We start from the raw sequence: 117,915 nt of genomic DNA on the forward strand, positions 1-117,915 counted from the left end.
TGTTCCCTTACTTAAGATGTAGTTTTTGAGATCCATCCAGCAGTAAATATGGTGTCCGGCGCTTGTGCGCACGCTCAGGGGACGCCTTTCAGCGACGCGGCGCCAATGGTCTCTGCAAGTTCCGGTGTCGCCGATCTATGACGTCATGCGGGATTTCCCGCTCGGTGATGCTGGGGCTGGAGGCCGGAAGTGCCGCGGTCGCGGGATGCGACGCTCTGCGCGTGCGCCGCATTAACGCCGGCATAATGTATTCCCCTATATAATGAGCACTAATGGCACACAGTGAGTTACAGCCCCCCGAGGAAGCCAACGCAAAACGCGCGTTGGGGCTGCATCGCTCAGGTCCTAACAGTGGAGATTTATGGGTGAGGATTATAACATGGCCATTCATAAGATTCTTAATCTTTTATTAGGATTGGGTCTTTTACTCTAATTACCCAGTTTATGACTGACTAGATGTCCTTGCATGACTAGCACTTTTTTTGCACATTGACACTTTTTATAGGTTCGTCTGGCTACTTTATTCAGTTATACTGGTTATAATGTGAGTGAGTGGATAATAATATCTGCTCTCTGAGCCTACATGTTAAAACTTCCTTCCCATCCACTTACATATGTTGTTCCTGGGTGTTACACCTGTGAAGTCAGGCTTTTTTACTTTGTTCAAAAGTGATTGTTTATATCGTTGTATGTCATTATTTATTTGTAGTAATTTAATAAATTAATTTCTATTCAGAATACTATACTCTCTTTTTGGTTCTTTTGTATTGATTGCTGTTTTGAGAGTGTTCTGGGCTAAAATTAGCGCCCCCATGATGACATTAGAGGGGATTTGACATTTTGGGAATATGTTTTCTGTCTTGAAGATTGTATTGCTTAATGTTAGTAGTGTGTATGTGCAAAATTTGGGCGTTGTAGCTATTAAATTAAAGGGTTAAATGGCGGAAAAAATTGGCCAGAGTAGTAAAGCCAGTGACTGAGGGCAGATATTAATAGCCTGGAGAGGGTCCATGGTTATTGCCCCCCCCCCCCCCTGGCTAAAAACATCTGCCCCCAGCCAGCCCAGAAAAGGCACATCTGGAAGATACGCCTATTCTGGCACTTGGCCACTCTCTTCCCATTCCCGTGTAGCTGTGGGATATGGGGTAATGAAGGGTTAATGTCACCTTGCTAATGTAAGGTGACTGACATTAAGCCAGATTAATAATGGAGAGGCGTCAATCCAGCAGAGGGCGCATCACCGCAAATGAAGGTAACTACAGGTCATTGACCTAGTTTCCATTCATTCGCTGGGGTTTTACAGTCAGGAACACAGCTGCATTATAGCAGAGCTCCTGGCTGTAAAAAAAATTAACCCCTTCAGATGGATTTACATCGTGGGACGTGACAGATCCTCGGAAGGTATGGATATTGTTGGTTTATTTTTTCTTTGTCACAGAGCGAGGGTCTTCAGGTAGATTACCAGAATAATAAAATATTCAAACAACCTGTGTTTTTATTTCATTAAAAGACTTTTTAATAATTAATCTGTCTTAATCTGTCTTAATGTCACCTTACAATAGCAAGGTGACATTAACCCTTCATTACCCCATATCCCACAGCTACATGGGAATGGGAAGAGAGTGGCCAAGTGCCAGAATAGGCGCATATTCCAGATGTGCCTGTTCTGGGGTGGCTGGGGGCAAATGTTTTTAGCCAGGGGGGGCCAATAACCATGGACCCTCTCCAGGCTATTAATATCTGCCCTCAGTCACTGGCTTTACTACTCTGGCGGAGAAAATTACGCGGGAGCCCACGCCAATTTTTTGCCGCCATTTAACCTTTTAATTTAATAGCTAGAACGCCCAAATTTTGCACATACACACTACTAACATTAGTAGTGTGGAATATGCAAAAAAAAATGGGAATATGACATGGTTTACTGTATGTAAACCATGTCACAAATCATGTCGGGTTTTGGAAGGAGATAGCAAAAGCCGGTAATTGAATTACCGGCTTTTAAGCTATCTAGCGCTGGATGAAATATTAATATATATACATATATGTGTCTCACTGACATATATATATATATATATATATATATATATATACCTACTCTATGTGTCCACATTTATTCTACCTATTCTATTGTAAGCTGTCAGTGTAATTTTACTGTACACCGCACTGAATTGCCGGCTTTTCTCTCTAACACTGCTGCATATTTCTCGCAAGTCACACTGCTGGTCCGTGTGTAATCCGTATTTTTCTGGCTTCCATAGCCTTTCATTGGCGATTTTTTTGCGCAATACGGTGACAAACGCAGCATGCTGCGATTTTCTACGGCCGTAGAAAGCCGTATAATACGGATCAGTAAAATACGGCAGGTAGGAGCTGGGGCATAGAGAATAATTGGGCCGTGTGTAATGCGTGTTTTACGGACGTATTTTATGCGCTCATACGTCCGTAAAACTCGCTAGTGTGACGCCGGCCTTACAGTGGGGAAAAATGAACAATAAAAAAGAAATGTTCCCCAGAAATCCTTCATGATCTCTTGGGGCAAATATTATGTAAAATAAAAATCAAAACATGTATAAAACATCTGTAAAACCAAAAAGGAATAGAAAGTAATCATGACCAAAAAATAAATACATTTACATATACAAAAAAAACACATTTTATTATAAACCTATGACAAAAAAACCTCCATCTATTGGGTATCTACAGTAATATAATACATGGAGAATACATGCATATATAACAGGATATTTGTTGTAAATCGTGATCTGAAAAAAAATATAAAAAAAAAACTAACCCCCCCCCAAAAAAAAAAAATAATACAATTTGTCCTACTTAAAAAGCATCATTCAGCCATGTCAATAAATAAAACAAAATTATGGCTGCTGAAAAGAGAAAAAGGGAAAGGGGGGGGGGGAATAGTTCGGTGATTTAAACCACACATGGCATAAGACCTTCACTAGAAGAGGTAACGCAAGGTAGGACCTCCTGGTTGAGCAATTAGATGGCTGCTCTGTGTTGTGTATGCACTAGGGGGCAGCAATGAGAGGAACTACCAAAAATAAAAGGGATGTATGCGGATAAGGTACAATCCCCCACACTGATTGCAGCACAACAATGCTAAGAAATGCAGTGACATAGATAAAACTAATGTTGTTTGGGCAGCACATCTGCAGATATTCCTGCCTGCTTCTGCCACTGCAATAGATCTTCCTAGCCAAGTCATTAAAAATACTACCCTTTCTGTTTATTAAGGGTTACAGAACATGGGGTTTCCCTTTATGCTTAGGAGAGTGCAGGTGTGTGGTGAGAATTGTGACCTGCAAGTAATAGTTGCAAGTCTCCACAGTGCAAGACTTCTTAGGAGGAGCCTGTGGTCAGAATCATTTTTATTTTTTTAATAGAGATCAGCATTACGGCAAGGTTCACATTGCGTTAATGCAGCCCGTTCAACACATGCGTTAAACGGGCTGTGTTAACGCAAGTGCCGAAATGTGATCGCGCTAGCGCAGATAGAGCTAACAGATGCTCTATCTGCGCTAGCGGTGACGGACCCGGAAAAGCTGCAGCCCACGTCCCAGGGTCCTTCACTCAATGACGGCACATCGCTAGCGCACGCCCATTATGGGCGTGCGCTAGCGATGCGTCCTTCATAGGGCTTAATGGCGATGTTAACGGACTGCGTTACACAGCATTATGCCGCGGTGTAGCGCAGTCCGTCTAACGTACTGGGGACGCAATGTGAACCTGGCCTAATTTCTTCATGTTTCCTCTTCAAGTCACATGAAGCTGAGCAAGCCCAGGTTGGCAAAGTATAAAGATCTTGAAAGGGCACAGGGAGCCCCTGGCATTGGCACCGAGTCATTCATAAGGTAAAGCGAAGTTAATCAGTCTCTTGGCTCTCACTGTCACTGAGCAGGAACTCCCGGGTACATAGAAGTGTTTAGTGCAATATACAACTGTTACATCCTATGACAGCGGTCTCGCTTCACAAATGACTACAAGTTGTGTGCTGCTCCAGGCTTCCCGTGGACGATCTGTGTTATCTGGGGTGACGAGATGCAGAATCATGATGATCTCCATCTTTATGAAATGTAATAACTCTACACTCTCTTATCACGGCCGTCACTTGCAGATCGGTTCGTCCTGAGCTACCTTAAACAATGATTAGTGATGAGCGAATATACGGTACTCGTTACTTGAGATTTCTCGAGCATGCTCGGGGGTCCTCCGAATATTTTTTAGTGCTCTGAGTTTTCGTTTTTCTTGCCACAGCTGAATGATTTACATCTAATAGCCAGCATAAGTACATGTGGGGATTCCCTAGCAACCAGGCAACCCCCACATGTACTTATGCTGGCTAACAGATATAAATCATTCAGCTGTGGCAAGAAAAACTAAAACTCCGAGCACTAAAAAATACTCAGAGTACCCCCGAGCGTGCTCGAGAAATCCCGAGTAACGAGTATATTCGCTCATCACTAACAATGATGCATGAGATTGCCATGTAGATGTAAATGCTGTTCAGGGTCCATAGAAAGTTGGGAGAAAATGGCCTCAATTCATCAAATCTTGCATTTTGCAGGTCATTCTTGATGAAGAGTGAACTGGAGTAAAATGCAACATAAAGACTTCTTAAAGAATTTTTTGCATCTTTCAACTGCAACACAGCCAAAAATGTTTCTGCAATGCATTTTTGTGGTGTCGAAAACGATGAATTTGCTCTGCTGCGCCTCCTCGCGGAAAAGTTCTTCCCAATTTTCAAAAAGTTGCCTATACTGGCCAAACTGTTGTAAAAACTCCAAAAGTTCATACAATTTTAATTTAGAATTTCGGTGAAAACTGTTTGATGAATCGGGCTAATGTCTAATGGTACTGTATTGATGATTATTGATGGTTTAATAACCCAAAGGTCTAGGCTGAAATTAAACAGCTGACCAAACGAAGAGAACCAATATAAGGATTAAAATATCAAATTCATTAATAAATATTAAAATTGATAAAATACATAATTCATTCTTACACAGAAAATACCCAGTAAGGGGACCAATAGTGACCAACTCTAAAGTAGATATCAATAAGTGAATAAATGATACTCCCAGCAAAATGGAATCTGTAGAAACTTTTTCACAATTAATATTAACATCATAGCTAGGCTTGATTACAGTTATAAATAACCAACCTGGGTACTAAAGGTTAATGTAGTAAATTAGTGCCTATGGCATATTTCAATGATTATCAAAAACCCTACATGGTAGGTCACAGATTATGGCAGTATTGCACACATAGTAAAATTATATTACCTCAGCTCAGGAGCCACAGTTACACCAAATGGTAAAGAACGAACATTTAGGGGGGTCAGGTTGTCCCCCTGCCTGCCCCGAAGCACGTTTCGCCCTTAGCTTCTTCCAGGGGCGCCCCAGACAGGACAAGTGTCTTTTATACTGATAAGTTCAAACAGGTGCCATTACTACAGTTAATGAGTGGAGGACAGAGGAGCCTCTTAAAGAAGAAGTTACAGGTCTGTGAGAGACAGAAATCTTGCATGTTTTTAGGTGACCAAATACTTATTTTCCACCATAATTTGCAAAATAAATTTTGCCAAATCAGACAACGTGATTTTCTGGATTTGTTTTCTCATTTTGACTCTCATAGTTGTGGTCTATCTATGATGTCAATTACGGGCCTCTCTCATCTTTTTAAGGGAGAGAACTTGCAGAATTGGTGGCTGACTAAATACTTTTTTTCCCCACTGTATATGCGGCCGCTGCAGAAGCTGCAAACAGCTGATCCACGGTGACGCCGGGTGTCAGAACCCCAACCATCTGATAGACCTGGACAACCCATTTAAAAGTAAAGAATTATATGCAGGGTCGGACTGGGGCACCGGGACACCGGAGAATCCTCCGGTGGGCCCCGCCCCCAGCTCCTGCCTCCTTCATTTGTGCCTGCTCTGCATCATGCTCATAGCTTGCGCACAGCAGTGTGCACTTTATTGTATAGACGGCACAGCTGGCAAACTGCACAGGTGATGGGAAGTGCTGCAGTGCAGGAGCAGCTCCTTCACATCACCTGCTGCCGCTGCCATTACTCTGCCAGGAGAGCTGTGTGTGCGGACCCTCACTTCAGCCAGCACAGTCAGAACAGCTGACTGTGAGGCTGAGAGCAGACAGCACACAGCAGCTGACCCGCAGTCACCTGTTTCCTGTGCTGGGTATGATCTCTGCTCCTCTTCCACAATCCATAAAGCCCTGGGCAGCAGTGTAAACGCTGATCGGCTGCAATTCAGCCAATCAGCGTTAGTTTTCTTTGTGTGAGCTCACAGCACAGCTCAGGCAAGGAGCTGTGCTGTGATTGGTCAGCTGTCCTACCCAAGCAGCAGTGGAGCAGAGGGAGTCTGATGCCTGCAGTCAGTGTGACTGTAAGTACATAGCTATATGATGCTGGCACCCTGAGTAGATCTTTGGCCACAGAGGCAGTTAGGGGAGGGGGTCCCATTCATCCTAAAGGTGACATAGGGGAGGGGGCCCACAGTGATATTCTAATTTTCTTGTGGGTCCCATCCCCTATTGTGTCATCCACCTCTATTTTACTGTGGCTCCCCTTTCCCTCTCTGACTAGGCCCATAGGAAATCAGAGGTGACATAGTGGGGGAGGGGGCCCACAGGAAAATAGAAGTGACACATTGGGGGAGGGGGCCCACAGGAAAATAGAGGTGACAGTGGGGGAGGGAGCCCACAGGAAAATAGAGGTGACAGTGGGGGAGGGGGCCCACAGGAAAATAGAGGTGACACAGTGGGGGAGGGGGCCCACAGGAAAATAGAGGTAGCACAGTGGGGGAGGGGGCCCACAGGAAAATAGAGGTAGCACAGTGGGGGAGGGGGCCCACAGGAAAATAGAGGTAGCACAGTGGGGGAGGGGGCCCACAGGATATTGGGTGACACAGTGGGGAGGGGGCCCACAGGAAAATAGAGGTGACACAGTGGGGAGGGGGCCCACAGGAAAATAGAGGTGACACAGTGGGGGAGGGAGCCCACAGGAAAATAGAGGTAGCACAGTGGGGGAGGGGGCCCACAGGAAAATAGAGGTAGCACAGTGGGGGAGGGGGCCCACAGGATATTGGGTGACACAGTGGGGGAGGGGGCTCACAGGAAAATAGAGGTGACACAGTGGGGGAGGGGGCCCACAGGAAAATAGAGGTAGCACAGTGGGGGAGGGGGCCCACAGGAAAATAGAGGTAGCACAGTGGGGGAGGGGGCCCACAGGAAAATAGAGGTAGCACAGTGGGGGAGGGGGCCCACAGGATATTGGGTGACACAGTGGGGGAGGGGGCTCACAGGAAAATAGAGGTGACACAGTGGGGGAGGGGGCCCACAGGAAAATAGAGGTAGCACAGTGGGGGAGGGGGCCCACAGGAAAATAGAGGTGACACAGTGGGGGAGGGAGCCCACTGGAAAATAGAGGTAGCACAGTGGGGGAGGGGGCCCACAGGATATTGGGTGACACAGTGGTGACGGGGGTCCTCAGGTAACATGGCGCGTGTTAAATGCCAGTGTCAATCTCTGACAGCAGCATATAACACATGCCAACATGCGTGCGCATCATTCTCTCACCCATTGGCGCCCATGATGTGATCGTGGGTCGCCGATGGGTTGTAATGACAGCCTGGGGTCTACTTCCTGTGGCCAGGCGTTAAAGGAGACTGTGATTTCTGCTATCTGCAGTGATGCCGTGGTATCACTGCATATTATAGCACATGCTATCGGATGATCGCATCCTCATGTCCTCTAAGGGGGCTATCTGTACCAGTGAAAGGTAAAAACAAAATTTAAAAAATTCCTAAAAGTTCAAATCACCCCTTTTAAGTCAATTGAAAATAAATATATTTAAAAAATAAAAAATAACACATATTTGGCATTGCTGGGTTCAGAAACGTCCGATCTATCAAAATATAAAAACAATTAACACGATCAGTAAACACCGTAAACAGAAACAACTCAAGAATTCCAAATGTCCTTTTTTCGGGTCGCCACAATTCCACAAAAAAAGCTATAACAAGTGATGAAAAAAATCACATTTATCCCAAAATCATGCTAATGAAAACAATGTCTCGCCCCCAACAGAAAGCTTCCCTGTGTGTAATAAAATACGCAGCAGTCGCCGTCTTCTGCCGCTGTGTCGTTGCTTCTGTCTTCTTCATTGCAGTGGAATATGGCCACCGGTAAGTATTTTACTACACACACTGGACCTACATTACTGCTCTCCTGTGTGGTGTAGTATATAGAGGATCTGTCAGTTCTCCTGTGTGGTGTAGTGTATAGAAGATCTGTCAGTTCTCCCGTGTGGTGTAGTGTATAGAAGATCTGTCAGTTCTCCCGTGTGGTGTAGTATATAGAGGATCTGTCAGCTCTCCTGTGTGGTGTAGTATATAGAGGATCTGTCAGCTCTCCTGTGTGGTGTAGTATATAGAAGATCTGTCAGCTCTCCCGTGTGGTGTATAGAAGATCTGTCAGTTCTCCTGTGTGGTGTAGTATATAGAAGATCTGTCAGCTCTCCCGTGTGGTGTAGTATATAGAGGATCTGTCAGCTCTCCTGTGTGGTGTAGTGTATAGAAGATCTGTCAGTTCTCCCGTGTGGTGTAGTGTATAGAAGATCTGTCAGTTCTCCCGTGTGGTGTAGTATATAGAGGATCTGTCAGCTCTCCTGTGTGGTGTAGTATATAGAGGATCTGTCAGCTCTCCTATGTGGTGTAGTATATAGAGGATCTGTCAGCTCTCCCGTGTGGTGTAGTGTATAGAAGATCTGTCAGTTCTCCCGTGTGGTGTAGTATATAGAAGATCTGTCGGCTCTCCCGTGTGGTGTAGTATATAGAGGATCTGTCGGCTCTCCCGTGTGGTGTAGTATATAGAAGATCTGTCAGCTCTCCCGTGTGGTGTAGTATATAGAGGATCTGTCAGCTCTCCTATGTGGTGTAGTATATAGAGGATCTGTCAGCTCTCCTGTGTGGTGTAGTGTATAGAGGATCTGTCAGTTCTCCCGTGTGGTGTAGTATATAGAAGATCTGTCAGCTCTCCCGTGTGGTGTAGTATATAGAGGATCTGTCAGCTCTCCCGTGTGGTGTAGTATATAGAGGATTTGTCAGCTCTCCCGTGTGGTGTAGTATATAGAGGATCTGTCAGCTCTCCCGTGTGGTGTAGTATATAGAGGATCTGTCAGCTCTCCCGTGTGGTGTAGTATATAGAGGATCTGTCAGCTCTCCCGTGTGGTGTAGTATATAGAGGATCTGTCAGCTCTCCCGTGTGATGTAGTATAGAGGATCTGTCAGCTCTCCCGTGTGGTGTAGTATATAGAGGATCTGTCAGCTCTCCCGTGTGGTGTAGTATATAGAGGATCTGTCAGCTCTCCCGTGTGGTGTAGTATATAGAGGATCTGTCAGCTCTCCCGTGTGGTGTAGTATATAGAGGATCTGTCAGCTCTCCCGTGTGGTGTAGTATATAGAGGATCTGTCAGCTCTCCCGTGTGGTGTAGTATATAGAGGATCTGTCAGCTCTCCCGTGTGGTGTAGTATATAGAGGATCTGTCAGCTCTCCCGTGTGGTGTAGTATATAGAGGATCTGTCAGCTCTCCCGTGTGGTGTAGTATATAGAGGATCTGTCAGCTCTCCCGTGTGGTGTAGTATATAGAGGATCTGGCAGCTCTCCCGTGTGGTGTAGTATATAGAGGATCTGTCAGCTCTCCCGTGTGGTGTAGTATATAGAGGATCTGGCAGCTCTCCCGTGTGGTGTAGTATATAGAGGATCTGTCAGCTCTCCCGTGTGGTGTAGTATATAGAGGATCTGTCAGCTCTCCCGTGTGGTGTAGAATATAGAGGATCTGTCAGCTCTCCCGTGTGGTGTAGTATATAGAGGATCTGTCAGCTCTCCCGTGTGGTGTAGTATATAGAGGATCTGTCAGCTCTCCCGTGTGGTGTAGTATATAGAGGATCTGTCAGCTCTCCCGTGTGGTGTAGTATATAGAGGATCTGTCAGCTCTCCCATGTGGTGTAGTATATAGAGGATCTGTCAGCTCTCCCGTGTGGTGTAGTATATAGAGGATCTGTCAGCTCTCCCGTGTGGTGTAGTATATAGAGGATCTGTCAGCTCTCCCGTGTGGTGTAGTATATAGAGGATCTGTCAGCTCTCCCGTGTGGTGTAGTATATAGAGGATCTGTCAGCTCTCCCGTGTGGTGTAGTATATAGAGGATCTGTCAGCTCTCCCGTGTGGTGTAGTATATAGAGGATCTGGCAGCTCTCCCGTGTGGTGTAGTATATAGAGGATCTGTCAGCTCTCCCGTGTGGTGTAGTATATAGAGGATCTGTCAGCTCTCCCGTGTGGTGTAGAATATAGAGGATTTGTCAGCTCTCCCGTGTGGTGTAGTATATAGAGGATCTGTCAGCTCTCCCGTGTGGTGTAGTATATAGAGGATCTGTCAGCTCTCCCGTGTGGTGTAGTATATAGAGGATCTGTCAGCTCTCCCGTGTGGTGTAGTATATAGAGGATCTGTCAGCTCTCCCGTGTGGTGTAGTATATAGAGGATCTGTCAGCTCTCCCGTGTGGTGTAGTATATAGAGGATCTGTCAGCTCTCCCGTGTGGTGTAGTATATAGAGGATCTGTCAGCTCTCCCGTGTGGTGTAGTATATAGAGGATCTGTCAGCTCTCCCGTGTGGTGTAGTATATAGAGGATCTGTCAGCTCTCCCGTGTGGTGTAGTATATAGAGGATCTGTCAGCTCTCCTGTGTGGTGTAGAATATAGAGGATTTGTCAGCTCTCCTGTGTGGTGTAGTATATAGAGGATCTGTCAGCTCTCCTGTATGGTGTAGTATATAGAGGATCTGTCAGCTCTCCTGTGTGGTGTAGTATATAGAGGATCTGTCAGCTCTCGTGTGTGGTGTAGTATATAGAGGATCTGTCAGTTCTCCTGTGTGGTGTAGTATATAGAAGATCTGTCAGCTCTCCTGTGTGGTGTAGTATATAGAGGATCTGTCAGCTCTCCTGTGTGGTGTAGTATATGGAGGATCTGTCAGCTCTCCTGTGTGGTGTAGTATATGGAGAATCTGTCAGCTCTCCCGTGTGGTGTAGTATATAGAGGATCTGTCAGCTCTCCTGTGTGGTGTAGTATATAGAGGATCTGTCAGCTCTCCTGTGTGGTGTAGTATATAGAGGATCTGTCCGCTCTCCTGTGTGGTGTAGTATATAGGATCTATCCTGTGTGGTATTTTTACACGGCATGGTGGGCCCCAAGAATGATTTTTCTCTGGTGGGCCCAAGGTACTCCAGTCCGACGCTGATTATATGTACCGTATATACTCACGTATAAGCCTAGATTTTCAGCCCACTTTTTTAGGCTGAAAGTCCCCCTCTCGGCTTATACTCGAGTCATATGCAGGGGTCGGCAGGGGAGGGGGAGCGGGGTCTGTGAAATTATACTTACCTACTCCTGGCGCGGTCCCTGCAGGTCTCTGGCTTCCCCGGCGCCGGCAGCAGCAGATTCTTCCTGTACTGAGCGGTCACATGGTACCGCTCATTACAGTAATGAATATGCGGCTCCACCTCCCATTGAGGTGGAGCCGCATATTCATTACTATAATGAGTGGTAACGGTGACCGCTCAGTACAGGATGAAGCTGCGGCGTCGGGGAAGCAGGGACTGCACCGCGCCAGGACCAGGTGAGTATACGGGGAGGGGGAGCGCTGCGCTGCGCGATAGTCTCCTTTCCTCCTTCCGGGCGTCGATCTGTCTTCAGCAGTGACGCTCAGGTCAGAGGGCGCGGTGACGTAGTTAGTGCGCGCCCTCTGCTGAACGTCAGTGCAGAAGATGGAGCAGCACCGGAACAAGGAGCAGGTAACTATTTAAAGCGCCGGGGGCCTGAGCGACGGAGAGGTGAGTATGTGATTTATTTTTTTTTATCGCAGCATCAGCAAATGGGGCAAGTGTCTGTATGGAGTATCTATGGGGCCATAACGTTTGTGCAGCACTATATGAGGCCATAACATTTGTGCAGCACTATATGGGGCCATAACATTTGTGCAGCACTATATGGGGCCATAACGTTTGTGCAGCACTATATGGGGCCATAACGTTTGTGCAGCACTCTATGGGGCAAGTGTCTGTATGGGACCATAGTTAACGTTTGTGGAGCATTACGGTATATTGGGCAAGTGTCTGTATGGAGCATCTTATGGGGCCATAATCAGCATTTGTGCAGCATTATATTGGGCAAATGTGCCTATGGAGCATCTTATGGGGCCATTATTAACCTTTAAGCAGGATTATATGGGGCATATTTTAATATAGAGCATCTTATGGGGCCCATCATAAACTTTATGGGGCATTATATGGGGCTCCTGATTCAATATGGATATTCAAAAACACTTAACCTACTGATGTCTCAATTAATTTTACTTTTATTGGTATCTATTTTTACTTTTGACATTTACCGGTAGCTGCTGCATTTCCCTCCCTAGGCTTATACTCGAGTCATTAAGTTTCCCAGTTTTTTGTGGCAAAATTAGGGGGTCGGCTTATAATCGGGTCGGCTTATACTCGAGTATATACGATACTTATTGAGGGGGGTTTATAATTACTGGGAGAAATCCTCTAATACTATACAGGAATTCACAACTGAGAGCCGAGGAGACTGGTAATCTCCCTAGTTGGCACAGGGCAACTGAGGGCAGCCATTGTTCCTTTGTGTTTCCTCTGAGTTGTTTGCAATCCTGTTCACTAAACAATGAAATAAAATATGGAGATTGTACAGGACAGTGAGCACAATACCGCGCTCACACTTCTGTACAATTCACTTTCTGACCTCCCATGAAGGAAGCCTGTACTGAGCCAATTAATGATTAATGGCAATTCTTTTCATCCTCAGAGGCCTGTTTATATATCTCACCAGATTTTGGATAGATAATATAGGGCAGCTGATGATTGCACAATTCTTTCTGGGTACTGGGCGCAGAGTCAGAATTATGAGATAATTGCTTAGGTAGCAAATCCCTCATGTGCATATAGGTATCGCTTTTTTAGCCGCAAGAACCATCATGCAACATGCAAACCTGGATTTGTAACTAACACAAAAAAGCATTTTATGGGGTCAGGGGGAAACTCTTTGTACTGGCGCTCTGGTTAACTGAGGAGGACCCCATTTAGGTTGCCACCTCTGTCACCTCCAGGAATTGCAACAAGCATGGTAACCATCAACTGACACCCCCACTATTCATATATATTTAGATTATAAAGCTCAAACTGCTCTCACCCCTGCCTCAGCCGCAATGTACAAGGAAGCAACACATTCTCGATTTCTGTGCAGCTGTGCCAAGACAAATACAGGGCAGATAGGGAGCACAGATCCCACTGGACAGGAGGTCACTTGGCACCTGGAAAGGAGAAAAAACACCAGGAAAAGACCTGCTCTCTTATCTTCCTGTGCATAAAAGTGTAGGTTTGTTGTTCAGGAAGATTAAACAGTGAACTCCCCATTTTATTTTATTTTTGAAACTAGTTTCCTGTATCCAGATCAATATTTCTGTATTTTTTTAATCGTTTCCGTGTGCAAATATGACATCAGCAATTTGCAAACCCACGCAAAATTGCAGAAGTGGCATAGCATGCTGATGATAGCCATGGACATTCATGAATGCCAGATTATAGTCATTAAAAAACTACAACTCCTAGTACTGACAGCCTGCTAGTGTTGGAGAATACTTGATGCTGTAATTTTGCAACAGTTTGGAGACCGCTGGTGTGGACTAACGTGCCAGCAGGTCTGTTGGTGCTGTCATGGCAAGAATGGGAATGGGACTTTTGCACCAAAATCAAAAACAACTTGATGTGTTAAGAAGTTGCAGAAGAGTATCAGCAAATGTCAGCAGCAATAGGTGTAAATAATGTTTCAGATTACACATCATGGCATATATTTGCAGTGTAGGAGAAGAATCCCAGCAGTAAAATGAAGAACACAGGTTTGAAGGTAGACTTGTATGGTCGGCTTTGGTCCTGATCCTCCTCCTGTGTCCTGGTAAATTAATCGCTTTTGTTCTTAGTCTTCTGTGACCTTTTGCATAGCTTGTAAATGTATGAAATTAAAACACTTAGGTCCTGCTGCCTCCGTCACTGAGGATTAGGCTTTATTGCAGTTAGTGGGTTCATAATGACAGTGTTAATAAATAAGTAAATAATAAAGTTCATTCAGCTTTAAGTTGTGGGAAAATATACATTATTTTTGTACAAAACCTCAGAATAAGACACTGAGAAAAATAAAGTGGTATTGTGCGACTGTTCATAGCCATCAGCAAACAGTGCAACTGCAGCTGATCTCACGAGAAGTTGTACTCAGCATTGTCAATGCGATGGGTACTGTGTGATGTATATACAGAATAAGGCCAGTGTCACACTTGCGAGTGCAATCTGAGATACTCACACGAGTCTCTCGCATCAATACCCGTCACTGCCATCGGCACTCGGGACCGGAGTGTGTGGCTGCATGTATTTCTATGCGTGAATATCTCGCAAGTGTGACACCGGCCTAATACAGATGCTGAGAATTACACCCAGGAGACAGGACAGTGGTACTGTTCATTGTATATCTACAGGACAGGAGAAGTGGTACTGTACAATGTATATACAGGACAGGAGGAGTGGTACTGTGCAGTGTATATATACAGGACAGGAGGAGTGGTACTGTGTAGTGTATATATACAGGACAGGAGGAGTGGTACTGTGCAGTGTATATATACAGGACAGGAGTGGTGGTGCTGTGCAGTGTATATATACAGGACAGTAGGAGTGGTACTGTACAATGTATATACAGGACAGGAGGAGTGGTACTGTGAAGTGTATATATACAGGACAGGAGGAGTGGTGCTGTGCAGTGTATATATACAGGACAGGAGGAGTGGTACTGTGCAGTGTATATATACAAGACAGGAGGAGTGGTACTGTGCAGTGTATATACAGGACAGGAGGAGTGCATTAACTGCATTAACCTAACGATCCCTGTGTGGCCTATATTAAAAAAAAAAAAAAAAAAAAAATTAATTAACTGGTTCATGCAGCTTTACATGAACACCCAAGCCTTACACTATGGCTGGTCCGAATAACTATAGCAATTGTTACCATCCACCTCTCGTGTCTCCCCTTTTCCTCATAGTTTGTAAGCTTACGAGCAGGGCCCTCACTCCTCTTGGTATCTGTTTTGAACTGTATTTCTGTTATGCTGTAATGTCTATTGTATGTACAAGTCCCCTCTATAATTTGTAAAGCGCTGCGGAATATGTTGGCGCTATATAAATAAAAATTATTATTATTATTATTATTATATATATACAGTGCCTACAAGTAGTATTCAACCCCCTGCAGATTTAGCAGGTTTACACATTTGGAATTAACTTGGCATTGTGACATTTGGACTGTAGATCAGCCTGGAAGTGTGAAATGCACTGCAGCAAAAAAGAATGTTTTTTCTTTGTTTATTTTTTTTTTTTAAATTGTGAAAAGTCTTTTCAGAGGGTCATTTATTATTCAACCCCTCAACCCACCAGAATTCTGTTTGGTTCCCCTAAAGTATTAAGAAGTAGTTCAGGCACAAAGAACAATGAGCTTCACATGTTTGGATTAATTATCTCTTTTTCCAGCCTTTTCTGACTATTTAAGACCCTCCCCAAACTTGTGAACAGCACTCATACATGGTCAACATGGGAAAGACAAAGGAGCATTCCAAGGCCATCAGAGACAAGATCGTGGAGGGTCACAAGGCTGGCAAGGGGTACAAAACCCTTTCCAAGGAGTTGGGCCTACCTGTCTCCACTGTTGGAAGCATCATCCGGAAGTGGAAGGCTTATGGAACTACTGTTAGCCTTCCACGGCCTGGACAGCCTTTAAAAGTTTCCTCCCGTGCCGAGGCCAGGCTTGTCCGAAGAGTCAAGGCTAACCCAAGGACAACAAGGAAGGAGCTCCGGGAAGATCTCATGGCAGTGGGGACATTGGTTTTAGTCAATACCATAAGTAACGTACTCCACCGCAATGGTCTCCGTTCCAGACGAGCCCGTAAGGTACCTTTACTTTCAAAGCGTCATGTCAAGGCTCGTCTACAGTTTGCTCATGATCACTTGGAGGACTCTGAGACTGACTGGTTCAAGGTTCTCTGGTCTGATGAGACCAAGATCGAGATCTTTGGTGCCAACCACACACGTGACGTTTGGAGACTGGATGGCACTGCATGTGACCCCAAGAATACCCTACAGTCAAGCATGGTGGCGGCAGCATCATGCTGTGGGGCTGTTTCTCAGCCAAGGGGCCTGGCCATCTGGTCCGCATCCATGGGAAGATGGATAGCACGGCCTACCTGGAGATTTTGGCCAAGAACCTCCGCTCCTCCATCAAGGATCTTAAGATTGGTCGTCATTTCATCTTCCAACAAGACAACGACCCAAAGCACACAGCCAAGAAAACCAAGGCCTGGTTCAAGAGACAAAAAATCAAGGTGTTGCAGTGGCCTAGTCAGTCTCCTGACCTTTACCCAATTGAAAACTTGTGGAAGGAGCTCAAGATTAAAGTCCACCTGAGACACCCAAAGAACCTAGATAACTTGGAGAAGATCTGCATGGAGGAGTGGGCCAAGATAACTCCAGAGACCTGTGCCGGCCTGACCAGGTCTTATAAAAGACGATTATTAGCTGTAATTGCAAACAAAGGTTATTCCACAAAATATTAAACCTAGGGGTTGAATAATAATTTACCCACACTTTTATGTTTAAAATTTATAAAAATTTGACTGAGCAACAAAACTTTTTGGTTTGTAAGATTTATGCATCTGTTAATAAATCCTGCTCTTGTTTGAAGTTTGAAGGCTCTAACTTATTTGCATCTTATTAAACCTGCTAAATCTGAAGGGGGTTGAATACTACTTGTAGGCACTGTAGGACAGGAGGAGTGGTACTGTGCAGTGTATATATACAGGAGAGGAGAAGTGGTACTGTGCAGTGTATATATACAGGACAGGAGGAGTGGTACTGTGCAGTGTATATATACAGGACAGGAGGAGTGGTACTGTGCAGTGTATATATACAGGACAGGAGAAGTGGTACTGTGCAGTGTATATATACAGGACAGGAGGAGTGGTACTGTGCATTGTATATATACAGGACAGGAGGAGTGGTACTGTGCAGTGTATACAGGACAGGAGGAGTGGTACTGTGCAGTGTATATATACAGGACAGGAGGAGTGGTACTGTGCAGTGTATATATACAGGACAGGAGGAGTGGTATTGTGCAGTGTATATATACAGGACAGGAGGAGTGGTACTGTGCAGTGTATATATACAGGAGAGGAGAAGTGGTACTGTGCAGTGTATATATACAGGACAGGAGCAGTGGTACTGTGCAGTGTATATATACAGGACAGGAGGAGTGGTACTGTGCAGTGTATATATACAGGACAGGAGGAGTGGTACTGTGCAGTGTATGTATACAGGACAGGAGGAGTGGTACTGTGCAGTGTATATATACAGGAGAGGAGAAGTGGTACTGTGCAGTGTATATATACAGGACAGGAGGAGTGGTACTGCGCAGTGTATATATACATGACAGGAGAAGCGGTACTGTGCAGTGTATATATACAGGACAGGAGGAGTGGTACTGTGCAGAGTATATATATACAGGAGAGGAGAAGTGGTACTGTGCAGTGTATATATACAGGACAGGAGAAGTGATACTGTGCAGTGTATATATACAGGACAGGAGGAGTGGTACTGTGCAGTGTATATAGGACAGGAGGAGTGGTACTGTGCAGTGTATATATACAGGACAGGAGGAGTGGTACTGTGCAGTGTATATATACAGGACAGGAGAAGTGGTACTGTGCAGTGTATATATACAGGACAGGAGGAGTGGTGCTGTGCAGTGTATATATACAGGACAGGAGGAGTGGTGCTGTGCAATGTATATATACAGGACAGGAGGAGTGGTACTGTGCAGTGTATATATACAGGACAGGAATGGTACTGTGCAGTGTATATATACAGGACAGGAATGGTACTGCGCAGTGTATATATACAGGACAGGAGGAGTGGTACTGTGCAGTGTATATATACAGGACAGGAGGAGTGGTGCTGTGCAGTGTATATATATAGGACAGGAGGAGTGGTACTGTGCAGTGTATATATACAGGACAGGAGGAGTGGTGCTGTGCAGTGTATATATACAGGACAGGAGGAGTGGTGCTGTGCAGTGTATATATATAGGACAGGAGGAGTGGTACTGTGCAGTGTATATATACAGGACAGGAGGAGTGGTACTGTGCAGTGTATATATACAGGACAGGAGGAGTGGTACTGTGCAGTGTATATATATAGGACAGGAGGAGTGGTACTGTGCAGTGTATATATACAGGACAGGAGGAGTGGTACTGTGCAGTGTATATATACAGGACAGGAGGATTGGTACTGTGCAGTGTATATATACAGGACAGGAGGAGTGGTACTGTGCAGTGTATATATATAGGACAGGAGGAGTGGTACTGTGCAGTGTATATATACAGGACAGGAGGAGTGGTACTGTGCAGTGTATATATATAGGACAGGAGGAGTGGTACTGTGCAGTGTATATATACAGGACAGGAGGAGTGGTACTGTGCAGTGTATATATACAGGACAGGAGGAGTGGTACTGTGCAGTGTATATACAAGACAGGAGGAGTGGTGCTGTGCAGTGTATATATACAGGACAGGAAGAGTGGTACTGTGCAGTGTATATATACAGGACAGGAGGAGTGGTGCTGTGCAGTGTATATATACAGGACAGGAGGAGTGGTACTGTGCAGTGTATATATACAGGACAGGAGGAGTGGTACTGTGCAGTGTATATATACAGGACAGGAGGAGTGGTACTGTGCAGTGTATATATACAGGACAGGAGGAGTGGTACTGTGCAGTGTATATATACAGGACAGGAGGAGTGGTACTGTGCAGTGTATATATACAGGACAGGAGGAGTGGTACTGTGCAGTGTATATATACAGGACAGGAGGAGTGGTACTGTGCAGTATATATACAGGACAGGAGGAGTGGTACTGTGCAGTGTATATATATAGGACAGGAGGAGTGGTACTGTGCAGTGTATATATACAGGACAGGAATGGTACTGCGCAGTATACACATAGTCGTTGAGAATTACATGTTTAATGGAGGGCAGTTCTGCTTTCCTGCATCCATCACACATGAGGACAGATTGAAGCGCTAAAGATGAATGGAGCTCCTGTAGTTTGGAAGAACGTTGTCTCCCATGATCCTACTCTGAATGTATTATTAATTACCGGTACTGGATATCCATATTATTTGCTTTAAACATATAAAACTCTTACTTTTGCACTCATGAGTCATGACGCAGTTTCTATCTAGCTCTGACACATAAATGAATATTTCCATTACATATTCTTTAATAGAATTTTTCCAAAAAGAACTGCTGATAACATTACAGTGTTGCCATTCAGGACTTAATAAGAAAGCCGTCATGGTGGCCCTCACGGATATTATCCAGCTTAAGGACAAAGCTGCTTAAGATGCTACTGGTTTCTGCACCTGCGTATGACGTGGCAGCTCTGACATTTACAGGCAGTGACGGCCATATTAGTTACGCAGCTTTAATTTAAATAGATATTTGATATTCAGTTAAATAATCAATATAAAGTCATAATTTATGGGATTTTAATAAAGAAGGCATGAACCACAATAGCGATAATTACTGTAATTTTGCAGCATGGTTTGTGCAAAATGAGGTATCCGCTGCTGAGCCTTGCTCCTCGCCACAATGTCTTTCCTGTCTTTATATCTTCCTGGTTCCAGGTAAAATCCTTTGATATAAGCAGGTGGGCATGACCCAGTCCATCGTGTCGTCTCTATGTACAAACAACCCCTGGCATTTCCCAGTCCATAGGGGTTCATTAACTCAGGTGGTTCAGTTTATGCCACTTTGTCACCACTTTTTCTGGGTGGCCGATTGTGTCCGTCCATTGATCTGCGGCCTCGCTGCTGTTACTGTCACTGCTGATCCATACCTGAGAATGAGATGGGGTCAGAGGTGATGTTGTCATGTGACCGCTTAGGAGTACAACAAGTATAGAAATGCCAAATTATGGGAGAACTGTGCAACTGAATATTAGGCACTATAGTCATCTACTCCACAGCTGGAAATGGCTGATAACAGGGACCAAAACCAGTGAAATAGATCATGTTCCCTGCATATTTTTTTGTTTTGCAGGTGTCTGCACCAAAATATGTAATAGCATTTTGCTATGATTTTTAAGTTTTTGCTGCATTTCTCTCAACTCAACAGGGGAAAAAATGCAGCATTTACACCACATGGAAACATGAAACTAAAATGCAGGTGGAATTTCCCTTTAACCCCTTCATGATCCAGCCTATTTTGACCATAATGACCTGGCCGTTTTTTTGCAATTCTGACCAGTGTCCCTTTATGAGGTAATAACTCGGGAACACTTCAATAAGTCCTAGCGGTTCTGAGACTGTTTTTTCATGACATATTGGGCTTCACGTTAGTGGTAAATTTAGGTCGATAATTTTTGCGTTTATTTGTGGAAAAAAATGGAAATTTGGCAAAAATTTTGAACATTTCGCAATTTTCAAATTTTGAATTTTTATTCTGTTAAGCGAGAGAGTTATTTGACACAAAATAGTTAATAAATAACATTATCCACATGTCTACTTTACATCAGCACAATTTTGGAAACAAAAATTTTTTTTTTGCTAGGAAGTTATAAGGGTTAAAATTTGACCAGCGATTTCTCATTTTTACAACGAAATTTACAAAACCATTTTTTTTAAAGACCACCTCACATTTGAAGTCAGTTTGAGGGGTCTATATGGCTGAAAATACCCAAAAGTGACACCATTCTAAAAACTGCACCCTTCAAGGTACTCAAAACCACATTTAAGAAGTCTGTTAACCCTTCAGGTGCTTCACAGCAGCAGAAGCAACATGGAAGGAAAAAATCAACATATAACTTTTTAGTCACAAAAATGATGTTTTAGCAACAATTTTTTTATTTTCCCAAGGGTAAAAAGAGAAACTGGACCCCAAAAGTTATTGTACAATTTGTCCTGAGTACGCTGATACCCCATATGTGGGGGGGAACCACTGTTTGGGCGCATGACAGGGCTCGGAAGGGAAGGAGCGCCATTTGACTTTTTCAATGAAACATTGGCTCCAATCTTTAGCGGACACCATGTCGCGTTTAGAGAGCCCCTGTGTGCCTAAACATTGGAGCGCCCCCACAAGTGACCCCATTTTGAAAAATAGACCCCGAAGGAACTTATCTAGTTATGTGGTGAGCACTTTGAACCCCCAAGAGCTTCACAGAAGTTTACAATGCAGAGCCATGAAAATAAAAAATAGTTTTTCTTTCCTCAAAAATGATGTTTTAGCAAGCAATTTTTTATTTTCACAAGGGTAACAGGAGAAATTGGACGCCAATAGTTGTTGCCCAATTTGTCCTGAGTATGCTGGTATCCCATATGTGGGGTAAACCACTGTTTGGGCGCACGGCAGAGCTTGGAAGAGAAGTAGTGACTTTTGAAATGCAGACTTGATGGCATTGTCTGCGGGCTTCACGTTGCGTTTGCAGAGCCCCTGATGTGCCTAAACAGTAGAAACCCCCCACAAGTGACCCCATTTTAGAAACTAGACCCCCCAAGGAACTTATCTAGATATGTGGTGAGCACTTTGATCTCCCAAGTACTTCACAGAAGTTTACAACGCAGAGCCATGAAAATAAAAAATCATTTTTCTTTCCTCAAAAATGATGTTTTAGCAAGCAATTTTTTATTTTCACAAGGGTAACAGGAGAAATTGGACCCCAATAATTGTTGCCCAGTTTGTTCTGAGTATGCTGGTACCCGATATGTGGGGGTAAACCACTGTTTGGGCGCACATCGGGACTTGGAAGGGAGGGAGCACCATTTGACTTTTTGAATGCAATATTGGCTGGAATCAATGGTGGCGCCATGTTGCGTTTGGAGACCCCTGATGTGCCTTAAAAGTGGAAACCCCTCATTTCTAACTCCAACACTAACCCCAACACACCTCTAACCCTAATCCCAATTCTAGCCATAACCCTAATCACAACCCTAACCCCAACACACCCCTAACCACAACCCTAACCCCAACACACCCCTAACCCTATTTCCAACCTTAATCCTAACCCCAATCCCAACCCTAACCACAACCCTAACCCCAACACACCCATAACCCTAACCACTGCCTAATCTTAACCCTATTTCCAACCCTAACTCTAATTCCAACCCTAACCCTAAGGCTATGTGCCCACGTTGCAGATTCTTGTGAGATTTTTCCGCACCATTTTTGAAAAATCCGCAGGTGAAAGGCACTGCGTGTTACCTGTGGATTTACCGCCGACTTTCAGTGTTTTTTTGTGCGGATTTCACCTGCGGATTCCTATTAAGGAATAGGTGTAAAACGCTGCGGAATCCGCACAAAGAATTGACATGCTGTGGAAAATACAACACAGCGTTTCTGCGCGGTATTTCTCGCACCATGGGCACAGCGGATTTGGTTTTCCATAGGTTTACATGGTACTGTAAACCTGATGGAAAACTGCTACGAATCCGCAGCGGCCAATCTGCTGCGGATCCGCAGCCAAATCCGCACCGTGTGCACATAACCTAATTCTAACCCTAGCCCTAGTTCTAACCCTAATTCTAGCTCTAACCCCAAACCTAATCCTAACCCTAGTGGAAAAAAAATGTGTATATATTTTCTTTATTTTATTATTGTCCCTACCTATGGGGGTGATAAGGGGGGGGTTTATTTATTATTTTTTTTATTTTGATCGCTGTGATAGAACCTATCACAGCGATCAAAATGTACCTGTAACGAATCTGCCGGCCGGCAGATTCGGCGGGCGCACTGCGCATGCGCCCGCCATTTTGGAAGATGGCCCATGGAGAAGATGGATGGACATCGGGAGGGACACTGGAGCTCGGTAAGTATGCGGGGGTGGGATCGGACAGAGGGGGGGAGATCGGACTGCGGGGGGAGCGGACAAGAGGATAGAGGGGAGCGGAGGACAGCAGATGACAGGATGGAGGGGAAGAGATCGGCGGCGGTGGCGGGGGCAGATCGCGGTCTCCAGCCATGGCTGATACTTATGCACCATCAGCCATGGCTGGATTGTAAAATTTCACCAATTTTCATTGGTGAAATATTACTATCGCTCTGATTGAAAGTGAAAGTGAAACGTCACTTTCAACAGCCAATCAGAGTGATCGTAGCCACGGAGGGTTGTAGTAGAGTGATCGTAGCCACTGGGCTCAAGTACCACTCCCCCTGTCCCTGCAGGTCGGGTGAAATTACAGTTGACCCTTTCACCCGACCTGCAGGAGCGCGATCCGACCATGACGCATATGCTGCATCAATGGTCGGATTGGCACAGGTTTTCATGACGCATATGCTGCGTCAAAGGTCAGGAAGGGGTTAATGGCTTACAGTCATTCCTCCAGGTAAAGAACGCACAATAAAACCTTTGTTGCATCCTGGCCTGATCTGACTAGAATATGTAGTGATCCCATATTTTGTCATCCCCATGTCAGGCATGCTATATGACTAATACACGGATACGTGACGTCTGTATCTCATGGCTGGTCTCCGCAGATGTTCCCAGGCGCACCTGCAGCTGGCTCCTGCTATCCTGTATCCTGGGGATAAAACGAGAAGCTGGCAGCCTCTCAATAGAGAGGAGAGCAGACTGGACCCCGCTCTGTCTGTGGGATTGGATTTATAACAGAGGACTCAGTGTGTTTCATGAAAAGCTGCACTGTTACCTGCTTAATTCCCCCTTATTGTGAATTCTCTGCTTTTTCCTATAATCCAAATTACAAACTGTCCTCAGAAGAGTTTGGTTTCAGAAACTAATTGGAGACATATGGATGCAGCCCAGGATAGATGGTCATTTCAGGGGGGTTTGTAGAGATGCATATAATGTACACGGGACACATGATAGTGACCGGAGAAGTTTCACATTTGGGAAATGCAGCGCTGCATTTCCCAGCACCATGCTGTGTCTTTTCTTTGTACAACTGAAATTGCGTAACACAAATCCTGTAACACTTCCTACAATAGTGAGGAGTTGCACAATAATTGGATGACGCTGTTTATTCAGTTAGTTTTATTAGATGTAACAATTGCACAAGATGCAACTTTCATTACTACTGATTTGTCTAAGGGCAAACAGAGATCACAAAAAGGTGAGGAATTGAAACACAGAGCCAGTTACAAAGTATTGTGGTTAGTAGAGTTTGTATGAAACGATTCACACGACCCGAATTACATCGGTGATCTGTAGCCATTGAACGGGAGCCCTGACAACCACCTCCTAACTCACGTCATCAGCTGCTTATCTTTTGATTTGCCGGCGTGCCGTGCATGACGCACATGTGACATCGCACCAGGCCGACTAATAATAGAAGCAACTGGAGATGCGTACCCAAAAAAAATGATGAAGGACAGCATCCAATCCAGGTGAAAAAAAAATTATTTTATTGTACCAAGTGCACAATAAAAGAAGTTTTTTTCACCTGGATTGGATGCTGTCCTTCATCATTTTTTTGGTATGTACATTTCCACTTTGGTCCGTGAGACTAGGACGGGCATCCCATTGCCAGTTGTGCTGTCAGCTACTCTCTGAAATGCAACTGGAGATGCAGTCGGATTGGAGATGGTTCTCAGGGTTCCTATCCAGCCACCATGGATTACTGACCTGGCCAATGGACCAAGTCATGCGAATGTATTCACACCAACTTTAGTGACTAGCCTCAGGCCAGCACAGTGCGCCATGTTCTTTATTGGTTGTCACTAGTCACCTCTATCCGCTAAGGTCCGAAATCCAGGAAGAAATTGGTTCAAAGCTTATAAAGATCCTAAAAATGTTCATACACCTTCACTAGCTGTTGATCTAACTTTTATTTGCTCAGCCCAATGCCTCTATCCCTTGCCCAGACCCCTCTTCCTTCCTCCCACGTCAGAGCCCACTGTCTGGACTTTGTTTTAATGTACATGATCCATTTATACAGAGGGGCAAAAGTCTCTAGGAGTATTTCCATAAAGTGCTATTATCTCATACCCTATAAATCAGTAATAAATGTATGATTTCTGGCCCAGTGACGGGGAAGATTCAATGTAGCAATAGTCGATAGGTGATAAATGTACTTTGTAACGATGCTTTGCCCCAAACTTCCCCATTACCTTTATCCATGCTGGACTTCCTGATCTAACTCAATTGCTTACAGTTTCTTTAGGGAGGTATCATGTTCTTCCTCATTGTAACCAGTGTAAGGTTATCTGTATAGCTCCGATTTACCTAGAGCATCTTCCAGAGGGATGCACAATGGATGAATAGCATATATATGAGCGTGAAAGGCGTAATTTATACAGCTGACATTTCCTTCTCTCTAGAAAAGAAATCTTTTAGGGAAGGGTAAGCTGATATTCCTGCTCCTGTTTCACAGTGCACTATGTCCTTGTGCTCATGAAAGGGACGTTTGTGCCTTAGTCTAGAAGGCAGAGGGACAAATTCATGAAGTGTCCTGTTATTGTTACCTACAGCAACAGCTTACAAATGTCATCTGCATCACACAGGGCTTAAATACCTTCATCAAGAACTTTTCCTTGCCTTATTATACAGGTTAGGGTAAAGTTACAAGGAGAGAGGTGTAAGTGCAAGTGTAGGAACTTCTGAGTTCAGCTTTATTCTCACTGTGCATATCCATGCAATGTCCCCTAAAATCCAGAATATTCCAGGAAACATTATTTTATAAATCGTCCTTAAATAGTCGCTACTGTTAACAAACTTTGCATAAATCATTTGTACAGATAGAGATAATAAACTTTGTAATCTAGAGATCAGCTTATACAGTAGAGACATCAGATTACATCTGCCTATTGAAGTGTATGGAGAAGGGACATAGGAGTTTAGTGAAAGACTGGCAGAGATACGCTCACAGACTGATACTGCTGATGTATAGCAAGTGTTTTATATCGCCCTGAGCTGGATTCACTTTTACACTGCTCAGTACTGCTGTATAATCTTAATGCTTTTGTCTAGTGAGCATTTTCTCACCTTAGAACTATATTCATATCTACAATGCTCAGTATTGTTGTATAATATCATCCATGTTGCTGCTGACTAGTAAGTGTTTGATCTCACTCCAAAGTTAGATTCATATCTACAATGCTCAGTATTGTCGTATAAAGGCCCAATGTTGCTGCTACTTTATAGTAAATGTTTTATCTCATACCAGCATTGGATTCCCAGCTACATTGCCTGACTCTTCAGAATAATGTCATCTATGCTTCTGCTTTTTTCTAGTAATTGTGTATTTCATCTTGGGGCTGTAATCACAGCTACTTTGCCTGACTCTGCACATTAATGTCCTCTATGTTGCTGCTTTCTAGTTAGTATCTCATCTCAAGGCTGGATTCACAGCTACACTGCCTGACTCTGATGAATAATGTTCTCTATCCTGCTGCTTTCAAGTAAGTGTGTATCTCCTCCCAAGGCTGAATTCACAGCAATACTGCTTAGTACTGCTGTATAATGTTCATTATGCTGCTTCTGCAGGAATCCCTCTTGTGTCTCTGCTCTGTATGGAGTCATACTCGCTAGTCTCTTAGGGCAATCCTCTATAAATATTTGGACAGACCCTTCACGGCATGCTAACCGTAGTAATGTATTATATAGATGGACTCTTATGATTTTGCAAAATATATGAACAATTCTAGCAAATAGGTCAGAAGTTTATTTGTTCTTGGCTGCAAATCTGGTTGAGGAATTAAGCAGTTACACTTTAGGATGTGACCATCAGTCAACTGCACTCGTTGGACTCGTTATCCTATTGTTTATTAGCCAAACTTAGCACTTGGGTATACTGGGCATAAAATGTTGTTGTTTTTTTCCAGGAGCCCAAGCAATATATGGATGATTATCGCATGTTTAATTCTAAAAAAACATATTTGTCGCCTTTTTTTCTGTTGGTAGCCCCCCCTCATCTGTGTGAGTGGGGCCTGTCATTCTGAGTAGCCTGATATATAATAGCATTTACCTTTCAACATCTTTTCTGTATGATTAATTTATTGATCATGGCCTTCTTTAAGAATATCCCAGCAGGTTCGCACATTGTGAATTAAAAAATATTACAGAGGCAAAAAATCGTCCTTACCTGCCCGATGAAGTGTTTCCGTCGGACTGAGCTGCGACTGTACAGCTTTATCAGGAAGTTGATTCCCTCCTCTTTCTGCGTCACTGGGAAAATCATGGTCTCCCCCCAGTTTACTTGAGAATTTGATAATTTTAGCGGTCGCGTTTTCTTTTTGTAGAGCAGTCCCTCCGTGCTGAACATCTCGGCCTTGACGTAGAAATCTGCAAAGATGATGGAGAAAGCTGTGAGAGTCTGTGACTAAACCTGTCTGGACATGTTGGTTAGCTGTCAGCTGTTTGGCTGACACCTATTTCCCTAAACCCAATCCCCAATCTACATGAACACACGGCTATACTGAGCATGCATATTCTCTGAGCGTCGAGGTCTTTTATATCCAGGCCCGTCTATGCACCCTTCAGGCCCTTCTGTGCCCCACTCCAGGCTTTCCAATGCGCCCCTCTCCAAATTACCTGGATAGCCATCCTCCAAACCCCCTGGTTCACCCTTCTTTAGATGCCCTAGTTCCCGCCCCAGATGCCCTCTGTAGCCCCCCCTTGCTCCAGACACCTTGGGTCACTCCTTCGAGACCACTTGGTTGCATTCTCCAGGTGCCCTTAGATACCCTTTTAGCATTTGTACACCCAAGCCTCCAAAATACACTCCATGATACAGTATATTTTCCTCTTCTGTGTTAGCTATCCTGCACACTGTAAGGTGTAGGTCCGAGGATGGACCACTATGGTTCCCACTATAGACTGTTCTCCAGTCTCTGTGCCATGAATTATTGAGAACAATGACTCCCACTCAGGTACGGACTGGGGGGTGAAATGCAGCCCTGGCATTTAAAATTACACAGGCCCATGGTGTCCCCGCCCCCGAGCACCAGATGGGCATATATTACTGATATTACCCTGGATGGAGGAAAGCAAGATTTACTACAAGACCAATATTTCTATTTATACCTGTGGCCTGCTGGGGTAAGTGACGAAGTCAGCAACTATGTGCTCCTTCAAAACTCTTAGCAGTATGGATGTCTTGAGAACACAGATTCTGCTAACAACGTACCAAATAAGGCAGCCCACAACCAGACAGGCCCTTCTGGCATTTGCCAGAATTGATAGACGGCCAGTCCGGCCCTGCTCCCACTAAACATTTCGGGTCAGTGGACGAGGAAGTGGCTACAACCAGGTGCTTTGTTCTTGCACCAATATAACATGTAGTATCAGGACAGGACACAGACTGAGCCGTACTTATGGACAGCGGCGTGGACGAGCTTGGCAGGTTTTGAGCCTTGAGGATTTGTAACTGAATCCTGCTATTTATTGCCTGGAAACACGTCCCGATCAGGAGCTCCGCTTGACAGGCCTGGATAAACGGGCAAACAGAACAGGATAGATGTCAGGCGGGTGAACAATAGACCCTTGTACCACAAATAACATTCCGTACTTTATACAGACTGGCACCGTGCTGGTCCTGCGATTATAGTATTATTACATTACTGGCTAAGCTGTAACACCATTTACAGGGGTGAGATTACATTACGGGTGATCATCCCGTACCTGTACCTATCCTATACCAGTACCTGGTGTAAAAGTTATGGTTGAATTAATATTCCCAAAATGCAATGCCATCCATGATCTGTCCCCAATATAATATATATATATATATATATATATTAAAATCCAGAGCAAACTCCCCACTGTTGTGCCAGGTTATACATACAATTTAGTAGATAGTAGGAAGTCCTGCAGCCTAAAAGGGTTGCTCCAGCGCCGTTCACCAGTACAATGGGAGATGAGCGGCAATGATGGTTTTGACAGGTGCCCAGGATAAATGTACAGTACAGGCTGCCACTCACGTAGTTAGCAAGTACCTGTCAATGTGACAGCATCAATGATATTCACCTCCTGATGAAGAGGTTAGTCCTGGCGGAGCAAGTCCCCGCTACATAGGCTGACAAGCACCTAATCAGACGGGGTAAATATGAGGATGAGCAAGCAAAATGCTAGATTGGCTGAGGGCTGGACCATTTGTGTGGGCCCTAAAATCATCATTGTCAGAAGTAGAGATGAGTTAATTTGCTCGGGTTCCCTCTTATTCAGCAAGCTATAGCACTTGCCAAATAACCTTGCTTCCTGGATCGCGCCGGCTGATCGACTCCGCAACTGCATGTGGCGCAGCTGTGTCACAGTCATGACACATGCATGGAGATCCTGTTTGTTGGGCTCTCCATGCATATGTCGTGACTGTAACACAGCCGCAACACATACAGCTGAATGATCCAGGAAGCCGGGTTTCCTCTGCAGCTTGTTCGGCAAGCACTATAGCTTGCCGAATAGGAGGGAACCCGAGCAAATTCGCTCCTATCTAGTCAGAAGCACAGACTGTGCGATTTACATAGCTCTTGTAAAAAGGCCTTAATGTGGCTGTCTGAGAATTATTGATGGGTCCAGGAGAGGTGGAAAAAAATTAAAAGATTTCTCCAGTACTGGTACCGCTGCACTTACAGTAGCACTGCATCCACCTCTGATCCTGTGACATAAACATTCAGCAAGGATGCAGCCAGTCATTGGACACAACACTGTTTTTTAAATTGTTTTCAGTTTTCTGGGGCCATTAATAAGGGGTTGCCTATTTGTGGACAATCCCTTTAATTGAGCAGCGGTATTAATATTGGGCAGAAATCTTCCCTTTAATGCCCAGTGAACGGGTGGATTTTTTTACTCCAACCACCCATGTCATTTTTCCACCCCTAGTCCCTAGAATAAAATGGCGGAGTGCAGCTTGCACAGCAGGGGTTACAGTTTACTTATTACAGATAAGGAGTTGCATAATCAGAAAAGGTCAGACACATATATCAGCAGGACAATACTGAAAGCAAACTATTACATATCCATTAGACCCTGCCGACTAACATTCCAACACACAACTTTCCATCCCATAAAACATGGAAAAAAATGTATATTCGTGTCAACAATCGTCACATCCTCTATAATACTGCACTCTCCCTGGGAATAAAAGTGTTTACTCACGCACCCACCACTTCAAAGACCGGCGCACGATAATATAGTGCCCCTTACTGACAACAGATGAAAAGACAAATACTGGACCCGGATCACATCACAATCGCCCGTGCTGGGGCTTGTTTGGCTTTTGAGATATTTCTTGAAAAAGTATAATGGAAAATCAACAGTATCTTGAGAACTGGCAAAGTACGGGTCATTCTCACAACTTTCCTGGTTTCCATTTTTGTATTGTAAATTTCCTTGTGATGCATCTAGAGATGTGATTTCTATTGTGAGGTAGGATATAGGGAGTCAAAAAAGCCCAAGGGTCGAATCTATTCTATTTGGGACCTCTGTCAGTTTTTTGCTTACCGTGATCTGCTGCAGACTATAATATTTACCAGTAAAATATTATTATTGTAATGTCATGATAAAATAATATACAGCATAGTCATTAAAGAGGTTATCCTCTTTCCAGTTGTCACGCGATGACTATCACGGTGTGACTTGACCCAACGGATGGTCGGTCAGCTAATGGCACAATACACATACAACGGGGATGGTATAGGTGAGAGGAAGGCCCTACCCGTAGGGAATGGGGAATGGTCACCACCTGAGCTCAAACCTGAGCCTGACCCTGCACTCCCCTAATGCCCTATGCGGGTCCTTCCCCCCGCCACCGTCAGGATACCTCATCCGTAACTCTGCCCTGGCTAGTGCACTGGCCGGTGACAGGCACTAGGCGTACCACTGCAGATATTAAACATATGGGGAAGTGACAAACACCAAAGGGACAAGGTAAAAAAAAATTTCACACTTCGCTTCCTCTGCTGCAAAGCACAGCAGAAGAATGGCACCAGATCAGCGAACTCAGCAGAAGCACCACTCCCAGAGAGTTCCTTACTCCAGCTTGGTCACTGCAGATTGCTCTAACACTGACAGCTGATGCACCAGGTGACCTTTTAAAGGATGGTGGGAGTGGTCATCGCCCACATCAGCTGACCCAGCAGCTATGCAATTACACTAGTTTGCCAGAGGGGAAAAACTGACATTAACCTCTGATAGTCCAAAAGGAAAAAAGGTTTAACTCCATGGAACCAGATCTATCACAAATCCAAAAATCGATCGTGACACCAGTGCTTGGCTATCTCCGGCAGAACATAGAAAACAATTTGAGTGGACATGGCCATGGTTAACCTGCTCAACCCCCACTTCTTTCTGATTGACATCTGTGCAGATTGGCTGAGGATCTCAGCAATCATATAGTACCTACATCAATTTGTACTTTTTTTAAAGGGAACCTGTCACCCCGAAAATCGCGGGTGAGGTAAGCCCACCGGCATCAGGGGCTTATCTACAGCATTCTGTAATGCTGTAGATAAGCCCCTGATGTTACCTGAAAGAGGAGAAAAAGACGTTATATTATACTCGCCCAGGGGCAGTCCAGCTGCTGGTCAGGTCAAACGGGCGTCTCCGGTCCGCTGCGGCGCCTCCCATCTTCATTACAAGACGTCCTCTTCTGATCTTCAGCCACGGCTCCGGCGCAGGCGTACTTTGCTCTGCCCTGTTGAGGGCATAGGATAGTACTGCAGTGCGCAGGCGCCGGAAAGGTCAGAGGCCCGGCGCCTGCGCACTGCAGTACTTTGCCCTCAACCGGAGATGCCCGTTTGACCTGACCAGCAGCGGGACCGCCCCTGGGTAAGTATAATATAACGTCTTTTTCTCCTCTTTCAGGTAACATCGGGGGCTTATCTACAGCATTACAGAATGCTGTAGATAAGCCCCTGATGCCGGTGGGCTTACCTCACCCGAGAATTTCGGGGTGACAGGTTCCCTTTAAGGTCTTGATATAAGAATGAAGACTAATACATTTTTACTTTAGGGATCAGTTGAAGTTACGCTGTTACAGTTTTGAGGACCCAATTTCTTACACTCTTTTAGGAACTAACAAGTTTATATGCAGGTCTCCTCATATATTGGTCATAGTAGAAAGTCAATAAAGAGAGCATTTGTTGCTCTGGAGAACCTGTACTATCCTACATTACATGGACATCCCAAACGATGTAAATAAACACTGTGTAATTCCTCATTTCCCCTGAGGGGGCTTTGCAGAGAAAATGAACATCTTCTGCTTGGTTTCCCTGCAGATTACAGATGATCACTGTAGATCACTGGATGATCTGTGATTAAATTATAAAGGGCCCTGTTAAGTTGAGATTATCCAAAGTGGAGAATTAACATTTTTTGCAATTGGGTCTCATTAAAATTTTGCACCTTTTAGAAAATACGTTTATCTACACATTGCTGTCTGCAGCATGAGTTAACATAGATGAGTTACAAACTCCCAATCAGAAGCTCACTGACAGATTCAATCTTTTTCTCAGCTCCTCTCAGCCGATTTAGTGACAACAGACCACATCAAAGACAAGTTGAACCTTGTTGTGGTCATATCAGGAGAGGAGCTCAGAAAGCTTGCTGATAGTCTTTCACCTCTGTGTGCTGCGGCTAAATAACCAAGAATACTGCAGGAATGAAAAGCGCAATAGAGTCTTATCTGATGGAGATTTTGAAATATACAATGAGATTGCACTCACCTAGTGTTTCCAAGAGAGTAGCATAAAAAAAAAAAACTCCTCAGAGTTTAACAGCTGCCGCAGATCCACTGGTCAAACTGGTGACCGACTCAGGATATTCAGTTTAAAAATGTTGTGGATATCATCCGTGCTGCTGTGAAAAATGAAGGTCCAGGCGTATTGGAGATGAAGGACTATATAGCATCACCTGAGGAAGAAGTCCTAGTGACTTTGAAATGCATTGAGAATAAACCATCTTCCTTCATCTCCAATACGCCTGGACATTCATTTTTCACAGCAGCGCGGTTGATATCCACAAAATTTCTAAACTGAATATGTTGCAGCTAAATGTGATTTGGTCAGAAATATACAAAAGCCTCACAAAAAGGGTGGTTGCTCACCGATACTTTTGAAGACGGCACCACTTCCAGATAGTGCTCCATCTCCACCTCGCTCAGGTCCCGCAGTGATATCGAGCACTTGCTGATGGTCCTCTTACGTGGAGTCAAACTCAGGACCTTAAACACCAGCCGCACGTTTTGTAAAGTTTGTAGTTTGATGGCAAATACAAACGTTTCCATGAATTCCACATCCTGTAGAGGAAGAAGATAAAATGAATATGGTCCATTAAGGGCTGGATATATTAGGGGAAAATTGGGTAACTGCTCAACCTGCCCAACTATTTTAACTCCCACATTAAAACTGGCATCTTGGCTAAAACGTCACTGACCATTTGGAGACTATGTATGATTTGAGGGAACCCGAATGTTGAGACTCTCATTGCCTGAGAACCTGGGACCCATAGTCCCCAGAATAAATGAATGGATGATAGTGAGAATGTACAACTATCTGCCTATTGGGAAGGTAGTTGTAAATGTGCAAATATCACTTCATTCACACAGGAATGTTTTGACACCCAGTTGTTGGGATTAGTCAAGGTCACAGGAGCCGGATTCACAGTGATCGTGATCATTCATACTCTTAATTTACCCCGTTGAGAAATATTAAATGCTGTTAATTGGGGGGTCTCCACTTAGATGGGACTGACATGTCTAGACTGTGTCACACTATATAGTGGTATTACAGAGAGCACTGTATGGAGTTATTATGTAATTGGCCACAGTATAGCACTAGTATATGGGCACAATAAATCATTATTAGTCTCAGTTTTCTTTGGGCAATTCTGGTTCTTTTCTGAGAAGAAAGCTAAAGGCCTCGACAAACCTGATTTTTTCCCCTTTTATTCCCTATGACAAGTCCTTACAACACAATCTGACTGCTCGATCTGACTTTCCAAATTGTTTTCTAAACTAGCAGCAGATGGAGGGTTGTTCTGGCCAATAATCTGTATTTGTAGTAACAAGGTAATAATCTATTCCATCTGTTTGAAGAAGGGTTGCTGACTATTGTATCTACCAATGGTGGAGCAATGCCGACAGGTTTCCTAAAATCCACAAATTTATTCACACTTTGTAGCATATTTTCATATTTACAGAACAGTTGTGTTATAAAAGGTAAAGATGGAGAAGAATTCCTCCTCTATTTAAGTGTATTTGTAGAAAAATAACCACTGCAATCTGTGATGGATATGTGATAAATGTTTGATTGTCTCTCCATGATCACATTAAGGCTGTGTGCACACGTTGCTGATTTTTCACAATTTTTTCGCAATAAAAACGCTATAAAACCGCAAAATAACAGCATACAATATGCATCCCATCATTTTGAATGAATTCTGCATGTTTTGTGCACATGATGCGTTTTTTTCCGTGAAAAAAAACGCATCGCGGTAAAAAACGCAGCATGTTCATTAATTTTGCGGGTTTTTTTGCGAATCTCCCACTATAAAATGCATTGCGAAATGTCCAAAAAAGCATCAAAAACGCGGCAAAAACGCGCAAAAAAGGCATGCAGATTTCTTGCAGAAAATTTCAGGTTTTTCTCAGGAATTTTCTGCAAGAAATCCTGAACATGTGCACATAGCCTAAAAGGGGTCCTGAGTTCCTTGTTTCTCTTCCTACTTCTTAACCACGAAGAAGAGGTGATTTAACAGAGTCCCAGTCTAGCACACACCATGCAGACTCTATGGGAGTAATGGAAACAGCCAAGTGCTGCTTAAAGTTGTATTTTCACAAAATATACTTAGAAGCTACTGTAGTCTGTAGGTAATGATCACTGGGAGTCCAACTGCTGGACCCACATCCCAAGAACAGTCCCCTGTGTGAACGATGAGGCATTGCTTCTGAGTGATCACAGCTTCATTCACTTCTCAACCATTCGGTCAGTCTTATAAGAATGAATGTAACCGTGCTCATACATGCACACTACTGCTCTGCTAACACAGGGCACTTTGAGATCTCTATTCTTAAAGTCATGGGGTTCCCAGCAGTGAGATCCCCAGTAATCGTATATTTATCCTATGGATGGATTGTAAATGTATTGTTTCAGAGGATCCTTTTTAATTTTTTGATAACCACCTAGTGGCAGTGTAGGACACTTTTTTTGGGTGGTATGACTGCTTCAATTACAAGATTTGCAGCTCTGCAGACAGTGGGACTCTACAGATCCTCATGGCTGTCTTTTGGGTTAAAGAGAAGAGGAAAGATTTAATGTCTTGGTACCTCAGGGGACCATGACCCTTTTTTAATTTACCAAGGGGTCATTCTTACTCCCTAAGGACTAGTGATCCCATGAAGCATTGTATATCTGTCACCACCATAACCCCAATACACTGGAGGAAACTTGAAGGCAGCTATAATGATGTCTTGAGGACTTCACTTACCAGACAGGCTTCTTTAGCAGAGGATTTGAATTGGATGGGTTTGGGTAGGGTAATAATTCCTTTAATGTAGATATTTGGGTAGTGCCCGCAGCTCGCTGGCCAGTACAGATCCTTCAGCTGAGGAGGAACCGAGACCGTTCTTGTAAACACCGATGTAATTATAGTCTTAAATTTAATATCCTGCTATCTCTGCATCTGTAGCAAAAGTTGTAATTGATCTCCAACCAGCCTGGAAGTCACTCTATAATAAAATGTCAAGAACACCCCGCTTACAATCCATTTTTCCAGACCCCCCACTACTGTGTTTTAGGCAGCCCCCAAATCTAAGAAGCATCATTTTCAAGAGCTCCTTGTCCTCTCCAACAGCTGCAGGTACCTTTCCTTGCAATCAGAAAAAATGTAAAACCTGTCCATTTATAATGGCCACGGACAAGATAAAGATCCCCAATTCACATCAGGACTACAAGATACCAGGTACTTTCAGCTGCGTCACTTCTAATGTGGTGTACCTAATTATTTGTACTAAATGTCCAACTGGGGGTCTGTATGTGGGAGAGACAGGGCAAAAGCTTAGAACAAGAATGAACTCTCATCGCCATACAATAAGAGAAAAAAGAATGGATCTACCTGTGGCAATACATTTTTGTCTCCCAAATCATAACATTATGGACATGAAATTACTTGTGCTAAAAGGTAGCTTCAAATCGCAGAGAGACAGAAGAGTCTGGTAATATAAAATGATGACGACCTTTGACACTCACACTGCAGGAATGAACGTGTCACACGGATTTATGTCTTTTTACATCAACTAAGGAACTTGCCCCTCAGACCATGTGGGGTCATCACAACAGAGACCCTAATCACAGGACAATAAAACAATCCTTATCTAAGAATTGGCCCAATATTTATGGACGTAACTGTTTATCACCCATGGTAATTCTGCTTCATGTCACCTGGCTTATCCATGGTTTTTCCATTTTTTTTCTATACTATGTTGTGCATAAATTTGTGTTTCTTCAGAATTTGTTTTAGTCTTTGCCTGATGAAGAGACGTATGTAGTCTCGAAAGCTTGCAATTTGTTACCATCTTTTCAGTTAGCCATTAAAAGGTATCAACCACTGAGGACTCTCAATTCTAAATATTTTTCAAGAACACCCCAGGAATAGTTAAACAGAGTCCAGATTTGCTTAGCAAACCTGTTTAGTCTTGAAATTACATTGAGGCCTTATTTACACGTCAGTATTTGGATGCCAAAACCAGGAGTGTTTCCTAAACACAGAACAGGTGTCAATCTTTCAATTTTCGCTTTTCTAGGCAAGTTCCACTCCTGATTTTATGACAACTGATTTATGAAAGTTGAGCTAAACTCTGAGGCTATAAATCAGCTGAGAGGAGCTCAGAAGGAAGAAGATAAGATTTATAAAGTCTCCTGTCAGTCAATATCCTGATTTTGTTAATTAATGTCTTGCACATATTTATGTTTCACTTCCTAATCAGCTTTGACATCTGCTTGGTGTCTCAATGAATTGGAAACCACCTTAGAGGCTGAAAACCTGTCCTAACATAGTCCTGTTCACACTGCTGAGGTTTGTTACAATGTATCGAGAGTTTAGGATGGACACTGATCTGTCCTCCTAGGTATAGATCACACAGCTTTGCCTGGAATGATAAAATTGTTACTGAACTGTGACAAAATATTCCATCAGGACAAATTATCAGTCTCTGAATGTAAATTTCATTATCAGCAAGCAGAGATCTTTAATAAGGAAATGAAACACTAAGAAAGATTGGGCAATATTGACATTAAACTTGGCAAACTCCACTCATATCTGTCAGAGAGGTTCTTACATTGAGCAATGCACAAATATGAGATTCTCCTGATGTCTGATATGAAGGAAATTACCTTCCTATGGGAAATTGTCCTAAAAAATTGGCAATAAAATGTGTGTTGTGTACATTCATATGGTGAAACGTCCATCTGTGCGGGCGAGGGAGCGTCTCCCTTGTAAAGGCCTGGGTGGATATCCCATTTTGGTGCAACCTGTGCAGACATACAGGGGACCAAGAGGTGAGAGGGCCACTACCACCTACAAAGCTACAAGCAGCTCCTGCCACAGACACATAAGGGAGAGCATTATTGGACCCTGATCTTGCACAAAGGCCTTTTCTGTCTGTTTCGCTTACTTGTAGCACTGTAATCCAGATTTGCTCCACAGCTGTCACATATCGCAGCCTAAAATGTAACCGCCCAAACTCGCGCTCGTCCCCCGACAAGGTTATTGTGTCTGCAACAAAGGGAAAGTCAGTACAGAGAGAGTCAAGAATTCGGCGCTGGCTCAGGTTTCTATTATCCTGTAGTTTCTTTAACTTTTCTGTGCACATGATGTGAGTCAAAAGGAAATGTAATCGCTATGAAATGTTGCAAAATAGTCTTAAAAAAAACATTCAATATCCTGCCCTCCAGCTAAAAAGGGTTAAGATGTTTCCTAGTTCCAAAAGGCAATATTTATTGGCGCTGTGTGACTGTTGCCAGGCTGCATTGCATTCAGTTGTTAAAGGGCATATGGGGTTGTCAGAAGTGGTGTCTTAGGAACCAGTCTGCCCATTCTAACTATTAGGCCGGAGTCACACTAAACATATGAAAAATCGGTCCGAGTCTCCCTGCTGAGAGACGCACGAGTGTAATGCGAGTGTCATGTGAGAGTCATGCGAGTAGAATCCGATTTTTCACACCTAGCATCCGATTTCCATCTGAATGCAGTGCGATTGCTATCCAATTGCAATTCGATTTTAACATGAGCTTTTACATAGAGCAATCCTCTATGTCATTTACACATCGAAATATTCATCAAAATACACACGCACACACACACACACACACACACACACACACACATACACACATACACACATATATATATATATATATATATATATATATATATATATATATACAGTGGGGCAAAAAAGTATTTAGTCAGTCAGCAATAGTGCAAGTTCCACCACTTAAAAAGATGAGAGGCGTCTGTAATTTACATCATAGGTAGACTTCAACTATGGGAGACAAACTGAGAAAAAAAAATCCAGAAAATCACATTGTCTGTTTTTTTAACATTTTATTTGCATATTATGGTGGAAAATAAGTATTTGGTCAGAAACAAAATTTCATCTCAATACTTTGTAATATATCCTTTGTTGGCAATGACAGAGGTCAAACGTTTTCTGTAAGTCTTCACAAGGTTGCCACACACTGTTGTTGGTATGTTGGCCCATTCCTCCATGCAGATCTCCTCTAGAGCAGTGATGTTTTTGGCTTTTCGCTTGGCAACACGGACTTTCAACTCCCTCCAAAGGTGTTCTATAGGGTTGAGATCTGGGGACTGGCTAGGCCACTCCAGGACCTTGAAATGCTTCTTACGAAGCCACTCCTTCGTTGCCCTGGCGGTGTGCTTTGGATCATTGTCATGTTGAAGGACCCAGCCACGTTTCATCTTCAATGCCCTTGCTGATGGAAGGAGGTTTGAACTCAAAATCTCATGATACATGGCCCCATTCATTCTTTCATGTACCCGGATCAGTCGTCCTGGCCCCTTTGCAGAGAAACAGCCCCAAAGCATGATGTTTCTACCACCATGCTTTACAGTAGGTATGGTGTTTGATGGATGCAACTCAGTATTCTTTTTCCTCCAAACACGACAAGTTGTGTTTCTACCAAACAGTTCCAGTTTGGTTTCATCAGACCATAGGACATTCTCCCAAAACTCCTCTGGATCATCCAAATGCTCTCTAGCAAACTTCAGACGGGCTCGGACATGTACTGGCTTAAGCAGTGGGACACGTCTGGCACTGCAGGATCTGAGTCCATGGTGGCATAGTGTGTTACTTATGGTAGGACTTGTTACATTGGTCCCAGCTCTCTGCAGTTCATTCACTAGGTCCCCCCGCGTGGTTCTGGGATTTTTGCTCACCGTTCTTGTGATCATTCCGACCCCACGGGGTGGGATTTTGCGTGGAGCCCCAGATCGAGGGAGATTATCAGTGGTCTTGTATGTCTTCCATTTTCTAATTATTGCTCCCACTGTTGATTTCTTCACTCCAAGCTGGTTGGCTATTGCAGATTCAGTCTTCCCAGCCTGGTGCAGGGCTACAATTTTGTTTCTGGTGTCCTTTGACAGCTCTTTGGTCTTCACCATAGTGGAGTTTGGAGTCAGACTGTTTGAGGGTGTGCACAGGTGTCTTTTTATACTGATAACAAGTTTAAACAGGTGCCATTACTACAGGTAATGAGTGGAGGAAAGAGGAGACTCTTAAAGAAGAAGTTACAGGTCTGTGAGAGCCAGAAATCTTGATTGTTTGTTTCTGACCAAATACTTATTTTCCACCATAATATGCAAATAAAATGTTAAAAAAAACAGACAATGTGATTTTCTGGATTTTTTTTTTCTCAGTTTGTCTCCCATAGTTGAGGTCTACCTATGATGTAAATTACAGACGCCTCTCATCTTTTTAAGTGGTGGAACTTGCACTATTGCTGACTGACTAAATACTTTTTTGCCCCACTGTATATACTGCTGCTGATTTTCCATGGTATGCACTGACTTTACCCAGCTCTCCCTGGCTTCTGAATGTCTCTGTATACTGCATTGATTTTCCATGGTATGCACTGACTTTACCCAGCTCTCTCTGGCTTCTGAATGTCTCTGTATATTGCACTGGCTTTTCTATGCTTCCCCTGGATCTGAGTGTCTTGGTGCAGCACATATAATCCTTTTAGTATGCTTTCTTACCTATCAGCTTGTTTTCCATGACCTGTTTTCATGTATCTCATTGTGTGATCCTGGCATCTCTTTGAGTGGTCAGTCTTACCCCTCCCTCACTTTATGACCTTTGCTTAACTCTCTACATCTGGTCTCCCATACCCAGCCACCCCCTCATTCACACCTGATTGCCCTTAACTGGGGATATATTCACATGCAGGAGTCTGCTATAGACTCAGTCTGCTGCAAATCATCTTTTAAATTACATCTTTTTAATTATGATTCTGAATTAGACTGAATTGGACTGGAATTGACTGGAAGGTAACAGACTACTAACCACTACAATGTTTCGGTTTCTTTACTCTTTCACCCCCATACTACTTTCCTTCTTACAATCTCCTGCAATCCCTCCTCCTAGTAAGGAACTAGTCATTTCTTCCTCCATACTCCCCAGCTATCTCACCTTCTCCTCAGAACTGTTCCTCCACATACAATCCTTTTTATCCAAACACACACGGCCGCATCATGTCCTATCCTGCTCCCACCTTCTAATGATCTGTCTGTTACTCCTCATTGCTGGTGACATATCCCCAAATCCCGGCCCTCCCCAATTCATCCCCACACTCGTTTCTAACCCCCTGCCACGATCCTCCGCACGTTTTCCCAACCACGACAACCTCATACCCATTCATCCAGCCCCCACTCCCCAGCTCCCCCTACTTGGAGCACTATGGAACGCACGCTCCATCTGCAACAAACTGACATTTATCCATGACCTCTTCATCACCAACAAACTCTCCTTCCTCGGCCTCACTGAAACCTGGCTCACCCCCTCTGACTCGGCCTCTCCAGCTGCGCTCTCCTGTGGCGGATTCCACCTCTCTCACACCCCTCGCCCCAGCAACAAACGCGGTGGAGGAGTTGGCTTGCTCCTGTCCGACACCTGCTCCTTCACTCCAATCCCGCTACCACCCTCCGCTACTCTTCCCTCGTTTGAGGTGCACTCTGTCCGCATCTATTCCCCCTCCAACCTCCAGCTGGCTGTCATCTACCGCCCCCCAGAACTAGCCATCTCCACCTTTCTCGACCACTTCACCACCTGGCTACTTCATTTCCTCTCTGTTGACATCCCCACTATCATCATGGGTGATTTCAATGTCCCCATTGACACTTTCACCTCAGCTACCTCTAAACTTTTATCACTGACTGCCTCCTTTGGCCTCACTCAATGGTCCTCTGAGGCCACTCACAAAGATGGCCACACGCTGGACCTCATCTTCACCCGCCTCTGCTCCCTTACTAATCTCACTAACACACCCCTCCCCCTGTCTGACCACAACCTACTGACATTCTCGTCCCTCTCCTCTCCTAGTGTGCAACCCCCACTCCACAAACTCACTCACCCTCGCAGAAATCTCAAACATCTGAACTTACAATCACTCTCTGAGTCCCTTCTCCCTCTCACAGACATAGCTTCCCTTCATGACACAGATGCTGCTGCCACTTTTTATAACACCACAATAACAACAACACTCGATTCGGCCGCCCCACTCATGCATAGTAAAACTCGTACAATTAACAGGCAGCCCTGGCTGACCAGCCTGACCAAAGAATTGAGACGGGCTTCCAGGATTGCTGAGCGGAGATGGAAGCGATCCCACTCTGCCGACCACTTCACTGCATACAAGCAGTCCCTCGCCAGCTTCAAGTCTGCGCTCACTGCCACAAAACAAACTTACTTCTCATCCCTCATATCCTCCCTGTCCCACAACCCTAAACAGCTTTTCAACACTTTCAATTCTCTACTCCCTCCCCCCTCATTTCTGCTGATGACTTCGCCTCTTTCTTTAAACAGAAGATCGATACGATCAGAGAAAGCTTTGGCCCACAGCGCCCACTGCCCCTCTTAGCTGCTCAACCCTGCTCCTCCAAAACCAGCTTCTCCACCATGACAGAAGATCAGCTCTCCACCCTCCTGTCAAGATCACACCTCACCACCTGCACGCTTGACCCGCTCCCATCCCACCTCATCCCTAACCTTTCCACGGTCTTCATCCCAACCCTAACGCACCTCTTCAACCTCTCACTCACAACAGGTGTCTTTCCCTCATCCTTCAAGCATGCCAAGATCACACCCATCCTCAAAAAGCCCTCCCTCGACCCATCCTCTGTGTCTAGCTATCGCCCAATATCTCTTCTCCCTTATGCCTCCAAATTGCTGGAGCAACACGTCCATCTTGAACTGTCCTCCCACTTCTCCTCCTGCTCCCTCTTTGATCGGTTACAATCAGGCTTCCGTTCCCATCACTCAACTGAAACTGCCCTAACTAAAGTCACCAATGACCTACTAACTGCCAGGAGCAAGCGACACTACTCTGTCCTCCTTCTCCTGGACTTGTCTTCTGCCTTTGACACTGTTGACCACTCCCTTTTGCTACAAATCCTCTCATCCCTTGGCATCACAGACTTGGCCCTTTCCTGGATCTCGTCATATCTAACAGACCGAACATTCAGTGTCTCCCTCCCCCACACCACCTCCTCACTTCGCCCCTTGTCAGTCGGTGTTCCTCAAGGCTCTGTTCTAGGACCCCTACTCTTCTCCATCTACACTTTCGGCCTGGGACAGCTCATAGAATCCCACGGTATGCAGTACCATCTCTACGCTGACGACACGCAGATATACCTCTCCGGACCTGACCTCTCCTCCTTGCTTACCAAAATCCCGCACTGTCTGTCTGCCATTTCAGCCTTCTTTTCTGCTCGCTTTCTACAACTGAACATGGACAAAACAGAATTCATCATCTTTCCCCCATCTCACTCTACCCCTCCACCAGACCTATCCATCAATGTCAATGGCTGCTCACTATCCCCAGTCCCACTCGCCCGGTGCCTCGGTGTGATCCTCGACTCTGCCCTCTCTTTCAAGCCACATATCCAAGCCCTTGCCTCCTCCTGTCGTCTCAAACTCAAAAATATTTCCCGGATCCGTGCTTTCCTTGACCGCAACACTGCAAAAACGCTAGTGCATGCCCTTATCATCTCCCGCCTCGACTACTGCAACCTCCTACTCTCTGGACTCCCCTCTAGCACTCTGGCACCACTCCAATCCATCCTACACTCTGCTGCCCGACTAATCCACCTGTCCCCCCGCTATTCCCCAGCCTCTCCCCTGTGTCAAGCCCTTCACTGGCTTCCTATCGCCCAGAGACTCCAGTTCAAAACCCTCACACTGACATACAAAGCCATCCACAACCTGTCTCCTCCATACATCTGTGACATGGTCTCCCGGTACCTACCTACACGCGACCTCCGATCCTCCCAAGACCTCCTTCTCTACTCCCCTCTCATCTCTTCTTCCCATAACCGCATCCAAGACTTCTCCCGTGCTTCCCCCATACTCTGGAACTCTCTACCCCAACACATCAGACTTGCGCCTACCATAGAAACCTTCAAAAAGAACCTGAAGACTCATCTCTTCTGACAAGCCTACAGCCTGCAGTGATCCTCAACCTACTGAACAGCCGCACAGCCAGCTCTTCCCTCTCCTAGTATATCCTCACCCACCCCCTGCAGACTGTGAGCCCTCGCGGGCAGGGTCCTCCCTCCTTATGTACTCGTGTGCCTTGTTATCTGCTCATGTTTAATGTATTTGTCTATATTTGCCCCGTATTCACATGTAAAGCGCCATGGAATAAATGGCGCTATAAAAATGTATAATAATAATAATAAAAATAATAATAATACTGCTCCAAAAAATAAAGGTAACACTTAAACAACAGAATATAACTCCAAGTAAATCAAACTTCTGTGAAATCAAACTGTCCACTTAGGAAGCAACACTGTTTGACAATCAATTTCACATGCTGTTGTGCAAATGGAATAGACAACAGATGGAAATTATTGGCAATTATCAAGACACAATAAAGGAGTGGTTGTGCAGGTGGGGACCACAGACCACATCTCAATACCAATGCTTTCTGGTTGATGTTTTGGTCATTTTTGAATGTTGGTTCTGCTTTCACACTCGTGGTAGCATGAGACAGACTCTACAACCCACACAAGTGGCTTAGGTAGTGCAGCTCATCCAGGATGGCACATCAATGCGAGCTGTGGCAAGAAGGTTTGCTGTGTCTGTCAGCGTAGTGTCCAGAGGCTGGAGGAGCTACCGGGAGAAAGGCCAGTACACCAGGAGACGTGGAGGGGGGCGTAGGGAGGCAGCGACCCAGCAGCAGGACCGCTACATCAACCTTTGTGCAAGGAGGAGCACTGCCAGAGCCCTGCAAAATGACCTCCAGCAGGCCACAAATGTGCATGTGTCTGCACAAATGGTTAGAAACCAACTCCATGAGGATGGTCTGAGAGCCTGACGTCCACAGATGAGGGTTGTGCTCACAGCCCAACACCGTGCAGGACGCTTGGCATTTGCCACAGAACACCAGGATTGGCAAATTTGCCACTGGCGCCCCGTGCTCTTCACAGAGGAAAGCAGGTTCACACTGAGCACATGTGACAGAGTCTGGAGAAGCCGTGGAGAGTAATCTGCTGCCTGCAACATCCTTCAGCATATCCGGTTTGGCAGTGGGTCATTAATGGTGTGGGGTGGCATTTCTTTGGAGGGCCACACAGCCCTCCACGTGCTCGCCAGAGGTAGCCTGACTGCCATTAGGTACCGAGATGAGATCATCAAACCCCTTGTGAGACCATATGCTGGTGCGGTTGGCCCTGGGTTCCTCCTAATGCAGGACAATGCCAGACCTCATGTGGCTGGAGTGTTTCAGCAGTTCCTGCAAGATGAAAGCATTGAAGCTATGGACTGCCGGCCATTTCCCAGACCTGAATCCGATTGAACACATCTGGGACAGCATGTCTCGCACCATCCACCAACGTCACGTTGCACTACAGACTGTCCAGGAGTTGGCGGATGCTTTAGTCGAGGTCTGGAGGAGATCCCTCAGGACACCATCCTCCGCCTCATCAGTAGCATGCCCAGGCATTGTAGGGAGGTCATACAAACACGTGAAGGCCACACACACTACTGAGCATCATTTCCTTGTCTTGAGGCATTTCCACTGAAGTTGAATCAGCCTGTAACATCATTTTCCACTTTGATTTTGAGCACTATTCCAACTCCACACCTCTGTGGGATATTAGTTGTGATTTACGTAGATAATTTGTAGGTTTTATTGTTCTCAACACATTCCACTATGTAATGAATAAAGATTTACAACTGGAATATTTCATTCAGTGATATCTAGGATGTGGGATTTTAGTGTTCCCTTTATTTTTTTGAGCAGTGTATATATAATAGATGTAATAAAAGCCGGCAATTCATGTGCCGTGGACAATAAAATCACAGAGTGACAGGTTAGAATAGAATATATATATATATATATATATATATATATATATATATATATACACATATATATACACACACATAGAATACATAGATATATAGATGTCAGTGACATACAGTACAGACCAAAAGTTTGGACACACCTTCTCATTTAAAGATTTTTCTGTATTTTCATGACTATGAAAATTGTACATTCACACTGAAGGCATCAAAACTATGAATTAAGACATGTGGAATTTTATACTTAGGAAAAAAGTGTGAAACAACTGAAATTATGTCTTATATTCTATGTCAGTGGTCCCCAACTCCAGGCCTCGAGGGCCGCCAACAGTGCAGGTTTTCAGGATTTCCTTAGTATTGCACAGGGGTTAGAATCATCACCTGTGCAGATGATCACATTACCACCGATGCAATACTAAAGAAATCCTGAAAACCTGCACTGTTGGCGGCCCTTGAGGCCTGGAGTTGGGGACCCCTGTTCTATGTTCTTCAAAGTAGCCACCTTTTACTTTGATGCCTGCTTTGCACACTCTTGGCATTCTCTTGATGAACTTGAAGAGGTACCCGTATTTTTCGGTCTATAAGACGCACCGGACCAGAAGACGCACCCCAAATTTGGGGTGAAAATTGCAGAAAAAAAGATTTTTTATAAGATGGGGCTCCGTCTTATTGTTCGAATTTACAGTATCTTACCTTAGGGCTGGCGGTGGCAAAGCAGAGTCACAGGAGGCATGGTGTCGGCAGAGGTGGGGTGATGCGGTACGACGTGCACCTGAGCAGGGTCCCTTCCTGCTTAGGTGGGCAATGCCATGGCCTGGTGTCCATGGGGGGGTTGCAGCAGTGGTGTGGCGACGGCAGAGGTGCGGGTATAATGAACGGTATGGCGTGAGCAGGGTCCCTTCCACAGGTGAGGTGACGCAGCGGCCCGGTATCCATTCCAATGTGAGCAGCAGAGCCGGATAAATTAGCGGTTTATCGGTGGCGGCGGCCATCTTCCTGATGCTGCGCGTGCGCAGATGAAGTGCTCTGCTTCCCGGGGCTTCAGGAAAATGGCCGCGGGAGGCCATGGGTGCACAGATGGAGATCGCGTCGGCCATTTTCCTGAAGCCGAGATCTAAATCTGCGAACTCATCTTCAGGAAAATGGACGCTGCGATCTCCATCTGCTCACGTGCGGCCTCCCGCGGCCATTTTCCTGAAGCCCCGGGAAGCAGAGCACTCCATCTGCGCACGCGCGGCCTCAGGAAGATGGCCGCCACCACCAATAGCGCCATGATTCACCCTGCTCTGCTGCTTACCAGGCTGCTGCATCACCTCATCTGTGGAAGGGACCCCGCTCACGCCATACCGCCTCCTCATCCCCGCACCTCTGCCGCCGCCACAGAGGTAAGTCTGCCGGTAAGTCTGTATTCCAACTATAAGACGCACCCCCCATTTTCCCCCCTTTTTTTGGGGGGAAAAAGTGCATCTTATAGTCGGGAAATAGGGATTTTTGTGTACTCACCGTAAAATCCTTTTCTCCGAGCCATTCATTGGGGGACACAGACCGTGGGTGTATGCTGCTGCCAATAGGAGGCTGACATTAAGTGATACATAAAAAGTTAGCTCCTCCCCTGCAGTATAAACCCTCCTGCTGGCTCTCAGCTAACCAGTTCGGTGCAAAAGCAGTAGGAGATCAATAACAATATATGAGCGTATAGCATGTCATATTATATATGAGAGTATAGCATGTCAGATTATAAAAAAACAATTATAAGCTAATAACAGGGTGGGAGCTGTGTCCCCCAATGAATGGCTCGGAGAAAAGGATTTTACGGTGAGTACACAAAAATCCCTATTTCTCCTTCGCCTCATTGGGGACACAGACCGTGGGACGTCCCAAAGCAGTCCCTGGGTGGGGACAACAACAGATCAGGCCCTGTGTAACCGCTACTTACAAGTGCGCCACCGCGGCCTCCAGAGTCCGCCTGCCCAGACTCACATCTGTGGAAGTGTGGGAATTATAGTGCTTCAAGAATGCATGCAGACTGGACGAATCCGCAAGCTTGCAGGCGTGCCTTGCTGACGCCTGGTGCCTAGAACCCTTGATAGACGGAGATAGGCTGACATCTAGCACGGAAGGACTCCTGGATGGTGAAAAGAATTCACCATGTTATCATGGTCGATGAAACGGCTAAACCCTTCCTGAAAATGTCAGGAAGACTTCCTCTACCGTCAGGAAGCCCAAATAAAACGTCCAACCTTCAGAAGGACGCCGTCCTCAAGACGTACCTACTCAGAGCACTCACTTCGTCCAGAATATGGGGGATCTTATTCCATTTTGTGGACTGGAGCCAAAAGAGATGAGGGAAGAACTATGCCCTCATAACAGTGGTAATACAGTACCACCTTGGTAACAAGGGATGGAGATGGCCTGAGGACAACCTTGCCTTGAAGGAAATAAGGGAAAAAAGTCTGAAAGAGCAGAGAAGCTAGCTCCAAAGACTCGTCAGAGTGAGAATATCGCAGAGGAGAACGGGACGACTTTCCCTGATAGTAAAGTCTGCCCGGATGAAAAAGGAGCCTACTGTAAGGCTCCTAGGAATAATAAGGTCCCAATGATCTAACGGTATGCGATAGGGAAGAACTACGTGTGAAAACTCCCTGTGAGAAAGTCCCTACTTGCGGTAGTGCTACGATAAGGCGAGAAGATACTAGCTCCGCAAACAAAAAAACGGCTCTTGGATCTCGAGGCCGAACCACGAACTCGAGTATATTGGCCTTCAGTCTGGATGTCATCCTACCTACAACTGGAGAGCTCCAGTAAGGACAGATCTGATGGAAGACTTCGGGGTGAAGTTCCCACTGACTTGAGGCGGAACCCTGACGGCTGAATTTGTTTGCCGTTCAGAGTTCTACTTCTGGGATATATACTGCCGAGATCACTGAATAATAGACTTCGGCCCATCAGAGAAAGTGAGGTACCTCGGTCATGGCGCCTGACCATGGGTACCTGCTAGATGACTGACGTAAGGCACCGCCGTGGCATTATCCAATTGAATTCGGATAGGGAGACCCGCCAGAAGGCAGTGGACCTGCTGTAAGACTACCGTTCGGATCTCCAGAACAATGATGGGGAGAAGAAGACTGGCATTGGAAGTTACTAATAACCATTGAACCGGGAGAAAGGCCCTGGATGAAGAAGGAGCTCAGAGACTATTGTCTGAAAGTCTGCTTGACTTGCTGAAAACGAGCGGAGCGAAGGAAACCGCTTCCATTGTCGTCACCATTTTTGCTCAGAACTCTCTTAGCAAATCGAATGAAATGGGGTGAGTAATCAAGTCCTCAGAACTCTCCTTGCGCGAGCTCCCTGTTGAAGGGCCATGACCTTGTCTCAAGGAAGAATTACCATCCTTCTAGAAGTGTGCAGGATCATCCTCAAAAAGGATATCTGCTGGGCTGGAAATGAGGAGAACTTGTCTAAGTGTAGCTGCCAGCCCAGGAGAGAAGGTATCGCAAGAGATATAGACGACTCAGCGTAGTCCTGCAAGGGCGGCTAGACAGACCAAACAGGGCAGGACGAGCACGCCTCTAGAGTGCAAGAGAAACATGACATCCGCCATGACCCGAGCGAACACTCTGGGTGCGGAAGCAAGGCCGAAGGACAAGGTTGTAACTTGAAAATGCTGTTGACGAATGGAAAGGCGAAGGAATTATTGCAGAGGGCAAGCAACCCGAATGTCGATGGATGCCGGAAACTGCACCTTTTTCTGTTGAAGTAATGGCTGAGCGGAGGGACTCCATCCAAAGAAGGAGGACCATGTCAAAGGTTGTTAGAAGTTTGAGGTCCAGGGTCGATCTTACTTTTCGTTCCCCTGTTTGGAACCAAGATCCCTTAGATCTAGACTGTGCTGGACAATCCTTATACAATCCTTTGTCAGTCTCCCGCTCAAAAGAGTTGATTGGCCAGTTGTTGCTGGTGTGAATCAAGGTAGTTAAGGTCTCCAGCCAGGAGACCATTGCTCTAGCAACCCATGCGGCCACTAGGGAGGATAGAGCACTGGACCCGAAGCCACAAGACGGAACGAACCAGATTTGCTATCTGACAGTCCGTGGTATTTTTAATTGATGACCCATCAGGTAGGGATACTGGTAGGTATACCACAGGAGATTCTACCCGGTTAAACTGCCCCATGGCAGAATGTGCGGCTGCATCCAGCAGGTCATAGTCTCTTGCCATCTCCTCTTTTCACGGTGCAGAGATAAAAATTAGGAACCCTCGATCCATCAACCTCTTAACAGGGAAGTGGAGAGGAATTGTCCGCCCTCTTGCATCATCCACTAAATAGTGGTGATGCAGAGGGGGGAGCTCGTACGCCAAAAAGGGTGCCTCTATATGTCCACAGAGTTCAGGTCTCCAGGTGGACAGGACAGGTTGTCTGGCGTTAGGCCTGGATGCAGAAGAGGAAACATGCAGACGACACTCCGTGTGCTCATCTGTTGATGGTGTGGGGAGATCGGTGCCCTTTAAAGGACCCGTCGCCCTTAAAAAACAGGCCAGGCATGGCATCCCACGTAGAGGCTTCTGTCCAGTGAATTGCTTATCCGAATTGAATGGCAAATGCTCTCGAGGGAGTTTAGTCTCTGAAGCTCTGGCAAGCTCAGGCAATATCCAATCCAAATTCAGAGCCTTGTTGTCATCAAATCATTGGTGAAGGGGCAGGAAACGAAAAACTTCCGTTTTCTAGATGCCTGTATGTTTCTAAACGCCTGCAAGTTTCTAGAATACTTGCGGCCCCTGCTAGCCGACGGCTCCCATGTAGGATAGGGACCATGCATATTGGTCCTGCGAGCACTCCAAACACAGAGGGTACACAGAGGGATTCAATCTCTTGGTCCGAGAACCATGGATTGGTCAGTAAAGAAGTCCACTGAGGGGAACTAGAGGATAAAGCTGGGGTCGGCGGCGGAGGGCTCCTCGGACTGATCAAGCGCCTTTAAGACCAGGGAATACTGGTCATACGCCTTTAAGACCAGGGAATACTGGTCATGCGCCTTTAAGACCAGGAAATACTGGTCATGCACCTTTAAGACCAGGAAATACTGGTCATAAGCCTTTAAAACCAGGGAATACTGGTCATGCGCCTTTAAGAACAGAGAATACTGGTCATGCGCCTTTAAGACCAGGGAATACTGGTCATGCGCCTTTAAGACCAGAGAATACTGGTCATGCGCCTTTAAGACCAGAGAATACTGGTCATGCGCCTTTAAGACCAGGGAATACTGGCCATGCGCCTTTAAGACCGGGGAATACTGGTCATGCACCTTTAAGACCAGGGAATACTGGTGATGCACCTTTAAGACCAGGGAATACTGGTCATGCACCTTTAAGAGCAGGGAATACTGGTCATGCACCTTTAAGAGCAGAGAATACTGGTCATGCACCTTTAAGACCAGGGAATACTGGTCATGCACCTTTAAGACCAGGGAATACTGGTCATGCACCTTTAAGACCAGAGAATACTGGTCATGCACCTTTCAGACCAGAGAATACTGGTCATGCACCTTTAAGACCAGAGAATACTGGTCATGCACCTTTAAGACCAGAGAATACTGGTCATGCACCTTTAAGACCAGAGAATACTGGACATGCACCTTTAAGACCAGAGAATACTGGTCATGCACCTTTAAGACCAGAGAATACTGGTCATGCACCTTTAAGACCAGAGAATACTGGTCATGCACCTTTAAGACCAGAGAATACTGGTCATGCACCTTTAAGACCAGAGAATACTGGTCATGCACCTTTAAGACCAGAGAATACTGGTCATGCACCTTTAAGACCAGAGAATACTGGTCATGCACCTTTAAGACCAGAGAAAACTGGTCATGCACCTTTAAGACCAGAGAATTCTGGTCATGCACCTTTAAGACCAGGGAATACTGGTCATGCGCCTTTAAGACTGGGAATCCTGGCCACATGCCTTTAAGACCAGGGAATACTGGCCATGTGCTTTTAAGACCAGGAAATACTGGTCATGTGCTTTTAAGACCAGGTACTTCCTTACCCGGGTACTGATGTAGAGTCGATGTGCCCCTTTAATGCAAAAATACTGTCACCCCAGTGTGAGCTGGCCGGGTGGACCAAGATGGCCACCGGGAGCTGCAGAGTTGATAAAATCTCGCAGAGAGCGAGAAGCGCCAATTTGGGGGGCGGAGCCACAGACACGATGTTGAATAGGCCCAAGCCGGGGCCTAAATTTCTGTAGCCGGCGGAAGTCACCAGTGGGTCGTTCCAGGCAAGACTTCCATGATGCGGCCTACAAATCGGCCAAAGCCAGGGGCTAAATTTTTGCAGCCATCCAGAGCGTTACATCAGAGAGGTGGGCCACAGGGAAGTGGCTGAGGCTGCCTGTCAGCATGTGGATATCCCACTGAAGATGGATCCACTCACCATTGGTGCGCGTCCCGGCATGGAGCCGCCGCGGATGTGGGTTTCAGCGCTGTTCTGTGTAGCGTGGACGGTGCAGGGATAAACCTCAATCCATCATCCGTTTGTTAGGGAGGTGGAGAGGAACCGTCCGCCTCCTTGTGCCATCCGCTTTCACAGTGGTGGGACAGTGGGGGCTGCTCGGACGCCATAGAGAGGGGCCTCTGTACAGCCACGGAGTTCAGTCCGGGTGGACAGGGCCAGTTGTCCGGCATTAGGCCTGGCTCCAGGAGAGGATACATGGAGGCGACACTCCATGTGGTCGCCTGCTGCTGGTGTGGGGAGATCGGGACCATGAAAGGAACCGTCGCCCCTGAAATGAGCTCAGGCATGGCTTCCCACGTCGCAGGAGAGGGTACGGGGAGGTATACTCGCCTGTTGATGGTTCGGGGGAGATCAGAACCTTGAAAGGAACCGTCGCCCCCTTCACTCTGTTAATTAAAAAATAAAAATTTACAGAAAAGTAAACAATAAAATAAAAACGTTGGGGTCTGAAACAGACCCATGTGCCTCCTACAGACACTAAGCAAGAACTGGTTAGCTGAGAGCCAGCAGGAGGGTTTATACTGCAGGGGAGGAGCCGAGAGCCAGCAGGAGGGTGTATACTGCAGGGGAGGAGCTGAGAGCCAGCAGGAGGGTGTATACTGCAGGGAAGGAGCTAACTTTTTTTGTATCACTTAGTGTCAGCCTCCTATTGGCAGCAGCATACACCCACGGTCTGTGTCCCCCAATGAGGCGAAGGAGAAAATACAGTAGTCACCGGGAATGGTCTTCCAACAATCTTGAAGGAGTTCCCAGAGATGCTTAGCACTTATTGGCCCTTTTGCCTTCACTCTGCGGTCCAGTTCACCCCAAACCATCTCGATTGGGTTCAGGTCTGGTGACTGTGGAGGCCAGGTCATCTGGCGTAGCACCCCATCACTCTCCTGCTTAGTCAAATAACCCTTACACAGCCTGGAGGTGTGTTTGAGGTCATTGTCCTGTTGAAAAATAAATGATGGTCCAACTAAACGCAAACCGGATGGAATAGCATGCCGCTGCAAGATGCTGTGATAGCCATGCTGGTTCAGTATGCCTTCAATTTTTAATAAATCCCCAACAGTGTCACCAGCAAAGCATCCCCACACCATCACACCTCCTCCTCCATGCTTTACGGTGGGAACCAGGCATGTAGAGTCCATCCGTTCACCTGTTCTGCATCGCACAAAGACACGGTGGTTGGAACCAAAGATCTCAAATTTGGACTCATCAGACCAAAGAACAGATTTCCACTGGTTTAATGTCCGTTCCTTGTGTTCTTTAGCCCAAACAAGTCTCTTCTGCTTGTTGCCTGTCCTTAGCAGTAGTTTCCTAGCAGCTATTTTACCATGAAGGCCTGCTGCACAAAGTCTCCTCTTAACAGTTGTTGTAGAGATGTGTCTGCTGCTAGAACTCTGTGTGGCATTGACCTGGTCTCTAATCTGAGCTGCTGTTAACCTGCGATTTCTGAGGCTGGTGACTCTGATAAACTTATCCTCAGAAGCAGAGGTGATTCTTGGTCTCCCTTTGCTGGGGCGGTCCTCATGTGTGCTAGTTTCTTTGTAGCGCTTGTTGGTTTTTGCTACTGCACTTGGGGTCACTTTCTAAGTATGCCCAATTTTTAGGACTGATTGACCTTCATTTCTTAAAGTAATGATGGCCACTTGTTTTTCTTTACTTCGCTGCTTTTTCTTGCCATAATACAAATTCTAACAGTCTATTCAGTAGGACTATCAGCTGTGTATCCACCAGACTTCTGCACAACACAACTGATGGTCCCAACACCATTTATAAGGCAAGAAATCCCACTTATTAAACCTGACAGGGCACACCTGTGGAGTGAAAACCATTTCCGGTGACTACCTCTTGAAGCTCATCAAGAGAATGTCAAGAGTGTGCAAAGCAGTCATCAAAGCAAAAGGTGGCTACTTTGAAGAACCAAGAATATAAGACATAATTTCAGTTGTTTCACACTTTTTTGATAAGTATATAATTTTACATGTGTTAATTCATAGTTTTGATGCCTTCAGTGTGAATGTACAATTTTCATAGTCATAAAAATACAGAAAAATCTTTAAATGAGAAGGTGTGTCCAAACTCAAACTTTTGGTCTGTACTATATTAAAATCACTGCAGGAGCCAACAGGATAGAAGAGATGGATTACATACAGTAAATACAAATAGAATAGATAGATATATAGATGTCAGTGACAAATATAATTAGTACAGTGCGTGTGCAAATTACTGTACATGTATTTAATTAATAAAAGATTATTTTTCTGAAAAAAATGTTGTGGGCTCCCGTGCAATTTTTGTAACCAGCAGAGGGAAAGCAGACAGCTGGGGACCGATGTTTATAGCTTGGGAAGGGAGTAATACTCATGGAGCTTCCCAGGCTATTAATTATCAGCTCACAACTGTATACATAGCCTTTACTGGCTATTAAAATTGGGGACCCTAAAAAAATCTAAATTAGGAAGTAGGGTCCCCCTATAATTAATAAGCAGCAAAGGCTATGCAGACATCTGCGGGCTGATATTAATAGCCTAGGACCGACAGACCAGGAATTTACAGGAACTGGAGGCATTTTGCCAAGAAGAGTGGGCAGCTTTAGCATCTGAGAAAATAAAGAACCTCGTCCACAACTACCACAAAAGACTACAAGCTGTCACATTGATGTTAGAGGGCGCAATACACAGTATTAACAAATGGGTTATATGAACTTTTGATCAGGGTCATTTGATGTTTTGGTTTGTCATTATGATTTAAAAAGAGAAAACACAGTAGTTTGACAATAAATGGCTTCACCCATCCACTAACCATGAGTGGAGAAAAAGTTTTGATGTTATCATTCATATTTTCTGAAAAAAGGCCAAGAAAGCAAAAATTCTGCCAGGGTATGTAAACTTTTGAGCACAACTGTATACAGCTTTGGCAAAAATTAAGAGTCCACTGAAAAATGTTCAGTTTGTCTGATTTTGCTCTTTTTGTCTTTTTTCGGCCTTACTAACTATGTTACTATAGGTATATTTTTTGGTAAAATATAAATTGTTCTCTGAACAAGCAATAAATTTTGTATTTTTTTTTCTGAAAAGGAGAAACAGTGCTTTCAGGCCTCAAATGATGCAAAGACAACAAGTTCATAATCATTTAGAAACAACAATACTAATGTTTTAACTCAGGAAGAGTTGAGAAACCAATATTTTGTGGAATAGCCATGATTTTTAATCACAGCTTTCATGCGTCTTGGCATGCTTTCCACCAGTTTTTCACACTGCTTCTGGCGCAAAAATGTAAGCAGTTCTTCTTTGTTTGATGGCTTGTGACTATCCATCACCCTCTTTATTACATTCCAGAGGTTTTCAGTGGGGTTCAGGTCTGGAGATTGGGCTGCCTATCACAGGGTTTTGATGTGGTGGTCTCGTAATTTTTGCCTAATCTGTCAGTGTGATTTTACTGTAAGCGGCATATGATTTGCTGGCTTTTAAAAGGACACCGGAGGGTAAGAAAAAACGGACAGCACTCGCATGGTCCGAGTGCTGTGCAATTTTTTTCTCACATCCATAGGCTTGCATTGGTGAGTCTCAGACGATATACGTGTACAATTGCAGCATGCTGCGATTTTACACGCATGTCGAATATGCCTGAGAAAATGAACGCTGATGTGAGCTGCCCCATAGATTAACACTGGGCCAAGTGCTATGCAATGTTTTCTTGCATAGCATTCGCCCATATTCAATGGTAGTGACGCCGGCCTTAGAAATATTTTCCTGTGTGTCCAGGGCAGAGATTGTGCTTGGACGTGACACATACCTAGGCTGCGGTTACTGCCCTGTGAGTCCTTCCTGGAGGAGTTGCTGCTTCGAATACTGGAGACAGAGTCGTAGCTCTGTAAAATGAGACAAAATCAATTTAATATGATCCTGAAGTGGTCCTGTGCCTTGTTAACCAGTACAATGAGTGGATTCCCACACTGAGGAGGTACCTTTATAGCTAAGACCAGCATCCACCATTGGAGCTCATGAAAATATGGCCACTTTAGTGAACACTTTGTCATTTCCTCTCATGGATCAAGAACCTGATCTACTTAAAGGGACTCTGTCACCTGAATTTGGCGGGACTGGTTTTGGGTCATATGGGCGGAGTTTTCGGGTGTTTGATTCACCCTTTCCTTACCCGCTGACTGCATGCTGGCTGCAATATTGGATTGAAGTTCATTCTCTGTCCTCCATAGTACACGCCTGCGCAAAGCAATCTTGCCTTGCGCAGGCGTGTACTATGGAGGACAGAGAATGAACTTCAATCCAATATTGCGGCCAGCATGCAGCCAGCGGGTAAGGAAAGGGTGAATCAAACACCCGAAAACTCCGCCCATATGACCCAAAACCAGTCCCGCCAAATTCAGATGACAGGTTCCCTTTAAACTACAACCTCCTGCAACTGTTGTCATGAGCATGAATATATAAGAAAGTAATCTCCTGTCCATCTATCGCCAGCTCTATAGTTGACATTGATCCATAATGGAGAAATTTCCTTCTAATATGTATTTCTCAGCAGTTTTCTTTTTGGCTTTTTTCACCAATATTATAGATTAGTCTATGCAGTTTGAGATTGAAGAATTAGACAGAGGCATTTTTTGGCCACCACAGAAGTAGATTGTTTTTACACAAAAAATTCTAAAAAATTCATAAAATGTCACCACCACACAAAACTAAATTGGTGTAGAAGCTGCAAATGATAGTAAGATGGTACAAATGAATAAAAGAATGGTGCATGTGTGAAAATAGACACAAAATCAATTGCAAAAGTTTGGTTTTGTTGTTATTTAATTTGTGTCACCGGTCACATGCAATTTGTCTGCTTTTTTTTTCCTTTTTTTTTTTATACAGCAATATTGCAATATATATCTAAGTATCCCAACACCCCCTCTCTCCGCCCACCTGCCAGGACACTCACAACTTAATAGACACAGATTATTCCACCTGTCACCTTCTCATACCTGAATGTAGTTGCTGAGGTCATAGAGGGAGCTGCTCCCTGGAGATTCGCTAGTTTTGATGTTTCTCAGGTCACAAACTAGAAGACACCCAGAAATGATAGGATTTAGTTTCAGCTTTGGGTCAGCACCAACAGAGGAAAAGTTTTATCTCAGTACATGAGATTATTATTATTATTATTATTATTATTATTTATATAGCACCATTAATTCCATGGTGCTGTACATGAGAAGGGGTTACATACAGGGTTATAGATATCGTTTACAGTAAACAGGTTTACATTGACAGACTGGTGAAGAGGGGAGAGTACCCTGTCCTTGCGGACTTACGTTCTACGGGCTCATTCTTACATTCTGAGATGGCCGAGGTTGGCGACCACCATGGTGCAGAGCACCGAAGGCAGATCAGGGCTCTGCTCAACATCCAGCAAGGTGCAGCACTGAACTCCTTTCTGATCAAACACTGTGATTAATGCTCATCATTATTTACTCTGATTTCATCAGTCCATTGCTGTACGGTGAATGTAGATGAGGTAGATGGAACTTGTACATAAGAAGTACTGCTGCTCCTATCATGTACATGGGACAATTACGTCCACAGATGTGTAGCTCCTTGTAGCTCATCCTGCGATTTCTTTCCATGCTGACTGTCAGTCTATGTGGAAATTCGGCAATATGCACTAGCACTTTGGCTATGATGGGTGCATATACTCTGTGTGCGGTCCCTTGGGGCTCTTTCAGACATGCATATGATTCGGACTTGTGCTGTCTGAATAAAAATCACACAGCACTATGACTAATGTAATTTAGCAGGGACATTCAAGTGACCATTTTTTCACACGGACACTCGTCGTAGCATGCACTAGTATCTACGATATCTCAGGTGAGACGCTCCTATACAAGTCTATCCCATATGGGTCATCCAAATAGATCTGATTCGTTATTAACATTATTATTATTATTATTATTATTATTATAGCGACATTTATTCCATAGCGCTTCACATGTGAGGACGGATATACAGTGCTGTGCAAATTAATTGGGACAAAGCATTTTTTAAGTAAAATCGTAAGTTGGTTACCAGTCAGTGATTCAAACCAGTTTTAATATATAATAAATAAATCTTGGTCAGCTAGCCAGTGGAAAAAGGTAATTTTCAGAATTAGTACGTAACAGTGCATTATAACATTTTATTTTTTTGCTTTGTCCCAATTAATTTGCACAGCACTATACATAATAAAAGACAAATGACGCAATTCCCAAATACATATTGTGAGGTCTGGAGTGTGGCAAGCAATAGCACCCAACCCCGAGCTCACTTAATCCGCTCCAAAAAACATCATGTGAAATAGGAGAAAATACGGAGCATCGATGAACAAAATAACAAAGTTTATTTAATAAGTAGTTCATGTTAAAATTGATTGATATTATACAGTAATCCACAAGATAGTGCCTAGAAATATTTTTGAGTTGGAGTCGGCAGGAAGTGGAAAGGGCTTGGATATGTGGTTTGAAGGAGAGATCAGTGTCAAGGATTAACATGTACATTTTAAAGTACTGATGACTAACGACAGATTTAACACGGATGTAAAATGCAAATGCCAATAAGGGTGAGAATTGTCTGAGTTTTGTGGATGGAGATCAGGCTATTTTTAATTCGCTCGTCTGAACCCCACCTCAGCGACTGAATTACTCTACAATACTTGAAGCAATGTCATGAAACACCCAGTATCCATGCAGGAAGTGTTACAAAACAGTGCCCCACCTATGCGGATTACTTTACCAAGCATGATCCCACCCCTGCAGAATATCTCACAGATCACTGCCAACCTTTGTAAAATACATCGGAGATGCTACACTACATGCACAACGTATTCTGTGATGCACTGCATTACACTCTACCTGTAGACAGTCTCATAGTGACTCCACCTGCACTATGTTAGGCTTGCATCGTCTATACGATCATGAGATAGCAGATTAGACGTACTCACCTGAACCGTACAGCCTGGCATTATTCGGGTTCAGTGTAGCCCGCCGGTTTAGGTCAGGTGAAATATGCTGCAGGGCGTACCCCGGGTTATAAACCACATCGTAATTAGGTCCTTGTTGATACATAGTGGACAGTTTAGTCTTCCTGTCAGTGAAAGTGGCTCTCGCAGATCCTGTGTGACAGGAAGATTAGCCGTGTTACGCAGCAATGGATGACACAAGAGCGATATGACTGTGACACAATGGCCACTAAAGGTCAAGGATACAGATCAGCGTCACCCTGGAACTACCTGCCACATCTCCTGTGACAGTGACTGATGCATCACATCTCCATTCTCCTAACACAACATTGTAATAATGTGTCCTCCTCACAAGGGAAGGCGAAGACTAGTAATCAATTACAAATGTGGACGACCCTGGGAAATATATTTACTGGAGACGTGTACTTTGGGGCGGTGATAGATTATAGGGCTATGAGTTACCTTTCAGACCATCCATGTGTGTTGGACTGGTCACTGTTCTTGGCTGAATGTAGGATGGTGTAAATGTTGGGACAACAAATGGCACATCTCGACCGTCCACTGGCAGTTTGGATAATAAATAATCCTCGGTGCACCCCACCTGCCGCTTAATGGACACGGATGACATTGGGGGAAGTTCCACAATGTGGGAGCCTTTCCTGGATGCATCAGTGCTTCCCACATCAGACAAGGCTGAAAAAAAGGCAGAAATTCCCATTAATTACAGAGATGAGTATTGTGCAGATCACAAAATCATTAAATAGATATTGTGTGGAAAAAAGGGTCAGGATTGTAAGATATTAGAGCCAGAGGTTTTGAGCACAAAAGCACCGCCATATCTCCATTTCAACATCATTGTTAATCTACACACTTAGTTGATATGAAAAATTATTTATACAAGGAGGTCGTCGCTGCCAGAACAATTGCATTCATAGCTGTGTATATTACGAGACCTACTATACAATAGCATGTATGGCATCGGGTGCAAAGTTGGGGTATCTAAGCTTATTATGTGTGATATTCTCTTCTGAGCTGCTGTATCTAATCCTATAATGCATACTATTATCTACTGAGCTATGTATCTAATCCCATATTGTTAGATACTGTTTACTGAGCTGTGTATCTAATTCTATCCTATGTAACACTGTCTGATGAGCCATGTATCCAATCCTATCATGTGTGATACTGTCTGCTGAGTCATGTATCTAATCTTATCATGTGTTAATACTGTAGTCTCAAGAGTTATGTATCTAATCCTATTATATACCGTATGCTTTTTGTGTGCTACTGTATCTAATCTTGTCATGTAATAGTGTCTGTTGAATGGATTAGATATACAGCTCCACAGATCGGCTTAGATATACTCAATCAAGTGATACTATAGTGATGCACTTTATCTAATCCGCTTATGTGTGATATTGTTGAAATATCCACTGTATCTAAGCTTAAAGGGTAATGGCCATTTTGGTAGACGTACATTATTAGATAGTGGTTGTAAAAATCAAGCACTTTTCCAATTTACTGCTTATTAAAATTTGCTGCCGTTCTTGAGCTATAAACAATTTACTTTTGGTTCCAACTCTTTGCCTAGGAGATCGACACTCGCTGCTGTCTACCTATTAAACTCTGCCCTGAAGCTGTCCGAGATTACGAGATGACAGTGTGCTTCATAGATCCTGGCAGCTTCTGATCAGAACTTGCAATGCGAATCTGTTGCTGTACACTACACACCTGTCCCTAGGCTGAAATGGCTAAAAACAATAGATTGTACAACCCCTGGCAAAAATTATGGAATCACCGGCCTTGGAGGATGTTCATTCAGATCACAGACATGGCACAAAACTAAAGTCATTTCAAATGGCAACTTTCTGACTTTAAGAAACACTAAAAGAAATCAAGAACAAAAAATGTGGTCGTCAGTAATGGTTACTTTTTCTAACAAGGCATAGGAGAAAAATTATAGAATCACTCAATTCTGAGGAAAAAAATAAGGAATCACCCTGTAAATTTTCATTCCCAAAACTAACACCTGCATCAAATTAGATCTGCTCATTAGTCTGCATCTAAAAATGAGTGATCACACCTTGGAGAGCTGTAGCACCAAGTGGACTGACATGAATAATGGCTCCAACATGAGAGATGTCAATTGAAACAAATGAGAGGATTATCAAACTCTTAAAATAGAGTAAATCACCACCCAATGTTGAAAAAGAAGTTGGATGTTCACAATCAGCTGTGTCTACAATCTGGACCAAATACAAACAACATGGGAAGGTTGTTAAAGGCAAACATACTGGTAGACCAAGGATTCGAAGACATCAAAGCGTCAAGACCGGAAACTTAAGGTACCTTCACACATAACGATATCGTTAATGATATCGTTGCTTTTTGTGACGTAGCAATGATATCGTTACGGAAATCGTTATGTGTGGCAGCGACCAACGATCAGGCCCCTGCTGGGAGATCGTTGGTCGCTGAGGAAAGTCCAGAACTTTATTTCGTCGCTGGACTCCCTGCAGACATCGCTGGATCAGCGTGTGTGACACCGATCCAGCGATGTCTTCACTGGTAACCAGGGTAAACATCGGGTTACTAAGCGCAGGGCCGCGCTTAGTAACCCGATGTTTACCCTGGTTACCAGCGTAAAAGTAAAAAAAACAAAGACTACATACTTACCTACCGCTGTCTCCGGCGCTCAGCTTCTCTGCACTCCTCCTGCACTGGCTGTGAGCGTCGGTCAGCCGGAAAGCACAGCGGTGACGTCACCGCTCTGCTTTCCGGCCGCTGTGCTCACAGCCAGTGCAGGAGGAGTGCAGAGAAGCTGAGCGCCGGGGACAGACAGCGGTAGGCAAGTATGTAGTGTTTGTTTTTTTTACTTATACGCTGGTAACCAGGGTAAACATCGGGTTACTAAGCACGGCCCTGCGCTTAGTAACCCGATGTTTACCCTGGTTACCCGGGGATTTCGGCATCGTTGGTCGCTGGAGAGCTGTCTGTGTAACAGCTCTCCAGCGACCAAATTGCGATGCTGCAGCGATCGACATCGTTGTCGGTATCGCTGCAGCGTCGCTGAGTGTGAAGGTACCTTTAAAGCGATATGTCTCCAAAACAGGAAATGCACAACAAAACAAATGAGGAACGAATGGGTGGAAACTGGAATCAACGTCTGTGACCGAACTGTAAGAAACCGCCTAAAAGAAATGGGATTTACATACAGAAAAGCTAAGCGAAAGTGTTGTGAATTCTGTGGCAGAGCTCCCTCCTGTGGTCACAAGTGGTACTTCGGCTGATTCTCTCTGTGAGCTTCCGTTGGTGGAGGAGAGTGGTACTGCGGCTTCTGAGTTTCCTTCCTCAGGTGTTGTGGTGAAGTCGTTAGGTGCTGCTCTATTTAACTCCACCTAGTGCTTTGATCCTGGCCTCCAGTCAATGTTCTAGTATTGGACCTGTTTCCTCCTGGATCGTTCCTGTGGCCTGCTGCTCTGCATAGCTAAGTTCCGCTTTTGCTATTTTGTTTGCTGTTTTTTTCTGTCCAGCTTGCTTATTTGTTTTTTTCTTGCTTGCTGGAAGCTCTGGGACGCAGAGGGTGTACCTCCGTGCCTTTAGTTCGGTACGGAGGGTCTTTTTGCCCCCTTTGCATGGTTGTTTGTAGGGTTTTGTGTTGACCGCAAAGTTACCTTTCCTATCCTCGCTCTGTTCAGAAAGTCGGGCCTCACTTTGCTAAATCTATTTCATCTCTACGTTTGTCTTTTCATCTTAACTCACAGTCATTATATGTGGGGGCTGCCTTTTCCTTTGGGGTATTTCTCTGAGGCAAGGTAGGCTTATTTTCTATCTTCAGGCTAGCTAGTTTCTAAGGCTGTACCAGGAATCAAATCGATAGCACAATCACAATCCCTATGCGGAGGTAGGGTATCGGACTTGGGCTCATCAAATAAATCCCGGTAATCAGACAAGAACTCAGGAACCTCAGAAGGGGTGGATGACGAAATAGTCAGAAATGGGACATCACCATGTACCCCCTGACAACCCCAGCTGGACACAGACATGGATTTCCAATCTAAAACTGGATTATGGACTTGTAGCCATGGCAACCCCAACACGACCACATCATGCAGATTATGCAACACCAGAAAGCGAATAACCTCCTGATGTGCAGGAGCCATGCACATGGTCAGCTGGGTCCAGTACTGAGGCTTATTCTTGGCCAAAGGCGTAGCATCAATTCCTCTCAATGGAATAGGACACTGCAAGGACTCCAAGAAAAACCCACAACGCCTAGCATACTCCAAGTCCATCAAATTCAGAGCAGCGCCTGAGTCCACCAATGCCATGACAGAATACGATGACAAAGAGCAGATCAAGGTAACGGACGGAAGAAATTTTGACTGTACCGTACCAGTGCTTAGTGCGCTTAGGACAATCAGAGATAGCATGAGTGGAATCACCACAGTAGAAACACAGCCCATTCAGACGTCTGTGTTCTTGCCGTTCAACTCTGGTCAAAGTCCTATCGCACTGCATAGGCTCAGGTTTAAGCTCAGGTAATACCACCAAATGGTGCACAGATTTACGCTCGCGCAAGCGTTGACCAATCTGAATGGCCAAAGACATAGACTCATTCAGACCAGCAGGCATAGGAAATCCCACCATGACATCTTTAAGGGCTTCAGAGAGACCTTTTCTGAAAATAGCTGCGAGCGCACCTTCATTCCACTGAGTGAGTACGGACCACTTTCTAAATTTCTGACAATATACCTCTATTTCATCCTGACCCTGACACAGAGCCAGCAAATTCTTCTCTGCCTGATCCACCGAATTAGGCTCATCGTACAGCAATCCGAGCGCCAGGAAAAATGCATCGATATTACTTAATGCAGGATCCCCTGGCGCAAGGGAAAATGCCCAGTCCTGAGGATCGCCACGCAAAAAAGAAATAACGATCCTAACTTGTTGAACTGGGTCACCAGAGGAGCGAGGTTTCAAAGCCAGAAATAGTTTACAATTATTTTTGAAACTCAGAAATTTAGTTCTAACTCCAAAAAACAAATCAGGAATAGGGATTCTCGGTTCTAACATAGAATTCTGAACCACAAAGTCTTGAATACTTTGCACTCTTGCCGTGAGCTGATCCACACATGAAGACAGACCTTTAATGTCCATTGCTACACCTGTGTCCTGAACCACCCAAATGTCTAGGTGAAAAAAAAGGCAAAACACAGTGCAAAGAAAAAAAAAAATGGTCTCAGAACTTCTTTTTTCCCTCTATTGAGAATCATTAGTACTTTGGCTTCCAGTAGTGTTATGAAAGGTAATTCAGTACCACAATGGACATAGAGGTCAGCGCACATACAGTGACCTGGCAATAACCCAAAAAACAAGAACGAGCTCTGAGACGTGGGAACTCTGTTGACCGCAATCCCTAATCCTCTCCAACCACACTAAAGGCAGCCGTGGATTGCGCCTAACGCTGCCTATACAACTCGGCACGGCCTGAGAAACTAGCTAGCCTGAAGATAGAAAATAAGCCTACCTTGCCTCAGAGAAATACCCCAAAGGAAAAGGCAGCCCCCCACATATAATGACTGTGAGTTAAGATGAAAAGACAAACGTAGAGATGAAATAGATTTAGCAAAGTGAGGCCCAACTTTCTGAACAGAGCGAGGATAGGAAAGGTAACTTTGCGGTCAACACAAAACCGTACAAAAACCACGCAAAGGGGGCAAAAAGACCCTCCGTACCGAACTAACGGCATGGATGTACACCCTCTGCGTCCCAGAGCTTCCAGCAAGCAGAAAAAAACAAATTGACAAGCTGGACAGAAAAAAACAGCAAACAAATAGCAAAGAGGAACTTAGATATGCAGAGCAGCAGGCCACAGGAACGATCCAGGAGGAAACAGGTCCAATACTAGAACATTGACTGGAAGCCAGGATCAAAGCACTAGGTGGAGTTAAATAGAGAAGCACCTAACGACTTCACATCACCTGAGGAAGGAAACTCAGAAGCCGCAGTACCACTTTCCTCCACCAACGGAAGCTCACAGAGAGAACCAGCCGAAGTACCACTTGTGACCACAGGAGGGAGCTCTGCCACAGAATTCACAACAGTCAGGGTCAGGATGAGATAGAGGTATATTGTCAGAAATTTAGAAAGTGGTCCGTACTCACTCAATGGAATGAAGGTGCGCTCGCAGCTATTTTCAGAAAGGGTCTCTCTGAAGCCCTTAAGGATGTCATGGTGGGATTTCCTATGCCTGCTGGTCTGAATGAGTATATGTCTTTGGCCATTCAGATCGGTCGACGCTTTCGTGAGCGTAAATCTGTGCACCATTTGGCGGTATTATCTGAGCATAAACCTGAGCCTATGCAGTGGGATAGGACTTTGACCAGAGTTGAACGGCAAGAACACAGACGTCTGAATGGGCTGTGTTTCTACTGTGGTGATTCCACTCATGCTATCTCTGATTGTCCTAAGCGCACTAAGCGGGTTCGCTAGGTCTGCCACCATTGGTACGGTACAGTCAAAATTTCTTTTGTCCGTAACCTTGATCTGCTCTTTGTCATCTTATTCTGTCATGGCATTTGTGGATTCAGGCGCTGCCCTAAATTTGATGGACTTGGAGTATGCTAGGCGTTGTGGGTTTTTCTTGGAGCCCTTGCAGTGTCCTATTCCATTAAGAGGAATTGATGCTACGCCTTTGGCCAAGAATAAGCCTCAGTATTGGACCCAGCTGACCATGTGCATGGCTTCTGCACATCAGGAGGTTATTCGCTTTCTGGTGTTGCATAATCTGCATGATGTGGTCGTGTTGGGGTTGCCATGGCTACAAGTCCATAATCCAGTATTAGATTGGAAATCCATGTCTGTGTCCAGCTGGGGTTGTCAGGCTGTCTATTTCGTCATCCACCCCTTCTGAGGTTCCAGAGTTCTTGTCTGATTACCGGGATGTATTTGATGAGCCCAAGTCCGATACCCTACCTCCGCATAGGGATTGTGATTGTGCTATCGATTTGATTCCTGGTAGTAAATTCCCAAAGGGTCGACTGTTTAATTTATCTGTGCCTGAGCACGCCGCTATGCGGAGTTACGTGAAGGAGTCCTTGGAGAAGGGGCATATTCGCCCGTCATCGTCGCCATTAGGAGCAGGGTTCTTTTTTGTGGCCAAGAAGGATGGTTCGCTGAGACCTTGTATAGATTACCGCCTTCTAAATAAGATCACGGTTAAATTTCAGTACCCCTTGCCGTTGTTATCTGATTTGTTTGCTCGGATTAAGGGGGCTAGTTGGTTCACCAAGATAGATCTTCGTGGTGCGTATAATCTTGTGCGTATTAAGGGAGGCGATGAATGGAAAACTGCATTTAATACGCCCGAGGGTCATTTTGAGTATCTAGTGATGCCATTCGGACTTGCCAATGCTCCATCAGTGTTTCAGTCCTTTATGCATGACATCTTCCGAGAGTACCTGGATAAATTCCTGATTGTGTACTTGGATGACATTTTGATCTTCTCGGATGATTGGGAGTCTCATGTGAAGCAGGTCAGAACGGTGTTTCAGGTCCTGCGTGCTAATTCTTTGTTTGTGAAGGGATCAAAGTGTCTCTTTGGTGTTCAGAAGGTTTCATTTTTGGGTTTCATCTTTTCCCCTTCTACTATCGAGATGGACCCTGTTAAGGTCCAAGCCATCCATGATTGGACTCAGCCGACATCTCTGAAAAGTCTGCAAAAGTTCCTGGGCTTTGCTAATTTTTATCATCGCTTCATCTGCAATTTTTCTAGTATTGCTAAACCATTGACCGATTTGACCAAGAAGGGTGCTGATGTGGTCAATTGGTCTTCTGCTGCTGTTGAAGCTTTTCAAGAGTTGAAGCGTCGTTTTTCTTCTGCCCCTGTGTTGTGTCAACCAGATGTTTCGCTTCCATTCCAGGTCGAGGTTGATGCTTCTGAGATTGGAGCAGGGGCTGTTTTGTCGCAGAGAAGTTCTGATTGCTCGGTGATGAAACCATGCGCCTTCTTTTCCAGGAAGTTTTTGCCTGCTGAGCGAAATTATGATGTTGGCAATCGAGAGTTGCTGGCCATGAAGTGGGCATTCGAGGAGTGGCGTCATTGGCTTGAAGGAGCTAAGCATCGCGTGGTGGTCTTGACTGATCATAAGAACTTGACTTATCTCGAGTCTGCCAAGCGGTTGAATCCCAGACAGGCTCGTTGGTCGCTGTTTTTTGCCCGTTTTGACTTTGTGATTTCGTACCTTCCGGGCTCTAAAAATGTGAAGGCGGATGCTCTGTCTAGGAGTTTTGTGCCCGACTCTCCGGGTTTATCTGAGCCGGCGGGTATTCTCAAAGAGGGAGTAATTGTGTCTGCCATCTCCCCTGATTTGCGGCGGGTGCTGCAAAAATTTCAGGCTAATAAACCTGATCGTTGCCCAGCGGAGAAACTGTTTGTCCCTGATAGGTGGACGAATAAAGTTATCTCTGAGGTTCATTGTTCGGTGTTGGCTGGTCATCCTGGAATCTTTGGTACCAGAGAGTTAGTGGCTAGATCCTTTTGGTGGCCATCTCTGTCGCGAGATGTGCGTTCTTTTGTGCAGTCCTGTGGGATTTGTGCTCGGGCTAAGCCCTGCTGTTCTCGTGCCAGTGGGTTGCTTTTGCCCTTGCCGGTCCCGAAGAGGCCTTGGACACATATCTCTATGGATTTTATTTCAGATCTTCCCGTCTCTCAAAAAATGTCAGTCATTTGGGTGGTTTGTGATCGCTTCTCTAAGATGGTCCATTTGGTACCCTTGTCTAAATTACCTTCCTCCTCTGATTTGGTGCCATTGTTCTTCCAGCATGTGGTTCGTTTACATGGCATTCCAGAGAATATCGTTTCTGACAGAGGTTCCCAGTTTGTTTCGAGGTTTTGGCGAGCCTTTTGTGCTAGGATGGGCATTGACTTGTCTTTTTCCTCGGCTTTCCATCCTCAGACTAATGGCCAGACCGAACGAACCAATCAGACCTTGGAAACATATCTGAGATGCTTTGTTTCTGCTGATCAGGATGACTGGGTGTCCTTTTTGCCGTTGGCTGAGTTCGCCCTTAATAATTGGGCCAGCTCGGCTACCTTGGTTTCGCCGTTTTTCTGCAACTCTGGGTTCCATCCTCGTTTCTCTTCAGGGCAGGTTGAGTCTTCGGACTGTCCTGGTGTGGATACTGTGGTGGACAGGTTGCAGCAGATTTGGACTCATGTAGTGGACAATTTGACCTTGTCCCAGGAGAAGGCTCAACGTTTCGCTAATCGCAGACGCTGTGTGGGCCCCGACTTCGTGTTGGGGATTTGGTTTGGTTATCTTCTCGTCATATTCCTATGAAGGTTTCCTCTCCTAAGTTTAAACCTTGTTTCATTGGTCCGTATAGGATTTCTGAGGTTCTTAATCCTGTGTCTTTTCATCTGACCCTTCCAGATTATTTTTCCATTCATAACGTATTCCATAGGTCATTGTTGCGGAGATACGTGGCTCCTATGGTTCCATCTGTTGATCCTCCTGCCCCGGTTTTGGTGGAGGGGGAGTTGGAGTATATTGTGGAGAAGATTTTGGATTCTCGTGTTTCAAGACGGAAACTCCAGTATCTGGTTAAGTGGAAGGGTTATGCTCAGGAAGATAATTCCTGGGTCTTCGCCTCTGATGTCCATGCTCCCGATCTTGTTCGTGCCTTTCATATGGCTCATCCTGGTCGTCCTGGGGGCTCTGGTGAGGGTTCGGTGACCCCTCCTCAAGGGGGGGGTACTGTTGTGAATTCTGTGGCAGAGCTCCCTCCTGTGGTCACAAGTGGTACTTCGGCTGATTCTCTCTGTGAGCTTCCGTTGGTGGAGGAGAGTGGTACTGCGGCTTCTGAGTTTCCTTCCTCAGGTGTTGTGGTGAAGTCGTTAGGTGCTGCTCTATTTAACTCCACCTAGTGCTTTGATCCTGGCCTCCAGTCAATGTTCTAGTATTGGACCTGTTTCCTCCTGGATCGTTCCTGTGGCCTGCTGCTCTGCATAGCTAAGTTCCGCTTTTGCTATTTTGTTTGCTGTTTTTTTCTGTCCAGCTTGCTTATTTGTTTTTTCTTGCTTGCTGGAAGCTCTGGGACGCAGAGGGTGTACCTCCGTGCCGTTAGTTCGGTACGGAGGGTCTTTTTGCCCCCTTTGCATGGTTGTTTGTAGGGTTTTGTGTTGACCGCAAAGTTACCTTTCCTATCCTCGCTCTGTTCAGAAAGTCGGGCCTCACTTTGCTAAATCTATTTCATCTCTACGTTTGTCTTTTCATCTTAACTCACAGTCATTATATGTGGGGGCTGCCTTTTCCTTTGGGGTATTTCTCTGAGGCAAGGTAGGCTTATTTTCTATCTTCAGGCTAGCTAGTTTCTCAGGCTGTGCCGAGTTGCATAGGGAGCGTTAGGCGCAATCCACGGCTGCCTCTAGTGTGGTTGGAGAGGATTAGGGATTGCGGTCAGCAGAGTTCCCACGTCTCAGAGCTCGTTCTATGTTTTTGGGTTATAGTCAGGTCACTGTATGTGCTCTGACTTCTATGTCCATTGTGGTACTGAATTACCTTATCATAACATGAAAGCCATCATTAACACCTAAACAGAAAAAAACAAGGTTGCAATTGGCTAAGGAAATGCAATCGTGGACTGTGGATGACTGGATGAAAGTCATATTCAGTGATGAATCACAAATCTGTATTGGGCAAGGTGATGATGCTGGAACTTTTGTTTGGGGCCTTTCCAATGAGATTTATAAAGATGACTGCCTGAAGAGAACATGCAAATTTCCACAGTCATTGATGTCAGGTAAAGGCACTGGGGAGATGGCTGTCATTACATCTTCAATGATTGCACAAGTTTATGTTGATATTTTGGACACTTTTCATATCCCATCAATTGAAAGGATGTTTGGGGATGATGAAATCATTTTTCAAGATGATAATGCATCCTGCCATAGAGCAAAAACTGTGCAAACATTCCTTGAAAAAAGACACATAAGGTCAATGTCATTGCCTGTAAATTGTCCGGATCTCAATCCAATTGAAAATCTTTGGTGGAAGTTGAAGAAAATGGTCCATGACGAGGCTCCAACCTGCAAAGCTGATCTGGCAACAGCAATCAGGGAAAGTTGGACCAGATTGATGAAGAGTACTGTTTGACACTCATTAAGTCCATGCCTCAAAGACTGCAAGCTGCTATAAAAGCCAGAGGTGGTGCAACAAAATACTGGTCATGTGTTGGAGTGTTTTTTTGTTTGTTTTTCATGATTCCATAATTTTTTCCTCAGAATTGAGTGATTCCATAATTTTTCCCCTATGCTTGGTTAAAAAAGTAACCATTACTGACTACCACATTTTTTTGTTCTTGATTTCTTTTAGTGTTTCTTAAAGCCAGAAAGTTGCCATTTGAAATTACTTTAGCTTTGTGCCATGTCTGTGATCTGTTTTCTCTCTACAAAATTAAACAACTGAATGAACATCCTCCATGGCCGGTGATTCCATAATTTTTGCCAGGGGTTGTAGTAAATAGCATCACAAATGGAGATGATGTAGACTTTTGCTGCTTTACGTGTCAGAAATCGTGCTGCTGTGATGGATCCACGCTGGAGTGGAGCTGTGATAGTATGTGTGCGGGTACAATAGACCTCCCTTAGTAAATACTTGTGCAAACCTGGAGACTCCCAACGGGCGGCATGAGCTCCACACTCCTATCTAACGTCACCTCTGTCACAGTCACATTATGACAAATGACAAGTTAATAAACCCTCAGCTGGCAGGTACATTGCTAGATTAACAGTTTGTTCTGGAGGAGCTTCATCTGTGGACATAACACCAGGGATCGCGTCCGCTGATGGGTTAGAGTTCAGTTCCTACCAGGACCAGCACCTGTGTTTGGGTTTCCTCTTCATATCCCTGTTTCCTTCCACAGAGAGGGACATTTCCTCTTACTTACAATAGAGAGAATAATAGAAATTATGTTTATACCTTCCCGATAATCCAGAGCATATAATCTACAATCGCACAAGTGCTCATGTAGTTTTATTGCCTCAAGTGCTGAACTCTTGAGTTTTCTTATCATTTCATGCTGCATTATAGGGTTAGTTTCTGCATTCATGTTAATATATATCCTAATTTTTGTATAATCTGTAGTGTTCCAATAATCTTTGGGGCAACTTATCTGGACTGAATCCAAATTTTGCCACATTCTGCTCTGTCCCTTTCTTAAGATCCCTTTTTTCCTCTTTTTCTGTACCCTTCTGTCTGCCTTCCTCCAGACCCCTCTGTCCGCCTACCTCCGAACCCCTCTGTCCACCTTCCTCTGGACCCCTCTGTTTGCCTTCCTCCAGACCCCTCTGTTTGCCTTCCTCCAGACCTCTCTGTTTGCCTTCTTCTGGACCCCTCTGTTTGCTTTTCTCCAGGACCCTCTGTTTGCCTTCCTCTGGACCCCTCTGTTTGCTTTCCTTCAATCCCCTCTGTTTGCTTTTCTCTGATCCCCTCTGTTTGCTTTTCTCTGATCCACTGTGTTTGCCTTCTTCTGGACCCCTCTATTTGCCTCCCTCCTGTCCCCTCTGTTTGCTTTTCTCCTGACCCCTTTGTTTGCCTTCCTTGGGACCCCTCTGTTTATTATCCTCTGATCCCCTCTGTTTACTTTCCTCTGATCCCCTCTTTTTGCCTCCCTCCCATCCCTCTGTTTGCTTTCCTCTGAACCCCTCTGTTTGCCTTCCTCTGATCCCCTCTTTTTGCTCTCCTCCGAACGCCTCTGGTTGCCTTCCTCCAATCCCCTCTGTTTGCTTTCCTCTGGACCCCTCTTTTCACCTTCCTCCAGACCCCTCTGTTTGCTATCCTCTGATCCCCTCTGTTTACTTTCCTCTGATCCCCTCTGTTTGCCTTCCTCCAGACCCCTCTGTTTGCCTTCCTCCAGACCCCTCTGTTTGCCTTCCTCCAATCCCCTCTGTTTGCTTTCCTCTGAACCCCTCTGGATGCCTTCCTCCAATCCCCTCTGTTTGCCTTCCTTCGGACCTCTCTTTTTGCCTCCTCCCATCCCTTCTGTTTGCCTTCCTCTGAACCCCTCTGCTGGCCTTCCTCCGATCTCCTCTTTTTGCTTTCCTCTGAACCCCTCTGGTTGCCTTCCTCCAATCCCCTCTGTTTGCTTTCCTCCGGACCCCTCTGTCCACCTTCCTCCGGACCTCTCAGACCTGTTTTCCCTACCACATTCCTCTGACATTGGATTAGCTCCAAGGAGGCCCCTTATGCACATTAGATGGTCCTCCTGTCCCACCAGAATTGGAGGCTTTGGCTGACTTTCTCTGTGTATGGAGCATTTACTTGTGACTAGGACGGAGTACAATTGCATCTTCTATAAGCCATGAGCAGCTTTACCTCTGATGGTCACAGCAAATATTTCATTTACTGACAGCAAGTGCAGATCTTAGGAATGCTGCAGAGCTGAGACATGAAATTAATTAGAAATGTGTAGAACATTTATTTGTAAGATCATTTATTTGTAGAAAACCATGGAAAAGTTTGTCTAGTTGATTTATCCCTGCATCTAATGATCAGGAGGGTCCTATTATTGTGGTCTTCATCTTCAAGATGGGCGATTATCACTAGGAAAGGTCTGGAGTATCCGGCCTTTGCACCTGCCCGAGAACAGAAGCTTCAGGCAGCCCCGATTGTCATCAATGAAAAGCCATGAAATGCATGGATGTCCCCAATGCTCCAGAACAAGAGCTGCTGTTCTCTCTACAAAAAGGGATGATGGTTTCAGAAAACACGTTCTCATGAGTCCAAATGGGCAGGTGGATGTAATGGAAGGGTCCTTGTCATGTCTTTGTCCAAAGTGGAGGACCCCTTTAAGTTTATTTGGTTTCATAGGGTCTTATGAGGAAAACCTCGCAAATAATGCAGGCGTAGATCACACACGACGTAGCCATGCGAGCGCATAGCTGATTATCAGTATCAGGTATTTACCAGGGCTGTTGATATTTCTTCATTTGTTAAGGGAGGATATTAGGGAGTAGCATGGTGACAGGCGTATGTAGAGGACCACAGATCCCTAGAAATATTCACTAGTAAAGTTATGAAAGCTTGGTTTACTTACTGGGGGTCTTCTAGTGATTGGCAGGATGGTGCCAACAGCCTATTGTCTGACGATAATTGGAGAGGTACAAAGTTGTTGGATTGTTACAAAAAATCCTAAACCAACATGGTAAAAAATTACCCTCTCCTGCAAAAGAGATGACAATAAGCCCCCAATTATCTAGTAATGTGTCATTTTTGGACTACGTGTTAAGATGCAGGAGATGCTGATTAAACTTCACACAAAATGAAAATTTTAGTATAAAGAAACATGAAGACACAAAAGAGCACAGTGAGGTCAAAAATACTCTGTTGTAAAAAAAAATTACAGTAATAAGCAAGTGCTTGTCAAAAGATGGAAGAAGACAGGGTATTTAGTTGAAATGTTTTTTTGCAAAAAATGTATACTAAGCTGCTCCACCAATCGTCTGCTCCCCAGTCTTGTAGAAACAAGAGAACAATTATAGAACCAGAAACACATGGGCTACTTGCACATACAGGTACTATACAGATGATCAGGTTTTAAATACATCAGATAGGGATTATATACATTAGATAGGACTGCTCTATATGGGTATACCTTGACGATTGGTGGAGCAGCTTAGTATACATTTTTTTGCAAAAAAACTTATCAACTAAATACCCTGTTTTCTTCCATCTTTTGACAAGCACTTGCTTATTACTGTGATTTTTTTTTACAACAGAGTATTTTTTACCTCACTGTGCTCTTTTGTGTCTTCAAGTTTTTTGGTGGTGTGAACAGGTTCCTACAGACTTGTTCAATGTGCAAGTAGCCCATGTGTTTCTGGTTCTATAATTGTTCTCTTGTTTCTACAAGACTGGGGAGTCCATCACTCCTGTGTGGGTCATTTGCATTTAAGCTGTTCCATCCTGCATGTCCACAAGGATATTCCTTCTCTGAACCCTGCTTATACAGGTACTATACAGATGATCAGGTTTTAAATACATCAGATAGGGATTATATACATTAGATAGGACTGCTCTATGAGGGTATACCTTGACAATTGGTGGAGCAGTTTAGTATACATTTTTTTGCAAAAAAAAACGTATCAACTAAATACCGTTTTCTTACATCTTTTGACAAGCACTTGCTTATTACTGTGATTTTTTTTTTACAACAGAGTATTTTTGACCTCACTGTGCTCTTTTGTGTCTTCAAGTTTTTTGGTGGTGTGAACAGGTTCCTACAGACTTGTTCAATGTGCAAGTAGCCCATGTGTTTCTGGTTGTATAAAGATACATGTAGGATGTGTGAAGATAAACCTTCCCTAGATTAGATACCCAGCTCAGCAGGGAGTATCGCTCATTGTAGGATTTGGTACATCAACTCTACCAACATATCACACATTATAGGATTAGATACTGGAGCTCAGCAGACAAGATCACATATTAGGATTATGGAAGGCAGCTCAGCAGACAGTATCACACATGATAGGATTAGATACATGGCTCAGCAGACAGTATCACACAGGACAGGATTAGATACACAGCCCAGAAGACAGTATCACACAGGATAGGATTAGATACACGGCTCAGCAGACAGTATCATACATAATAGGATTAGATACAAGGCTCAGCAGACACTATCACACAGGACAGGATTAGATACACAACTCAGCAGACAGTATTACACAGGATAGGATTAGATACAAGGCTCAGCAGACACTATCACACAGGACAGGATTAGATACACAATTCAGCAGACAGTATTACACAGGATAGGATTAGATACATGGCTTAGCAGACCGTATCACACAGGATAGGATTAGATACACAGCCCAGCAGGCAGTATCATACATAATAGGATTAGATACAAGGCTCAGCAGACACTATCACACAGGATAGGATTAGATACACGGCTCAGCAGACAGTATCACACAGGATAGGATTAGTTACATGGCTCAGTAGACAGTATCACACAGGACAGGATTAGATACACGGCTCAGCAGACAGTATCACACAGGATAGGATTAGATACATAGCCCAGCAGGCAGTATCACACAGGAAAGGATTAGATACACAGCCCAGCAGGCAGTATCATACATAATAGGATTAGATACAAGGCTCAGCAGGCAGTATCACACAGGACAGGATTAGATACACAGTCCAGCAGGCAGTATCACACAGGATAGGATGAGATACACGGCTCAGCAGACAGTATCACACAGGACAGATTTAGATACACAGCTCAGCAGACAGTATAACACAGGATTGGATTAGATACACGGCTCAGCAGACAGTATCACACAGGATAGGATTAGATACACGGCTCAGCAGACAGTATCACACAGGATAGGATTAGATACACGGCTCAGCAGACAGTATCACACAGGATAGGATTAGATACATGTCTCAGCAGACAGTATCACACAGGATAGGATTAGATACACAGCTCAGCAGACAGTATCACACAGGATAGGATTAGATATACGGCTCAGGAGACAGTATCACACAGGATAGGATTAGATACACTGCTCAGGAGACAGTATCACACAGGACAGGACTAGATACACGTCTCAGCAGACAGTATCACACAGGAGAGGATTAGATACACAGCTCAGCAGACATTATCACAAAGGATAGGATTAGATACATAGCCCAGCAGGCAGTATCACACATGATGATCATACCGTTCTTGCCATCAGGTTGGAAACATCCTTTGCAGCAGCTCTTGATGAACTCTGCCGCCATCCTACATGTGTGAGGTTCGCTGTATCCCACCGAACAGAGGTGAGATGGATCATCAATCTGTCCTAGAAAGCAGAGGAAGACGACATTACTGTACACCTACATCCTCGCTCTACAGCTCATCCTGGCTACCTGGACAGGTGCACACCGGGGCGAGGCCATGCAGATCTGCTGCTTGAGTCACTTTTGGTTTAACGCATAAAGATAAGGAAGAAAAAATTGTGGGAAATTTACAGAGGAGACCCTGCAGATTGGAATATTTCCACTGCTTTGTCCTATCAGCATCCAGCGCTCTGTGGGAGAAACTCTAGAAAGGGTGGACATATCATTGGTGCGGCAGTACAGGGGCCCAAAAGGTCAGGGGGCTACATCCACCTATAAAACAGGTGGAATGGTACATTATGATGAGTTATTGGACTGCAAAGTGCCCACATACTGTTCTTGCATAGGGGCCCTCTGCTGAACTACGCTAGTCAGTGACTTTTATATATTCACAGTATTACTTGCTCAATATTCTCAACGTCCTCCCTATTTGGGGGACTTTTGTACCTCCACAATAATTATACCACAAAAAGACTTGATCACCCAGTATTAGAAGAATAAGTGACCTAGACTGAGGTACTGATAAAAACTAACAGTTTATTGAAAATTATTAAAAACAATATATAAATACTACAAAGAAAGGTATTAGACCTAGAAGGAGGGACACAAAAAAGCCATAGGCTACATCCAAATCGTGGACTAGTTTAACACAAACATGTGATAATTACATCCATGCTACCTATACTCTATGTGCATAATGATATATGGTAAAACATCCCCTCATAGGAATGTGCCGATGTAGACTATGTCATGCGGAGGCGGGCTAAACCCATCCACTAATATGATACATGATTGTCACTAGCAAATATAGAGTTTTGTATTAGAATGGGTATACTACCTTAAGGTCTGCCACGTGGATGTATGCCCCGGCGTCCCTCTGCCCCGACGCGCGTTTCTTCCCGAAGAAGCAGTGCGAAACGCGCATCGGGGCAGAGGGACGCCGGGGCATACATCCACGTGGCAGACCTTAAGGTAATATACCCATTCTAATACAAAACTCTATATTTGCTAGTGACAATCATGTATCATATTAGTGGATGGGTTTAGCCCGCCTCCGCATGACAGTCTACATCGGCACATTTCTATGAGGGGATGTTTTACCATATATCATTATGCACATAGAGTATAGGTAGCATGGATGTAATTATCACATGTTTGTGTTAAACTAGTCCACGATTTGGATGTAGCCTATGGCTTTTTTGTGTCCCTCCTTCTAGGTCTAATACCTTTCTTTGTAGTATTTATATATTGTTTTTAATAATTTTCAATAAACTGTTAGTTTTTATCAGTACCTCAGTCTAGGTCACTTATTCTTCTAATACTGGGTGATCAAGTCTTTTTGTGGTATAGCTAGTCAGTGACTGTAGCTTAGCTGTCCTTCTCCATGCTTTAGGCTATGTGCACACGTTGCGGAATCTTGTGCGGATTTTCCTGCACTGATTTTGGTAAATCCGCATGAAATCCGCACTGCGGATTTGCTGCAGATTTTCCACGGTTTTTGTGCGGATTCCACCTGCGGTTTTACACCTGCGGATTCCTATTATGGAGCAGGTGTAAACTGCTGTGGAATCCGCACAAAGAATTGACATGCTGCGGAATTAACAACGCTGCGTTTCCGCGTTTTTTTTCCCGCAGTATGTGCACTGTGGATTTTGTTTTCCATAAGTTTACATGGTACTGTACAACGCATGGAAAACTGCTGCGAATCTGTAGCGGCCAATCCGCACTGTGTGCACAGAGCCTTACACTGCAGCTCTACTTCCTTAGGACAACAGCTATTATTGATCTAGTCTAATTTCATTATTTCATTTAGTTTTTCAAAGACTTTTATTATTGCCCATCATGGCACAAGTGAGGAACACATGACTATACGAGCTGTTAAAGTGAAAAGTGACGACAGATGTAGCAGTTGTTTTGATGGTGCCATTACTTTTTTTTTTACACATCACTCAGTCCACATAAAAACATGGACATGTAAAGGGCCTCCTAGGCCATGATGGGTACGTATCATAGACGTGACTCTTGGACGTCTGCATGGGGCCTAATGGTAATTTGTGGAATATATCTCTGATTGCCACATACAGGAGATTTATGAGAAGCTCAGTACAATACAGAGAAAAGAATAACACCCATCATCAGAATTCGCTCACCATATCCTGTCACAAGCATTTGTTTTTGTTCTTCTCATTATTATGAGAGCAATACAAGACCGTGTACTTTACATACTGCAAAAAGGCTAAAACTTAAAAAGTATAAAAAAATGTAATGTGTAAGACATTATCTTCAGTATAGCTCCATGCACAGCATCTTTGGAAAAACACTAAGGCCGGAGTCACACTAAATGTATGGAAAATCGGTCCAAGTCTCCCTGCCGAGAGTCACACGAGTGTTCTCCGTGTGTAATGCGATGATGCGATTTTCTCACACCTATGTATCCGTATGACATCCGTATGGATTTACATTTCTCACTAATTTTCCTAATTGAAGTTAATGGCTCAATGGGCTGAGATGAGGAAAATGTGTGCGTATTTGTCGCAAGTCACACTGATGGTCCGTGTGGTGTCCGATTTTTTTCTTGCACAAATAGGCTTGCATAGGCGAGTCTCGGGCCATATACACGTAGAATCGTAGCATGCTGCAATTTTACACATACGTTGAATACGCCTGAGAAAAAAACGATGATGTGAGCTGCCCCATAGATGAACACTGGGCCGAGTGCTATGCGATGTTTTCTCACATAACACTCGTCCGTATTCTACGGTAGTGTGACCACGGCCTAATTGCAGTTGTTTGAGCCTAACCTGGATCTACTTCAGCTCTACTTTTGCTAGCGCAGCAGACAGTATCATACAGCTCAGCAGACAGTATCACACCGGATAGGATTAGATACACAGCTCAGCAGACAGTATCACACAGGAGAGGATTAGATACACGGCTCAGCAGACAGTATCACACAGGATAGGATTAGATACACGGCTCAGCAAACAGTATCATACAGGATAGGATTAGATACACAGCTCAGCAGACAGTATCACACAGGATAGGATTAGATACACAGCTCAGCAGACAGTATCACACGTGATAGGAATAGACACACAGCTCAGCAAACAGTATCACACAGGATAGGATTAGATACACAGCTCAGCAGACAGTATCACACGTGATAGGATTAGATACACGGCTCAGGAGACAGTATCACACAGGATAGGATTAGATACACGGCTCAGCAGACAGTATCACACAGGATAGGATTAGATACACAGCTCAGCAGACAGTATCACACGTGATAGGATTAGATACACGGCTCAGGAGACAGTATCACACAGGATAGGATTAGATACACAGCTCAGCAGACAGTATCACACAGGAGAGGATTAGATACATGGCTCAGCAGACAGTATCACACAGGATAGGATTAGATGCACGGCTCAGCAGACAGTATCACACGTGATAGGAATAGATACACAGCTCAGCAAACAGTATCACACAGGATAGGATTAGATACACAGCTCAGCAGACAGTATCACACGTGATAGGATTAGATACACGGCTCAGGAGACAGTATCACACAGGATAGGATTAGATACACGGCTCAGCAGACAGTATCACACAGGATAGGATTAGATACACAGCTCAGCAGACAGTATCACACGTGATAGGATTAGATACACGGCTCAGGAGACAGTATCACACAGGATAGGATTAGATACACAGCTCAGCAGACAGTATCACACAGGAGAGGATTAGATACACAGCTGAGCAGACAGTATCACACGTGATAGGAATAGATACACAGCTCAGCAAACAGTATCACACAGGATAGGATTAGATACACAGCTCAGCAGACAGTATCATACAGGATAGGATTAGATACATGCCTCAGCAGACAGTATCACAGGATAGGATTAGATACACAGCTCAGCAGACAGTATTACACAGGGTAGGATTAGATACATGGCTCAGCAGGCCGTATCCCATAGGATAGAATTAGATACACAGCTCAGCAGACAGTATCACACAGGATAGGATTAGATACACGGCTCAGCAGACAGTATCACACAGGATAGGATTAGATACACGGCTCAGCAGACAGTATCACACAGGATAGGATTAGATACACAGCTCAGCAGACAGTATCACACAGGATAGGATTAGATACACAGCTCAGCAGACAGTATCACATAGGATAAGATTAGATACACGGCTCAGCAGACAGTATCACATAGGATAAGATTAGATACACGGCTCAGCAGACAGGATCACATAGGATAGGATAGTATACGATGATAACTGTACTGCATTATATATTGTTTTTCTGCCGTATGTCTTTTACATATTGGTCTTTTCTTCTGATGCAATAAGACCTTATCAGCTCGGGAACTTTTACAGACCTCGCACATGGTCACCTAATACTTAAATACAATCTCTGCCAAAATATACACCTTTATCTCAGTAAACTTCACCCCCCATGGAAATTCTGTGCTGTGAAATCAGCAAAATTCCAAAACAAACCTGTGATAAGCGGCTCCAATAACCCCCCATTTACCGAGAAATTCACCTTAGAGAGCTAAAAATACCCAGTCAAAGTAATAACTGATCGCACGAGAGTGAAGCGTGATGCAAGAAAAAACACGGACCTTACAGAAAATCAGAAGCGAAAACGTAATCTCTACTGACCAACAATTGTCATTCAGTGTCATAATAATGGCAACAAAGCATGAAACGCTCAACAGTGTCTTAAACCTACTCAAGAAATAGGGTGAGAAAACAAAAGTAAAAAGACAAAAAAAATAAAATGTATTTTTTTATTAATAATATTAAAATACAGATATAAACATATGAAAGGGGAAAACCAAATAACAAAATATGCAAAACCCCAGTGCAATAATTGGAGTGGGTATATGGACACAGTCATGGACTAATATATTATCAGAGAAAACCCATTACATATAGTCTACACATTCATACATTTGCAAACATGCATTAGAAAATAAAGAAGGCATAGGTAATAAAGTGAAAAAGATATCCTATAACATTATAAAGTCCATACCCGGTAATTCCTGTTTCCTCCAACGCACGTTTCGCCTAGTAATGGCTTTTTCAAGGAGTCACTATGCATAAGGTGATATAGTCAGCACAGGACCCGGATCTAAGGGGTCTCACAAGAGCTCAATGGCCCATAAGAGAAAACAAAGTATTAATATGCTGTGATGGTTGGGGGTCCATAGTATTGGTGCCCACAAGCTTCAAGCTACAGGACTGTGTGTACTACCACTCTGCACGCAGGGGACGTTGGGACCTCCGTTGTTATAATATGATCACTGGGGGTCCCAGCTGACAGACCTGGAGAGATTTCCTTATTTATCACCCATCCTGTGGGTCTTTTAACCTTTTCCCTACTCTTATGTTTCAAACCTAATCACTGCATATTGAGAACAGAAAAACTCTAGTTTGTCAGATCCGTCTCCTGCAAGAATTCAGCTTTTCTGTTCTGTCCTAAGAAGAGAAAAACTGAATTTAATGGTTTCCTTGAGATACAGGACACAAATGGTGCCAGATGGATCCCACCAGAAAAAAAGCAAAGTAGTACAGCATGCATAGCTTCTAGGATGATGGCAACCATGATAGAAAACCATCAGCCCCACTATAGTGAATGGAGTGTATTGGGTGCCATTTATGTCTGAATTTATGAAGGAGATGAATCCAACACAAATGTTAGCCCACAGAACCCATTGACTATAGTGGGGTCTGTCAGTTTTCCGTCACGTTTGCCATCAACTTACTCAAAGATATCGCTTGCTGCACTAGAAGAATAAACATGACAGACTCAGAATCAGCATCTTTTTGTCTGTAAACAAGAATTGGAGTCAATATAAAATAATATTTAGGGGCTGATTCATCTTTTCTTTTGTATCTTTTCTTCTAGGGTAAAAAATATTCTAAAAGTGACTTTTTCTTATTTGCAGATTATTCATTATTTCATTTGCACCTTTTTATAAACTAACCTTACTTGGATTGGATTTGGCATTAGAGCGCAATTTCGGTTCGACAGATAATTCATCACTTGCAACTTTTCAAAATGTTGAATTTTTTTTTGTTTTTTTTCTGTTAAGTTACTCCAGTCCCCTAGTGTAAAACAGAATTTCTTTGCACAGTTGAAGACTAACATGCAACATTTTAATGCTTATAGAAAGGTTTGTTTGACTTTTTTTATACTGGAAGGATGAAAAAAACTAGAGTTAAAATAAAAATGATCATGTTTGAATTTGGCCCAATTTACCAAACAATAGTGGACCTATTTTTTGAGGATTCTGGTGCAAAATCCAACAGGACAAAAAGGAAAGAGAAAAAAATGCTTTCAAAAAATGCAAATGATTAATTGAGATTAATCAAAAGTTTCTCCACCTCCTCTATTCTATCAGTCGGTGAAAATCCGACTGCACTTTGATGTCATCCGAGTGCAAACCAATGTTTTCCACAGACCCATAGACTTGAATAGCTGAGTGCGATCCGAATATCTCAGACAACTCCTGCATCGGACATGTGCACTTCCTCATTGAATAACATGGAGACAACGACGGATAGCACTTGTCCAATTTTTCTGATCGTGTGCATGAGCCCTTAGGTGAACTCATTTGATCCCTCTCCTTTCCTGATAGTTTGTTACAATGTATACAGGCTACTTAGCTCTGAGGATTGTCTGGGCTGGAAACTTTGTAACAAACCCTCAGCTTGACCTATTTTCAACCTCTAGATATAAAGAAGAGATAGTAGTAGTCACTGGCAGCAAGCAGAGATTATACAAATGACAAACTAAAACATTATATATAAGAAGGTTCTGTGCTTTGATTGTTACCAGCATTATAGGATATAAAGGGGTAATCCACTATCACAATCCATTATATTAGTTATGAATAGTGATGAGCGAATATACTCGTTACTCGAGATTTCTCGAGCACGCTCAGGTGTCCTCCGAGTATTTTTTAGTGCTCGGAAATTTAGTTTTTCTTGCCGCAGCTGAATGATTTACATCTGTTTTCCAGCATAAGTGCATGTGGGGATTCCCTAGCAACCAGGCAACCCCCACATGTTCTTATGCTGGCTAACAGATGTAAATCATTCAGCTGAGGAGAGGAAAACTAAATCTTCGAGCACTAAAAAATACTCGGAGGACACCCGAGCGTGCTCGAGAAATCTCGAGTAACGAGTATATTCGCTCATCACTAGTTATGAATCCACCTTCGAACCGGGTTCATACATCCCCACTAAATCGGGGCCCTAATTATCCAGCGTGGATTTGCAGATAACACACGATTACATTTCTTTGAACAATATGTTCTGTTTTATTTAGAAATGCCAATTCTTCAATTTCATTGTAAATAAAACCTCCATGTACCCCAAGTTTAAATCCAAGTGCGAGAGTCGCCATTGTAGAACAAGTAGTCGCCAATGACACCATCGGTGCTGTATTTCTCTAGGGTAATGGTATAATCTATAGCCACTGATGAGGGGCGATATAAAAAGGGTACCCCGTGTATTAGTGACAGAAATTAAAATTCAAGAAATTTCCATATTGGATTGGCATTCAGCCCTCCATATAATATAATGTAAGAAAAAATTGTAATGTGTAGCGTACCGGTATTCCTGTCACACGAGTCCGTCACCAGCGCCGGTGTCCATCCCTGCAATAGGAGTGAGAACTGTGTTAATGTGGCACTGTTGTGCTGTCCTCACACGGGACATATCCTCCTCCTCCAGGCTTTGTACATCTCTGTGATGTAAGGTGACCTCCCTCCCGTCAGATCTCACCAGTCCTCCTCCCAAACCTGGGAAACGACATTAAGGGACTTCGATCCAACATGGCACAAGACAAACAATACTAACTGCCTAAAAGCGATTATTTTGCTATGGCAAAACGTATACTTCTCTAATGGACTTCCACTATCAGAAAAGCTTTTTTTTTTCCCTATGTAGCAGGTGCAAAAATACTAGGGCAGGAGAGCAGTACAGAATTTGCCATCACCTTGGCTTCCCTGTAAGGACGCGTTCACATTCAGAAACCAATGCAGAGGGGCCTCAGTGATTATTATGGGGGTCTGTTTGGTGTCAGTTTTTAGAATGGAAGAAAATGTTCTAATCACTGACACAAAGAACGCAAACGGATCCCATAATAATCAGTGATGGAAAGCCTAGGATCAGTTTGCACATGACATATGTTTCTCTTTCTCTAAAGGGAATAGATTAGAAGGAGTCCTGGATGCAGGACTTTCTCTTCCTTAGGCTGGAGTCACACTAGCGTATGGCGTCTGATGCTAGAGCATCGGATGCGATATGCTAATGACCCTCGGCTCCTGCTCTGCTGCGAGTGTCATGCGTCTGTGCTCCGATTCTCTCGCACAGGGAGGATCGGAGCACAGCTGCGGATGAGGCAAATAAACTAATTTGTCCATCTCCTCCATTGCCGGGGTCAGCGTTTAACGCACATCACTCGGATAATATCCGAGTGATGTGCATTGTCTCACTCGCACCCATAGGCTTATATGGGTGCGAGTGAGCCGAGAGTCGGCCGAGTGTCCGTGACAGTCGCAGCATGCTACAATTGTCTCGGACCAATGAAAACGGCCGAAAAAAATCTGCTGCTGGGAGCTATCCCATAGTTTAACATTGGTCCAAGTGCAATGCGATTTTTTATCACATTGCACTCGTCCGTTTTAGTCGCCAGTGTGACCCCGGCCGTATAAAAATAAACAAACGGAAGCCAGATGGACCACATATACATCAATGGTAACTCGCCCTATTCAAGATGCATACATGATCAGAGGAACTGAATGTGCATATACATTTCAGGCAGCACGGTGGCTCAGTGGATAGCACTGCAGCGCTGGAGTCTTGGGTTCAAATCCCACCAAGGACAACATCTGCAAGGAGTGTGTGTGGGTTTCTTCCGGGTTCTCCAAAGACATACTGATAGGGAATTTAAATTGTGAGCCCCATTGGGGACAGTGATGATAATGTGTGCAAACTGTAAAGCGCTGCAGAATATGTTGATACTGTATAAATGAAGAGATTATTATTCTTATTTTGGCAGGGTAAAGAGAGAGAACATTTGTCCCAACAATTATTCTGCCAGTGCCTGATACAGTTTGAGACAATCACGAAAAAAGCCTCCTGACAATTACGGAATCCATCCTGCCTATAGAGAATGCTATTCTAATATACTTTAGGAGCTTTTGCAAGAGTCAGTATTCTTAATAAATAGTAAAATGCTGACTTGTCAGCTGCACATCATGTAAAGGGGAATGTGCTGCCTACTGTTTGCATCCTGTATGGTGAAAGAACGGCTGTATTAACAATCATACATCCCATACAACATGCAGGGGCCAAGGTATAAGGTCTGTAAACAAACGACAATAATTTTATTACATTTTGGATCAGAGCCCATTATAGACCAAAATCTACAGTTGTGTCCAAAAGTATTGACACCCCTGCAATTCTGTCAGATAATCCTCAGCTTCTTCCTGAAAATGATTGCAATCACAAATTCTTCATTTAATTTGTCTTAAATGAAAAAACACAAAAGAGAATGAAGCAAAACATTGATCTTTTCACACAAAACTCCAAAAATGGGCCAGACAAAAGTATTGGCACCCTCAGCCTAATACTTGGTTGCACAACCTTTAGCCAAAATAACTACGACCAACCGCTTCCGGTAACCATCAATGAGTTTCTTACAATGCTCTTCTGGAATTTTAGACCATTATTCTTTGGCAAACTGCTCCAGGTCCCTGATATTTGAAGGGTGCCTTCTCCAAACTGCCATTTTTAGATCTCTCCACAGGTGTTCTGTGGGATTCAGGTCTGGACTCATTGCTGGCCACCTTAGAAGTCTCCAGTGCTTTCTCTCATACCATTTTCTAGTGCTTTTTGAAATGTGTTTTGGGTCATTGTCCTGCTGGAAGACCCATGACCTCTGAGGGAGACCCAGCTTTCTTACACTGGGCCCCACATTCTGCTGCAAAATTTGTTGGTAGTCTTCAGACTTCATAATGCCATGCACACGGTCAAGCAGTCCAGTGCCAGAGGCAGCAAAGCAACCCCAAAACATCAGGGAACCTCCACCATGTTTGACTGTAGGGACCGTGTTCTTTTCTTTGAATGCCTCTTTTTTTTTCTCCTGTAAACTCTATGTTGATGCCTTTGCCCAAAAAGCTCTACTTTTGTCTCATTTGACCAGAGAAAATTCTTCCAAAACGTTTTAGGCTTTTTCATGTAAATTTTGGCAAACTCCAGCCTTTTTTGTTTTGGGGTAAGAAGTGGGGTCTTCCTGAGTCTCCTACCATACAGTCCCTTTTCATTCAGACGCTGACGGATAGTACGGGTTGACACTGTTGTACCCTCGGACTGCAGGGCAGCTTGAACTTGTTTGGATGTTAGTCGAGGTTCTTTATCCAACATCCGCACAATCTTGCGTTGAAATCTCTTGTAAATTTTTCTTTTCCGTCCACATCTAGGGAGATTAGCCACAGTGCCATGGGCTTTAAAGTTCTTGATGACACTGCGCACGGTAGACACAGGAACATTCAGGTCTTTGGAGATGGACTTGTAGCCTTGAGATTGCTCATGCTTCCTCACAATTTGGTTTCCCAAGTCCTCAGACAGTTCTTTGGTCTTCTTTCTTTTCTCCATGCTCAATGTGGTACACACAAGGACACAGGACAGAGGTTGAGTCAACTTTAATCCATGTCAACTGCAAGTGTGATTTAGTTATTGCCAACACCTGTTAGGTGCCACAGGTAAGTTACATGTGCTGTTAATTACACAAATTAGAGAAGCATCACATGATTTTTCGAACAGTGCCAATACTTTTGTCCACCCCCTTTTTTATGTTTGGTGTGGAATTATATCCAATTTGGCTTTAGGACAATTCTTTTTGTGTTTTTTCATTTAAGACAAATTAAATGAAGATAATAATAACAAAGAATTTGTGTTTGCAATCATTTTTAGGAAGAAACTGAGTACTATCTGACAGAATTGCAGGGGTGTCAATACTTTTGGCCACAACTGTACCTGTGTAATCCCAGCTTTGGGAAATTGCTATTCATGCAGTGACCATCATTTTGTTGCTGAAGGGACTATATTAATTCTATCCTGAATCCATAAAGTGCAGACGCTGCGCAGCGTAATAGAAAAGGGTGCGGCTGCTGCTTCCAAGCCATGTTCTTTGATATCCTAATGTCCTGGGTGTCTGTACTTTGGTTGATGAAAAGTTTTACGACTCTTTGTAAAGCATCACAGCACAGAATGGGTGGTGCGGAGGTGGACATAGTGGTGTGTGGCCAGAAATGCAATTTTATTCCCCTAATTTTGTCAAATACATCAGGAGCTGCCTGTTGAGACATCAGTGACGATGAGAGGCACAAAGACATAGAGGGGTCCTCCTGGGTGTTACCAGTTTTGGTGGGGGGGATAGCTTTTCTGGTTAAGGTAGGCGGAATGGTATAATGGTGGTAGACCATGGCTTATTATCGTGGAGGTGGACAAGCAAATGGAGGAGACCTAGCTTATGGCAGATTGGGCAGATGAGTGGTGGCTGCCCTGGGGGTCCAGTTGTGGCAGATAACACAGGTCAAAGCTTGGGGTAGGAGAGCCCCAGCTCATTGAGTGTCGTACAGTAATTTGGTCAGGCTTTGTGTATGATGCATGAAAGTTGTTAACTAAAAAGCCACAACATTTTTTTTGTCATAACATTTTGTTTTGTGGTTATTTAGGAATGGTGGTGTGGGGGTGTCAAAAATAAGGCTAGCTGGGTGACCACCTTCATAACTTTTGCATTATGCTGCTCCTCAGTTATTCCTCCTTGAAATCCTATGAATAAATTAAAAGTTGTGTGTTTGGGTGTGTCCCTTAACACCAAGTTGTCACTAAATTCATGACATTTTCATGAAGAATAACAGAGCAACTGAGCAATGTGGAGTTTTAACAAAATCCTATTCCTCCAGATACATCCTCCGTCATGTCTGCACATGTGATCTCGTTAGCTACTTTGTAATTGCTCCATTTACATTGGACTCCCTACGTGTCACATCTCCGCCGTCTGCTGCATCTACAGGCGACGTATAAAGACACTACAGATGTCCCAGCTCCAGTGGTAAACACACAAGTCCTACTGGAAACCAGTGATCTGCTGGTGAGCTGCCCAGGCACGTACATGTCAACACATTGTATAAACAGAACACGCAAGCAAATGTATCTCTCCAATGTACAGTATATACGGAGCTCTTAGCACCACCTTCAAAAGTATGTACACCCCCTGTGATGATGGGACAAATATCTTATATCTTGTGTTGTTCTCTGGACCCTCAATGTTGGCCTGGGAGAAGACATTAGCAGCACCGATTATTGACCTGCAGGTCATCGCGGTTCACACTGCCGTGTAATCCTGGTATTTATATTGCACCATTATAGTGGCCATTTATCATTTCCGGCGTCATCTGGTGATTGCCGGCAGCTTCAATTTCCTTGTATCATAGGGACGTAGTGATCATATTACTTTCATATCTAAATCTCTGAACAAATATTATTGTTCTTTGTCTGTGTAAATATATACTGGCATCCAACATGGCGGCAATCCCTGCCCACTGTCACTCAGACAGTCCAGTGGCATAACTTGAAACTCATGGGCCCCGATGCGAAAGCTCCAACGGGGCCCCCAAATATTTTAAATCTTTAATAGCAATAGTCTTTTTTCTATAGGCCAAATGGACTTTTAGGGCCCCCTAGGCTCTAAGGCCTGGGAGCGATTGCAACCCCTGCACCTGTTGTAGCTACACCCCTGCTCAGACCAAACCCACAACACTAGAGGAACATCAGAAAACCAACCCCTTACATGTGTGATTTCACTGGACTGGATATCAGAATAATGGTTGTCTTTCCTGTGGTATCTGCACATTCTGTGAGTTTCTTCGTACTGCCTTCTTGGATCGGACTTAATGGATTGAGATCTAGGAATTTGGAGATAAGTCATAACCTTGATCTCCTCGTCACATGAGCATTTCTGAACAATAGGGGTCAGCAAAATGATTCTTAGGTGTCACGGGGGTGTTGGGTAGACTAAAACTGATTACCCGGGCCCCTGCGATATTCCTCAGACTATGGAAAACCCTGTCTGTCCCTCTCCCAGAATTTACACAGATGGTGTGCTTGTCTGGGCCGCCAGGCCTGACCCTGACTCCTGTTTCAGCCCTATGCTGAAACCTCCACCCGCCACCCAGTGATAAGACCACACACCAACCTACACAGAAAGTACAGACAGGGAAAACTAAAAACGCACCTCGCCGCAGACACACAGGAAAACACTATAATGTGCACAGGGCAAAAATAAACACAAATATAGGAAGGAGAAATATGACAAAGGATAATACACCACCAGATACGATACTTCAACTCCTAGACCACCACTCCAGACCGAGATCACCAGGCACAAGACACAAGCTATAATCGGCGACGCCCAAAGTCCAGAATGACTATTTAAAGGCCACGGGCTTGACCCAGCCTCCAACCAGATTACCAGCCAGATTAACCCTGGATAACCTGGATAAAATCTAGCCGGCGCCACTGAGCGTATAGTGGACAAATGTGGAATTACCGCTGTCTGTCGGACGCCCTAGTGTGAACAGCGTCTGACATGACATTAGGGCCCTGGTCCAGCGACCACATGGGTAGTCCGTGAGTAATAGCCAAGGACTCTGTGAACCTCCTCCTATCTGCCAGCTTATGTTCTGGTTAGTAGGTCTGGTGTAATGCACACAGATGGAAACTCACAAGGATCTGGGACTGGAGAATCCCAACTGGCTACTGGACCAGGGCTCTACAAACCTTTTTGCTCAACTTTATTGCCCAACCATTATTTTGCTAAAAGGGGTGCTGCCATGAAAGGGGCACACTGTACAAAGATTGAGTAGGCAGCACATGGCACATTCAGATGATGACAGGACAACACATTTCAGGACATTCCCCCATCACTTTTCCTCCACCAGCTTGTGTCTTCCCCTTCTGGTGCCATCTCTTGTCCAGATAAGTGATGTGCACAAACTGGCTGATGGTAAATGTGATTCATGAGGCCAAGTGTTGTGAATTCCGCTCTTGGGCTCCCTCCGGTGGTTGTAAGTGGCACTTTTGTGAGTTCTGCTCTTGGGCTCCCTCTTGTGGTTTCAAGTGGTATGGCTGCTCTTTGGAGTTAGCTGTCTTCAGCTGCTTGGCTATTTATGCCTGGTTCTGTCCTTCAGCCAGTGCCACTTGTAAATGTTCCTGGTTGGATTCACATCTCTTTGGAGTTCCCTGTTATCCTGACTAGTTCTGCAAAGCTAAGATTTTGCTTGCTCTTTTCTGTTCACAGTTTGCGGACTTATCCGTTCAGTGCTTCTATGTTTGTCCAGCGTTATCAGTATGAATTAATTCTGTCTTGCTGGAAGCTCTGGGAAGCAGATTTACCCTCCACACCTTTAGGCAGGTGTGGAGATTTTTATTAAACTCTGCGTGGATTTTTGTAGTGTTTTATACTGACCGCACAGTATTCCATCCTGTCCTATCTATCAAGCTAGACTGGCCTCCTGTGCTCATCCTGGTTTCATTCTGTGTATGTCTTATCCCTCTCCATTCACAGTCATTATTTGTGGGGGGCTAATCTATCCTTTGGGGATTTTCTCTGAGGCAAGATAGTTTTCCTGATTCTATCTTTAGGGGTAGTTAGCTCTTAGGCTGTGACGAAATGCCTAGGGAGAGTTAGGAGCATTCCACGGCTACTTCTAGTGTTGTGTTCAGCTTAGGGACTGCGGTCAGTACAGTTACCACTTTCTTCAGAGCTCGTTCCATGTTGCTCCTAAACCACCGTATCATAACAGTACAAGTGGCCAAACATGAATTAAATGCATCTCAAAAGAAGGAAAAGAAAGTTCTGAACCATTTTTTTTTCTGTGCGCTGGTTTGTCTTTTTTTTCCTCTTGATATCTGGGTGGTTCAGGATATATGCTCTGGCATGGATGTTCAGGGTTTGTTTTCTCGTGTGGATCAACTTGCTGCAAGAGTACAGAGTATCCAGAACTATGTTGTCCAGACTCCGGCTTTAGAGCCTAGAATTCCTATTCCTGATTTGTTTTTTGGGGACAGATCCAAGTTTTTGAACATTAAAAATAACTGCAAATTGTTTTTTGCTTTGAAACCCCATTCTTCTGGTGATCCCATTCAGCAAGTAAAAATCATCATATCCTTGCTGCGTGGTGACCTGTTGTGAATTCTGTGGTCAAGCTCCCTCCTGTGGTCATGAGTGGTACTTCGGCTGGTTCTGTCTATGTGCTTCCTCTGGTGGATGTGAGTGGGGCTGCGGCTTCTGAGTTTCCTTCCTCAGGTGACGAGGTTAGGTCGTTAGGTGCTGCTCTATTTAACTCCACCTAGTTCTTTGTTCCTGGCCTCCAGTCTATGTTCCAGTATTGGTCTTGCTTTCTCCTGGATCATTCTTGTGGCCTGTCTGCCCTGCATAAGCTAAGTTTTGCTTGTGTTACTTTTGTTTGCTATATTTTCTGTCCAGCTTGCTATATTGGTTTTTCTTGCTTGCTGGAAGCTCTGAGACGCAGAGGGAGCACCTCCGTACCGTTAGTCGGTGCGGAGGGTCTTTTTTCCCCCTCTGCGTGGTTGTTTGTAGGTTTTTGTGTTGACCGCAAAGCTATCTTTCCTATCCTCGGTCTATTCAGTAAGTCGGGCCTCACTTTGCTAAAATCTATTTCATCTCTGTGTTTGTATTTTCATCTTAACTCACAGTCATTATATGTGGGGGGCTGCCTTTTCCTTTGGGGAATTTCTCTGAGGCAAGGTAGGCTTATTTTTCTGTCTTCAGGGCTAGCTAGTTTCTCAGGCTGTGCCGAGTTGCATAGGGAGCGTTAGGCGCAATCCACGGCTACCTCTAGTGTGGTATGATAGGATTAGGGATTGCGGTCAGCAGAGTTCCCACGTTTCAGAGCTCGTCCTATGTTAGTAACTATCAGGTCACTTTGTGTGCTCTTAACCACTAGGTCCATTGTGGTTCTGAATCACCTGTTCATAACAGTGACCCTCAAGACTGGGCCTTTTCTCTTGAAACAGAGGATCCGGCATTATTGAATGTAGATGCATTTTTTCAAGCGCTCGGATTATTGTATGACGAACCTAATTCTGTGGATCGTGCAGAGAAAACCCTGTTGGCCTTGTGTCAAGGTCAGGAAGCGGCAGAGTTATACTAAATGGAATGAAGAGGCTCTGGCTGCTATTTTCAGAAAAGGTCTTTCTGAAGCCCTTAAAGATGTTATGGTGGGCTTTCCTACGCCTGCCGGTTTGAGCGAATCTATGTCTCTAGCCATTCAGATCGATCGGCGTCTGCGCGAGCGCAAAGCTGTGCACCATATGGCAGTGTCCTCGGAGCAGAGTCGTGAACCTATGCAATGTGATAGGATTTTGACTAGAACAGAACGGCAGGAATTCAGACGTCAGAATAGGCTGTGTTTTTACTGTGGTGATTCTACTCATGTTATCTCTGATTGCACTAAGCGTACTAAGAGAGTCGCTAGGTCTGTTACCATTAGTACTATACAGCCTAAACTTCTCTTATCTGTGACCCTGATTTGCTCATTATCGTCCTTTTCTGTCATAGCATTTGTGGATTCAGGCGCTGCCCTGAACTTAATGGACTTAGAATTCGCCAGGCGCTGTGGTTTTTCCTTGCAGCCTTTGTAGAGCCCTATTCCTTTGAGGGGTATTGATGCTACACCCTTGGCCAAGGATAAACCTCAGTACTGGACGCAGATGACTATGTACATGGCCCCAGCTCATCAGGAAGATTGCCGTTTTCTGGTGTTGCATAACCTGCATGATGTTGTTGTACTGGGTTTTCTGTTGTGAATTCTGTGGCTGAGTTCACTTCTGTGGTCACAGGTGGTATTGCAGTCTCTGGGCTTCCTCCCTCAGGTGTTTTGGTGAGCTCGTTGGCTGCCTTGCTATTTAGCTCCACCTGAGTCTGTCTTCCTTGCTCCTTGTCAATGTTCCAGTGTTGGATCTGAGCTACTGCATCTTTCCTTGGGCCTGCTGCTCTGCTAGATAAGTGCTTCTAGTTTGTTTTCTGTTTTTTTCTGTCCAGCTTGCTATTAACTTTTGCTGGAAGCTCTGAGAAGCAAAGGGGTGCACCGCCGTGCTGTTAGTTCGGCACGGTGGGTCTTTTTGCCCCTTTGCGTGGTTTTCGTTTTAGGGTTTTTTGTAGACTGCATAGTTCTCTTTGCTATCCTCGCTCTGTCTAGAATATCGGGCCTCACTTTGCTGAATCTATTTCATTCCTACGTTTGTCTTTTCATCTTGCTAACAGTCATTATATGTGGGGGGCTGCCTATTCCTTTGGGGTATTTCTCTGAGGTAAGTCAGGCTTGTATTTCTATCTTCAGGCTAGTCAGCTCCTCAGGCAGTGCCGAGTTGCATAGGTAGTTGATAGGCGCAATCCACTGCTGCTTATAGTTGTGTGAGGATAGATCAGGTACTGCAGTCTACAGAGATTCCACGTCTCAGAGCTCGTCCTATTGTTTTTGGTTATTGCCAGATCTCTGTATGTGCGCTGATTACTGCACGCTGTGTTGCCTGATTGCCAGCCATAACAGTACAAGGAGCCCTCCAATGATTTCCAATAGAGGGAAAAAAGAAATCCTGACATCATTTTTTTTTCTTAGCTCTGTCTTCAGTCTTTTTTTTCCCCTAGACATTAGAGTGCTTCAGGACACAGCTGTGGACATGGATATTCAGGCTCTGTGCTCCTCAATGGATAATCTCGTTGTAAATGTACAAAAGATTCAAGATACTATTGATCAGAAATCGATGCTAGAACCAAGAATTCCGATTCCTGATTTGTTTTTTGGTGACAGAACTAAGTTCCTGAGCTTCAGAAATAATTGTAAGCTATCTTTGGCCTTGAAACCTCATTCTTCTGGTAATCCTATTCAACAGGTTTTGATTATTATTTCTTTTTTGCGCGGCGACCCACAGGACTGGGCGTTTTCTCTTGCACCAGGAGATTCTGCATTGAGTAATGTTGATGCATTTTTCCAGGCGCTGGGATTGCTTTACGATGAGCCTAATTCAGTGGATCAAGCTGAGAAAAATCTGCTGGCTTTATGCCAGGGTCAGGATGATGTAGAAGTATATTGTCAGAAATTTAGGAAATGGTCAGTACTCACTCTGTGGAATGAATCTGCACTAGCGGCTTTGTTCAGAAAGGGTCTCTCTGAAGCTCTTAAGGATGTAATGGTGGGATTTCCTATGCCTGCTGGTTTGAATGAGTCTATGTCCTTGGCCATTCAGATCGGTCGACGCTTGCGCGAGCGTAAATCTGTGCACCATCTGGCGGTATTGTCTGAGAGTAAGCCTGAGCCTATGCAGTGCGACAGGACTATGACTAAAGTAGAACGGCACGAACACAGACGTCTGAACAGACTGTGTTTCTATTGTGGTGATTCTACTCATGCTATTTCTAATTGTCCTAAACGCACTAGGCGGTTCGATAGCTCTGCCGTTATTGGTACTGTACAGTCCAAATTCCTTTTGTCCATTACCTTAATGTGCTCTTTGTCATCATATTCTGTCATGGCGTTTGTGGATTCAGGCGCTGCCCTGAATCTGATGGATTTGGATTATGCTAAACGTTGTGGATTTTTCTTGGAGCCTTTGCGGTGTCCTATTCCGTTGAGAGGAATTGATGCTACACCTTTGGCCAAGAATAAGCCTCAGTACTGGGCCCAGCTGACCATGTGCATGGCTCCTGCACATCAGGAAGTTATTCGCTTTTTGGTACTGCATAATTTGCATGATGTGGTCGTGTTGGGGTTGCCATGGCTACAAACCCATAATCCAGTATTGGATTGGAACTCTATGTCGGTAACCAGCTGGGGTTGTCAGGGAGTACATGGTGATGTTCCATTTTTGTCTATTTCGTCATCCATTCCTTCTGACATCCCAGAGTTCTTGTCGGACTTTCAGGATGTATTTGAAGAGTCCAAGTCTGATGCCCTACCTCCGCATAGGAATTGTGATTGTGCTATCGATTTGATTCCTGGTAGTAAATTCCCTAAGGGTCGTTTATTTAATTTGTCCGTACCTGAACACACCGCTATGCGCAGTTATGTGAAGGAGTCCCTGGAGAAGGGACATATTCGCCCATCGTCGTCACCATTGGGAGCAGGGTTCTTTTTTGTAGCCAAGAAGGATGGTTCGCTAAGACCGTGTATTGATTACCGCCTTCTTAATAAGATCACTGTTAAGTTTCAGTATCCCTTGCCATTGATTTCTGACTTGTTTGCTCGGATTAAGGGGGCTAGTTGGTTTACTAAGATTGATCTTCGTGGTGCGTATAATCTGGTGAGAATCAGGCAGGGAGATGAATGGAAAACGGCATTTAATACGCCCGAGGGTCATTTTGAGTATCTGGTGATGCCGTTCGGACTTGCCAATGCTCCATCTGTTTTTCAGTCTTTTATGCATGACATTTTCCGTGAGTATCTGGATAAATTCTTGATTGTTTACTTGGATGACATTTTGATCTTCTCAGATGATTGGGAGTCTCATGTGAAGCAAGTCAGAATGGTTTTCCAGGTACTGCGTGCTAATTCCTTGTTCGTGAAGGGATCAAAGTGTCTCTTCGGTGTGCAGAAAGTTTCATTTTTGGGGTTCATCTTTTCCCCTTCTACTATCGAGATGGATCCGGTTAAGGTTCAGGCCATCCAGGATTGGACTCAGCCGACATCTCTAAAAAGTCTGCAGAAATTCCTGGGCTTTGCTAATTTTTATCGTCGCTTCATCTGTAATTTTTCTAGCATTGCCAGACCATTGACCGATTTGACCAAGAAGGGTGCTGATTTGGTTAATTGGTCTTCTGCTGCCGTGGAAGCTTTTCAGGAGTTGAAGCGTCGTTTTTGCTGTGCCCCTGTGTTGTGTCAACCTGATGTTTCTCTTCCGTTCCAGGTCGAGGTTGATGCTTCTGAGATTGGTGCAGGGGCGGTTTTGTCACAGAGAGGTTCTGGTTGCTCAGTGTTCAAACCATGTGCTTTCTTTTCCAGGAAATTTTCTGCTGCTGAGCGTAATTATGATGTGGGCAACCGAGAGTTGCTGGCCATGAAGTGGGCATTCGAGGAGTGGCGTCATTGGCTTGAGGGTGCTAAGCATCGCGTGGTGGTTTTGACTGATCATAAGAACTTTACTTATCTTGAGTCTGCCAAGCGCTTGAATCCTAGACAGGCCCGTTGGTCGTTATTTTTTGCTCGTTTTGATTTTGTGATTTCATACCTTCCGGGCTCTAAAAATGTGAAGGCGGATGCTCTGTCTAGGAGTTTTGTGCCCGACTCTCCGGGGTTATCTGAGCCGGCGAGTATCCTCAAGGAAGGAGTCATTGTGTCTGCCATCTCCCCTGATTTGCGGAGAGTGTTGCAGAAATTTCAGGCTAATAAACCTGATCGTTGTCCGGCCGAGAAACTGTTCGTCCCTGATAGGTGGACTAGTAAAGTTATCTCTGAACTTCATTGTTCGGTGCTGGCCGGTCATCCAGGAATCTTTGGTACCAGGGAGTTGGTTGCTAGATCCTTCTGGTGGCCATCTCTGTCACGGGATGTGCGTGCTTTTGTGCAGTCCTGTGGAATTTGTGCTAGGGCTAAGCCCTGCTGTTCACGTGCCAGTGGGTTGCTTTTGCCCTTGCCAGTCCCGAAGAGGCCTTGGACACATATTTCGATGGATTTCATTTCTGACCTTCCCGTTTCTCAAAAAATGTCGGTCATTTGGGTGGTCTGTGATCGCTTTTCTAAAATGGTCCATCTGGTGCCCTTGGTTAAATTGCCTTCCTCCTCTGATTTGGTGCCTTTGTTCTTCCAGCATGTGGTTCGTTTACATGGCATTCCTGAGAATATTGTTTCTGACAGAGGTTCCCAGTTTGTCTCGAGGTTCTGGCGAGCCTTTTGTGGTAGGATGGGCATTGACCTATCTTTTTCCTCGGCCTTCCATCCTCAGACTAATGGCCAGACCGAACGAACCAATCAGACCTTGGAAACATATCTGAGATGTTTTGTTTCCGCTGACCAGGATGATTGGGTGTCATTTTTGCCGTTGGCTGAGTTCGCCCTTAATAATCGCGCCAGCTCGGCTACCTTGGTCTCTCCATTTTTCTGCAATTCTGGGTTCCATCCTCGTTTCTCTTCAGGACAGGTTGAGTCTTCGGACTGTCCTGGTGTGGATTATGTGGTGGACAGGTTGCAGCAGATCTGGACTCAGGTAGTGGACAATTTGACCTTGTCCCAGGAGAAGGCTCAGCTTTTCGCTAATCGCAGACGCCGTGTGGGACCCCGACTTCGTGTTGGGGATCTGGTTTGGTTATCTTCTCGTCATATTCCTATGAAGGTTTCCTCTCCTAAATTTAAACCTCGTTTTATTGGTCCGTATAGGATTTCTGAGATTCTCAATCCGGTGTCTTTTCGTCTGACCCTCCCAGACTCCTTTTCCATACATAATGTATTCCATAGGTCGTTGTTGAGGAGATACGTGGCACCTATGGTTCCATCTGTGGAGCCTCCTGCCCCTGTTTTGGTGGAGGGGGAATTGGAGTATATTGTGGAGAAGATTTTGGATTCTCGTGTCTCTAGACGGAAACTCCAGTATCTGGTCAAATGGAAGGGTTATGCTCAGGAAGATAATTCCTGGGTTTTTGCCTCTGATGTCCATGCCCCAGATCTTGTTCGTGCCTTTCATGTGGCTCATCCTGGTCGGCCTGGGGGTTCTGGTGAGGGTTCGGTGACCCCTCCTCAAGGGGGGGGTACTGTTGTGAATTCTGTGGCTGAGTTCATTTCTGTGGTCACAGGTGGTATTGCAGTCTCTGGGCTTCCTCCCTCAGGTGTTTTGGTGAGCTCGTTGGCTGCCTTGCTATTTAGCTCCACCTGAGTCTGTCTTCCTTGCTCCTTGTCAATGTTCCAGTGTTGGATCTGAGCTACTGCATCTTTCCTTGGGCCTGCTGCTCTGCTAGATAAGTGCTTCTAGTTTGTTTTCTGTTTTTTCTGTCCAGCTTGCTATTAACTTTTGCTGGAAGCTCTGAGAAGCAAAGGGGTGCACCGCCGTGCTGTTAGTTCGGCACGGTGGGTCTTTTTGCCCCTTTGCGTGGTTTTCGTTTTAGGGTTTTTTGTAGACTGCATAGTTCTCTTTGCTATCCTCGCTCTGTCTAGAATATCGGGCCTCACTTTGCTGAATCTATTTCATTCCTACGTTTGTCTTTTCATCTTGCTAACAGTCATTATATGTGGGGGGCTGCCTATTCCTTTGGGGTATTTCTCTGAGGTAAGTCAGGCTTGTATTTCTATCTTCAGGCTAGTCAGCTCCTCAGGCAGTGCCGAGTTGCATAGGTAGTTGATAGGCGCAATCCACTGCTGCTTATAGTTGTGTGAGGATAGATCAGGTACTGCAGTCTACAGAGATTCCACGTCTCAGAGCTCGTCCTATTGTTTTTGGTTATTGCCAGATCTCTGTATGTGCGCTGATTACTGCACGCTGTGTTGCCCGATTGCCAGCCATAACAGTTTTCCATGGTTACAGGAACATAATCCGGTGCTGGATTGGAAAACTATGACTGACTAGTTGGGGTTGTCAAGGGGTACATAGTGACGTTCCTTTGATGTCAATTTCCTCTTCCCCCTCTTCTGAGGTCCCTGAGTTCTTGTCGGATTTCCAGGATGCATTTGATGAGCCAAAGTCCAGTTACCTTCCACCACACAGGGACTGTGATTGTGCTATTAACTTGATTCCTGGTTGCAAGTTCCCTAAGGGCCGACTTTTCAATCTGTCTGTGCCAGAGCATGCCGCCATGCGGAGTTATGTTAAGGAGTCTTTGGAGAAGGGGCATATTCGGCCGTCTTCGTCACCATTGGGAGCGGGTTTCTTTTTTGTTGCTAAGAAGGATGGCTCATTGAGACCCTGTATTGATTATCGTCTTCTTAATAAGATCACAGTTAAATTCCAATACCCCTTGCCTCTGCTTACTGATTTGTTTGCTCAGATTAAGGGGGCTAGTTGGTTTACTAAGATTGACCTCCGAGGGCCATATAATCTTGTTCGTATTAAACAGGGTGACGAATGGAAAACTGCATTTAATACGCCCGAAGGCCATTTTGAATACCTTGTGATGCCATTTGGGCTCTCTAATGCTCCATCTGTGTTCCAGTCTTTCATGCATGATATTTTCCGCAATTATCTTGATAAATTCATGGTCGTATATTTGGATGATATTTTGATTTTTTCCGATGATTGGGAGTCTCATGTGAAGCAGGTCAGGATGGTATTTCAGATCCTTCGTGATAATGCTTTGTTTGTGAAGGGGTCTAAGTGCCTATTCGGAGTTCAGAAGGTCTCTTTTTTGGGTTTTATTTTTTCTCCCTCGTCTATAGAAATGGATCCTGTTAAGGTCCAAGCTATTCATGACTGGATTCAACCCACATCTGTGAAGGGCCTTCAAAAATTTTGGGCTTTGCTAATTTCTATCGCCGTTTCATTGCCAACTTTTCCAGTGTGGTTAAGCCCCTTACTGATTTGACGAAGAAAGGCGCTGATGTGACGAATTGGTCCTCTGCGGCTGTTGAGGCCTTTCAGGAGCTTAAGCGCCGATTTACTTCTGCCCCTGTGTTGCGTCAGCCGGATGTTTCTCTTCCTTTTCAGGTTGAGGTCGACGCTTCTGAGATTGGGGCAGGGGCCGTTTTGTCTCAGAGGGAGTCTGATGGTTCTTTGATGAAACCGTGTGCCTTTTTTTCCAGAAAGTTTTCACCTGCGGAACGCAATTATGAGGTCGGCAATCGGGAGTTGTTGGCTATGAAGTGGGCGTTTGAGGAGTGGCGTCATTGGATTGAGGGAGCTAAGCACCGCGTTGTGGTCTTGACTGATCATAAGAATCTGGTTTAACTCGAGTCGGCCAAGCGGCTGAATCCTAGACAGGCTCGATGGGCTCTGTTTTTCTCCCGTTTTGATTTTGTGGTCTCGTATCTTCCGGGATCTAAGAATGTTAAGGCTGATGCCCTCTCTAGGAGTTTTTCGCCTGATTCTCCTGGAGTCCTTGAGCCGATTGGCATTCTTAAGGAAGGGGTGATTCTTTCTGCCATCTCCCCTGATTTGCGGCGGGTGCTTCAGGAATTTCAGGCTGATAGGCCTGACCGCTGTCCTGTGGGGAAGCTGTTTGTTCCTGATAGATGGACGAGTAAGGTGATTTCTGAGGTTCATTGTTCTGTGTTGGCTGGTCATCCTGGGATTTTTGGTACCAGAGATTTGGTTGCTAGGTCCTTTTGGTGGCCTTCCTTGTTGCGCGATGTCCGTGCTTTTGTGCAGTCCTGTGGGACTTGCGCCCGAACCAAGCCTTGCTGTTCCCGCGCTAGTGGGTTGCTTTTGCCTCTGCTGGTCCCTGAGAGGCCCTGGACGCATATTTCCATGGATTTTATTTTGGATCTTCCTGTTTCCCAGAAGATGTCTGTTATCTGGGTTGTTTGTGACCAGTTCTCTAAAATGGTCCATCTGGTACCTTTGCCTAAGTTGCCTTCCTCCTCAGATCTGGTTCCATTGTTTTTTCAGCATGTGTGTAACGCTCGCGCCGAGACTGGTTGGCGCGGGCACCTGGGGGTGTGGCCCCACTGGACCACAGACCGAACTTCCTTGGAAGAGGCGTAACTAAGTAGCTTCCTAGGTGTTCGCTGGAGCCTCTGATGGTGAGGTCAGACTTGTGCAATAGGAAGCTACCAGGTACCACTCCAGGGTGGAGTCGGACTGTGGATGCTGATCCCACTGGGGACAAGACACGGGCAGGCAGGCACGGCTGTGACACTGGCTGACAGACGGGTATGGCAGAGGCCCTGACAGGCGGACTGGCTTGACGGAGATACAGGCAGGCAGACGGGCGCGGCTGGCACTCAGGCAGACAGGCGGGCACGGCTGGCACTGGCAGACAGGACTGATACTCTGGTAGGAACTGGTATTCAGATGGATGTGTGGAAACAGGTAAGAACCTGTTCAGACTGGAGAATATAAAGGAACAGGTAGAGACCTGTAGGGAAAGTTGCAGAATTAAGATAGAGCAAGAGTGGAAGAAAAGCTGAATCGCAGGAGGCGGAGTACGAGTAGAAGGTGGAGCTATGAACAGAGAAGGAGAAGGCAGAGCGGAGAGTAGAGAAGGAGAAGGCAGAGCCAAGGACGGAGCCGCAGGAGGCGGAGCCAAGAGCGGAGACGCTGGAGGCGGAGACGCTGGAGGCGGAGCCAAGAGCGGAGACGCTGGAGGCGGAGCCAAGAGCGGAGACGCTGGAGGCGGAGCCAAGAGCGGGGACGCTGGAGGCGGAGCCAAGAGCGGGGACGCTGGAGGCGGAGCCAAGAGCGGGGACGCTGGAGGCGGAGCCAAGAGCGGAGATGCTGGAGGCGGAGCCAAGAGCGGGGATGCTGGAGGCGGAGCCAAGAGCGGGGACGCTGGAGGCGGAGCCAAGAGCGGGGACGCTGGAGGCGGAGCCAAGAGCGGGGACGCTGGAGGCGGAGCCAAGAGCGGGGACGCTGGAGGCGGAGCCAAGAGCAGAGACGCTGGAGGCGGAGCCAAGAGCGGAGATGCTGGAGGCGGAGTCAAGAGCGGAGACGCTGGAGGCGGAGCCAAGAGCGGAGACGTAGAACCGCAAGGAGTGGTGCCAGGTGGAACCGCAAGGAGCGGAGCCGTAGAGCAAAGCCACAGAGAGCGGAGCAAGGTCAGAGAGCAGAGCTGAGAGAAAAGCTGAGAGACACAGAGCCACAGGTTGTGGTAGAACTAAGCAGAGAGAAGCAGAGCCACAGACAGTGGCGAACAGAGCAGAAAGATAAGGCAGAGGTACACACAGCTGAGTGGGAAATGACTAATGACAAAGAAGGAGCAGGGACGGACATAGACCAGAGTACAGACAGGAACGGACACGGATACACAAACAGAACACAGATGAAGGCCTGCAATAGTGCAGCCCTCAGAGACAGGAAACACACGACCTGGCAGCTCAGTAGCAAATGCTAACTGAGGGGAATAGTTTGCTCAGGCATCCTCCAATGGGTGAGGATGCCTTAAGTATCAGAGGCCTCAAGGCTATTGGCCAGAAGCACCTTAGGGAGGTGCACACAGTCTCAATAAGAATCCGGAGTGGCTGGCGCCGCCCCCCTATGCACACAGCCAGGAAGTGTACACAGAGCAGGCCGCCATGAAGCACATGGCATGGAACCAGCAGCAGACAAATCTCACAGCATGGCACTGGGTGAGTGAGTAGATGTAACAGGCAGGTGGGGAATGGAAGGCCATGCAGTGATGCCGGCAGGGTTGTTACAGTACCCCCTCCTTTACGCCCCCTCTTCTTCGAACCCGCTAAAATGATCCATAGAAGAAGAAAGAAACCACTCACAGTTCAAGTCATAACATCTTTAGAGTAGGATAAGGCAAACGGGTCACCAGGAATCTCAGAAGACAAAGTCTCTTTGTGCCCAACAGGGTTAGCTTCATCATAAATCTCGGATAGCAAAGTCTCTTTGTACCCAATAGGGTTAGCCTCCTCAATGGACTGGACCATCTCCTCTGGGTAGACAAGAAGCAGGGACTTGGATGCTACTGGTTTGATATCTTCACCAGCCGGCCACTTAGAAGCCGAAGGAACACTCACAGGATACATCTTCTGCCCGATATCCAGAGACAAATTTTCAGGTAGCAGAGATGTCTTGAAATCTTCACCAGCCGGCCATATGGACGATGAAGGCACCCACATAGGAACCATTTTCTGCCGATTATCCAGAAAAAAACGTCCAAGAGGCGGAGGTATTTCCACGAACAGGTTACAGGTATAGTCATTAGAGTAGTGAGGAGAGATTGTCACCGCTTTCCCATCTTTGGTAACATCAGCACTCCTTGACTCGATGACTAACGGGTTCCTGGTATAGTCACTGGAGACGTGTGGAGAGATAATCACCGCTTCCCCATCTTGGGTGACATCAACACACCTTGACTCGACGACTAACAGGTTACTGGTATAGTCACAAGAGACGTGTGGAGAAATAGTCACCGCTTCCTCATCTTGGGTGACATCAACACACCTTGACTCGACGACTAGCAGACCAGCTGAAGAAGAAGACAACACAGTTGACTGTCCTTGATGCATGGGAACCAGACACCTCTCATGACTGGGTAAATTCAAACAAAGTATTTTGCAGGAACTCTTGACCAGAGCGGGTGGTAGAGTTCCAGGCTCAGAATGACCCATGGGCATAATAGACAGCATACGGTAGATAAACTTCTTCGTGTATAAGGCTCCAACTTGGAGCTGTAGTTGTCCTTGCAGGACTAGACTGCTCTTGAGTAGGGCTTGACCAACTTCAGACAACGCCCTTACCGGGTTCTGGAGCTGTATGACAGAGACCACACACCGACTCCGAATGGTTGGCGACTTTACCACACCAAAGCTCCCAGAAAACAGAGACACAGTCTTTGATTTTAATGGAGAGGAGGTACTCTCACCTAGGGCAGCCTCTCCTGCTGGCCCAGGGTTTTGGAGTTTTAGATCTACAGGGCAGAGACCGTCTGGATGTTCCTTGCAACTGCAGCGATACCGCGCTCCCTTCTTGTGGCTGGATTTGGGCTGCTGCTTTGCCAGCCCACTTTTATCAGTCTTCTGGGGTTTTGCTTGGGTAGCTGCTGGGACAGGTAGAGGAACAGGTGGGTCTTGGACGGACTTGGTCTGACGTGACGATTTCTTTGGGGGATTAACTCGTCTAGACCGCCTCTGGGATCTGGTGAGGGAAGACTTTGCAGGAGGAGCAGGTTTAGGCGCTTTGAAGGCTTTAACAAAGGCTTCCAGGAAAGCCCCAAGGTCTGAGAGGATTGGATCCCTTGCTTCCCAGAGAGGGTTCATCCAATTCAATGCATCTCCTGCTAGATAGGACAAGATAAATCCTACCTTGAACTCATCAGAAGAAAATTCGGAAGGATTAGCTTCGATATACATCAGACTACGCTCCAGGAACTCCATGCACTCCTCTGGATCCCCATAGTATCTAGGCGGAAGGAGTTTTTCTCTACTGGCAATGTAATCATACAACTCTCTAGAGATTATGAGTGGACCACCAGGAGTAGGTGTAGGCAGATCTTTCAACTGAGTATAAAAACCTTCTCGGGGCCAATACAGGCTAGAAGAGAGTTCATTTTGCTCCGAGAGCAACGGCTCATGGGACTCAGCGGGGACCATGGCCTGAGCAATCTGTAACGCTCGCGCCGAGACTGGTTGGCGCGGGCACCTGGGGGTGTGGCCCCACTGGACCACAGACCAAACTTCCCTGGAAGGGGCGTAACTAAGTAGCTTCCTAGGTGTTCGCTGGAGCCTCTGATGGTGAGGTCAGACTTGTGCAATAGGAAGCTACCAGGTACCACTCCAGGGTGGAGTCGGACTGTGGATGCTGATCCCACCGGGGACAAGACACGGGCAGGCAGGCACGGCTGTGACACTGGCTGACAGACGGGTATGGCAGAGGCCCTGACGGGCGGACTGGCTTGACGGAGATACAGGCAGGCAGATGGGCGCGGCTGGCACTCAGGCAGACAGGCGGGCACGGCTGGCACTGGCAGACAGGACTGATACTCTGGTAGGAACTGGTATTCAGATGGATGTGTGGAAACAGGTAAGAACCTGTTCAGACTGGAGAATATAAAGGAACAGGTAGAGACCTGTAGGGAAAGTTGCAGAATTAAGATAGAGCAAGAGTGGAAGAAAAGCTGAATCGCAGGAGGCGGAGTACGAGTAGAAGGTGGAGCTATGAGCAGAGAAGGAGAAGGCAGAGCGGAGAGTAGAGAAGGAGAAGGCAGAGCCAAGGACGGAGCCGCAGGAGGCGGAGCCAAGAGCGGAGACGCTGGAGGCGGAGCCAAGAGCGGAGACGCTGGAGGCGGAGCCAAGAGCGGAGACGCTGGAGGCGGAGCCAAGAGCGGATATGCTGGAGGCGGAGCCAAGAGCGGGGACGCTGGAGGCGGAGCCAAGAGCAGGGACGCTGGAGGCGGAGCCAAGAGCGGGGACGCTGGAGGCGGAGCCAAGAGCAGAGACACTGGAGGCGGAGCCAAGAGCGGAGATGCTGGAGGCGGAGCCAAGAGCGGAGACGCTGGAGGCGGAGCCAAGAGCGGAGGCGTAGAACCGCAAGGAGTGGTGCCAGGTGGAACCGCAAGGAGCGGAGTCGTAGAGCAAAGCCACAGAGAGCGGAGCAAGGTCAGAGAGCAGAGCTGAGAGAAAAGCTGAGAGACACAGAGCCACAGGTTGTGGTAGAACTGAGCAGAGAGAAGCAGAGCCACAGACATTGGCGAACAGAGCAGAAAGATAAGGCAGAGGTACACACAGCTGAGTGGGAAATGACTAATGACAAAGAAGGAGCAGGGACGGACATAGACCAGAGTACAGACAGGAACGGACACGGATACACAAACAGAACACAGATGAAGGCCTGCAATAGTGCAGCCCTCAGAGACAGGAAACACACGACCTGGCAGCTCAGTAGCAAATGCTAACTGAGGGGAATAGTTTGCTCAGGCATCCTCCAATGGGTGAGGATGCCTTAAGTATCAGAGGCCTCAAGGCTATTGGCCAGAAGCACCTTAGGGAGGTGCACACAGTCTCAATAAGAATCCGGAGTGGCTGGCGCCGCCCCCCTATGCACACAGCCAGGAAGTGTACACAGAGCAGGCCGCCATGAAGCACATGGCATGGAACCAGCAGCAGACAAATCTCACAGCATGGCACTGGGTGAGTGAGTAGATGTAACAGGCAGGTGGGGAATGGAAGGCCATGCAGTGATGCCGGCAGGGTTGTTACAATGTGGTTCGTTTGCATGGCATTCCGGAGAATATTGTAACTGACAGAGGTTCTCAGTTTGTCTCTAGATTTTGGCGGGCCTTTTGTGCTAGGATGGGCATTGATTTGTCTTTTTCTTCGGCGTTTCATCCTCAGACTAATGGCCAAACTGAGCGAACTAATCAGACCTTGGAGACCTATTTGAGATGCTTTGTGTCTGCTGATCAGGATGATTGGGTGTCTTTCTTGCCATTGGCTGAGTTTGCCCTTAATAATCGGGCTAGTTCGGCTACTTTGGTTTCACCTTTCTTTTGTAATTTTGGTTTTCATCCTCGCTTTTCTTCTGGGCAGGTTGAGCCTTCTGATTGTCCTGGTGTTGATTCTGTGGTGGACAGGCTGCAGCAGATTTGGACTCATGTGGTGGACAATTTGACGTTGTCTCAGGAAAGGGCTCAACGTTTTGCTAACTGCCGTCGGTGTGTTGGTCCCCGGCTTCGTTTGGGGGATTTGGTTTGCTTGTCTTCTCGTCATGTTCCTATGAAGGTTTCGTCCCCTAAGTTTAAGCCTCGGTTTATTGGTCCTTATAAAATTTCTGAAATTATTAATCCGGTGTCTTTTCGTTTGGCTCTTCCAGCCTCTTTTGCCATTCATAATGTTTTCCATAGATCTTTGTTGCGGAGATATGTGGTGCCCGTTGTTCCCTCGGTTGACCCTCCTGCCCCGGTGTTGGTTGAGGGAGAGTTGGAATATGAGGTTGAGAAGATTTTGGATTCTCGTTTTTCGAGGCGGAGGCTTCAGTATCTTGTCAAGTGGAAGGGTTATGGTCAGGAGGATAATTCTTGGGTTGTTGCCTCCGATGTCCATGCCCCCAATTTGCTTTGTGCTTTTCACTTGGCTCGTCCTGATCGGCCTGGGGGCTCTGGTGAGGGTTCGGTGACCCCTCCTCAAGGGAGGGGTACTGTTGTTAATTCCGCTCTTGGGCTCCCTCCGGTGGTTGTAAGTGGCACTTTTGTGAGTTCTGCTCTTGGGTTCCCTCTTGTGGTTTCAAGTGGTATGGCTGCTCCTTGGAGTTAGCTGTCTTCAGCTGCTTCCACTGATCGTCTTTTCTGCTCGGCTATTTATGCCTGGTTCTGTCCTTCAGCCAGTGCCACTTGTAAATGTTCCTGGTTGGATTCACATCTCTTTGGAGTTCCCTGTTATCCTGACTAGTTCTGCAAAGCTAAGATTTTGCTTGCTCTTTTCTGTTCACAGTTTGTGGACTTATCCGTTCAGTGCTTCTATGTTTGTCCAGCGTTATCAGTATGAATTAATTCTGTCTTGCTGGAAGCTCTGGGAAGCAGATTTACCCTCCACACCTTTAGTCAGGTGTGGAGATTTTTAGTAAACTCTGCGTGGATTTTTGTAGTGTTTTATACTGACCGCACAGTATTCCATCCTGTCCTATCTATCAAGCTAGACTGGCCTCCTGTGCTCATCCTGGTTTCATTCTGTGTATGTTTTTTCCCTCTCCACTCACAGTCATTATTTGTGGGGGGCTAATCTATCCTTTGGGGATTTTCTCTGAGGCAAGATCGTTTTCCTGCTTCTATCTTTAGGGGTAGTTAGCTCTTAGGCTGTGACGAGATGCCTAGGGAGAGTTAGGAGCATTCCACGGCTACTTCTAGTGTTGTGTTCAGCTTAGGGACTGCGGTCAGTACAGTTACCACTTTCTTCACAGCTCGTTCCATGTTGCTCCTAAACCACTGTATCATAACAGCCAAGCTACCTTCTTTCATTTTTGTGTGCTCTGGCTCTGATGATAGCATGCTATCTTTGGCAGACTGAGGTCAGCATGTGCACTCTGTCTGATCTCTGGTCTTACACAGCCCCATACTCTGCATATAGTGACCACCCCACAAAACTCACCATAACTTGGGGATACCCCACGAGACTTGCCATATACTGGGAACACTCCACATTACCCATTGGGTGCCTGGGATACCCCACCAGACCTATCATATACTGTTAACACTGCACAAGACACACTATAAATTGGGGGCATCCCACAAAACCCTCCGTATACTGGGATCACCCCACAAGACCCATTGTATGTTGGGGACACCCCACAAGACCTACTGTATGCCCAAGACAACCCAAAAGACCCACTGTATGCCCGGGACACCACACAAGACCCACTGCATGTTGGGGACACCCAACAAAACCCATTGTATGCTGGGGACACCCCACAAGACCCACTGTATGCCTGGGACACCCCACAATACCTATTGTATGCTGGGGATACCCCACAAGAAACACCACATTCCACATACACTCCAAAATTCCTGTCGTGTTCTCAGGGGCAATTCACATGAGCCGCTGTATTTTTGGAGATGCCATCACCATTTGTCCATTATCAGGGCTACTCTGATACTCGCACCTGCCCATTTTTTCTGCTTTTCAAGAACTGACTGTTGCACCCTAATATATTGAGAAGCACCCTCATCACCAGATAAACCGTGCTAACGTTTTCCCCTAAAATAAGACCTACCCTGAAAGAAGCCCTAGCATGATTTTTCAAGATTTTTGAGGATGCTCAAAATATAAGCCGTAGTCCAACAATAAGCCCTAGTTACAGCTCATAAAAAAGGTTCTAGGCAACTATATACATGTAAAAAAGCCAAATCAATTGGCAGCAGAATGCAGTAGGACAGATAGACCTTTCACTAAGCAAAGGAGACACCCCCAAAAGCATCAACACTCAAAAGACCCCACGAGAACCAAAACAATAAGGGTTGGCAAGAGCCAGGATCTCCAACAAAGGTCGGGACAGACGCCAACAGGACTAGCCCATCTGTGTGTCGAAGCTCGGCATTTGCCAACCTTATAGTTTTGGGTCTTGTGGGGTGCGAGAATTTTGGGGGTGTCTGCTTTTCTTAGTGAAGGGTCAAGCCACCACGTACTATAGTATAGTACTGTATGTAAACAGATGAACAGAAAATATGGCAAAATAAGACATACCTTGAAAATAACCTCTAACGCCTCAATGTAAGGCCGTGTCTTATTTTGGGGAAACCAGGTAGTCACTGCTGACTGGTATTAATGTTCTGGCTGATGGGTGTTGCTACAAGTGCTTCTCACTAAATTAGAATATCATCAAAAGTTAATTTACAGTATTTCACTTCTTCAATACGAAAAGTGAATCTCATATATTATATAAAGTCATTACAAACAGAGTGATCTATTTATTTCTGTTAACCCCTTAATGACGGGGCCAATTTTTTTTTTAAATCTAACCCAATTTATGTGGTAATAACTCTGGAACGCTTCAACAAATCCCAGTTATTTGAGATTGTTTTTTCATGGCACATTATAATTTATGATAATAGTAAATTTAGGTCTAGGTTTAGATTTGTTTTGTGTTTATTTATAAAAAATATCAGAAACTTCACAAACATTTTTAAAAATTAGCAATTTTAAAACTTTGAATTATTATTCCTTGACTCTAGATAGTCATACTACATAAAAACAATAATAAATAACATTTCCCTCATGTCTGCTTCACATCAGCACCATTTGTAAAATGTTGTTTTATTTTGTTCTAAGGGGTAAGGTTTCTCCTTGTGGAGAGTGACATACCATCTCTGGCTTGTCAAGGTAAGGAGGCTTATTTGCCCTGCAATGCTCCATTGGGAAATTTAATATGCAAATTGCCTCTTTAGAGAAAAAAAGGACTTAAACTCTATAGCGCCACCTGTTGGAAGTAGCGATCTTACAAGTTGATTGTGACTTCTATGATCGCTACTTCCAACAGGTGGCGCTTTAGAGTTTAAGTCCTCTTTTTCTCTGAAGAGGCAATTTGCATATGTTTTATTTAACGGAGCAGTAATTTTTAATTTTTTCAAGGAAATTTACAACTTTTATTTTTTTAGGGACCTATCCAGGATTGAAATGACTTTGGGGTCCTGTATACTGGAAAACCCCCAAAAGTGATACCATTTTACAAACCATTTTCAGGGTGCCAATGGGGGATAATGAGGAAGCCCCCACACTCTGGTAACCATTTATTATTATTATTATACATTTTTATAGCGCCATTTATTCCATGGCGCTTTACATGTGAAAAGGGGCAAATATAGACAAATACAATTAAACATGAGCAAAAAAACAATGTACATAAGGAGGGAGGACCCTGCCCGCGAGGGCTCACAGTCTGCAGGGGATGGGTGAGGATACACTAGGAGAGGGTAGAGCTGGTTGTGCGGCGGTTCAGTAGGTTGAGAATCACTGCTATGATGTAGTTACTATTGACAGCAGCATCTAAGGGGTTAAACAGATATGGAAGGGGCCAACACTGGCTAATGCTGCAAGTTGTCAGCTACAGTGTACAGCCTACAGCTGCTGGACTGTCTCCTGTATGGGGGTGCTATTCTTTTATATCTCAGGCCAGTAAAAGACGTATTGGCGGTCATTAAGGGGGTTAATGTTGATGATTATGGCTTACAGCCAATAAAAACCCAAAAGCCATTATCTCAGTAAATTAGAATAATTAACAAAATGCACCTGCAAAGGTTTCCTAAGCATTTAAAAGGGTCCCTTAGTCTGTTTCAGTAGCTCCACAATCATGGGGAAGACTGCTGACTTGACAGATGTCCAGAAGGCAGTCATTGACACACTCCACAAGGAGGGTAAGCCACAAAAGGTCATTGCTAAAGAGGCTGGCTGTCACAGAGTGCTGTATCCAAGCATATTAATGGAAAGTTGAGTGGAAGGAAAATGTATGGTAGAAAAAGGTGCACAAGCAACTACGTTAACCGCAGTCTTGAAAGGATTGTTAAGAAAAGGCCATTCAAACATTTGGTGGAGATTCACAAGGAGTGGACTGCTGCTGGAGTCATTGCTTCAAGAGCCACCACACACAGACGTATCCAGGACATGGGCCACAAGTGTCACATTTCTTGTGTCAAACCACTCATGACCGATAGACAACGCCAGAAGCGTCTTACCTGGGTCAAGGAGAAAAAGAGCTGGACTGTTCTCAGTGGTCCAAGGTGTTGTTTTCAGATGAAAGTAAATTTTGCATTTCATTTGGAAATCAAGGTCCCAGAGTCTGGAGGAAGAGTGGAGAGGCCACAATCCAAGCTGCTTGAGGTCTACTGTGAATTTTTCACAATCAGTGATGGTTTGGGGAGCCATGTCATCTGCTGGTGTAGGTCCACTGTGTTTTATCAAGACCAAAGTCAACGCAGCCGTCTACCAGGAAATTTTAGAGCACTTCATGCTTTTCTCTGCCGAAAAGCTTTTTGGAGATGGAAATTTCATTCCCCAGCAGGACTTGGCACCTGCCCACACTGCCAAAAGTACCAATACCTGATTTACAAACAACAGTATCACTGAGCTTGATTGGCAGCAAACTCACCTGACCTTAATCCCATAGAGAATCTATGGGGTATTGTCAAGAGGAAGATGAGACACCAGACCCAACAATGCAGATGAGCTGAAGGCTGCTATCAAAGCAACCTGGGCTTCCATAACACCTCAGCAGTGCCACAGGCTGATCACCTACATGCCACGCCGCATTGATGCAGTAATTAATGCAAAAGGACCCCCGACAAAGTATTGAGTGCATTTAGTGAAAATACATTTCAGTAGGCCAACATTTTGGATTTTAAAATCATTTTTCAAGCTGGTGTTATAAAGTATTCTAATTTACTGAGATAATAACTTTTGGGTTTTCATTGGCTGTAAGCCATAATCATCAACATTAACAGAAATAAACACGTGAAATAGGTCACTCTGCTTGTAATGACTCCAGATAATAGATGAGTTTCACGTTTTATATTGAAGAAGTGAAATAAATTAACTTTTTGATGATATTCTAATTTAGTGAGAAGCACTTGTATATGATAACATTTTTTTCTGCCTCATTTAAACACTAGGGGGAGATCGCTGCAGACAGATTCATTAATGAGTTAAATGGGAGCCGTGTGCATGTATATATAGTGCGCCCCTCCTAGTGATCCTTGTAGTCACTATAGCCAGTAATTGCACTTCCTTAGATGGTTGTCAGATGTGATAAGTGAGTAGCCAGAGCTTGGGGGGTGGAGGATGATTAGATTTCGTTGGGGTTGTGCAGTGTCAGTCAGGTAGTAGAAATATAACTGCCCCTATTATTATATGGGACATAAATCCTCATTCTTCCCCTGTCGTGTGAGGCGCTCCCTGGCGTGGGGTAGAATCCTAAACTTGCAGACTGGGGACAAGGATGGGGGCTACTACAGGAGGTTTTCCTCCAACATAACAGCACAGCAGTGGGCGCTGGCACCAGGATGATAGTGAGCAATAATGCAATCAATCCCAGGGCTCACATCTCACTATATATAATAATACAGAGTGCATCCACTTATATCACAGCCTTAGGCTAGGTTCACATTTGTCAGTCTGCAGACCGATGTGGCAAAACATATGCAAACTTGTGCAGACAGTAAAATGCATACAATTCAGACACACTGAAATGTGCTGCTGTACACAATGTACACAAATCATAAATCGGACAAGAACTTTTTTTACAATACATTTTGACCATTTAAGTCGAGGGATGGAGCTGCCATGTATGTCTGAATGCAGGTTTTTTTTTCACCATTCAGACGTATACGTTCCAGCAGCAGTCTGTAATGTAATGAAGAGAAAGATGGATAGTCACAAGCCATCAAACAAGGAAGAACTGCTTACATTTTTGTACCAGGAGTGGCATAAGGTCACCCAAAAGCAGTGTGAAAGGCTGGTGGAAAGCATGCCAAGACGCATGAAAGCTGTGATTAAAAATCATGGTTATTCCAAAAATATTGGTTTATCAACTCTTCCTGAGTTAAAACATTAGTATTGTTGTTTCTAAATGATTATGAACTTGTTTTATTTGCATTATTTGAGGTCTGAAAGCACTGTTTTTTTTTTTTTTTAATAATTTTGACCATTTCTCAATTTTGAGGAAAAAAAAAAACAAAATTTATTGCTTGGAACTTCGGAGACATGTTGTCAGTAGTTTATAAAATAAAAGAACAATTTACATTTTACTCAAAAATATACCTATAAAGAGAAAAATCAGACAAACTGAACATTTTGCAGTGGTCTCTTAATTTTTGACAGAGCTGTATACACAGATATGACTACGTGGAAATGTACATGTATAAAAGAATGTTTTTACACGCACCTATTCCCCTTTGTTCATACACACAGGATACATGGAGGCATCCACACGTATGTAAAGACCTGCATACATACACACATAATACCACCATACTTGTACATACATATAGGGGAATGGTGGGGGATTTATTAAGGATTTTACATCAGGTTTTGTCCTGTGCAGTTTTATGCAAATATGTGCAACTTTTTTGCTATTTTACGCCTTTCACATCACTTGTAAAAAAAAGTGGGTGTAATCAGGGTGTGATTAGCTTCATATATAAGGTTTAGGTCATATGATTAGCGACTTTTAAAAAGGTTTAAAAAAAAGTCACAAACTCGCTCCAGAAGAGGATGTTATAAAAATGTGTTAAGTTAGTTACAGACAGAAGTGTTAGGTGTAAAGATGCGCTAAATTTTACAGACATTTGGCAAATTTGGCTTATATAATGGCAATGCATCCAGAGCTGAACTCACTTCACAAATAATTCCACTCGGGGTAAATTCTCACCATATGTTCTCAAACGTATGCACACATAACAGCACATACGTGGAGACATAAACATGTATGTACAGACGTGCGTACGCACATTCACATGGACAAACAGACCTGCAAGAAGCTGCATTATCAGAGAAGCAATGACAGACGGAAGCACATATAATACCACACTATAGATACATATTAGTCTAGCAGGACAACTACACCACAGTGGCTGGAGGCTTCTACCTGGTGTAGATGAAAATCCCACAGATTTATCCTGACATCTGGTATAACCTGGGGTTGGGGTGATGGCAGCTCTCAATAACCTGGGGGAGCCGTAGATGTGTAATAATCCTTATACAGCAGAGGAAGGCTGACGGCTGGCATATTCTGGAGGCACTGCCAGTCCACAGATGGTATCAGAAAGAAAGGAAGCTGCTCTCACCTGGGGGAGTGGCTGTCAAGGACAGTGGAGGAGGGGATGGTAGTGCCAGGCAAGATTTTAGTGGCAGTACCTGTTGCCAACTTGGTTTATTACTCAGTGCTGCGTACCAGAAGACAGTCCCTGAGTCAACATGCATCGTAGAACTGGTGTCTGTGATTTATTAGATGACGTGGAGTTGTCTTCAGGAGCCATAGGAGCAAAAACTATACAGTGGTCAGAAAGTATTCAGACCCCTTTAAATTTGGTAAATTCAAAAAAGTTATTTTTTTCTCATTAATGTACACTCTGCACCCCATCTTGACTGAGAAAAACAGAAATGTAGAAATTTTTGCAAATTTAATAAAAAAAATAATCCTGAAATATAACACGGTCATAAGTGTTCAGACCTTTTGCTCAGACACTCATATTTAAGTCACATGCTCTCCATTTCCTTATTATCCTCCTTGAGATGGTTCTACTCCTTCATTGGAGTCCAGCTGTGCTTAATTAAACTGATAGGACTTGATTTGGAAAGGCACACACCTGTCTATATAACAGACCTCACAGCTCACAGTGCATGTCAGACCAAATGAGAATCATGAGGTCAAAGGAACTGGCCAAGGAGCTCAGAGACAGAATTGTGGCAGGACACAGATCTGGCCAAGGTTACAACAGAATTTCTGCAGCACTCAAGGTTCCTAAGAGCACAGTGGCCTTCATAATCCTTAAATGGAAGACAGGACCGGCTCCAGGTCTTTGAGGGCCCCAGGCGAAAGAGTCCCAGTGGGCCCCCCCCCCCTTTAACACATACCACGATTCATGATGGCATATAACACAGACATGTAGCATATAACACAGCCCACGTAGCATATAACACAGCCCACGTAGTATATAACACAGCCACGTAGCATATAACACAGCCATGTAGTATATAACAACCCACGTAGCATATAACACAGCCATGTAGTATATAACAACCCACGTAGCATATAACCGCCCATACAGTATATAGCACAGCCACATATTATATAACACGGCCCACGTAGTATATAGGACAGCCATGTAGTATATAGCACAGCCCACATAGCATATAACAGCCCACGTAGTATGTAGAACAGCCATGTAGTATATAGCACAGCCCACATAGCATATAACAGCCCATATAGTATATAGCACAGCCACATATTATATAACACAGCTCACGTAGTATATAACACGGCCCACGTAGTATATAGGAAAGCCATGTAGTATATAGCACAGCCCACATAGCATATAACAGCCCATGGAAACAGGAACACATGGGCTACTTGCACAGTGAACAAGTCTGTATGATCATGTTCACACACCACCAAGAAACCTGAAGACACAAAAGAGAATAGTAAAACCAAAAACACTCAGTTTGAAAAAATGTTGCAGTAATCCGCAAGTGCTAGTAAAAGATGTAAAAAACAGGGTATTTGGTTGATACGTTTTTTGCAAAAAATGTATACTAAGCTGCTCTACCAATCTTCACGGTATACCCTTATCAGAGCAGTCCTAACTAATGTATGCAATCCCTATCTGATGTATTTAAAAACCTGATCATCTGTATATAACCTGTGTGAACAGGGTTCAGAGAGGAAAAATCCATGTGTGCATACACTCCTCTTGGGCTATCTGCACAAAAGCTGTTCTACCCTGTATGCACACATGGATTTTTCCTCTCTGAACCCTGTTCACACAGGTTATATACAGATGATCAGGTTTTTAAATACATCAGATAGGGATTGCATACATTAGTTAGGACTGCTCTGATAAGGGTATACCGTGAAGATTGGTAGAGCAGCTTAGTATACATTTTTTGCAAAAAACGTATCAACCAAATACCCTGTTTTTTACATCTTTTACTAGCACTTGCGGATTACTGCAACATTTTTTCAAACTGAGTGTTTTTGGTTTTACTATTCTCTTTTGTGTCTTCAGGTTTCTTGGTGGTGTGTGAACATGATCATACAGACTTGTTCACTGTGCAAGTAGCCCATGTGTTCCTGTTTCCATAATTGTTCTCTTGTGTCTACAAGACTGGGGAGTTCCACCACTCCTCTTGGGCTATCTGCACAAAAGCTGTTCTACCCTGTATGCACACATGGATTTTTCCTCTCTGAACCCTGTTCACACAGGTTATATACAGATGATCAGGTTTTTAAATACATCAGATAGGGATTGCATACATTAGTTAGGACTGCTCTGATAAGGGTATACCGTGAAGATTGGTAGAGCAGCTTAGTATACATTTTTTGCAAAAAACTTATCAACCAAATACCCTGTTTTTTACATCTTTTACTAGCACTTGCGGATTACTGCAACATTTTTTCAAACTGAGTGTTTTTGGTTTTACTATTCTCTTTTGTGTCTTCATATAACAGCCCATGTAGTATATAGAACAGCCATGTAGTATATAGCACAGCCCACGTAGCATATAACAGCCCATATAGTATATAGCACAGCCACATAGTATATAACACGGCCCGCGTAGTATATAGAACAGCCATCTAGTATATAGCACAGCCCACGGGCACATAAAAGCTCACGTAGTATATAGAACAGCCATGTAGTATATAGCACAGCCCACGTAGCATACAACAGCCCATATAGTACATAGCACAGCCACATAGTATATAACACGGCCCATGTAGTATATAGAACAGCCATGTAGTATATAGCACAGCCCACGTAGCATACAACAGCCGACATATTATATAGCACAGCCCACGTAGTATATAACACAGCCCACGTAGTATATAGAACAGCCATGTAGTATATACCACAGACATGTAGTATACAGCACAGCCCCCCAAGAATGGCCTCATAGTCCAGTACTCACTGTTATAGTTATAAAAAAAAAAAAAACACTCCTCACCTCTCAACGTGCCCACGCTGCTCCCTGCTCCGGTCTCGGCGGCTGCGGCTGCACTGCCTGACACACAGCGAGTGCGTGATGACGTCATCGCGCACCCGCAGCGGCAGTGTCAGAGTGGGGAATGATGGGAGAGGGAGCGTCAGGTGACACTCTCTCCTCCATCATTTGCTTTGAACTTTACCGGCAGACGCCAGTATAGTTCAATGCGGCGGCGGGGGAGTTGGCGCTGGCAACAGGCGGGCCCCCCCGCCTCACAGAGGCCCCATAGTGGCTGCGTGATGTGCTGCTAGATGAGGGCCCCTGGGGGAGCGGGGGCCCTAGGCAGCTACCGGCCCTGATTGGGCCCCCCTGTCTTGCCAGGGCCCCGACACTTGCCCGGGTACGTCGGGTGCTGACGCCGGCCCTGGGTTTAGAGATAATTTAACTATGGTAAGCTTGAGACCGGATGATGCTACGTCAAAGGAGGTGCTTGAAGATGGATGCGACAGTGTGTTAGGAGTGCTTGATGGGAGAATACTGACTGGGGGTATTGTGGGAACCCTTGGATCTCAGTATACTGCTTTGGGGTGATTTCTGTGGAAAAGCTTTGGTTTTCATAAACGTAATGGGGGCTTTGGTTGCATCTACTCTGAGGAGGCGAGAACTGGATGTGGCTTGCAACTCTCTCTCAGAGCTGGATGTGTCTCTCAAGGTCAGAAATGTTGGGGACCACTGCTATACGTAGTCCTGCAATCTACTTGCATTTCTGGGCACTGATGTAGCATGTGGGGTGTAAGGTCACTGTTGCCTTTGCAATAATTCTACCTCCTGTTGTTATGGCACAAGTCATGCTGATCAGATAATCACCAATGTGCTGCCTGTATACATTGCAGGTGCTAGTGGGATGCAAGCGCAGGGACACCATAGCACCCACCCCGGTGACATGATGTGTTCCAGGACAGGAGCTGACGCCATCCGCCG

The 117,915-nt window shown here is 44.9% G+C and overlaps 1 protein-coding gene across 2 annotated transcripts; it reads right to left on the reverse strand.

Moving 5' to 3' along the window:
• Positions 1-19,447: 19,447 nt before the first annotated feature.
• TC2N (tandem C2 domains, nuclear) lies at positions 19,448-114,100 on the reverse strand. 2 transcript variants are annotated; one of them, XM_069736861.1, is made up of 13 exons: positions 113,879-114,100; positions 83,748-83,793; positions 75,952-76,074; positions 59,685-59,915; positions 59,205-59,375; positions 57,217-57,293; positions 56,031-56,106; positions 37,803-37,903; positions 35,618-35,734; positions 33,237-33,428; positions 28,508-28,622; positions 27,279-27,478; positions 19,448-20,083 (listed from the first exon to the last, which is right to left on the reverse strand). In XM_069736861.1, the coding sequence occupies exons 3-13, from the start codon at positions 76,010-76,012 to the stop codon at positions 19,970-19,972; spliced, it is 1,455 nt and encodes a 484-aa protein (XP_069592962.1). In that variant the 5' UTR covers positions 76,013-76,074; positions 83,748-83,793; positions 113,879-114,100; the 3' UTR covers positions 19,448-19,969. The 2 variants fall into 2 exon arrangements, with proteins under 2 accessions (XP_069592962.1, XP_069592972.1); XM_069736871.1 differs by lacking the exon at positions 75,952-76,074 and having other exon boundaries at positions 113,879-114,043.
• Positions 114,101-117,915: the final 3,815 nt, after the last annotated feature.

The sequence above is a fragment of the Ranitomeya imitator genome, chromosome 1 (genome assembly GCF_032444005.1).
Source record: "Ranitomeya imitator isolate aRanImi1 chromosome 1, aRanImi1.pri, whole genome shotgun sequence".
Lineage (NCBI taxonomy): Eukaryota > Metazoa > Chordata > Amphibia > Anura > Dendrobatidae > Ranitomeya > Ranitomeya imitator.

What these genes read in the sequence shown, in the direction of transcription:
- TC2N (XM_069736861.1), bottom strand. Translation starts at nt 76,012, where the DNA reads ATGGCGGCAGAGTTCATCAAGAGCTGCTGCAAAGGATGTTTCCAACCT. An exon ending in GGGCAGTAACCGCAGCCTAG is followed by an intron (nt 37,904 to 56,030) that starts GTATGTGTCACG and finishes CCTTTGTTGCAG; the next exon opens with ACACAATAACCTTGTCGGGG. An exon ending in TGCCGTCTTCAAAAGTATCG is followed by an intron (nt 28,623 to 33,236) that starts GTGAGCAACCAC and finishes CCGTTTATCCAG; the next exon opens with GCCTGTCAAGCGGAGCTCCT.